At 42.7% G+C, this 144179-nt stretch overlaps 3 protein-coding genes and 1 long non-coding RNA gene across 10 annotated transcripts; 1 reads left to right on the top strand and 3 right to left on the bottom strand.

Annotated features, from left to right (window-relative positions):
* Positions 1 to 33953: 33953 nt before the first annotated feature.
* Positions 33954 to 59456, bottom strand: LRRC66 (leucine rich repeat containing 66). Of its 3 annotated transcripts, none has more exons than XM_015072293.3 (6): positions 57949 to 59456; positions 56220 to 56278; positions 55451 to 55951; positions 43531 to 43700; positions 37597 to 37789; positions 33954 to 36427 (listed from the first exon to the last, which is right to left on the bottom strand). In XM_015072293.3, the coding sequence occupies exons 3-6, from the start codon at positions 55944 to 55946 to the stop codon at positions 34191 to 34193; spliced, it is 3096 nt and encodes a 1031-aa protein (XP_014927779.3). In that variant the 5' UTR covers positions 55947 to 55951; positions 56220 to 56278; positions 57949 to 59456; the 3' UTR covers positions 33954 to 34190. The 3 variants fall into 3 exon arrangements, with proteins under 3 accessions (XP_014927779.3, XP_014927781.3, XP_014927780.3); XM_015072295.3 differs by having other exon boundaries at positions 37597 to 37786; XM_015072294.3 differs by lacking the exon at positions 56220 to 56278.
* A 790-nt stretch (positions 59457 to 60246) lies between these two features.
* Positions 60247 to 76017, bottom strand: SGCB (sarcoglycan beta). The gene is made up of 6 exons (XM_027056626.2): positions 75872 to 76017; positions 70191 to 70400; positions 66065 to 66250; positions 65224 to 65415; positions 64780 to 64911; positions 60247 to 61471 (listed from the first exon to the last, which is right to left on the bottom strand). The coding sequence occupies exons 1-6, from the start codon at positions 75905 to 75907 to the stop codon at positions 61268 to 61270; spliced, it is 960 nt and encodes a 319-aa protein (XP_026912427.1). The 5' UTR covers positions 75908 to 76017; the 3' UTR covers positions 60247 to 61267.
* A 7996-nt stretch (positions 76018 to 84013) lies between these two features.
* Positions 84014 to 87613, bottom strand: LOC113604126 (uncharacterized). The gene is made up of 2 exons (XR_003426051.2): positions 87182 to 87613; positions 84014 to 84131 (listed from the first exon to the last, which is right to left on the bottom strand). It is a non-coding gene; the product is annotated as an uncharacterized LOC113604126 (long non-coding RNA).
* Positions 87562 to 123332, top strand: SPATA18 (spermatogenesis associated 18). 5 transcript variants are annotated; one of them, XR_003419260.2, is made up of 13 exons: positions 87562 to 87917; positions 101957 to 102062; positions 102172 to 102287; positions 104159 to 104262; positions 106664 to 106759; positions 110068 to 110319; positions 112104 to 112374; positions 114066 to 114224; positions 115040 to 115215; positions 118394 to 118522; positions 120225 to 120308; positions 122812 to 122857; positions 123170 to 123332. XR_003419260.2 is itself a non-coding variant. In XM_015072292.3 (13 exons), exons 1-13 carry the CDS (start codon positions 87831 to 87833, stop codon positions 123175 to 123177), a joined length of 1629 nt encoding a protein of 542 aa, XP_014927778.2. In that variant the 5' UTR covers positions 87562 to 87830; the 3' UTR covers positions 123178 to 123332. The 5 variants fall into 5 exon arrangements, 3 of the variants coding, with proteins under 3 accessions (XP_014927778.2, XP_026912442.1, XP_026912451.1); XR_003419252.2 differs by having other exon boundaries at positions 118394 to 118567; XM_015072292.3 differs by having other exon boundaries at positions 118394 to 118517.
* The last annotated feature ends 20847 nt before the right edge of the window (positions 123333 to 144179 follow it).

Below are 144179 nucleotides of genomic sequence, written 5' to 3'. Positions count from 1 at the left end.
GAATGGGTGGGGTGGTGAAGTTCTAAGGTTCTGGCAGTGACTTGTCTTAGGATGATGATTATACAGGTTTCTACACCCTGTGATAACTTATGGAGCAGTACACTTAATATGTGTACCCTTTTTTGTATATGTATTCTACTTCAATAAAAGAACTTATATTAACATTATAACATAGGCAACCATCTATTTTGCTGAAGTTCTAAAATCTTCGAATTGACATACAAATAGCATCCTGGTTCTTGTTCTGAAAGACAACAATAATTTGTCCTATGAGTGCACAAACCCTAACGTAACCCAAGAATCGGGCCAGTGGGCCCAATATAAGCTATAGATATGATCTGTAAAGTATCCATATAAATTCCTCAGTTGGCATAATGGAACCACCAAGCTGCCAGTGACCTCAAGGACCAGAAGATGATTGAGGAAAATGCTTTATGGGGCAGGGCTTTAGGAGAAGGCTCAGTTAACAAATACCCAATGGGAATTCTCATGTTTCTCCTCCGCTGGCCGGTAGAGGATGCTTTGTGCATCGCAAGCAATTGAGACGTGAAAAGTTTGCCACCAAAGTAATCGTAGGTAACATCTGCTGAGTGCTTTCTGTGACCCAGGCTCTGTCCTAAGCCTTTTGTAGGCAATAACTCAGTCCTCACTACAGCCTTATTATTCTCATTACACAGATGAAAATATCAGAGGCACAGACAGGTGTAACAGTTTCTCCAAGGTCACAGAGAAGGGAAGAGACAAAACTTGAACCAAGCAATCTGGCCTCAGAGCCCATACTCTTCACTTCTAACCACACAGCTCCTCCAGGCTAATTAGCAGCTTCACGAACTGCTCTTGCATATATGCTCAGTAACGATACAGAAGGAATACAACTTTTTATTCACTGGAAGAATGTTCTTCCCACCCAAAGAAAATATATTTTTTTTCCTCCGCTGGCTGTGGTTAGAAACTCATCTGTGTGAAAAGCCCTTGCATTGGCAGCTTTGCAATAAAAAACCTCCTCCTTCTGCCTAGTAAAGTGGGAGGCTTGGAATTAGGGGAGGCTGCTGACCAACTAGAAGCTTCTGACCTCAGGAAAACTTGGCCGTGACTATGAGTAACACTATCCATTTTTGGAAGCAGTAGGAATCCTCTCTTTGCAAAGCTCTGTTCTGCTCAAGACCCTGTCTGTTTCAAACACCCTAATTCCCCAGGAAGAAGGGAGATTGTAGACTGCCTATCATTTGGTAACATCAGACTTTTCTCAGATTCCATTCAGTATATTTTTTGTTAGAGCTTCTTGGTTTTTATTTATCTGTCTATGTGAAGATACATGAGATTATAGGAATTTGTTTTTTTGTTTTTCTGAAGAGCAGCTGGGCCACTGTGGGAACCAGCAATCCAAATTTTGATGCCTTCCCCCTTCCTTTAAGCTGTTAAGATTGTTAACATTTCCAAAGTTTCAAAGGTCTGCTTGATCTGATTCATCTTATAGTAAGTGAAAGCTAGTTAACTTCTTCAAACTAAGTTCTAAGCAACCAGATGGAAAGTGTCCAAGGAATTCACTAACGGCTAAAATATTACATATCATATCATTATGACTCATGCCTTCCTGTAAACGTGTTTCTGGAAATGCTTGCCTAAAGAAAGTGATTTGAGACAAGTAGCACCCTAACACGGCTTGGATAGTTTAGGGGTGCCAGGCTGTCTGGGAACTCGGATTCCAACCCAGGTAACTGTCGGGTGTCAGCAGATGGCAAAGCGTTTCTTTGCTGGAATGAAACTTGAATGAAGCCAACGTGAACTGTTGTAACCACTGCAGTGTTTCTGCTTGTCCGGACAGTAATCCCAGCGTGTGAAGCCTGCAACTTAATTATATGAATACAAATTTTAAGGATACTCTTAGATGCTGACTTTGTGCCACTGAAACTCAATTTTTTTTTTTAATATGAGTCATTGAATAGGTAAAGAGGAGGCATAGATATGCCAAGTTTATGATGGCCAGCACTTCCTGGATTTCTAGTTTCTGTTTCTTGGAGAGAAGCTGGTTCAGATTCTCTCAGTGAGACAGATTTGGGTTCTGTTGTTCTGCTGTTATATTCCCACACTGAGGCACCCACCAACAACATACGACTGGAATGCTTTGCTTATTTTTCTGACTTTGTGATTAATAAGATTTTGTGTCCTTCCATAACTTTAAAACCCTTTTATCAGAGGAATATATGAACATGGGTGTGGATTGCATAATTCAGAAAGGATTCCAATGAAAACCAAGTCATCTGTACCACTCACTTTCAGCTCAGTTCACTCCTTGTTATGTTTTTGATACCCAGGCGACTTCTCTTCTTGCTCACTGGTTTGTTCTCTAATTTGTCTATTTACTGCTGAATCATTTCATTCAGTTGGTTTGTCATGATCTTTCTCTTCGGGGTTTTAGGCCTTAATCGATTCAGTGACGGTCTGCCAAAAAATCTGCAAATTCACAACTTTTCCTGAACCTGTCAGAGAGCTGAGGTTGTAGGTCAACCCACGAACTTGAAATCTAAGGGAAGACAGGCACCTCCAAGGAGAAATGGGCCATGAGCACCTGTTTGGCCAGAACAGATGCTGCTGGATGGGTCGAAGTTGGTAACAAGGATTTAACTAAGATTCTTAATGATTTGCTAAAGGCTGAATGTGACTAATGTAAGAATATAGAGCCCTTTGGAGCAAACAATTTTTGTTCCCATTTGCATGTTCTTCACTGGACTCCCATGTGCTCGCGAGAAAGGCTGGGGACACGGTGGTGAGGCTGGTGTGTGCCATAACCAAGGAACACTGAGTTTAGGGAAGCACTTTTTACAGAGCAAGCCCGCTCTTTGGGGGAAGAGGCTACCTCATCCCTCGCGCTGCTCCCTACACACTCAACCCTGAGAAGTGGCCAGGAGGAGGCGTGAGAGCCTCGCTCACATTCTTGGCACACCCAGTAGGAACTTGCAGGCACCCACATGGAGGATCGCCTCTCCCAACAAGGTCGAGAGCCAGTCTCAGAGGACCCGGCCCGGGGAGTTCTTCCACTGAATGGGGAAGATCCTTCTTCTGCCCATTACGCCTTGGCCATGGGCTTGCCATTTGGTACGGGAGGGTATGACATAGTGGAAGTGAAACCTGGGAACCTGCCTCTTCTGTTCTGAGGGACCAGAGGAGGCGATGAGAGAGGAGTAGGAGGGCAGAAGGGAGACGTGCCACCTCCATATGGGGGGTGTCGAGACCAGGGTCCCTTGGGACGGGTGAGAGGAGACCAGGGAAATGCTGAGGGCATCAGTCAGGACTCTGGGCGGGGGTCACGTCAGACACCACCGCTTCCCCCACAGACCTGGGGCCACCACGGCCAAGAAGCAGACTCAGCCAGGCAGCACGGTCAGGAGATGGGGGGCTGGACGGTAGCTTTCCAGAGCTGCTCTTTGTACCATTGTGGTGTGGCTCAGACCCAGACAGTCGCGCAGGGACCCAGAAGGGGGTGTGCTGGACCTAACTTGTGTGCCTTCCCAGACTCCTCTGGCCACGTGCTCCTGGGCCCAGTCATGTGGACCCTTCCCATCCTCTGCCACCAGCACATCACTGCCTGTAAACCTTACTTTCTTCATCCACATAATAGGGATGAGAACGGCACCTACCCCATTATATAACCACTTTGTGCCTCTGCACAAATGAAAATAATGCGTCTGCAAAATGAAAATAATAATATTACCCATTTTCCCCCATCCCAGGTTTATAGTTATAACTGATACACAGACTGTTTAAGGTATACAGCATAATGGCTTGATATACATATAGCGAAATGATTGTCACAGTAACTTTGGTTAACATCTATCATCTCATATAATATCACCTATTCCAAATGATTGCTGTAAGGATTAAATGATTTAACATGAATAAAGCACTTAAAACAATGCCTGGTGCAAATAGGTACCATATAAGTGTTTACGTTGTTGTTACTGTGTTTTTGAGTTAGATTTGCTTCATCAGAGTTCCTTTGTGAAGCATAGGACTTAGCAAATGAATATATTTAAGTGTCACGGTATTGTAGGCTTTTAGAGCTGAAATGGATTTTAAAAAAAAATTAATCTAGTCCAAACCTTTTGTGTTGTAAGTGGCAAAAACAGGCTCTGGGGGGCATACCCAAGATCGTCCAGGCCATAATGGCAGGACTGGGACTAGAATCCAGTCCAGAGCTCTTTCCACTTTCCCACACTGTACTCCATACTTATCGAATACAGCACCAATGTGCCATTGGCCCTGATTAAGCCATGGTCTTTACCACAACAGTCAAGCTTGGGTCCAGAAGGCGACACAGAAGCTTACAGGCAGAATTTGGAAATTACCCCCAACACCACCACCCTCTTTCTTTGGCTTTGGAATACCTATTGAAAGCTGGTTCTTTAATGTCATAAGATGACATCAAGAGATGTTATGGAGCTCCCCCTCTGTGCTGCACCCCTCGGCCAGAATTGGAGGGATTGTATAGGAAAGTTCCTTTAATTCTTCCCAAATGAACTCTCTCTGTACCGCCTCTTAATTCTCCCTAAGAAGTCTCTTGTCCAGGGAGAGTTTACGTAATTTTCTGCTAAGGTCAAAGCACAGTTCTCTTTTGGCACCTGATATTGGGCATCGATCTTTGAACTCTGCTTTTTCAGACTACTGGGCTAAAACAGTGAAAAATGTTGGTCTTTTAGAGCGCTTTTTGCAAAACATTTCTTCCATTCTTTCCTCTCTTTTGCCGCTGTCACCTCCCCAATGCAGACCCTTTTCACAACCTGGTGATTGAGGAGGGGTGCTATAGCGCGTTGGTTAGAAGGGTGGTCTAGAGCGAGACCAGGGTTTGAGCCCTGACTCTGCCACTGATGTGCAGGGAAGCACTTCTAGGGAAGTTGCTTAACCCCTAAGCAGACCCATGCCAGAGCTGGCCCAAGGTGGCACAGGGGAACAGAGTTTGTGCATCTTTTCCCAAGTCTATGTCCAGTGACTTCCTGTTGGCAGGTTGAAATTCGCCTTGGGGATGTTTTACGCCGTGAATGCTGGCAAATGCTACAAATTAGCATCCTCCTCCCTCCAGCATTTGCCTGCACACCTGTGCCTCTAAGCCTTGGTTTCTTCATCCATGTAGTGGGGGTGACAATAGTATTTACCCTGAAAGAGCTGCTGTGAGAGTTAAATGAGAGAACGTATAGGCGAACCTCAGAGACCTTGAAGGTATGGTTCCAGATTGCCGCAATAGAGCAAATATCACAATAAAGCAAGTCAAATGAACTTACTGGTTTTCCAGTGCCCACAACAGTTGTGTTTACACTATACTGTAGTCTACTAAGTGTGCAATAGCATTACGTCTAAAATCAACGTACATACCTGAATTTAAAAATCTTGCTAGAAAATGCTAGCCCTATCTTAGCTTTCAGCAAATCATAATCTTTTCACTGATCTCGGGGTCTTGCCTAGATGTTGAAGGCTGCTGCCTGATCAGGGTGGTGGTGGCTGAAGATTGTGGCGGCTGTGGCAATTTCTTTGAATAAGACATTTCTTTGAATGACGTTTGCTGCATCGATTGACTCTTCCTTTCACTAACGGTTTCTCTGTAGCTCGTGATGCTGTTGGATGGCATTCTACCCACAGCAGAACTTCTCTCAACATTGGAGTCAATCCTCTCAAACCCTGCTGCTGCTTTAGCAGCTAAGTTTATGTCATACTCTATATTCTAACTCCTTTGCTGTCATTTCCACAATCTTCACAGCGTCTTCCCCAGGAGTAGACTCCATCTCAGGAAACCACTTCCTTTGCTTGTCCATGAGAAGCAGCCCCTCATCTGTTCATGTTTTGCCCTGAGATTGTAGAAATTCTGTCACATCGTCAGGCCCCACTTGTCGTTCTAGTTCTCTTGTTATTTCCACCACGTCTGCAGTGACTTCCTCCACTGAAGTCCTGAACCCCTCCCAGTCATCCACGAGGCTCGGAATCAACTTCTTCCAAACTCTTGTTCCTGCCAATATTTGGATCTCTTCCCGTGAATCATGAATGTTTCTAATGGCATCTAGAACGGTGGATCCTTTCCAAAAGGTTTTCAATTTGCTCAAATCTATCAGAAAAATCATTGTTTATGTCGGCTCTAGCCTTATAAAGTTTCTTAAATATTTCTTAATAAGATTTGAAAGTCAAAATTACTCCTTAATCCATGAGCTAAAGAACTGATGTGTTAGCAAGCATGAAAACACATTAACCTCACTATACATCTCCTTCAGAGCTCTTGAGGGACCAGGTGCATTGTTGACGGGCAGTAATATTTTGAAAAGAATCTTTTTTCTGAGCAGCAGATCTCAACAGTGGGCTTAAAATATTCAGTAAACCATGTTGTCAACAGATGTGCTGTCACCCAGGCCTTGTTGTTTCATTTATAGAGCACAAGCAGAGTAGATGCAGCATAATTTTCTCTTTCTTTAAAGTTTATGTATTCTGAGAGAGAGAGAGAGCGCGAGAGAGAATGGGGGAGGGGCAGAGAGAATCCTGAACAGGCTCTGCATGGCCAGCGCAGAACCGGATGCAGGGCTTGAACTCACAAACCGTGAGATTGTGACCTGAGCTGAAACCAAGAGTCAGACCCTTAACTGACTGAGCCACCCAGGTGCTCCAACTCAGCATAGTTCTTAAGGGCCCTAGGAGCTTTGAAATGGTAAATGAGCACTGACTTCAACCTAAAGTCCCCAGCTGCATTGGCCCCAAAAAGTCAGCCTGTCTTTGAAGCTTTGAAGCCAGGCCCTGACTTCTCCTAACTATTGAAAGTCCTAAATGCAGGGTTATCACAAGCCTTTCATTTGTAAAACAAAAAACAAAAAACAAAAACAAAAAACAACCCCCCCCCCAAAAAAACAATATCTGCAAAGCACAATAAAACAAAGCACAGTAAATTGAGATATGGCTATATGGAAAATACCCAGGAAGTGCTCAGTGTGGTTGCTGTTATTGTCCACCTCCTAACTAGTCTAGTACCTCCTAGCTCTTTCCGTTCTAGCCACTCATTCACTCAACAAACATTATATTCAGCAATTCCACACGCCATTCTCCCTCCATCAGTTTTCTCCTGTTTCCTACTGCCTGAGATCATTTTTCCCAAACTCAACCATACTGCAGATGTATTCTGAATTATAGATTCTGTGAATGCGGAGTGAGGAGGACAGAAGATAGAAGTGAACAGGAGGGAAATCTAGAGTAAATGTAGCTGTAAAAACCTGCTTCACTGTGTCAGAGATTAGTCTTTATTCCCGGTTCTTCCGCTAATTCTTTGCTGTTCTGGAACTGTGACATTGTCTACATCTCTCTGTTTAGGCATCAACAAAACATGAGCAGCCGCACCTGTGTGTGTGCTTGAACAGAGGTGCACACATATGCGTGCGTGCGTGCGCGCGCACACACACACACACACACACACGCACCGCCACCCAGCGTGGGGAGGATTCTCAAGTTTAAACCTGATGGTGGTCAAAGCTGCTCCAATGGGAGGTGCTGCCTGCCATTTAATTCTTCTGGGATGTTCTCCAGGCCCTTTGCTGTCTATTCTATTTCCTGTTTGGCTTCCAGCTTTCTTGTCTGTCAATGTCATCACCTCCCGGTGAAAGAAGGGAAAGGAGGTTATACTGAGACTGTGCCCACAAGATGCCAAAACACCATGGAGCCCGAATGTGTACAAAAACTCACTTTTTCCTGAACCGGTTCTTTATTTGGTTTGCTGGCTTTAGAACATCTGCGTTGTGATTTGCTGCAAGCTCCACAAGAGTGGAGGCAGGAAGCTGAAACTATTAACTGTCTTTACTTTTAAGGTTTACAAGGTTAATTATTTATGCCAGGGCTCCCCACACATCCTTGCAAAGAGGGAAGGGAGAGGTGTTTTTCCATGCACTCTCTCCAACTTCTTTTTACCCACACCCTTACCACAGCTTACCTGGCTCTTCCCTGATTTTCCAGGGGGCCAGCTGCTGACTCCCTCCTCCTGACTCCCCCCTACACCCATAAACCTGATCGAGATCACTTGGTTTTTCCTAACCAACTTGCTCCAGATACAGACAAATCTCCTCCCTCCTCAGAGTTTGGACGATTTCAGAAAGAGCTTCATTAGGAACTTAAAGGGCAAGCCAGTATTGAGTTGGTGTTCACCAGTATGATTCTACTTGTCATGAAGATATTAAAATACTGTGCATGACATCATCTTATATAGAGAAAAATTCTAAAGATCCCCCCCAAACCTGTTAGATGTATTAAAACTCAGTAAAGTTGCAAATTATAAAACCAACATGCAAAAACCAGTAGCATTTCTATACAGTAATATCAAAATATCCAAAAAATAAATTAAGAAAACAACCCTATTTATAATAGCAAAGATATAAAATATTTAGGAATAAATTTCAGGAAGGAGATTAAATATCTGTACACTGAGAACTATAAAACATCATGAAAGAAATGAAAGAAGACACAAAACAATAGAAAGGTATCTATCCTGTGTTCATGGACTGGAAGTTAATATTATTAAACTGTCCTACTCAAAGTGATCTTTGAGTTTGGTGAAATTCCTTCCAAAATTCCAATGGAAGTTTTGCTAGAAATAGAAACAAACAATTCTAAAATTCAGTAGAACTTCAAAAGACCGCAAATAGCCAAGTCAATCTTGTACAAAAAAGAACAAAGCTGGAGGCATCACACTTCCTGATATCAAAATTTACTACAAAGCTATAGTAATCCAAACAGTATGATGTTAGCATCAAAACAGACATATGGATCAGAATAGAGCCTGGAAATAAATCCATGTATTTACAGTCAGTTGATCTTTGACAAAGGTGCCAAGAATACACAGTGGAGAAAGGAGAGTCTCTTCAATAAATGTGTTGGAAAACTGGACACCCATGTGCAAAAGAATGAAGCCATACCCCTATCTCACACCATATACAAAAACGAACTCAAAATGGAGTAAAGACTCAAACATAATACCTGAAACATAATACCTGAAAACTACTTGAAGAAAACATAGGAGAAAAGCTTCTTGACATTGGTCTGAGCAATGATTTTTTTGGGTATGACCCCAAAAGCACAGGCAACAAAAGCAGAAAGAGACAAATGGGACTGCATCAAACCAAAAAGCTTCTGCACAGTAAACAGTCAATAGAATAAAGCAACAATCCATAGAGCAGGAGAATATATTTGCAAACTATATATCTGATAAGGAGTTAATATTCAAGATATATAAGGATCTCAAAGAATGCTACAGCAAGAAAATAGGTAACTCTATTAAAAAATAGTCAATGTACCTAAATAGACATTTCTCAAAAGAAGGCATTAAAAAAATACATTTGTCTTCTTTGGAAGATAAATTTTAAAATGCTCAACATTGGGGTGCCTGGGTGGCTCAGCTGGTTAAGCATACAGCTCTTTAAAAAATTTTTTTTTCATGTTTATTTATTATTGAAAAAGCCAGAGACAGAGCATGAGCAGGGGAGGGGCGGAGGGAGAGGGAGACACAGAATGCGAAGCAGGATCCAGGCTCTGAGCTGTCAGCACAGAGCCCGATGTGGGTCTCAAACTCACAAACCGCGAGATCATGACTTGAGCCAAAGACTGACGCTTAACCCACTGAGCCACCCAGGCACCCCAGGCGTCTAGCTCTTGACTTCAGCTCGGGTCATGATCTCACGGTTCGTGGGTTCAAGTCCTGCATTGGGCTCTGCCCTGACAGTGAGGAGCATGCTTGGGATTCTCTTTCTCCCTCTGTCCCTTTCCTTCCCCCACTTGTGCTCTCTTTGTCTGTCAAAATAAATAAAGAAATAAATAAACTTAAATAAATAAATAAATAAATAAATAAATAAAATGCTCAATATTACTAGTCATCAAGAGAATACAAAACAAAAGCACAATAAGATATTACCTCACACCTGTTAGAATGACTATTATCTTTGCTGATCCACCCCAGCTAATACGCCAGATCCCCAGCACCACAAGCCTGGCAGTGTGCAAGTAGCCCAGACGGGCCATGCCACCCCACAGTGAATCCCGCCCCTAGGAGAGGGGAAGAGAAGGCACACACCAGTCTGACTGTGGCCCCAGCGGTGGGCTGGGGGCAGACATCAGGTCTGACTGCGGCCCCGCCCAGCAACGCAAGTTATTCAAGACAGCACAGGGGAAGTGCCCCGAAGTCCCACACCACTCCAGGGACGATCCAAAGTGAAGAAACGGAAGAATTCCCCTCAGAAAAACGTCCAGGAAATAACAACAGCTAACGAACTGATCAAAAATGATTTAAACAATATAACAGAAAGTGAATTTAGAATAATAGTCATAAAATTAATCGCTGGGCTTGAAAACAGTATAAAGGACAGCAGAAAATCTCTTGCTACAGAGATCAAGGGACTAAGGAACAGCCAGGAGGAGCTAAAACATGCTATCAACGAGTTGCAAAATAAAATGGAGACAACCACGGCTCGGATTGAAGAGGCAGAGGAGAGAATAGGTGAACTAGAAGATAAAATTATGGAAAAAGAAGAAGCTGAGAAAAAGAGAGAGAAAAAAATCCAGGAGTATGAGGGGGAAATGAGAGAACTCAGTGATGCACTAAAGAGAAATAATCTACACATAATTGGCATTCCAGAGGAGGAAGAGAGAGGGAAAGATGCTGAAGGTGTACTTGAAGAAATAATAGCTGAGAACTTCCCGGATCTGGGGAAGGAAAAAGGCATTGAAATCCAAGAGGCACAGAGAACTCCCTTCAGACATAACTTGAATCGATCTGCATGACATATCATAGTGAAACTGGCAAAATACAAGGATAAAGAGAAAATTCGGAAAGCCACTAGAGATAAACGTGCTCTAACATATAAAGGGAGACCTATAAGACTCGTGACCGATCTCTTTACTGAAACTTGGCAGGCCAGAAAGGAATGGCAGGAAATCTTCAATGTGATGAACAGAAAAAATATGCGGCCGAGAATCCTTTATCCAGCAAGTCTGTCATTTAGAATAGGAGAGATAAATGTCTTCCCAAACAAATAAAAACTGAAGGAATTTGTCACCACTAAACCAGCCCTACAAGAGATCCTAAGGGGGATCCTGTGAGACAAAGTACCAGAGACATCGCTACAAGCATGAAACTTACGGACATCACAATGACTCTAAACCCATATCTTTCTATAATAACACTGAATGTAAATGGACTAAATGCGCCAACCAAAAGACATAGGGTATCAGAATGGATAAAAAAACAAGACCCATCTATTTGCTGTCTACAAAAGACTCATTTTAGACCTGAGGACAACTTCAGATTGAGAGTGAGGGGATAGAGAACTATTTATCATGCCACTGGAAGTCAAAAGAAAGCTGGAGTAGCCATACTTATATCAGACAAACTAGACTTTAAATTAAAGGCTGTAACAAGAGATGAAGAAGGGCATTATATAATAATCACAGGGTCTATCCATCAGGAAGAGCTAACAATTATAAATGTCTATGCACCAAATACAGAAGCCCCAAATATATAAAACAATTACTCACATACATAAGCAAACTTATTGATAAGAATGTGGTAATTGCAGGGGACTTTAACACTCCACTTACAGAAATGGATAGATCATCTAGACACATGGTCAATAAAGAAACAAGGGCCCTGAATGAGACATTGGATCAGATGGACTTGACAGATATATTTAGAACTCTGCATCCCAAAGCAACAGAATATACTTTCTTCTCAAGTGCACATTGAACATTCTCCAAGATAGATCGTATACTGGGTCACAAAACAGCCCTTCATAAGTATACAAGAATTGAAATCATACCATGCATAGTTTCAGACCACAATACTATGAAGCTTGCAATCAACCACAGGAAAAAGTCTGGAAAACCTCCAAAAGCATGGAGGTTAAAGAACACCCTACTAAAGAATGAATGGGTCAACCAGGCAATTAGAGAAGAAATAAAAAAATATATGGAAACAAATGAAAATGAAAATACAACAATCCAAATGCTTTGGGATGCAGCGAAGGCAGTCCTGAGAGGAAAATACATTGCAATCCAGGCCTATCTCAAGAAACAAGAAAAATCCCAAATACAAAATCTAACAGCACACCTAAAGGAAATAGAAGCAGAACAGCAAAGACAGCCTAAATCCAGCAGAAGAAGAGAAATAATAAAGACCAGAGCAGAAATAAACAATATAGAATCTTAAAAAACGGTAGAGCAGATCAACAAAACCAAGAGTTGGTGTTTTGAAAAAATAAACAAAATTGATAAACCTCTAGCCAGGCTTCTCAAAAAGAAAAGGGGGATGACCCGAATAGATAAAATCATGAATGAAAATGGAATTGTTACAACCAATCCCTCAGAGATACAAGCAATTATCAGGGAATACTATGAAAAATTATATGCCAACAAACTGGACAACCTGGAAGAAATGGACAAATTCCTAAACACCCACACGCTTCCAAAACTCAATCAGGAGGAAATAGAAAGCTTGAACAGACCCATAACCAGTGAAGAAATTGAATCAGTTATCAAAAATCTCCCAACAAATAAGAGTCCAGGACCAGATGGCTTCCCAGGGGAGTTCTACCAGACGTTCAAAGTAGAGATAATACCTATCCTTCTCAAGCTATTCCAAAAAATAGAAAGGGAAGGAAAACTTCCAGACTCATTTTATGAAGCCAGTATTACTTTGATTCCTAAGCCAGACAGAGACCCAGTAAAAAAAGAGAACTACAGGCCAATATCCCTGATGAATATAGATGCAAAAATTCTCAATAAGATACTAGCAAATCGAATTCAACAGCATATAAAAAGAATTATTCACCATGATCAAGTGGGATTCATTCTTGGGATGCAGGGCTGGTTCAACATTTGCAAATCAATCAACGTGATACATCACATTAATAAAAGAAAAGATAAGAACCATATGATCCTGTCAATCGATGCAGAAAAGGCCTTTGACAAAATTCAGCATCCTTTCTTAATAAACACCCTCGAGAAAGTCGGGATAGAAGGAACATACTTAAAGATCATAAAAGCCATTTATAAAAAGCCCACAGCTAACATCATCCTCAATGGGGAAAAACTGAGAGCTTTTTCCCTGAGATCAGGAACACGACAGGGATGTCCACTCTCACTGCTGTTGTTTAACATAGTGTTGGAAGTTCTAGCATCAGCAATCAGACAACAAAAGGAAATCAAAGGCATCAAAATTGGCAAAGATGAAGTCAAGCTTTCACTTTTTGCAGATGTCATGATATTATACATGGAAAATCCGATAGACTCTACCAGAAGTCTGCTAGAACTGATACATGAATTTAGCAAAGTTGCAGGATACAAAATCAATGTACAGAAATCAGTTGCATTCTTATACACTAATAATGAAGCAACAGAAAGACAAATAAAGAAACTGATCCCATTCACAATTGCACCAAGAACCATAAAATACCTAGGAATAAATCTAACCAAAGATGTAAAAGATCTGTATGCTGAAAACTATAGAAAGCTTATGAAGGAAATTGAAGAAGACATAAAGAAATGGAAAAACATTCCATGCTCATGGATTGGAAGAATAAATATTGTCAAAATGTCAATACTACCCAAAGCTATCTACACATTCAATGCAATCCCAATCAAAATTGCACCAGCATTCTTCTCAAAACTAGAACAAGCAATCCTAAAATTCATATGGAACCACAAAAGGCCCTGAATAGCCAAAGTAATTTTGAAGAAGAAGACCAAAGCAGGAGGCATCACAATCCCAGACTTTAGCCTCTACTACAAAGCTGTAATCATCAAGACAGCATGGTATTGGCACAAAAACAGACACATAGAGCAATGGAATAGAATAGAAACCCCAGAACTAGACCCACAAACGTATGACCAACTAATCTTTGACAAAGCAGGAAAGAATATCCAATGGAAAAAAGACAGTCTCTTTAACAAATGGTGCTGGGAGAATTGGACAGCAACATGCAGAAGATTGAAACTAGACCACTTTCTCACACCATTCACAAAAATAAACTCAAAATGGATAAAGGACCTGAATGTGAGACAGGAAACCATCAAAACCCTAGAGGAGAAAGCAGGAAAAGACCTCTCTGACCTCAGCTATAGCAATTTTTTACTTGACACATCCCCAAAGGCAAGGGAATTAAAAGCAAAAATGAACTACTGGGACCTTATGAAGATAAAAAGCTTCTGCACAGCAAAGGAAACAACCAACAAAACTAAAAGGCAACCAACGGAATGGGAAAAGATATTTGCAAATGACATGTTGGACAAAGGGCTAGTACCAAAATCTATAAAGAGCTCACGAAACTCCACACCCAAAAAACAACCCAGTGAAGAAATGGGCAGAAAACATGAATAGACACTTCTGTAAAGAAGACATCCGGATGGCCAACAAGCACATGAAAAGATGCTCAATGTCGCTCCTCATCAGGGAAATACAAATCAAAACCACACTTAGATATCACCTCACGCCAGTCAGAGTGGCCAAAATGAACAAATCAGGAGACTATAGATGCTGGAGAGGATGTGGAGAAACGGGAACCCTCTTGCACTGTTGGTGGGAATGCAAATTGGTGCAGCCACTCTGGAAAACAGTGTGGAGGTTCCTCAAAAAATTAAAAATAGACCTACCCTATGACCCAGCAATAGCACTGCTAGGAATTTACCCAAGGGATACAGGAGTACTGATGCATAGGGGCATTTGTACCCAAATGTTTATAGCAACACTCTTAACAATAGCCAAATTATGGAAAGAGCCTTAATGTCCATCAACTGATGAATGGATAAAGAAATTTGGTTTATATACACAATGGAGTACTACGTGGCAATGATAAAGAATGAAATATGGCCCTTTGTAGCAACATGGATGGAATTGGGGAGTGTGATGCTAAGTGAAATAAGCCATACAGAGAAAGACAGATACCATATGGTTTCACTCTTATGTGGATCCTGAGAAACTTAACAGAAGCCCATGGGGGAGGGGAAGGGAAAAAAAAAAGAGGTTAGAGTGGGAGAGAGCCAAAGCACAAGAGACTGTTAAAAACAGAACAAACTGAGGGTTGATGGGGGGTGGGAGGGAGGGGAGGGTGGGTGATGGGTATTGAGGAGGGCACCTTTTGGGATGAGCACTGGGTGTTGTATGGAAACCAATTTGACAATAAACTTCATATATTGAAAAAAAAAAAAAGAATGGCTATTATCAAAAGGACAACCGACGAGGGCTAAGATGTGCAGAAAGGGGAACCTTTGTATGCTGTTGGTGGGAACATAAATTCGTACCTCCATTATGGAAAACAGTATGGAGGTTCCTCAAAAATTAAAAACAGAACCATATATTACGATCTTTCAATCCTCCTCCTGGGTATATACCCAAAGGAAAGGAAATCAGGATCTCAAAGACATATCTGCCCTCCCATGTTCACTGCAGCATTATTCACAATAGCTAAGATATGGAATCAACTTAAATGTCTACCAACAGATGAACGAATAAAGAAAATGTGGTACACACACACACACGAATATTATTCAACCTTGGAAAATTAGGAAACCCTATTATTTGAGACAATATCGATAAACTTGAAGGACATTATGCTGAGCGAAATAAAACCAAATACTGCATGATCTCACTTATATGTGGAATCTAAAACAGTCAAACAGAAATAAAGAGTCGAATGGTGGTTGCCAGGGGATGAGGGGGCAGGAGGAGGTGACGTTGGGCAAAGGGCCCAAAGTTGCAGTTATGCGGAATGAATACATTCTGGAGATCTGATACACAGCATGGCGACTATAGGTAACGATGCTGTTTGGTACACTTGGACATTTGCTTAGAGAATTAAGTCTTAAATGTTCTCTGCACACACATACAGACACACACACGCACGCACAAGTTAATTGTGTGACATGATGAACATGTTAACTAAGTTGATGATGGTCATTTTGCCACATGTACATATATCGAAACATCACATTGTATGCTGTAAATACATTTAATTTCCATTTGTCAGTTGTGCCTCAATAAAGGTGGGGAGGGGAGAGACGGGAACACTTGTGTGCCGTCTGGTATTCAGGAACCCCCCCCAAGTGCCATGGAAGCCCCCCAGCAAAGGCAGAACAAGTAGTGAAGCAGGAAGAGAGCTCCAGATCCCTGCCCCACTCTCAGCAAGCATCCATTTGACTGATTAGTTCTTATCTTTAAAATAGTTGAATATTACCCCGCGCTGAGGGGAATAAATAAGATTACATGTTCCAGAGCTCAGATTCCTCCTCTGAAGTCAAGAGTGGCCAGAGACTGGCAGGCTTCCATGGGCTGGCGGACACATCTGCGTTCTGCCCGCCCCCCCCCTCCGCCCCCCCCAGGAGCTGCCCTGTCCTGAGTAAACTCCCTTGGGTGCTGAGGCCAGAGCCACTCCACTTCTCCTTTTCCGTCTCTCGCTTAGAACCTGGGCCCCCTCCTAGAAGCATGAGATTCCTGGCCCAGTGGTTCCCAAACAGCCCTGTGGATCGGGGCCCATCCGTAAAGAGGGTCTTTCGAGCCTGCTGAGATGCGACACATGCAAGAGATATGCTCGTGTGGAGTGGCTTGTATTGTGTTGTGTTGTGTTTTATAGAGGAGAATGGTGGCTTCCTTTACTGTTTTATTTTTTATTGTGGCGAAATACACATAACACCATTTTCCATCTTAACCATTTTTTCAGTGTATAGGTCAATAGTGTTACGTAGGCTCGCATTGCTTTGCAACCTATCTCCGGAACTTTTTTGGTCATGCAAAACTGGAACTCTGTGTCCATTAAACAACTCCCATTCTCCCCTTCCCTTAGCCTTTGGCAACCACTATTGTGCTTTCGGTGTCTGTGAGTCTGACTACTCTAGGGACCGTTTATCTGTCAGTGGACATTTAGATTCCTTCCACCTTTTAGCTACTGTGAATGATGCCGCTATGGACATGAGTGTACAAATGCCTGTTTAAGACCTCGCTTTCACTTCTTTGGGGTATATACCCGGAAATAGAGTAGCTGGATCAGATAGTAATCTTATCTTTAATTGTTTCATTGTAGACCATTCAAGTTTCTGTCCCTTGTTCATAATTTGTGGCACTGGGGCATGGAGGGAATGATTGATTTCACGAGGCAGAATTTACAAGAGATAATATCGCAGCATCACTCGCAAAATCCAGCCTAGGGTAACATAAAGGAGATGAAGCCGTATATCAGTGGCTGGTTTTGGAACCAATAAGAACGTGAGGAGATGAATTGGTGTGTCCTTTCAAATGTTGTTATCCTGAAGGCTGTAAACCTATTTTAATGATTTTGGGAACACATTCTTGCGAACAATTCCCTGGGCAGTCAGTCGCCATGCATTCAGAATGGATGTGATTTCTGGAAATAGCTGAAAGTGATTCAGAGCCACATCTGGTGAAGATGATTGGAACCACGCAGGGAAATGCTAGTTTCATCAAAAAAGAAGCTATGGCTACAAAATAAGATAGCTGACTTGTAAACCTTTCTGAAGGCAATTCCAAGAGAGGAATTCAGAAATATGTTGAGCAATGGAAGCATTACTGCTACAAGCGGGTAGGTGCACAACTTGACTACGCTGAAGGAAAAGCTATAAGTTTTCACTCTGCTGTGAATATATGGTGGTGGGGGGGAAGCAAAAAGAAAAACACAGCTTTCCAAGGATACCCCATAGCTTACTCTCTTGGGACACCAAACACAAGCTGGCAACTCACAAGCCCTATCTTGGCCCACACTCTGATTTTCTTTGGCTTGCAGAGTATTTTTTTTTTAAACACTTGAGTATTTAAATTGGGAGATTAATATTTTTTGGTCTTAATTTCCGACTAATGAAAAAGTCAGCAGAATTATGCCATATTAGCAGGCATGTTCTGCAGCCAGACTGCCTGCGTCTGAATCCCAGCTCTGCCCCTTTTGACTCGTTTGACCTTGGAGTTACTTAACCTCCCTGTGCCTCAGGACTCTAACTCAGTAAGGAGTTGTGTTTTTTTTTTTTCCCCTCATCTGAAAAATAGGGATAATAATAGTGCCTCCTCATTGGGTTATTGCAGGCTTAAAATGAGGCTATCTTTCTGCCTCGGTAATGAAAACTACTATCTGGGAGCACTGCACTGTCTTTTCCGTAGGGGGCGACAGTGACTGGGCTGTGGCTTACAGGGCTGTGTCCCCTGGACGCAGTTCTCAGACAGTCCACTTGGCCCATTTCCATTACCCGTCTGGCTCCTGTGGGCCTGTGCGGTCTGTAGCCGTGCCTTGGGATTACGGAGCCAGCGGAACAGCCACATTTCAAGGTAAGGAAAGACTTAATCTCCCCTTCACAAGGTCCATTGAGGGTGGATTCCAGTGCTCCCGGATCTGTAATCCTGGCCCACCGAAAAGGCTCTCACCAGTGCTCCGGCAAATTCTAGCAGGGCCACAAAACAGCTCACAAGCACGCAGACTTGCAGAGCAAGAAGAATTTCTTTCACCTTTTACGGATATTCTTTCTGGGATAGCAGGGACCACTTAGACTTAGCGATGAAAAATATTTCTATTTCTTACGATCTCAATTGTCTTCTCTTTGTTGAAAATTTGAATCTGTCGAAAAGCAATGGAACTCTCCATCAGGAATGGTTGAAGCAGTCTTCTGGGGTGACTTCTCTCTGTTCATTGCTTCCAGTTGGTATCTGGGTATATGAGGGCCGTCCTTGATTTCTGAGGCTTTGGGGAAAAAGGATTCTCAAATTAGGCTTTGCAGGAGGTGGTCCTGGACCGCCCAGTGGCTGCCTATCTTGTTGTCATTCCCTGTCACTTGACTGGGCCCAGGAGCACGTGGCCAGAGGAGTCTGGGGAGGCACACAAGTTAGGTCCAGCACACCCCCTTCTGGGTCCCTGCGCGACTGTCTGGGTCTGAGCCACACCACAATGGTACAAAGAGCAGCTCTGGAAAGCTACCGTCCAGCCCCCCATCTCCTGACCGTGCTGCCTGGCTGAGTCTGCTTCTTGGCTGTGGTGGCCCCAGGTCTGTGGGGGAAGGGGTGGTGTCTGAGGTGACCCCCGCTCAGAGTCCTGACTGATGCCCTCAGCATTTCCCTGGTCTCCTCTCACCCGTCCCGAGGGACTCTGGTCTCGACACCCCCCACATGGAGGTGGCACGTCTCCCTTCTGCCCTCCTACTCCTCTCTCATCGCCTCCTCTGGTCCCTCAGAACAGAAGAGGCAGGTTCCCAGGTTTCACTTCCACTATGTCATACCCTCCCGTCCCAAACAGCAAACCCATGGCTGAGGCATAATGGGCAGAAGAAGGATCTTCCCCATTCAGTGGAAGAACTCCCCGGGCCGGGTCCTCTGAGACTGGCTCTCGACCTTGTTGGGAGAGGCGATCCTCCATGTGGGTGCCTGCAAGTTCCTACTGGGTGTGCCAAGAATGCGAGCGAGGCTCTCACGCCTCCTCCTGGCCACTTCTCAGGGTTGAGTGTGTAGGGAGCAGCGCGAGGGATGAGGTAACCTCTTCCCCCAAAGAGTGGGCTTGCTCTGCAAGAGGTGCTTCCCTAAACTCAGTGTTCCTTGGTTATGGCACACACCAGCCTCACCACCGTGTCCCCAGTCTGTCTTGTAAGCACCAAGCAAGTCCCGGTGAAGAATTTGGAGGTGGGAAGGGGTGGCTTTTTGTAGCGTTTTCCTCTTTTCTTATTGTAGGCAGCTTGAATCCATGGCTGCTGTGGAGCCTGAACATGGACAAAGCCAGGTGGCTGTTTCCAGAAACAAGCAGCTGCCTATTGCCTTTCTGGCTCCAGATAATCTAATTTCTGATTTGATATGAGCTTCAACAGAGCAGCGGGAGGAACGCGAAACTATTAGCTGTCCTTAGTTTTAAAGTTTTCAAGATTATTCATGTATGCCAGTGTTGTGTGCAAAGTCTGTAAAAGATTTTTTATCGTAACAAGAGAAAGAACGGAAATCACCTAATTAGATGCAGGGAGGCCCTCCGTGCGCTGACTATACTCACCCTCCCTGTCCTGTAGACTGAGGTTGTACTGAGAGAATTCTATAAACCTGGTCCTCGCCCTTGAAGAGTGTTAAATCTCAAGATACACTTACTGATGAGAACACCAAGGATTATGATAAAAGACTTCCATTGGTGACTGTCACTTAGGCATGTGGGACATACGGAAATCAAGGTGGTGTCCAAGCATGGGTGGGAAGCCAGGCCCAGTACAGGACTTTGGCTAACGTGCTGAAAGAGGCCGAGGAAGACGTCAAACTCAAGAGACCAAAGACTAGTATAGATACCACCACGGACCTAGATGCCATAGGAATCCTTGCCTAGTGCCTTTAAAGATACACTTAGAAGTGGGTTTCCTTTCTCCAAAGCCTATAAAGGTGGGGTAAAAGCAACCATCTTTCAATGATGAAAATTGTCAGAGAGGCAGGGGTTTGGTAGGCCTCGCTATTGAAATTAAAAAGAAAATTTTTATAATGTTTGTTTTTGAGAGAGAGAGAGACAGAGTGTGAGTGGGGGAGGGGCAGAGAGAGAGAGGGAGACACAGAATCCGAAGCAGGCTCCAGGCTCCGAGCTGTCAGCATGATACGGGGCCCGATGCGGGGCTTGAACTCATGAACCATGAGATCATGACCTGAGCCAAAGTCGGACGTTTAACCGATGGAGCCACCCAGGTGCCCCTCACTATTGAAATTTTATGAAAATGTCTTAATTTTTTTTATTAAAAAAATTGCTTTTAGTTTATTTTTTGAGAGAGAGAGAAGCAGGGGAGGGGCAGAGAGAGAGGAAGAGAGAGAGAATCCCAAGCAGGCTCCGCGCTGTCAGCACAGAGCCTGGTGTGGGGCTCAAAGTCACGAACCATGAGATCATGACCTGAGATAAATTAAGAGTTGGACGCTTAACAGACTGAGCCACCCAGGTGCCCCCAAAATGTTTTAAGTGAAGAAAAAGACTGAAAGTCAGGAAGAGTAAACATTCTTCCTTTAATTTTAAAATTTTCTAGAGCACAAGAATTCTTCCCAATAAATCATACACGGTTGTTATTAGCGGAAATTGGATGCATTTTCCTTTGGGCATTTCTGAAAGTGAAAAGTCTGGGGCCTGGTTCCCATTGTGAATATGTGTGTCCTTTCTAACGTAAGCGCAACTCTCGGGAGTTGGAATTTATTTGTTCAATCGACAAATGTTTGTCGAACACCTATTTTGTGCCAAGTACTGTCCTTGGCCCAAGGGATGCTATCGTGACCAAGACAAGATATTTGCCCTTATTGGAAGACAGACACTGAAATGATAATTTGGCAGATAATTCTAGGAAGTATGAAGACGATGGTAAAATGTGATAAAGAATGCTTTGTATGGGGTATGCTACCTGAGACAGGATGAGATGGGAAAGCCCAGCTGCGAGGGTGAGCTATGAGCTGAGACCTTTATTACAATGAGCAACCATGGCAAGAACCACAGACAGAACACTCCGTGCCCAAGAAACGGCAAACAGGAAGGCCTTGCAATGGGGCCACCCTGGGCGTGTTCTGGGATCGGAGAGAAAAGCCAGTGTAGCTGAAGAGGTGAAATGAGAGTGGCAGGTAGTCGGCTTGCGGGGGAGGCAGGCAGGGAAGGTGGCTCGGGGGTGCTGTGGGCCAAGGTGGGGGCTGAGCTGGAAGGTTTTACAGGACAGTGATACCGCCTGGTGGCTGCATGGAAACTATCCCTGTATTTTCGTTGGAAAATAACAAGACGGCAGTTTGTACATTCACTTCTGGGTCGGGATTCAGATGTCTGAAAAGAAATATTTCATGTTTTGCTTAGTAGCAATCTTCTTCGTAGGCAAAGAGGTGTACTTTAGCATTTCCTCCAGTGTTTTGAGTTGTGCTCACACAGTTCATGACATTATGTACTCAAAGACAAAATTTCCGCATGCTTCCGTCTTTAGATTTAGACCATCCTAAATGGCCGGGCCTTCGTAACTGAAATGTAAATCGAATCAATTTATACATTGAGTTTTCCTCTACTGACAGAAGTAAGGCTGTAGCCCATTACATTTTTGTACTTTTGAATTCAGTTTAACATTATTTATTTGGATATGTGCTTTAAAATGTTTATTTATTTTTGAGAGAGAGAGAGAGAGAGGCACAAGCAGGGGAGGCTCAGAGAGAGGGGAAAACACAGAATCCAAAGCAGGCTCCAAGCTCTGAGCTGTCAGCACAGAGCCCAGTGTGGGGCTTGAACCCACGAACTGCAAGATCATGACCGGAGCCAAAGTCGGATGCTTAACTGATCCAGCCACCCAGGCGCCCCGCACATGTGCTTTAGACAATGCATTGAGATTCTTCCTGCATGCATGCATACATCACTTTATAAAATGGACAAGAGTCCAGCATGCATGTTTCCTACCTCCCTGGCTTCGCATTCCTACCCCCTTGTCTTCACCTCTTCCTTCCCAAATGTGGAACTGATTTTTCTGGACAGCACATGTTTGTACTTCTGGTGCAGGAAGCATGTCTTTGGGAATCTTTCACTCTGGATTCTGAGCTCTCTGAGGACAGGACTGTGTCGGTCCTGTCCCACCCCGTTCTCTGTCACACCCCACATCCCATCCTCCCTCACACCCCACATCCCGTCCTCCCTCACACCCCACATCCCATCCTCCCTCACTGGCTTGCACAGTATTTTGCACATCAGAGGCCTTCCGTTGAATTGTAGGATAAATACAAGACTGTTTCTGCGCATGAGTCAAAGTAGTCCTTACGGCATTTTAAGCGAGCCGCAAAGTTGACTGGAAGCAATTCGTTCCAGACTGCTGAGTCAGCCAAAGTCAAAGCTGATGCATTTTGAAGCCGGGAGGTGGGGGAGTAGGTGGAGAATGTGTGTGTGTGTGTGTGGGTGTGTGTGTGTGACCACAAGCCGCAGCACCTCCAACACGGAAGGATCCCAGGAAGGCTCTCCATTTGGAGATGGCAAGCTGTTACATAATCCACTCTCCCTGTTATCAGCGCTCTGCTTCTGTGCAAGGAAACACTTTTGCAATGATTCGGTTTTGTCACAGTTTGTTTCTCTTTTTCCTTGGTAACTGCAGGCAGGACTTGATGTTCCCCGCCCTCCCCCCCCTCCCCCCCGGCTGGATTTGGGGGTGAGTGAATTTCCATTTTTACTGCTTTGTAAATCATTGCCCAGGCTTTGAAGGAGGCACTTTGGTAGGCACGGGTGGCATGTGCTTAATGCCTAATGCAGAACATACCAGACGTCTAATCACCTCTTTGCTGAGGCAAATGCATCGCAGCCGTACTTGCTTTCCTCCACCCTGGCTGCAACTGCAGACCCTGTGTTGCACGGGAAAATTTTCAGTTCATTTTGGTGGAATGTTAAAATGGGGTTGCCAGGTAAACTGCAGGTCACCCCGGTGAATCTGAATTTCAGCCACAGAATAATATTTTAGTATAAGTAGGCCCCCAGTACTGCATGGGACATAGTTGAATAGTAAAAAAAAGAAAAAAAAGTATTTGTTTACCTGAAAGGCAAACGCAACCGGGCGTCCTGTATTTGTATTTCCTAAATCCGGCCGCCCTGATGAAAATCAAGGTGGCTTGCCGGCCGGCAGATAGTCGCCCTCGGTAAACAGGGATGGAGCATTTCTTGTCGGTTCAAGGTCTTCTGCTGTGCTCGGTCTTTCCACGGGAGGGGAGCGAGGCCCTCAGTGTCCAGCCGCGTGTGGTGCTGGAAGGAGGCAGGGAGGCCGGTCTCGGAGCAGATGGGCCTCTGCCAGCTGGGTCAGGGCTGCTGTGGCAGGAACAGCTCCAGCGTTACTTAAATTAAAAAAAAAAACAAACAAAACAAAACAAAACAACAACAACAACAACAAAAGGGGGGATGGGGATCAACGCAGGCAGTTTTAGCAGTTAGCATTCTATGGCTATAGCGTCCCTGCTGCCCGGCCCACGGAGGGAAAAGGCATTGTGGGCATAGGGAGGATGGGGAGAGGAGAAATGCAGCGCCACCGCCCCCCATGCGGGGTGATGGTGAGTCTGAACGTGGAAGGGCCCTGGAAGATGGTGCGTGGAGCCCAGATGGCAAGAAGAAGTTTAGGCGGGAAGGGTGGAAAGCACAGGGCTACACCCACCTGTGGGGGAGCACCCCTGTCCCAGGGAGTGTAGCCCTGAGGACACAGGCAGGCAGTTGCTGCAGCAGGCGGACGGTTTTCTGGGGCGGGGGTGTCTGGAGATGCTGTGCCATCCTGGGAAGAATGTTCTAAATCTCCTGGGGAGCAGGGCTTCCATACCCAGCAGGAACGGCAGACCGAAGGTGAGGACTGTCCGCATGGATGCGGGATGTCCGAAGTGAGTTCCGGTTGGAAACGCGAACTAGCTAAGTGACCTTGGGCACATAAATTTACTTACCTGCTCTTCAGTTTCCTCGACAGAATCAGGCTGGAGAACCTGGTGGGCTCTTACAGCTCTGATCTCATTATTCACCCGGAAACTGCTTGAAACTGCTCCGAATTGGAACAATGCTTCCCCAGAGGCAGTTCAGTTACCTATGTCATCTGTAAGAAAGAATAGAATGACAAATTTGGGGGAAGGGGGAATGGAGGGGAAGTGACTTGTTTCCTGCATAATTATCAACATTATTTCTCACCAGCCACCTGAATCAACAGTCCCTCCTCCTTGCTGAAGGGTGTGAGATATCATTCAAGGAATGTGATCAGCATAAATAAACTGTAGCTAAGGCAAAACAGAAGTGTACCTATAGTAATTTTGGTATTTGCAGAGTCCAGAGAGTCTGGAAACAGATAGTACCATTTTCCTTTTTTTCAGATTGAAGATATTTGTAACAACAGGGCCCTTCTGGGTAGAGCATTAAGTATATTCACTATGTTTCTGGAATACACACACACACACACACACACACACACACACACACCCCTATACATATATATGTATATTGCATATACATTCGAGACAGAGAAAGCAAATATTGCTTAGTGAATCTAAAAATAGTCAATGAAGGTGTATGTAACTCTAGATTTCACAGCTGTATTCAGGTAGCTGCTCTTTAAACAAAGCATTGCACTTGAGTGGAAAATGAGCTTTCAAATCAATGAGATATAAGAAATGACTGCAATAGTTGCACTAGTTATTAAAGGCATTAACTACAGAGAAAGACTTAACTTTATATGCGTGCAAAGAATTGATAGGCAATATCTAGTATTAATAAAACATTCTCTCTTCCAAAAACAGATAGCGAGGGGTGATTTTTCATTTTTGTTCCTTTTGGAACTTTACATTTGATTTGAAAAGCATTTCTGATTTCTGCACCAGATCCCGGGTAAGAATTACCAGAACCCGTGGGCTCATGCTTTCCAGCACAACTGGTTAAAGCTGTGCTAATTCTCCTTTTTTTATTAGCTACACCTAACCACTTTTCATTAAAACTGGACAGTCAGCTCTATGTTCATTTATTTTTATGAAATAATTCACCAAATAATTATTTGAAATCTGACTTTACCTTTAAAGTTCCATTCAATATTTGATCCTGGAATGTTGGGGGTGGGAGTTATGTATCAAACAGGATACTTCCTCAATGAGCAGATGGTCCAGATGCTACAGGGCACAGGTTGCTTCAGGACTGACATTCTGGTTCTGGGCCTGGAATCGGAGGCGGGTTCTTTTTTCTCTAAAGGAGTGGATCTTTATGCAGCCCCTCGAGGTATGAGTAGAACCCCAGTGAGCTTCATTGCCGTCTCCAGCCCTTCTGGGCAGAGCACAGAGCATTGTCAGAGACGGGAAGGAAGAAGGAGTTGCTCTGATAGTTCAGAGTCTCCAAGCTGTACCCCGTGCACCTCCCAGTGAACATCCTGTTGCCTTTGACGACCTGCAGAAAAAGTCAGAGGGCCCTCTCTTTTTATGTGGTCAGTCGTGTTGTTCTGACCCATATCAAGGCAGGCCAGCTTTAAGGGCCTGGACTGTGCAGGTACAATAGCCTACGAATCCCATAAAAATAGATGGCAAAAAGTGAGACCTTCATTTTAAGCACAATATTGGGGCCTGAATTTAAGCTGCTATTTCGCAATCAAGCTTCCTCAACCGGCTTTTGTCTTAATAGTTGGGAGGACAGTCCGATGACTCAAGAAAGCATGGTGTTTTAAGGAAGGGATAAGCTCCCAAAGGAGACTATCCAGGGGCTTCTTCCTAGACACAACTCTGTCAGAAAAACAATGTGGTTCAAAGCAGAATGAGATATGGCGCTCGGGTGGCTCAGTCGGTTAAGCTCCGACTCTTGAGTGCTGCTCAGGTCATGATCTCACGGTGGTGGCGTGGAGCCCTGAGTTAGTTCAGGGCTGAGCATGGAATCTGCTTGGGATGCCCTCTGCCCCTCCCCCACTGAGGAATGTGCTGTCTCTCAAACTCCAATTCAAGGGGATACGTGTATCTTGATGTTTACAGCAGCATTAGCTACAATAGCCAAATTCTGGAGGCAGCCCAAGTGTCCCTGACTGTTGAATGGATAAACAAGTTGTGTCGTATATTATTTGATTTTGAGTTATAAATAATTCTGTGGCGGGGCAAATTTACGAAAGAAAATCAAAGTGTGGAATTTCAGTAGGTATGTCATAGAGAAAATCTAAAAGAAAGCCAGAGAATTAATGTGAACTCTTGTACACAAAGGAGATCACTTCTAGCTCTGCCCCTAAATAGCCCGCCTGGAGTTACCCCAAAGCTATGCTTGTTACCCTCTTGGGCCTTGGACTCACTAAACAACAGAAATTTAGAGGCCAAATGGGAGTTCCTGGTAAGGCTTTTCACAGGGGGTTATGCTCCAGCACAAGGGAGCCGGTACAGAAAGCTAAGGGTCCTTCGGGCTAACTCCCCATACAAAAGGGGGAAAAGCTTTTAAAGGGGCAGAGGCGGGGAAAGGAGTGACTGCTAAGACCTTCGGGGCAGGGAGAGATACAGGAAGTTGGTGAGCAGGCGCAGTGCCCAGAACATGCACGCGTGTTGTGACATGTGAAATCTCCACCTCTGGGCATCATTTCTCGTATCATTATGAGGGAGAAAGTCAGTGAAAGGTCAGCGCTGGGGTCCATCTTGGCGCAGACAGGTTTGGCCAGGTCTTCAGTCTTGTAGTTGAGTCCCTCCTTGGGGCAAGCACCCTGCTTCCGCATTTCTGCAAGAAATGCTACTCATGGGGCGTAGGGTTTCAGCTCTCCAGGAATGCTAGATTTTGTGGTTCAGGTTGAGGGGACCGACACCAGTTCCTGCCTCACACTCCATAGAAATAATCTAGTCTGCATTCCCATGCCTAATTTTTACACGCCAGTACAATGTATTCCTCTATGTTCAGATAACAGCGTGCAAACAAACCACTCAAAGACGTAGTGGCATAAAACAGCATTTTACTATCATCTCTCTCAGTTCTGGAGGGTGGTGAGTTCAGCTGAGTTGTCAGTGCTGTGGATCTTATAGGTTTGCAATCAGGTCGTGGCTGTTGCTGAAGTCACTGGCTTTATTCATAATGTCTGGCATCCAGGCTAGGAGGTCTGGAACATTTGGGAACTGGTTGGGCATCTGTCTCTCCACGTGGCTTCTCCACATGGCTAGCTTGGGCTTTCTTAGGCTACAGTGGTCTTAAGGTGATTGGACTTCCTCTGAGGGAGCTGGCTTCATCCAGAGCAAGCTTCCCAAACACCGGCGGCGGAAACTGTAAAACTCCTTATGACAGTCTCCGAAGTCCTTCAGTGCACTTACACTGTCTCCATTGGTTAAAGCAGTCACAAATCAGCTCTGATTCAAGGAGGGGGAAGGACAGCCCCCACCCCGCGATGTGCCCTGCATGTGCACCGAGGGAAGAGTCGATGGCTTCATGAAGCAGGTTTCTACCATGTGAATTAGTTCACGTGCGATTAAAAATGATGTCCGTCTAACCTAGAACTCAAGTTCGATCGCACCAGATTTTTTTTCTGTGCAAGGGGAGCTGGCAGAGCAAGAGTAGAATTAGAACCTTGAGCAGGAAAGAAAAAAAAAATCCCACAAACTAAGCAAAGCAGGATTTCTTTAGTTGTGTTTTATGAAAATTAAAAATGAGTACGTGCACCAGGCTCCCCGGGGATGCCCAGATTGGTGCATCCCGGTCTTGAGTCACTTTTGGCTGCTCTGCCTAGGAAGCCCCTGGCTCAGATTTCGTTCAGCTGGCATTGTCCCAGCACCCCCCAGCTCTAACTAAACTGTGGCCAGCATTTCCATTCAAGAGACCATGTGAATTTTTCACAACCACCATTGTTAGCCTCTAGCTGTGCCTCCCTGCCTGCCTGGGACATCCAAGGTGACTGTCAGGTACCAATGACTGTTTTCCTTAGCACTCTGGTTACAAGGTTGCCTGACTTTTGAGTGGTCTCCCCAGTTTGATGTCTCAAAGTCCCATGGTTTTTAATGTGACTCTACAGAATGTGAGGTTTTTCAGATACACAAATTTCATATCATAGCAGAAAAACCTGAACTATTTATCCTCTGCTGAGAGAAAGCAGGAATCTTTGGAGAGAAGCTGATTCCATTCTTGGGGTAACATTCTAGCCTGGTGTGGAACATTTATTGCCAGAAAGCAATGATGCTTTAGAAATTCTGGAGAAAACACAGAAACCAGGTTAAGGGTAGAGCCATTGGCCAGGTTACCACAAATTGAGTATCAAAACAAAAACAAAAAATTATGGTTGATTAAATATGTTGAGTCATGGGGCATCTGGGTGGCTTAGTCGGTTAAGTGTCTGACTCTTTTTTTTTTTTTTATTTAATTATTCCGAGAGAAAGAGAGAGAGAGAGGGAAAACAGAGGGTGGGTAGAGAGGGAGGGGGAGAGAGAATTGCAGGCAGGTTCCGTGCTGTCAGTGGAGAGCCTGATGTGGGGCTTGAACCCATGAACTGCAAGATTGTGACCTGAGCTGAAACTAAGAGTCAGATGCTTAACCGACTGAGCCCTCTGGGTGCCCCCAACTCTCGATTTAAGCTCGGTTCATCATCTCACAGTTCGTGAGATTGAGCCCCAAGCCTGCACATCAGTGTGGAGCCTGCTTGGGGTGCTCTCCCTCTCCCTCTGCCTCTCCCCTGCTCATTCTCTCCTTCCCTCCTTCTTTCCCTCTCTCTCTCAAGAATAAATAAATTTTCTTTAAAAAAGCAATTCACTTATGGCACTGGTTGCTCTTCAAGAAGAATAAGATATTTCCCCCCAATTTTATTGGGATTTAATTGATGTATAGCACTGTGTAAGTTTAAGGTCTGTAGCATAGTGATTTAAGAAGACTAAGATTTTAATGTTTCATGTTTTGGGTTTACAGTCACTGGTCCAAAATTATGTAATAGGTTTAGAAGCATGTAAAGGTAAATTATACAAGAGATTTTTCAAATGTTTCTTAGATGAAAACTTGCTATTATGGAATTGTTAGGCTGATAAAAATTTGAGCTACTCTGCTAGAAAAATGCAAAAACGTTTATGTTAATGAAAAGTAAGACAAGTTTTAAAGACCATTTATGTAATCATAGAACTGGAGACTCATAAAAATAAATGAAACTAAAACAGAAGGAAAATGGAGGTAAGAGGACCTATGGGGGGGTGCCTGGCTGGCTCATTTGTTGGAGCATGTGACTCTTGATCTCAGGCTTGTGAGTTCAAGGTGTAGAGATTGCTTACAAAATCAAATCTTAAAAAAAAAAAAGATCTATGGAACTTAGGTGGTTTCAAGTTTGAGGCAGTTTGTGGGCAGAGCCCAAAGGTGAGCCATTTTGGAAATCTGGAATTCACAGGCCTCAGATCTCACTCACATCAAGTAATGTTAACCACGCTTACAGCAGGCACGTTGAGAGGGGTTTTAAAAATTTGTTTTTATAAGCACTTGCTGAGAAACAGAGCTACTTACATAGAATGCCTGTGATGTTTATGCCACATTACCAGAAGCCTTTTCTTTTTTTTTTTTGGAAGCATGAAGAAAAACAAACAAAAAGAGTCAAAACCGTGTCTACCTTTGCTCTATGCTGCTGGAATACAAAGTAATTTTTCACTTCATAAAAGAACTGTCCACCCTGAGATGATTTGCAGCTTCATAGACTTGAGTCAGAACTGAATGTCACCTAACAACTGGAAGTTGGCCCACAGATGTCTAGAAGAACTCAATCACACCATGTGAAGCTTTGTTTCTTCCACAATACACAGCCGTGCCGTGGGGGCCCCAGGGAAGAAGGCAGTGGTCCTCTCTACTTGGGTGGAATTGGGTGAGAAAGACTTATGGAGGAGGTGATCCTTAAACTGTATCATGAAAGAAGGATAGATGTTTGCCAGGCAGATGAGGCTGAGTTTAGTGGAAAGCTCATAGGTGAAGCCTGGAAAGGGGGAACAGTGTGGACTAAGGTGTGGTGGGGCGATATAGCCCAGTGTGTTTGTAACTTTGAGGTCAGGAATGAGGTAGGGCACAATGAAATAAATACTGGATGGAAAACTGCCTGGAAAGCAGGGCCAGATCACGGACATCCCTGTACATTGTACTAAAGGGTTTGTTTTCACTCATTTATTTAATACATTGTTGTATGGAAAACCTAAATGACAGACCTGGGGAGGCAAGACACATTTTGTTATTGTTGTTCTCCTGGAGGTTATAATATACAAGGGGCAGACAGACGTTAAATCAATAATCACAAATATACCTATTTAATTTTACTTGGGATAAGCTCTTGTCTGTGAAGGACGATGCTTATGTAATGAGAGTTTGTAATGGAAAAATCTAACTTGCTCAGGGGGTCCAAGAAACCTTCCCTGAGGAAGTGAACATGAACGTGAGAACAGAGTAGGGGTTACTGAGCCAGAGGAGGGCTTGTTTGGGTGCGGTCGTTGGGTGGGGTTGGGAAGTACATTGAGGACAGTTGTGACAGGGGCAAAGACCTGGGGACAGGGAGTTATCTGGGGCTGAAGTGAAGCAGAAAAGCCTATCGATGGACTCCAATCAGGGGAGCCTCATGATCATATTTGCATTTTAGGGACTGCCCCCTGGCTGTACTGTGGGAAATAATAACAGCATATAGGACTGGAGGTAAAGAAACCTGTTGGTGTGCTATTATCTTAGATCCGGTGGGAAGGTCAAGGTGAGAGCAAAAGCTGGCAGTGTGGACAGAGAGGAGGGGCTACATTTGGTAGATGTTTAGGGGCTAGACTTGGCTGTTCCTGCTGACTAATGAATTAGATGTGGGAAGTGAGGAGGAGGAAGTCAAAAGAATGACTCCTGGGTTTCTGGATGGAACAACCGAGTAGATGGCGAAAAAGGGCACAGAGGATCAGATATGGTGGGTGGAGAGGATTAGGCGGAGCTAATGAGCTTCCTTTTGGACACACTTGGTTGGAGGTGCCTATGGAAATATCCAAATGGCAGCTGGATGCGAGTGTGAAGTTCCAGGAAGATTTCAGAGCTGGAGTTACAGAAACAAAAAACATCAGCAGTTAAGGTGGTGGTGGAATTGACAGTTCACACAGGGAAAGTGGATTGAGTGAGAAGACAGAAGACAGGTCCTGGAAAGGACCACACCCTAGGAAACATAGGTATTTAACAGGTGAGCGTAGAAAGAAGAAGTAGAAAGGAGCCCGAGGAAGAATGACCAGAGAGGTAGAAGAATCAGAGGTAAGGGCATGCTGGATATTCTCCATTTGCCCCTCCAGATCTACTTTCTTCCCTTCTTTATCCTGCTTTGTGGCCTGGAAGGCTGACCTCTGTGGACTGCAACTACCAGCTCTCTTGCTCTCTGGCTTCCAGAGGTCAGCTGCTGGGAGGCACTGACAGGAGGAGGGAAGGCCAGAAGAGAGGGAAGCTGGGTGATCTTTCCTGCCACATTGTGGATTGTCAACAGGTGTCCACACTCAAAGTCCACACTCCCGTTGTGCACACCAAAGTCCACACTCCCGTTGTGCACATACAGCTATAGTTCTTTCGCCTCTGCAGGCCTTGGGGTGGGAAAGGCGCCCTCTGTTGCTTGTCTGTAGGTCCCTCACCTTCCTTTGCTAGTCGCTCTTAATCCCGTCTAGATCTTTTCAAGTGGTTCCTTCATTGGACTGTCTCCAGTCTCCCTGTTTCTTGCCATCTGTGTCTTGCTGGGATCCTTGCCCTTGAAGAGAGCTAGCACAGACCACAGGATGAGTTTCAAGGTGGGGGTGGTCTACAGTGTCCAATGCTGCAGAGACCTTGTTTGAGGAAGACTGAGGAGTCCCTGGTATGTAGCAGCTGGAGGTTGTCGTGACCTTTACTGGCACAGGTCAAGGGCATGGTGAGCTGAAGCCTGATGGCAGTGCACTGAGGAGTCAATGGAGAGCCACTGAAAACTCCTCTGAGGAATCTAGCTATGGAAAGGGAAGAAGGTGGTATTTTGAGGGAGCCGTAGGGTAGGGTTTTGTTTTGTTTTGTTTTTTTACTTTTACTTTTACTTTACTTGGGCATGCTTTAGCCAATGGGAAGAAGCCATTAGATAAGGAAAGCTTGGAAGTGAAAGAATGGGAAGTATGAATGAATCCATGCCCAGGACTGTAGCAAGAGCTAAACCTTGACCACAGAATGCTCACTTCTTCGACGGGCCAAGGAGTGTGAATGTGGATAGTAAATGTGTACTGCTATGGGGTAAGGAATGAGGAACTTTCTTCCTGACAGCCTAAATTTTCTCAGTGAAAGTTCAAGGACAGGGAAATTTCAAAATAGCAATTGTGAACAACAGGGGAAAAATTGATCCAGGACCAATGAAGACCTCAAAAGTTTGCTAAGATAAATGAGTAAATGATTGGTCTAAATGATGTAAACCTGAATGCAGGATGAAGTTATAATGTCGTCAGATAAAGTTGGAAAGTTAGGAGGTATCTATGGAATTTGGTGTTTATATAGGCAGAAGGGAGCATGGGAAGTTCTTTGTTTTGTTTTAGTAATCTCTATACCTAACGTGGGGCTTGAACTCACAGCTCTGAGATCAAGAGTCTCATGCTGTACTCACTGAGCCAGCTAGGTGCCTTCATCAAAGATTTTTGAGTAATGGAGAGATGAAGAGAACATAAGACTTTTGGGGTAGTAAGTGGGGACATGGAGAAGTACCAATGGTCACAAAAAGGCCTTAAAATAATCTAGGTGATAGATAGGGATGTGCCTTATTTTGAGAGTAGAGATTACAAACTTAAGAGTCACTGAGGAGCTAGATCCTATAAGACTAGTGGTGATGCCAACAGGTGAATTAAGGGATGGTTAGTTCCTTTCCCCAAACTCACCTCCGATCCTAATCACCCTAAATGAACACTCTAAGTTAAAACAGGGTGCTTTCTATGCAAATACTGGTTTGACATAAACTGCCTCGCCCTATCCAGACTTAAAACGCCACACTTAAACGTCTCCTTGTATAGACATACGCTGCATACACTCCCACTGCATAGAGCTTAGAGGCTACTCAGATCTAGGAAATAAAAGACAGAGAGTCTGAGATAAGTCAGAAATTTTAACTGGCTTTACTGGGTGAATGTCGTGATGCTATTGACCAAGAAAGAGAATGTGGGAGACCATGTTTGTGAAGGAAAATGATGAATTTTAGGTCCCAGGATGATCTATGTGGATTTGGGCCATTGGGGTTGAGAATGTGAGTCTGAAGCTTGGGGCTGGGCCTCATCGTACAGATGCAGGTGCCATCTGTATGGATCTGTTGTGAAACAGCGGGGTCCCAGGAGAGTGGTGTGTAAGAAAAACTGGGAAGAGATCCTTGAGGAATGCTCTTTGAGAGGGCAAGCAGAGGTGGGGAAGGAGTGTCAGAAAGGAAAAGGAGAAAATGCCAGAGAAGTGGAGAATGAACAGAAGACCACAGCTCCTGACAGCCCAGATTGGACAGTCACACTAAGGAAGAGATAGTTGAAGACAATGGCAGAGGATCTTTTCCTTGTACAAAACATATCACCTCTCTTCTTGAAGACTGATTTTTAATTTACTGTTTGGTCTACAAAATGGTCCCTCTTTTAACATAACTTATGGAAAAAAAACCAATTTAGAGTTACTCTGAATCCCCCCCAACTTTGTAGTTTCATGATCGACCTCTCAAAAGCTGTGATGTCCTTTGTGCAGAATTTGTTAAAATGGGTTCAGCCGTTCTGTCTGGTGCTTCAGTCTATACTAAAAGGTTATTTGAGTTCCGTTTGACTTTCAAATGTCCTGGTCTCTGTCGTAGTAGAGCTGGTCCTCACACAGAGAGCCAACTCCCAACAGGTTGTTCTGGGTCTGCATTTGAGTAGAGACGTTACAGTGCTCCTTTTCTGACTGCGACACGTTCTCCTGTGAATATGTACCCCAGTCTCTATCACCAAAGGGCTCCTGTGCTCCTACTGAACTGGTTTCATTTGGAGGCTCTTGTAACAGTGGCCCCTGGCTCCTGGAACTGTTTTCAGTATAATCCCTCTCTTCTCTTTCACACTGAAGAGCTGGCTCGTCACCACAGGACTGTAACAATCGAGTTTGGCTTATAACCTTCCTGGAATCATAGTCCTCAAGAGGCCATGTCAACTCCTCATTTGCATCAGTGTCTATCGGGTGGGAATTCATGTTGACCCCTTCAGGATTTTGTGGTGAGGGTCTTAAGTTTTCACCTGTAGTGACCTTGAGAGGAGTATCATTTTGAGCTGTGTTTCTCCCCTGAATGCAAGGTTCGTATTTGTAAATATCTGAGTCTCTTTCATGACAGTCACTCTTATCAGAATCTGAGGGAGCTTCAGGAGAACATGATGGTCTTTGTGGTAAGACATCTACACTGAAAAATTCTAAGTCTCTAAGTGAGCACTGCCACTCTACTGCCTCAGATTGGAGAGCTGTGGCATAATCATAAGTGACCTTGCCTGCGATCTCATCCCTGAGGGGACTATTGCCCGGTGATCCAGGCAAGGTCAATGCATCCTCAACTGTATGAGGGTTAGAGGCACTTTCCAGATGAGTCTCGTATAAACCAGAGTCTGGACCAAAAATGAGAGGTTTTTCAAAACGATCCTCCTGATTCTCACATTTCCCCAGAATCTTCTGGAAAGTGCTGTAGGCCTCAGGATCCTCTAATGATGTAACATTGTCCTTCCTCACCCTTGAGTCCTTGTCCTCTGGGGGCCCGCTGGCCCTGTGGCTCTCCTCGCCATGTGCCTCTTCTTCTGTCACATTTCTTTCATCATCTGAACTTGAACTGAGGGTAAATAAAGACCCTTCATCAGAATCGTAGTTGCTGTCCAGCTCGCACTGAGGGTCACAAGGAGCATGTTTCTGCTCTGGTTCCGTGTTAGCAGGCGTGACACGCAGGTCATGGCCCCATCCTGGAGGAAGGACTGGTGGGGATGGGTTCATCTCTCCTGGGTCACCGAGTGTGACCTCACTGGAGCAGGCGGGAAGCCCCTCCTCAGCACTGGCCCTCGTGAGCCTCTGCTGCTGTGTGTCCAGCAGATTCGTGTAAATGCTCACTTGCGTTTCCTCTGAAAACTCCGAAGGTAACCATTCGGTGTCCCCTCTTTTCTCGTTCTCTGCAGTCCTCTGTGCTTTCGTACATGTTTGCATTTTAGAGAGAGAAGCTGTCATTCCTTGTGAGAGTGGTGCGTTGAATTCATCCGAATCACTATGAATTGATCCAGAGACAGTTAGCAATCTGCCAGCTGCCGCAGGGACGTCCACTGAGTGCTCACTGAGAGAATCTTCCTGGGCCACCGTCGCATAATTTATTTCTCCAAAAACATCTTTCTGGTAGATGTGATCCTGTCCTGCAGGAGTTGGTTCCTTATGATGGGCGTTTGTCTGTCCTCGGAGAGTGGAGCGGGCCTCGCTGTCACTCAGAAGTACGTCATCCTTTCCACTCCCAGGGCCACTGTGGTCCCCGCACAGTCCCCTCCTCTGCCGGCTGCCGGAAAGAATTCCGTCAGGGAGGGCAGCAGCATCAGGGCCTGCAGGGGCCTGCTTCTCACGGAGGGGCAGGTCTGTCCTCAGGCCCTGGGTGTTGGCTGCAGCTTCGATGTCGATACAGAAGCCCTCGTTGGAGTACGCGTTATCCGAACTGGGCCTTTTGTGTCCGCACCTTTGTTGCCACAGTCTGTCCAGGAAAGGCCTGGCAAAAGCCCCCAGGCAGAAAGCCACGAAGAATGTGATGAACACCGCCAGGCACACTGCCAGGGTGAGGTCCTGGGAAGCATCCTCCTTTACGGGGCTCCTGACCCATCTCCGCAGCCGGCTCCGCTTCTCACTGGGGTGGGTGCCGGCAGGGTCCTTGCTCCCCAGGGTGGAAAAGTGCTCGGATGGTCCCTCCTGGGGCCGCTCGGCTCTGCCTGCTATGAGGCTTTTCATATGATTCATAGTAACGAGAGGAAGGCGGGTCTCCCTGGAAATTCTTTGGGGAGTCCACCGGTAGGCCTCCTCGTTCCCTGAAAGTGGGGTGGGGGAAACGCATAGTGAGTGGACACTGAAGGAGGGCTCTGGTGGCTTCAGAAGCTTCCATGAGTCCCCCTCAGTGCCCTATCTAACTACATCTGAAGCGTATAAGCAGCCTTACTGATGGATCGGGCGATTGTCTAATGCCAATAGGATGTCTGCGGCTCCCTGCGCTTGTGCACGTGGCTGTCTGGCTTAGGTCTGCTACTCGTAGGCCCAGGAGGCTGGGTGTTTCTTAGGCTTCTTGCCTGACGGCCGCCCAGGGAGGAAAGAAGCCAGACTGGAGGGGACAGCTGCGTTGCTCCTCCTTCCTCCGCATCCTCCCCTGCCGCACATTTCCGAGAACGTTCCATCAGGGCCCTGCAAGGCCCGCCCTGGCTCTGCCCACGTGCACCATTATCTTTCCCACGGCTAACGTTAAGACTTCCTTGTGGTCTTCGTGGATTTCTTCTAAACCTGGTAAGCATGGCCTTGCTTGTCCTTTAGTGCAGCCGTGAACAGAACAGAGCCCAGGGCTCACTGAAAAACACTTCCCACCCCACAACCAGGAGGGATTTGGGATTTTTAGCCAAGATAGTTAATGGCAAAAAAAGGTTTTCAGAATGCTCAACTCTAGTAATGTGGTCTAGCATTTGGGGAAAGTGTCAGGGAACAAATCAAAGAAAAGTATACTTTTGAAATATGTATGTTTTGTTTATCTATAGGAATATCTTTTCAGAGTGTTAGGAAGTATTTTATTTTATTTTAATTCCGGTATAGTTAACATACAGTGTTATTTTCAGGGGCAAGCACTTTAAATAATCATGTTTCACATTTTAAAAGTTCGTTCTTTGATCAAATATTTGTTAAGAATTGGGATAAAAATGCAACATTTTGGGGCTTTCTCTTCTGGTGAAATTTCTGTTTTTGACCAAATCTAATTGTTTCTGAGCTATTTAAACTAGGTTTCTTTGACCCTGTGAAGAAAATTATTCATGAAGTGAGAGAAATAGGTAGCAGTGATGATTCTGTGACACAGTGTGTGGCTGACTTAATGCCATAATCAACATTTTTGCTTTAGGGAGACTGTCACCGTTTCAAATGAGACTAAATTTTTCATGGACTTTTTTTTTTTTTCAGTTCGGCTGGAACATTTCAGGAAAAAGAGGCACCACTGACTTACCTACAGACTGGCTGCAAATTATATTCCATGTTTTCCTCCAGGATTCAGAAATGAAATTTTGGAAGGCTGCCACACTATGGTCACACTGCCATCGATTATCAGCCAAGTCCACCTCCAGATGGGGAAATTCTAGGGCAATGAGCATCATTGGCAGGATGGTGGTGAGAACATTGTTGCTGAGGTCTACAACCTGCTTGAGAAGGAACAAATTTAGGACAGTCTGTGAATAAAGGACATTTGGAGACAAAATAAACAATACAGATATTGCTTACATTGGTATGGAGGCAATATGAATTTTGCACTGATGTGAGAGTTAGAGAATACTGGGTTTAAATTTCTGTTCTGCCCCTAGCAACTCTATCAGCCTCAGCAAACTGTTCACTTTTTAGGAACCTACCCCCTAGCGTTGTTGTAAGGATTAAATGAATGTGAAAGCTTTAAGTATTGTGCTTACCTGTATTAGATGCCTAATCATTTTGCTTTTCTTCTCTCCTATGATTTGAACTGTTAGATAAAACTTAGACTTCTTGTTGTTATCAAGGTCTAGAATTAGATACCAGGTCTATGATTTCTAGAAGCACTGTGATCTTGACAGTGACAGAAGATGCTGGATGATGAGTGCATAGAACACAGAACTGTGGTTGACCAGAAGTAGCAGAGAGATCTTTTGCATCAACTATTATCTCAAGGGTAGTAGTACATTTCCCTGCATCCATGGATACCTAGTATACACAAGATGACTAATTTTTCTAGTTTGATCAGAAATGAAGGGGAGAGACACTGGGGTGGCTCAGTCAGTTAAGCGTCTGACTCTTGATTTTGGCTCAGGCCGTGATGTCACAGTTTGTGAGATGGAGCCCCAAGTCGGGCTCTACGCTGTGAGCACAGAGCCTGCTTGGGATCCTCTCTCCCAATCTCTCTGCCCCTCCCCTGCTCCCACGTGTTCTCTCTCAAAATAAATAAACATTAAAAAAAAAAAGAAACGAAATGAAGGGGAACCTGGAAAACAAAAAGGATTCGGTGGCTCTAGAAACACAGAGCCAGATCTGCTGAAGTTGGATATGGCCATGACAGGATACAGCAGGAAGAGCAGTTGGGTGTAGCTCCAGCTACTATTGACCGAGTGCTGCTGTGTACCACGCCTTCCATCAGGCGCTTCACATGCATTATCTCCAATCCTTCCCAAAGCTTCCTCAGAGGAGGAAACTGGGCTAGGTCACACAGTATTTACCACCTAGCCCCTGCTACTAGGGCCTGGTACATGGCAGGTGCTCAGTAAATAATGGAGAAAGGAATGAATGAATGAAATGGCAGAGTTGAGAGCTGATCTAGCCCCACAGCCGTGCGCCTTCCACTCTGGAACACGCTCTCTCAGAGCCTGATCTCCCACTGCACTGGAGTGCAGGGCTGGGTGGGTGGGGGGAGGCAGCGGGAGGCAGAGGTGGGGCTTGAGGAGGGGCAGGTGGTCATTAGAAGAACAGAAAATCATAAAAGAGAAAATGCAAACCTTGCTGGAAGGAAAAAAAAAAAAAAAGGAAAGTGGGCCACGGATGAAAGCCAGAGAGACTGAATGTTATCCAGGTCAATTGTTTTCTAAACATCAGGGGAAAAAACAGCACTGATATCTTGGGCTATATAAATTCCTAAGACCACTACAGGTAGAATCGGAATTCTCCCTGAACTTAGGTAGTGAGGGCAACCTTTCCAGTGTTGAGTAACCAAGCAGTCTTGACTCCCAAGGGAGGGTTGCCAAAAATAGGAAGTAGGAGACCAGGAGGGGGATAGGGAGAAAATTAAACCACTTTGCTTGGCCCGGGCCTGGCCTGGGACCAATAGCTTTCTTCTGTACCCCTCCTCAGCAACAGAGTGAAATCCTCTGATGGTTTTCAGCTGGTCACTTTCTTTTTAGTGCATTGTCTACAGTTGTGTCACCCTAGCATCTTATTATATTACAAATCATGGGACTGAAAACAAAACTGAAGCAAGGACAGAAAACAAATCAAATGATTCAGGAGGAGTAATTTCTGAGAAAAGATGAAAGCAGAACAGTCCAATTTGGCTAAAGAAAGAAGCCATCCACCAACATCTGAAAGGGGTGTACGTTACAGAAAGATTGGGAGGCACCTAATATAGCTCCACAAATCACTGCATCTAGGAAGAACGGGAAAGATACAGAATGCTAATCTGAAATGTCAGTTTACATAGATCTCATTCTATCTAAACACGATGATGACTGTATGCTTTGAAAAATCTATCTGGCTTCTGGAAAGATGCCCTCACGGGAAAACACATAGCATAGTGCAAGTATTAAATACATCTCCTGAAAAAGAAGAAAACATCTATTTTTATATTCAGCTTTCTGGTACCAAATATATCCATCGAGTTCCAAAACCAGTTTTTAGAGTTCTTGCCAAACACGGAGAAGGGATAATGGAGAAGGAGAAATTGTATGATTCTGGGCAGGTCAGGTGAAGCAAGAATTACAGAGGATTGAAAATATTCCTGGGGCTGGTTTTTAGTTGGCCTGTAGCATCTGTTGCATGCGAGTTACGGAACACTAATGAAGCACAGCAAAAATGCACAGGAGATAAAAACAGACATAGGGCAATTACATACACAAATACACTTATAATCAGTATCCAGTGTGTTAAATGAGGTTCCCAGGCAATCTGGCAACATATTTGTGGTGAATTGGGGAGCACTTTCTCATCTGCTCTGATCAATACTGTGGCAAAGATGGTCCCCAGCGATCCTGCCTCCTGGTATTCACACCCTTGAGTGGTCTCCTCCCCTAGAGCATGGGCAGGGCCTGTAACTTGGTTCTAAGCCACAGAATATGGCAAAAGCAATGTGATGTCACTCCCATAATCACATTATATTAGATTGTAATGTTTTTCTTGCTGGCAGGCTCTGTCCTTCAGGCTCTAAAGCAAGTTGCCATGCTGTGAACTGCTCTATGGAGAGGCCCCCATGGCATGGAACTGAGGGGAGGCTTCGGCTGACAGCCGGTAAGGAATTGTTCAACAGCTCACAGGAACTGAGTCTTGTCAACAACCACATGAGCTTGGAAGTGAATTCATCTCCAGCTGGACCTTCAGGTGAGCTTCCAACCCTGGCCAACACCTTGACTGCAGCCTCTTGAAGTAGCCTTAGCAAAGGACGAGGGACCCTGCCTGGCTTCCTGACCCCGCAAGTTATGAGATAATGTGGGGGTCTGGACTGCTAAATTGGTAGTAATTGTTACACAGCAATAGGTAACTAATACACCTGTTCATGGTGATCTACTTATTCATTCCTTTGCTCGACAAGTGTTTTAAAATATGTGTTATGAATTAGACATATGCAAAGCACTAGAAAACAAAATAGATTATGGCGTATGTCCTCAAGGGGCGTAAGGATTATGGGGATGTAGGCATTAACAACTAACCATCCCTAAAACTAAATGATGATTTCTGTTGTGATGAATGCAATAAGGAAAAAGCATAGCATATTATAAGTGTATGTAAACGGGCAACTAATTCAATCTGGAGGCCCCGGGAAGGCTTCCTAGGAAGTGACATTGGAGGGATTCATAAGAGTTAGCTCTTCCAAAGGATCAGCAAGTGGGGAGGCCTTAGTGTGAAGATAGAAGGAGTGCAGTGAGCAAGGGGAGAGTGGTTTGCAATGAGGCTGGAGAGGCAGGCGGGGGCCAAGCTCTTGTTGCGAAAGCTTAGGAGGGGTTCTAACAAGAAGTGGCACAAGCAGATTTGTATGTTAAACTAGTGGGATACCGTGGCCACTTTAGAATTTCTATATGTAGTCTACGTTTATAAAGAGCTTGGGGCGCCTGGATGGCTCAGTCGGCCAAGCATCTGACTCTTGATTTCGGCTCAGGTCGCTATCTCGTGGTTCATGAGATCAAGCCCCGCGTCAGGCTCTGCACTGTCAGTGCAGAGCCTGCTTGGGGTTCTCCCTCTCTTTCTCTCAAAATAAATAAATAAACATTAAAAAAAAGAGCTTGCTATATTCCAAATACTGTTCAAAGCACTTTATGTGCATTCAAACATTTAATTCTCACAACATTCTATGAGGAAGGAATGAAGTCATCTCTGTTTTTTCAAATGAGAAAACTGAGGCACAGAGACATTGGGTCACTTGCCCAAGATTGTGGGGCTGCAAAGTGGCAGAGCTTCGGTTTCAACTCAGGCAGCTGACCCCAGGGTCCACTCACCTCACCACCGCTTTACTGGTCTCCCTTCAATAGCGGAGGGACTTGGGGGACCTTGGTTGAAAGGGGGCAGTTGGAAATTTGTCTTGCAGCAATACTTGAATAACACTTCTCATAAAATTGGGAAAAATCAGCTATGGTGCTGCTAATCTGATGGCCACTAACCACCCATGTGGCTTTAGAGCACTGACCTGTGATTAGTTAAATTGGGATATGGGTGTGAATAATATACACCAGGGTTTAACAATGTGAAATAGCTCATTAATAATTTTTATATTGATTACATAACTTTATATTTGTAAAAAATAATATTTGGGTATACCGGGTTAAAAAATATTTTACCAGGGGCACCGGGGTGGCTTAGTCGGTTGAGCGTCCAGCTTCGGCTCAGGTCATGATCTCGCGGTTCGTGGGTTCGAGCCCCGCGTCGGGTGCTGTGCTGACAGCTCAGAGCCTGGAGCCTGTTTTGGATTTTGTGTCTCCCTCTCTCTGCCCCTCCCCCACTCACGCTCTGTCTCTCTCTCTCAAAAATAAGCATTAAAAAAATTTTTTTAAATAAAAATATGTATTACTAAACGAAATTCACCTACTTATTTTTACTTTCTGAATCTAGTGACTAGAGCCTCTAAAACTGCATACCTGGCTCACAATGGTTTCTCTCGAACGATGCTGGCCTACGTGAAGAGTGAGGGTGTGTGACAGAGGATACGGGGCACTAAGTCTCTTCCTGAGACATCGCTAGATGTCACACTGGAGGCCCCTCGGCCTCTCTAAAGGAGTACTGTGGGAGGATTTTACAATATCCCCCAGAGAAGAGGGAGGTGGAGGACACTGCTTGGGGAAGGGACGGAAGCTGCCGGGCCCAGAGCAGGGCTTTGGGATGCTTCCCCCTCCCAGCTGTCAGTTCTTCAGTGAGATTCATTGAAAAGTGCCTGAGAGACAGGTGTCCTGGCTCCAAAATGTGACGTAGAGACCCCAGGATGGATGGGTCTGACGTTCAGAACAGTATGTGGCATGTGGTAAGTAATGTACAAGCATGAGCTGTTGTTACTATCATTTTTATATTTAGTGCCCAGTTTGGGTTTGGAAGCAACAGTGTCACAGGCCTTCAGGGCCCCATGTCATCCTGGGTTGCTGACATCTCAGCATTGACCAGCGTGGCTCAGGGGAACCTCCCCAAGTGCTCCAGATTGCACAAGACCCCAGTGACCTTTGACCCACCTTGCAGCTCATGGAGGGGGCCTCGATTATAACTCCAATTTAATTTCTTGCCAGCTGGTAAGTGGTAAGTTGGAGCTGGGTTTAGTTTGATTTAGAAAAATAATGTGCCAAATATTGGTGCTGGGTAATATGTTTGAATAACACTCATGTCCATGACTGAGGCATTTGATTTTTTAAAAAAAAATTTTTAAATTATTTTTTTAATCTTTATTTATTTTTGAGAGAGAGAGAGACAGAGTGAGAGCAGAAGAGGAACAGAGAGAGGGAGATGCAGAATCCGAAACGGGCTCCAGGCTCCGAGCGGTCAGCTCAGAGCCCAACGTGGGGCTCGAACCTACAAACTGTGAGATCATGATCTGAGCCGAAGTCAGATGCTTAAATAGACTTATCCTTTTTGACTAACAGCCAGTACTCCTGGGCATGGGGAATATTTCAATAGAAATATTCTTCTAATGTAATTGCCCATATGGCTACATATTGGAATACTCTAAAAGTCATTTTATAACCTGTAACTTCTTGAGGTCCTTGAAGGCTCCTGGATGAATTCTGAATATTTTGTTGCTCTTTAAGTTGAGGTTCTCCAGCCGTAGGCAGTTACGAAAGTCAGACAAACCTATCTGTGATATCCCATTGAACGACAGGTCCAAACTCTGTAATGACTTTAGTTTCCACAGTCCTGTTAAAAATAAAAAGCAAATTAAAATATAAGTGGGTGATATTTACTGTCGTATTGTTTATCATGGTGAAAAAGTGGAGTCACCCTATGTGGTTCTCAGTGGAGAGGTGGCTGGACAAAGCACGGTACAGCTATACCCCAACATACTGTTCCGTCTGAAAGAGAAGGGGGGACCGAGGGAGCGGGAAGGGAAAGGTCAAGTTGCAGAACAGCAGAGAGTAGGATTCCAACCTTCTTGGGGAAGAAGCCACATGCAAACCAGATACATATGTTCTGAGCAAGCAGAGAAAAAGCCCGGGAAGGAGATGAACCAAACGATCAGTACTAGGAACACTCCAGAGGTATTGTCAATACTATGAACATTACTAGGCATTCATGTATGTTTCATAGGTAGTAAGTTGTAGCTAGATTTTGTTTTCTGACAAAATAATCTAACTGGGTTTTGTTCTCTGTCTTTGTATTTCACTTGACTCCAGAGAGTAACCAGGAGGCCCATTTGGCCCAGAAAATAAAGGCAGAGAAGGAGGTGCCTGTCCTCGCAGACTTCCAAATTTGATTACTCGTCTGAGTCTCATAAGGCAGCCCTGCATTTTTACGTTTCCTTCCACTCTGTTCTCACATGTACTTTGAGTCTTTAACCAACTACTACCTAATAGAGCAGGCTGGTTCGATTCCAGAAGGGTTTGTTCCTCTGTACTGTCTGCAAGGACCTCGTAATCAGACTGACCATGCAGAGAGAGGATGACCTACTTCAAATAGCTGCCCATCCATGTCATCGTATGTTCACATCAGCCGTACAGGTGAAATAAGAGAACAGGAGGACAGCTCAATCAAAACATTAAGAGCAAGGCACATAGTGCTGAGGACAAATAGAGCATAGAGCCCTTGTGTCTGACTGAGTGATAAGACATACAAGAAAAAGTTACCAGTTATACAGGCAGCTACATCCTCACCATCCTACTATAAAACTGTTATTTGTCTGTCAGCCTCTCCATTAGGTGACCAGTCCCTTCAGGGCAGAATTCACATCTTTGTGAACTCCTGCCATGCCTGGAATATAATATGTATTCAATAAGCCAGAGGTTACGGTGTTTGACCTTCTCAGAGATTTAAAAATTATTGAACTAACAATAAAGATGCAATACAAAAATTTGCATTTCTACTTCCCTTGAAAAAGCTGAAGTTCCATCCGGCACAAGACAGTGTTTGGTGAGAGCCAAATGAGGGCTGCCTGCTTTAGATGGGGCAGACACTTATAGAAGATGATTTCTTTGTACTCACGCCTCTATTAAAACCGGGAAAACAAAGGATAGGCCAAGAAGCTGCCTGTTTAAAAAAAAAAAAAACAAATGGGAGAGAACCAAGGCTGATATTCAGCTGGCAGATGCTAGTAAGAAGTGCTTCCATATTGGTTTGTAAATAATGATTGCGGAGCTCTCCTTTGATGCCACATGACCCTAGGCACCTCAGTGAGTCCCCTCCCCCGCAATGTCCACCCCCCACCAAAGCAGGACTCTGCTCCATCACGATGGCCAGGAGGCATGCAACTGGAAAGCCCAGGCTACAGTCCAGTTGTTAAGTATTTTGAATATAACCCCTGGAAAAAAATATGTTTCTTCGTGGAGTGAAGAATATTCCTACACATTTTCATTTACAAACATATGGGTCTGCGAGAAAAAAAAAATGCAGCATAAGACACCAATATGAAAGCAACTATAGTTTCCTTAACATTGTCATGACACCTACCTGGCCTATATATGGATGCGAGCCCATAGTTCCCTATAGTAACTCACTGCTTAACTGAATTGAACGTGTACCCTAGGAGTTCAGTGGAGGGAAGACATCATTGTAAAACTCCTATGTAATTGTACACTCTCTTTATGCCCTAAGCATGTCACAAACATGTCCTTTTGAGCCTCATAAAGCCCTGGGAGCTGTTACCGTCTTGTAAATGACAAAACCTAGGCGCAGTGAAGTTAGGAACTTGCCCAATGTCATAGTAGGTGGAGCTGTGGAGCTCGGATTGAAACTCAAATCTCGTAACCATTACTGTTTAACCATGGACACTTCATAAGAAAAAAAAAAAAAGACACGGGCAGGCCCATGTTTAAAGAATAAATAGTATAACATATGTAGTGGCAAAATGAATGGCAATACTAACACAAAGACCAGGGGAAATTAAATGGAAGAATACTGTTGTAAGTTTCTTGTGTTATAGGCAAGTGGTATAATACCACATAAAAACAGACTGTGATATTAGGATGTATATCAAAAACCCCAAAGCAACTCCTAAAACAGCACAGCAACGGCAAAGAATTATGGCTAGAAAGGAGATAAAGAGGATTAATTTCAAAAATACACCATTAATGCAAAATAGGCAAAGGGAAAAGGGGGAACTAAGAATAGAAGGAACAAATGGAAAAAAAATATCAATATGAGAGATATAAATAATAGTCTAAAAACACCAATTAAAAGGTGGAGATACTCCATTTGGATAAAAATTCAAGGGTCAACTGTATAATTCCTACAAGAAACCCACTTTAACTATGAAAACATGAATAGGATACATGTTAAAGGATGGAAAAAATAGTCTTTCCTGCAAATGGCACTGGAATAATTGCATATCTTTAAAACTTCTATATGCTATTCATACTATGTACAAAAATTAACCCAGACTATTTTAAAACTATCATAAACCTAGCTGTGAAACCTATATTTAAACCTACATGTAAATAGATCATAAACTTAAAATGTAAAAAAGTAAAGTTATAAAACTTCTAGAAGAAAATATAGGGGAAATATCTTTGTGACTTTGGATTAGGCAAAGATATCTTAGATATGACACCAAAACACAATTTATATGCTAACAGATGAACTGTACTTCCCCCAAATTAAAAATTCTGCTCTTTGAAAGACATTGTTAAAATAATAAATACTCAAGCCACAGACTGGGAGAAGATATTTGCAAATCACGTATCTGTGAAAAGTCTTATATCCAGTATATATAAAGAACACTAAAAGCTTAATAGTTATAAAAAATTTAGATATTGGCCAAAGATTTCTAGACATCATCAAAGATCTACAGATGACAAGCGTACAGAAGGATATCTAATGCCATTGGTCATTAGGGAAATCCAAATTAAAACCACAATGATACACCACTATACATCAATTAGTATGGCTGAAATTAAAAAGATTGACCATACTTGGTGTGGGTAAGGATGTAGGACAACTGAAATTCTTACATAATGCTAGTGGGAATTTAAAATGACACTGTGACTTCACACAACACTGGCAATTTCTTCAAAAGTTAAACATCTACTTAACATCCAACTCAGCCATTCTATGCCTAGGTTATTTTCCCAAGAGAAATGAAAGCATATATTGGCCACAAAGACTTTGTTTCATTATTCTTTTAACGTCAATAGAAACAGTAGGGATGATCCCTCTTTTATCTCTGAGACTGGCCATTTGTGTCTTATTTTTTTTCTTGGTTAGCTTGGCTAGAGGATTATCAATTTTATTTATCTTTTCAAAGAAACACATTTTGGTTTTGTGGATTTTAACTGTTTTAAATTTCATTGATTTCTGCTGCAATTTCTATTATTTCTTTTCTTCTGCTTGCTTTAGGTTTACATTGATCTCATTTCTTTAATTTCCCTAGGTGGAAAGTTACATTATTGATTTTAGACTTTTCTTCCAATGGGTGGTTTTAATGCTATAAATTTCCCTCTAGCCACTGCTTTTGCCACATCCCACATATTTTGATAAGTGCATTTTCATTTCACTTAGCTTAAAATATTTTCAAATCCTTCTTGAGACTTCTGTGATACATGTCTTATCTAGAAATGTGTTGTTTAGTTTCCAGAGATTTGAGGGTTTTGCAGCTTTCTGTTACTGATTTCTAGTTTAATTCCATTGTAATCTGAGAGTATACTTTGCAAAGTATACACATACACAAACACACTCTATATAGAGTAACACTATACACACACACACACACACACACACACACACTGGACTGTTATTCAGACATCAAAAAGAATGAAATCTTGCCATTTTCAATGACATGGATGGAACTAGAGTGTATTATGCTAAGCAAAATAAGTCAGAGAAAGACAAATACCATATGATTTCACTTATATGTGGAGTTTAGGAAGCATGATTTCTGTTTATTCAAGTTTGTTACGATGGGTTTTATGGACCAGAATATGGTCTGTCTTGGTAAGTGTTTTGCAGAAGCTTGAAAAAAATGTGTATTCTACTGTTGTTGGAGGGAGTATTGTATACATGTCAATTAGATCAAGTTGATTGGTGGTGATATTCAAGTCAACTGCATCCTTATTGATTACTTGCCTGCCTAATCTATCAATTGACAGGCGAGTGTTGGAAGTCTCCAGCTACAGCAGATTTGTCTATTTTTCTTTTCAGTTGTCAGTTTTTTCCTCACATATTTGATTCTCTGTTAGGTGCATTCATGTTTAAAGTTATTATGTCTTCTTCAAGAATTGGCCCCTTTATCCCCTTTATGTAGTGCTTGATCCCTGATAATTTTCCTTATGCTCAAGTCTCCTTTGTCTAAAATTAATGTACCTCCTCTACTTTTCTTTTGACTAGTGTTTATCTAATGCTTTATCTTTCTTCAACTCTTTAGCTAGCATCTTTATTTATAATAGCTAACAAAGATAGCCTAAGTGTCCACTGACCGGTAAACGCATATCCACACAATGGAATTCTGTCACTGAAAAGGAATGAACTTTTAATACATACAACACCATGGATGAGTCTCAAAATAATTATGCTGAATGCAAGAAGCTATACCCAAAATAAAAGTACATGTCATAGGATTGCATTAATATAAAATTCTAGAAAATGTAAACAAATCTATAGTGTGAGAAAGGGGATCAGCGGCTACTTGGGCAGAGGAGAGAGGATGGGTAGGAAAGATAGATTACGAAGAGACACGAGGAAACTTTTGGGTGTGATGGATAATTCCTTATCTTGATAGTGGTGATGGTCCTGCAGATCAGGGTGGTTCAGAAAGTCAGAGGACGGATCAAAAGAGTGCTCAGAACATGGAGAAGCAGGAGGCTCCAACAATGTCTAGACTTACAGAAGCCTGAGCAGTGGGGACAAGATTGTTGATGAGTGCTCTGAACTTCATATAAACTCTGAACTTTTGCAGAAAGAGAAGGGAAATCACCTTCAGTTACCCATTGTGCCTCAAATCACAGAAGTGACCATCATAGCAAAGACTGGGATGGGAAACAGAATTAGAGCCTCAAGGTGATCAAAAGGCACTAGAGGGGTACTGCCATTTTTGAGCACCTATTGTGTCCCAGGGACTGAGAAATGTTTTACATACGCCATCACTCTGTGTGTTCAAGTATTTACAAACACCATCTCTAACCCTCGCATCCTCCCTGTATATGCCATTATCTTCAGTTAAAAATAAGAACCGGGCAGTTTTTCATAGCTTAAGTGACTTGTTTAAGGTCCATTAAAAGAAGTCTAATACTTATGTTAATTAATACAAGAAGTATAGAAGCATAGAAGAGTATAAGAGTAAATAAGAAGGGTGGGACCAGAACATCCTAAGCATAAGTGGGGGGGGTGGGGATTTTGAAGGCAGAGAGTTACGAGGATACCCCCTTATTTGATTCCCTTCATAATATCAAGCTAAGATCCCCAAGAGGAAGGAGAACTTCTGTAGATGGGAATTAAGACTGCTGAGTTCAGTTATGCCTCCTATGTGAAGAATTTCCACCTACTTCCAATTTTAGAGAATTAAGGTTTACTTTTATGGAAAGAACTAGTGTGGGTCCTATAAATGACTTTGTTTGTTTAGGGTCTCCCAAGACAGAGTTGGGAAATTTGAGTAAACTCCAAGATACTTGGCTGTGAAATTATGGAAAGAGCCTAAAGTGTCCATCAACTGATGAATGGATAAAGGTGTGGCTTATATATACAATGGAATACTACTTGGCAATGAGAAGCAATGAAATTATGCCATTTGCAGCAACATGGATGGAACTGGAGGGTATTATGCTGAGTGAAATAAGTCAGTCAGCGAAAGATAGATATCATATGTTTTCACTCATATGTGGATTTTGAGAAACTTGACAAAAGACCATGGGGGAAGGGAAGGGGGAAAATAGTTACAAACAGAGAGGGAGGCAAACCATAAGAGACCCTTAAATACAGAGAGCAAACTGAGGGTTGATGGGGGGTGGGGAAGAGGGGAAAGTAGGTGATGGGCATTGAGGAGGGCATTTGTTGGGATGAGCACTAGGTGTTGTATGTAAGCCAATTTGACAATAAATTATATTAAAAAAACAAGATACTTGTCTGTGTTTCTCGATGGGGGAAAATACGTTCTTTTAAAAATTTAGCATGTGAGTCAATGTTGAGGGGATGCTCAGGTGAATGAAAGAGACTGAGAAGTATATTCATGGCTGGGGCTTGGACATCAGAGGGTAGATTCCATGTTTCAGGAGGCTAGAGTCAAACACTGGGAAGAAAATATGGAGGCACTTTTGTGGGGATGGAATTATTTGTTGAACTGCTTTCTGATGATCACGTAAGCCATGGGAGCCAGGAATCTGATTAGCCTTTGCATTTAAGAAGCCAGAGGTGTTTTATTATTTCCAAGAAATTATTTCAGTGTCTATTAGAAGCAAGACCACAGAAGGTATGCCCAGACATTAAATTGCCTTAGAAACATTCCTTTGGACTATCAACTTCTTAAATGCTCTCCTAAGAGTGATAACCTGATAATGTAAAACAATGATATTCAGGGGTTATTGCTTTGAGTTCAAAGAGTATTAAGAATTGGAAGAGTCTGGAATAGTCCTAGACAGGTATTGATTTATAAGGTCAGCCCTCAATGTGGTCTATTTTATATACATGAGCCAAAGACCTTGCCCTCTTAGCTTAATGAGATACATTTCATTTTGTTATTTTAGAACCCGACTTGGTTTTGAGAATACAGCTTGTTGGTATTTCCATAATCCAATAACAATCAGCAGGCAATATTCAATTCCCTAAAAATTAAAAGAGTACTAGGGTTGCTTGGGTGGCTCAGTAGGTTAAGCATCTGACTTCAGCTCAGGTTACGATCTCATGATTCATGAGTTCGAGCCCCTTGTCAGGATCTGTGCTGACAGCTCAGAGTCTGGAGCCTGCTTCGGATTCTGTGTCTTCCTCTCTCTCTGCCCTTCTCCCAGTCAGGCTCTCTCTGTCTCTCAAAACTAAACAAACATTTAAAAAAATTTAAAAGAATACAACATACTTTTGTTTTTACCAAACACATTTTTAGTGTGTTAATGTCAGGCTGTCAAATCTGGTCTGTCAACCTAATTGGAATCCCAGTAAGATGTTGGCCCTTAGACATTTCCAGGCACTCCAGTCACGTGATGAAGGTGGGATAGTATAACTGGAGATTGATTCCACTGTTGTAAATGTTTTAAAACTGATTTTTCTGTCATTAATGCTGTATTCCAAAAATATAGGAGGAAGGTGGCATCATTAGTAAGGTTAAAGTCACGGCTAGCTACTGTTTTGTAAATTGCATCGGCTGGCACCTCCTCTGGGTGTTTTTCCCAACATGAAGCTTGTGGGTGACGTCACATGTGATTCTGAAGATAGGCGATCAGTTGACACTGGGTTAGTCAGTGTCCAAAGGTGGGCTTTCCTGAAAGCAACTTTTCATTGGTTCTATAAACTGTCACCATTTTAAGTCGTGAGGCATGATTTATAAAAGTACGCATGTGTTACAGGCCAGTTGCTTGATTGCTACTTTCTGAGAACCTCTAATTTATTATTATTTTAGATGAGTGCAAGCACTTATATAAATAGTTAAACACAAATGATTCTCTGCTTGTGAATTATAGTGGGCTAGGGGTTCCATCTACTACAATAGTTATTTAACATTTCAAAAGATAGCTTGAGATTTAGACAAAACGGAATTTATAATTACAATTTGTTTCTAAATAGACTGCTATTCTCAACTTGTGCCAAGAGAGTAAAAATAACTAATATTTTCAAAGCACTTTACAAGTATACAAAGTACTTTCACACACTTTAATAGCTACCATTTATTATGCCAAATACCATGTTAAGTTAGGTTCTGGAAATACATGTTTTCCTTTAATAATCCTCACAACAATTCTATGAGTAAATTACATTATCCAGATGTTACCTTTAAAAAAAGTTTGTTTTTTTTTTTAACGTAGGGCTCAAACTTACAACCCCAGGATCAAGAGCAGCATGCTCTACTGAGTCAGCCAGGCACCCCCAAATGTTACCTTTAAACAGGGTTAAACAAAGGAATAAAAAAAAAAGGGGAGGTCAGAAATCGAATGGTACTCTAGGAAGCACCTCTCATTTACCAGCTTTTTCTCCCCAAGATAGGATTTCAAAATCAGAGTCAGTAAACCACAGTTACAGAATCCCAGAACAGCAAAAGGATGTTACAGGGGACTCAACTGAAATGTATGATGATTATGGGAAAATAATTCAAATCACACAATGCTATGGATAAAAGAACTCTGAATTATATCCAATTAGATTCAGGGCTTACATTGGTCTTCCATCATCTATTGGTTTCATTAATCTCTCTATGGTTGCATTTGCTAGACTTCTAATAGAAACTCAGATACAGGATTTGCTCATTTCACATTTTTCCCTCCTTTGCAAGTTTAATATTTTTCCTGATATTTTGGGAGGCAGAAATTGAACTTGGAAAACGAAGATGGGGCTGTATGTGCATCTTACAGGGGTGTTAGGTCCTAAATGGAATTGTATTCCCTCCAACCTCTAATTAGCTCTGGGGAATTTGTCCGCCTTAAGGAGATATGTTCAGTGGTGGGGTAATATTTTGAGATATTAATCTTTCATCTCTATTTCTCTCTTTCCATTTCTCCTCATTCAAGCAGAAGGTAGGTTCTGACCCCAAGGAGTCACAGTGGGGGGCAGAAAGCAGAGGAGTCTACAAGTCTTTCTGGTTTTTGTTTTCTAAAGGCCTAAACCTTTAGAGGAAAAGAATTTCTAGATCTAGATAGAGGTTGTTGAGTGTGTGTGTTTTTTTAAGTCTATTTATTTATTTATTTTGAGAGAGAGTGAGAGTGGGGGAGGGGCAGAGAGAGGGACAGAGAATCCCAAGCAGGCTCCATGCTGTCAGTGCAGAGCCTGATGCAGGGCTTGAACTCACAAACTGTGAGGTCATGACCTGAACTGAAATCAAGAATTGGACGTTCAACCGACTGAGCCACCCAGGTGCCCCTAGACAGAGGGTTTAAAAAAAATAAAAAGTAGGAAGAATCTTCTCCAAACTGAAAAATTTTAAAGTAATGTTCTCTGCCTGACAGGAGTAAGGGATACACACAAACACACACACACATACACATTCATGTACACACACACACATATGCACAAACACACACACAGATACTTTGATGCCTTGTCTGAGTAGAAGATTCTAGATAGAGCTGTGGTACAAATTTGGAGAAAGGCAGAGGAAAGCCCATGAAAGACTGATGTCAAGTGCAAGTATCTCTATATCCCACCCTCAACTGAATGGGGGCTCAGAATCAGAAATTATGTTGACTTATAGACAATAGAAAGTTAGTACAATTGAATTTGTGGGGTTGAAATTCACATATACCATACTAGTTAAAAAATATGCTATATCATATGGATATGTGTAGCTATAATGATGATCATCAAAGGGTTATAGCAAGCAAAATGGAAATAGTCTAAATATTGTTTGATCAATCCAATTATAACATATTTACATATAAAAGCTATTCAGTTATTTAAAATATTATTTTTGAGATTCCTTAATTATATAAAGATGTTCAAAATATACTGTGATATGAAAATATGAATTATTAAATATTATGCAAAGTATGATCCAACTTTGAAAGCAAAATATCTACATACACATAAAGAAAAACCTTAATATATACAGTTGGCCCTTGAACTATACAGGATTTAGGGGTGTTGACCCCCAGCACAGTAAAAAGTTTATATATAACTTTGACTCCCCCCAAACTACTAAAAGCCTGTCATTGACTGGAAGCCTTACCCATAAAAGAAAGTCAAATAGGGGTGCCTGGGTGGCTTGTCAGTTAAGCATCAGACTTCAGCTCAGGTCATGATCTCACAGTTCATGGGTTCAAGCCCCGTGTCGGGCTCTGTGCTGACAGCTCAGAGCCTGGAGCCTGCTTCAGATTCTGTGTCTCCCTCTCTCTCTGCCCCTTCCCACTCACACTCTGTCTCTCTCTCGGTCTCAAAAATAAATAAAACATTAAAAAAATTTTTTTTTCAAAGTCAAATAATATTTAAAGTCAAATAATTTAAAGTCAAATAATATTAAATAAAGTCAAAATACAAATATTATATGTATTATATACTATATTCTTACAATAAAGTAATATAGAAAAAAGAAAACGTTAAGAAAGCCATAAAGAAGAAAAGATATACAGTACTCTACTGTATTTATATATTTAAAAAAATCCATGTATAGGTGGGCCTGCATACTTCAAACTGCATTGTTCAAGGATCAACTGTGTTACACGAGGGTCTTCAGTTTAAAAAATTTTTAATTCCTAATGCTCCACAAATAATAGGTTTTTTAAAAATAATAATACAAAAAAATTATAAAATAAGGTGCAATTAGTTTATACTTTACACTGAAAATCCTGCAAATTGCTTTTATGGAAAAGCTTAGGGAAAGGAGACTCCTCCCCCTTCTTACACAATTCTGTTGATATGGTGCCTGGGATAATCATTCCTTCACTTGCCAGGCTATTATTGTCAAAATGATGCTTAAAACAGATCAGAAGCTGTTTTAAGAAGAGCAAATCAATGAAAATATGAAAGAACTGAAAATAAGAAAAATTAAATATGCATAATTTGGGATGGAGGAAAAAAATGACAATATCCTTACACTTTCTTTTTTAGTATAGTGTCTCATATAAGGTAAGTACTTAGCAAACAGTGACCAAGCCTAAAAACAAACAAGGAAAGGAAATTGTTTTAGCACTCTTGAATATAAAAAATGGCAAAGGAAGCTAGGGATTATGAATCTGACACATTTTCTTATTAAAACATTGGTGATTCCTTAAAGAGCTCCAACGTGTAGACTACTGAATGTCAAAGTGGATGAAAATTTATTATAACAGCAGGATATGTGGAGTATCCTGTTAGAAACCAGGATGAAGACTTCTGATTTTGATCTGAATCAGAAAGTTTCCATATTGATTATATAACATCAGCATATTTCTAGTCTACATTTGGAGGGCAACTAGACAAGCAGAAAATGTATTCTAAGAAAAGAAAAATTATAAATATGGCAACATACTTAATTTGAATTGTGCTAAATATTGAAAGTATATGAACTAGTTATTCCTTAGTGCTTTTCTATATTAAGTAACATGTATATGATAAAGTAATTTAAAAACCTGATTATTTAGCACTTAAATAGTTCCTAGTATCTCTCCACAAATCTACATCACATTACTGTAAGTTATAATAATGGGAGATTAAATTGCATTGACTATGAATTCCACATATTATAACTTGAAATTCCACTAAGGAACTCATTTATTTGTTCTGATAAAATTGGTTTACTTTCAGCTATTTCCTCAAATCTGAAAACCACCATGGAATTCCAATGGGCATAAAACATGAACTCTCCACATACTCATTGTTTCTTGGGCTAGTCCATCTTTTAAAATTGTACTTACCCTTGGGAATGTCACGGAGTTTGTTTCTTTGAAGAATTAACAGCTGTAGAAATGCAAGCCCACGTCTCAAGCTGCGTCTGCGGCGTTTCTGCCGTGGTGACTTAGGACTGGGTAGATCCAACCAGACGGAGCAGAGGGAACTGTTGCTGAGGTTTAGTATTTCCAAAGCATGGAAGTGTGCAAGGGGGCTTAAGGTTATTTTTGAAAAGAGATTGTTACTGAGGTCCAGATGTTTTATATTGCAGTCTCCTTTTTTCATGGGGGACTGTAAGAGAGCCCTAAAGAAATGGGCACTTGTATCCCCTGTGGCTGCTGTCTGTGGTCTGTCCACAGGTGTATCATGCACTCCAGTAAAAGAACAATTTGTCAGAATATATCCCTTCCGTTGGCACTCAGAATTGAATGAAATACTGCTTTTCCTTGATGGGTTTGTCATTGTTCCAGTAAAATAAAGACCTATTAGCATTGTTATGGCTCTGAAATGCAGGTTTTTCATAATGCCTAGAGAAAGGAAAATGAATTGACTTATTCAAATTAACGTATGTAAAAATTAACAGTGAATAAACAGAAAATTCAATTTTCAATTTAAGATTTAGGAAAATTATCTTGCCTTGATTGCCAATTTAAGTGAAGGATTTCTTAGAAATTGGGGCATTAAAAAGACAGCTAAAAACATGTTATAGTTATAGTCTACAATTACATTTATGTGACATTTTAAAGTAAGAACTCCCCTGATTTTTCAGAAAATACATATTCACTTGGGCCTCACCTCTGTGTCTGCTTTTCCAGGAACATTCACCCTGTGGTTTTCTTCGGAGTGAGGGAAACCTACCAAGATTAAAGACTTCTGTTTTCTTGCTGGTCATTAGTACTGAGCAAAGTCTATTATGCTTATCTACAACCTGTAATCAGCTATGTGGTTTATTATGTGAGTAACAAGCCATCCGGTTACACTAAACTGTGAACTGTATGGATGGAAAGTTCAACTCACAAAGGAGACTCTTGATTTTTTATTTTTTTGATATGAAATTTATTGTCAAGCTGGTTTCCATACAACACCCAGTGTTCATCCCAACAGGTGCCTTCCTCAATACCCATCACCCACTTTCCCCTCCCTCCCACCTATCAACCCTCAGTTTATTCTCAGTTTTTAAGAGTCTCTTATGGTTTGCCTCCCTCCCTCTCTTTTTCCCCCCTTCCCCTCCCCATGGTCTTCTGTTAAGTTTCTCAGGATCCACATAGACTCTTGATTTTTTAGCATTAAATTTTTTATAACTTTTCAAATTCTTTTGAAATTATTTAGATGCAACATAAACAAAATGGGTTATAAAAAGGATGTTCTGCATCAGAACCGCGAAGATGTAATAAGATATAGAAACATTAGTATCTTTTTCACCAAAGATTGAGAAGAAACTAAAAATTTCAAAATAAGCCTCTACAAATTACAATGGCCAAATGTATGCACAAAAATATTTTAAAGAAAATGGGATAGTAAACTCCTCAAGAGGCTGTATGCTCCCAGAAGGGCCATGTTTCTTTCTCTCTCTCTCCCTCTCTCAATTCACAAAAGAAACTCTTGCTTGATTTTTTTTAAGGACTAGAAGAACTACATATATAAATCTCTCCCCGTTGTCCCCCAAGTTTTATATTTTCAATAGTCTGTCATCTGCCACTATGTTGTTTGGATGAGTAAGTGCATGGAGTGAAATTTAACATGTAACTTTTAAACTTTAGTTTTATACAAGGTCAATTCTCCTACTTTTGAAGGGCACCTATATCTAGGTACACATGGCCACGAAGCGTAAAGGTGCCCTACAGCATGGAGGAGTGATTTATTTTTATAACGTGCCTCTCAGACAATACCAGAATCTGAACAGCCAGAAAGATATTTGTTTCTGTATTCAAAGCTGCAGTCATTGTAAGTACAATTGTATACCAAGTTAATGTAACAATATGAACAATCAAAAAATTTAGTCATTATTCACAGGCACATTACTTGAGAAACATGTGATTGAAAAATACTTATGGGGGCGTAAGTTAGATTTTCATTGACCTGGTTCTTTCAAAGTTGAAGAGATTTATATACTAATAGATTTGAATTCAAAAAAGGCTAGATAAGGATAATTTTAGGTCTTAAAGTGAAAGATGCTAATTTGTAAAGAAAAATTATATATACTACATACAAACTTCTATGTATTAGGTAAGGAACCACAGTGAACTCCAGAAAAACTTTCTGACGAAACTGAACACAATTAGGTAAAATGTCAGTCTTTAAATGGACACATTCAAGGCTAAGCATGAGGAAGCAGTTAGAGATACTGGGTGTGTGTGTCAGAGGGTGAGAGGGAGAAGACAGTAGAAGAAACAAAGTACAACAGAAACCAAAGAGGCAATTCTTAAAGAAAGTAGTAAAAACGATTAGAAGACAAAAGCAGAAGGTAGCTGTAGAAGGAAGGTGTAGGAGGAAGGCAACACAGGTAACAGTTTCTAAGGCATACCTTGTGGTTCTTAGGTAGTGTGCCAACAGTCTTCTATCTGGATCTAGCCAGGTGGGGATTTAGACCTGAGCCTTTGAGGCTCCACCCATCTGCCTTTGGAGCCTGTCTGCCCACCCTGTGGCAAACCTTCGCCCTTTCATCCTTCAGGCTCTGGCCTCTTGCCACAGTGACAGGACACATATTCCCCTGGAACACTGAGGGAGGAGCCACTAGAGAGACATTCTGCAATGCACAGAGGCTAGGACTGTCCAGACAGGAACTGGACAGCTTCGAACTGTAAGCTCCGGGATTCCAGAGAGATTATACAAATACCAGTGTATTTAAGTATTATCAAGCTATAATTAAATCCATCATGTTTGAACGATTAAGTAGGAACCTTAATTTAAACCATTAAAAAAATCAACAGCAAACAATTTAGAGTCTTTATTGTAAACAGAGATCATTAATAGTTATTACAAACTGAATTAACTGAAACTCAGGTTAGCAATCCAAAACAGAGTTACAGGGTTATCTTTGTATGGCATAATTTGTAGTCTTTGCCCCCTCAACACTTCTTAAAAGACTACTAAAATTATCAGCATTTCAATGGTTTCTTTTCTGTCAAGTTTAGCACTGTAACATTCTCATCCTTTAAAAAAAAAATGCACTCAAAACTAGGCAGAACTTCCACCTTTCATCAAAACTATCGCACAAAATTTGTTTTTTCATAATGCAAAAACAATACAAATATTTTTAAATCTTGCAGCCCATAAATAGGCAGTCCCTCCTTGTGTTGTTTTACATTTTCCTAACTGCCCTTTGGACGGTTTCTGAAGTACTCTGCTTTCGTTTCATCTGTCCCTGTTGTCACTGTAACCTACCTCCGGTTAGGTTAAACAAGCATGTATCCACGCCCCTTCTCCTGGGGTCCTGTCTCGGTCTACCTTGCCGGAGTCTGCTGCTTGTCATGTCCGTGCTCAATGCAGGGGAGGTACAACCAGCAGAAACAGGCAAAGCTAACGTTTCAGTTTATAGGAAAATACCATCTGGTGGTGAGAATGCGTAGCTAAAGCTTTGCCATTGTGCAAAACAGATCACAGGTAAAATGGACGGTTTGTTCTTAATCTCCTTTCCGGTGAATTTTCCAGGACTACATCTCAAGGAAAAGGCAAGGGTTACCTGCAAAATGTCCTAAAAATATGTTACCTGTTACCTTAACAATCACTTCTATAAAAACATCAAAATATCCTCTCATTAAGAGCACTTAATGGAGATGTATCAAAAACACAAGTATTTCTCAAAGAGGAATAGATTGTTTCATGAATTATATTCAATAAATAATACTCTGTAACATAGTGTTTTGTAGTTTTTGTAAAAATATTTAAAGAAACCTTCAAAACCTAAATAAAACAGACAAATAAAGAATGTAAAATTAAAAATATACTGAGCATCTGAATGAAAATTCCAATGGATTTTTCTGAGTATCACTCAAATATTAAATGACACTGAATATATTCAAATAGGATTTGAAGTTCAATTTTTTCCTCTTCCTTTAAAAACTGCACTCAGTATTACATAGTAAGTCAATCTATTTTAAATACTTTAATGACTGTTCATAATCTCTAAGGCATTTGGTTGTCCTATCAGAGAGAACTGTGATTGTAGTGAATGCAAATTGCTTTTTGTATTGATTTTCTTATCTACATAGTTCAAAGACCATGACAGAATACTGTTGTACTTGAATGCAGAGTGGGGCTTACCATTCATCTCTACTTCTTATTTTACAGCAAACTGTTTTTGAAAACTCCATCCCTGGTGTTGTGTGTCTGATGAATACCAGAGGGTCCCTTTTAAGTCAAATATAAAATACCTTAAAAGTCAACTGGCTTGAGGGTTGATCATTATGATGGGATTGTAATATGAGGAGCAGAGATCAAATCTCATACTTACTCAAAAATTACTTAAAAATTATTTCCTGTATCAACACCCTTAACTCCAGCTCTTCCCAACTTTGTTCAAGGCATGGCGCACACTGCAAAGGGGACTATTTGTAGGGCACGTGGCTGTGGTAACCTTCCCAGCCATCCCCAGCCACCAGGACTTGCCTGGGGCCACGTCCTGTCCTCTCCCTTCTCACTGCGCTCCCCTGAGGGCTGAGGGTATAAGTTAGCAATCCTTTTACCCAATTCAGGTTCTCCAAAGTGCCAAGGCCCATCAGTTAGGAAAGTGGGGTAACCCACCCCTACACTAATTTGACTTCTCTAAATTATAATTTTGGAATTGGCTTAAGCTAGTTTAAAACCTGATAGCTGTTGGCCATTTTATTTATTTTTAAACCTGAGTAAGCATAACTGTTTTGTTAGATTCTTATCTACTTAGGTAAGTTTGAGTTACTCTTCATTCATTTTTCTGGAGTTTTAAATAATTAAGACTTCAGTGCAGATAGTGAACAGAACATGGGAGTTGGAAGCAGGTACATTTTCATTGGAATCCCATGTGAATTCCAATCTCAACCCTGCTCTTTTCCATGTGACATCAGGCAAGCTTCTTAACTGTTCTGATCCTCAGTTTCCTAATGGGTAAAACTGGAATAGTAACACCTACATGCAGAGCCGTGGTGAGAATTAGAGATTGCACACACAAGATGCCTGGGACAGTGCCTCGGGTGTGTAAGATGCACAGCAGATGACCGCTATCATCGTTTGCTAGTTAAAGCTGAGACGGTGCTTCAATTTCTACCACACTGTGAACACGACTTATCAGTATTTAACAAGTAAACATTCTATTACAGAGTATTTTCATCCTGGTGCAAAACTAAGGAACCATAGTTTCATGCCAGCTCACATATGTGAAATTCTTTAATGACTTCACTTGCATTGAGAATATAGCTGAAAATTAATGCATCAAAAATCTGTCTTTTCTCTTGGAAGCCAAAAGACAGAGCATGTGACATTTATTAATGGTGGCCCTTTCAACCATCTTAAGTGGATGTATCCCCGTTAGTTACCAAAAGCTTTCTTATAGTGAGTGGCCTAAAGAGTTATTCTTTAGACCAGGAAGAGTGGAGTTTTAAAAACACTTCTTTACAGATTAATTTTGCTTCTATTCACTTCTGGTAATTATTTTAGAGAATTGCCATCTGAAGATCAGTGCAACTTAATGAAATGTGCTAAAATTTAGGCTCTCTGAGAATCTTTTCAATATGGAGGTCATATAATAGACACAATAGTGCTGTGCGGATAAAGTAAGAGTTATCGCAAACTCTCTAAAAACATGATTTGCATGCACACTCTTAAAAAAAGGTCAAGATATGAACATATTGGTGGCCTCGCGGGTTCTTCTAATGAGTGTTTCCACAGGGATTGTCTGAGATCTGGCAGCCCATGTTCTGGCCTGTTACTTGTACTTTGAAGAGAGTTCCATCTGCACACATACAGAGCTTGTAGCGTACCCAGTCACCGGTACCAAACTGGTCCCCACTGGAGGAACTAGGTAGGCGAGTTGTGCTAACCATCACGGTTCCATTTAGGATGATGCTGTTCTCCTAGGAGAAGAATAGTAATACAATTTGTTTACCTCCACAAGTGGTGACAGAACAAAGTTAATAAACAAAACTTAGAATATTAACAAGAAAAATATGTAGTAAGAAACAGTAAAGTCATGACCAAATCAACAACAAAGAAAACAAAACCAATGTCAAGATTCAACTAGTGACCTCTTAGTAATAGTTCACAATGTACATCAATACGGTTATAACACTCTTATAATTACATCAAAATTCCTAAGTATATGGGACTGATACTGATAAAGTCTCAGATCATTTTCATTTGTTACTTCCTGAGAGTTTTTACAAAGTTACTAATGATTGGTAAGTTTCTGATGAGAAGAAAAAGGCTTGTTTTTCTCTTACAGAAAATTAATTTTGATTTCTAATGTTTACGCAATGCCACAAATGAAGTTTCAAACCAAATAATTCTGAAGACCAGGCATTCAAAGAAAACTGCCTGGAGGTTCTCCAGGCTGTTTCAGGAACATTTAGGTCTTTTCTTTTTGGGAACTCTTAAGCCTCTCCCTCCTTTCTTTCCTTTTCTTCTTTTCATTCATCCAGCACATAATTATTAAATGTCTACCATGTGTTTGACACCATTCTAGGTGCTGTATACAGCAGTCAAGAGACAGGTGAGCCCAAGTTCTCACACAGTTGACATTTTAATGGGGGAGGGGCAGACAAATACATGAACAGGTAAAACAAATAAAACATCAGTGGAGAAAAGTAACTCAAGGTAAGCAGAGAGAGAGTGACCAGTCAGGAGCTGTGTTTACACAGGATGGTCAGGAAAGTCCTCTCTGATAAGGTCACAGTGCAGTGCAAACTGGGTGATATGAAGGAGAAAGCCATGTGGGAAACTGGGGAAGGGCACTGCAGGCAGAGGAAACAATCCATGCAAAGGCCCCGGTGTGAAGATGTGCTTGGTGTTCTAGACCAGGTGGAAGCCAGTGGGGCTAAAGCAGAGAGCAGGCGGGAGTCGACTGGTAGGAGATGAGTCAAAGAAATAACTAGGGGCCAGACATGTTAGGAAAGGGAATGGACTTTTGGGTTTTATCCTGAATTCTATGGGAAGCTGTTTGGAGGGATCTGAATACAGAAGTGACGTGATCTCTGAGAAAGGGTCATTCTGGCTGCCATACAGGGAACGGACTACAGGGGCGAAAGTGGAAGCAGCCAACAGTGCAGCAGGAAGCGGTGGGTTTATACCATGAGGGGTGTTGTTGCTGGTGGTGGTGGAGGCAGTGAGAAGCGGCCAGACTCTATCTTTCGAAGGCAGAGCCAGGAGGCTTTGCTGATGGGTGCCATTTCACAAGAGGGGGACACTGAAAAAAGAAAGGCATGTTTGGGGAAGGAGGGAGGATACGAAGATTTTAGACTTGTTGAATCTGAGATGTGTATTATGTCCTGGAGTGGAGAGGTAAGAAGGCAGCTGGTGGGTGTGCGAGTCTTAGTTCAGAGGAGAGATTAGAGCAGGAGTTCCAAATGTGAGAGTTATCAGGTTACAGAAGGTATTTAAAGCAATAAGACAAAGTTGGTTATGAAGTCACGGAAGCGGCTATGGACTAGTGATAGTTATGCACAGGATATAAATACAATCTGTATGTGATGAATTTTGAAATTTTGTTCCAATGTTGCCATCTTGTGGTCATTTAATTTTCCTTTCTTCTAACTGCTAAAGCAGTTACTTCTTTAAAAGCAGTTTGATAATATTTTTTTTTTGATAAATTTTTTTCTTTTTTATAATTAGCCATACACTTAAAAACTAACCACTGATGTTAACTGAATTTTAAAGCTAATTATCTTTTCAATACTGGATTTTTTTTTCTAACTGTGGAGAAACTGGTATGTGTTTATGTGCATTTCAAAGTATTTTAATATTTCTCATACTAACAACAGTTAGAATTTTCAGATAGGAAACAAGGAGTTAGGTAGCTTGCTAATGGTTATATACATATCTCTCACACTTCTTGCTTCTTTGAGTTTCATAGCCCCCGTGACCATTCTTCACCATTACTCTCTTAGAGGAATAGCTTCTTACTACAATATGTGCAAAAAATACTCAGTATCAGTATTGCTATTGAGTTTCTAGCAAGAAACACATTTTATGTTCTTCTTTTGTTTTTTGTTTTTTGTTTTTTTTTTAGAAATTGGAATATGTGCTTTAAGGGAGAAAAGCTATTTATGAAAATGGAAGAACTTAATTTTTCAAAGCTTATTTTTTCTAGAACTATGAAATTAAACTTAAATAAAAGGAAAGAATTATTTTATAAGTCCTGGGGTTCAAGCTCACTTTTGCCATATTTTATGCTTGGTAAAATAAATTTAATTAGTTTCAGTTAAGTTGCATATAGCAGGTGGCCAAAGACATTTTGAAGAAATATGCTTTGATCAGAACTATAAGCAGGTAAGCCATTTTTTTTTTAACGTTTATTTATTTTTGAGACAGAGAGAGACAGAGCATGAATGGGGGAGGGTCAGAGAGAGGGAGACACAGAATCCGAAACAGGATCCAGGCTCTGAGCTGTCAGCACAAAGCCCGACGTGGGGCTCGAACTCACAGACTGCGAGATCACGACCTGAGCCGAAGTCGGCCGCTTAACCGATCGAGCCACCCAGGCGCCCCAGCAGGTAAGCCATTTTTGGACTTCTGGCTCCCTTATATGAGATATGTTACTTACTGAAGTTCAGATATAATCTGTGAAGTACAAAATTTCACTTTTCAACAGCTATAATAAAGGCAAAATCTTTTTCCTTTCTAGTTAATAGATGGGTGAATGAAATACATTTTGTACACTTGCTAATTGATTTTCACATCACTAGATATAAAACTCATGAAAGGATATGAACAACCTTTAACTAAAAAGTAAAACCCCAACAACTTCAGAGAATGGATACTTCGAGAATTCCCACTTGGAGAATTCTTTCAGAATTTTAAAAGATTACTTTTGCCTTTTAAAATAATAGAGGAATCATTATGTAAAAAAATTTTTTTTTTAGAAAGCAGCAGGCAGGCAGAAAGACAAATAAAATTAAAATTAGCTGTTAGCCTGCTACCCATAGCCAGCCACTGTTGACATTCTGGCATAGTTTTCCAGGTTTTTATAAACGTATATATGTTTTGCAAAATAAAAATGAGATATTTCACAAATTGTAACTTTCTTTCACTTCAAAGTCCATTTTGAACATCTTTCCATATCAAAAAATATACAACTACATTACTGTTTTTAATAATGGTATACTGTTCCACATATGGATTTATGTACCCAAGAATCTAATAATTCTCTAAAACTCTTAATACTCACTGCCTTTAACTCCATATTACCACCCATGTGAAATTCAATGGTTTTGCCCATAATGAATACACCTTCATTTCCACGCACAATAGCACGCCCGTCAACTTTTATGTTTAAATCACTAGTAGCATTGCTGGTAATCTGAAAATTAAAAAAAGAAAGCAATAAAAAGTGTTTCTAAATTAAAGTGAGAATTATTATCAGAGACAGAGGAACAGGAGTTTCAACCATGGAATATGAAAGGCAAGTATTTTTGGTCACGTTTTATAGGTGTTGAGATAGAGAGACGTGACTTGATAATGATCAGGTGACAAATCTAGAACAAATCAACCCTTCCCATTGTTCCAGAATTTATCCTTTCACATCACTATAAAACAGCAAAACTCCCCTCCCGCTTTGTAAATTCAGACAGTAATTCTCTTCCAATAAGAAAGCAAACAAAATAAATCATACCCTTTCAGTAGATGCTTTTTGAACATTCAAACTTTTCACTCCACTTGGCAAATGAAACTCATGAGTTTCATAGTCTGTGCTGAATAAGATATTCTGAGTCCTCGGGTCAAAAAACTGCATACCAATGTCACTTGTAATAGAAGTTTTGTTCTTTTCTACACTGAGCTTTGTTGTCCCTTGCTGAAAAACAATCTTCAGAAAAACACTTTATCATAAATATGTTTTCAAAGGAGACTGCATCCAAAACTCATCAAGAACATTACCAAAAACACTTTATAATAACAGCCTAACTTCAAGTAATTTTAACTGCATCTGTCTGTCCCCTCTCTATCCACTTGGGAAAAGAGGTCTTTAGAATGAGGGTTTATGTGCTTGTTTGCTTACGCTGCTCTGCACAAATCCATGGGTCACAGGGCATACAGACCTAGGCCTAAGATGGGCGGGGGGTCGTAAGAATACCTCCTTGAGGTTCTATTCCATCAAAAACCTATGTTATAGCAGCCACTTGGCATGGGCTGCCACAGACTAGACTGGCATATTCTCTTCCAGCCTCCAGAAAGTAGAGGGTATTCCAACCTGGGAAGGTGCTTCGTGTGCTGGTTACCTCATGTGGAGGAGAGAGAGTACATTCTGTATTCTCATAGTAATTAATCTACCACAAAAAAGGATACCACATTCAGATATTAAGAAAGCATGTTACATTAATAGATTATAAGACCAACAATATTATTAAATATGCTTATGGACAGTCTCTCAAGGAAAATATCCATTTCCAAAAATCAACACTGGGTTTTTACTAAGAATTTTTCTCTAATGTCCCTCAACCGATGTGGTAACTTACAGGCTGGTTGTTGCCCGTGATGACCAAGTTTTCATTCCGCCTTCCTCCTACTGTGCTCTTATAAAGAGGATGTATGACTCCCATGTCAGATACTTGCTTAAACCGAAGCAGGCCACTTTCGTGGAACTCCATGCTGTCACAGCCATTTGGTCCGATGCGGATCACAGCCCAGATAACAAGTGTTATCTAAAAAAGGAAACAAACCCCCTGTTGATAGGTCACGTACATTTAACATAACTGGAAAAAAAACAGAAAAGATCATTGCCAAAATGTCTCATCAGTGATGAACACATCAATTGGTTTTCCACGTATCAATGAAACCAACTTCATTTTTATCAAGGCAAATAGCCAAGAGTCAAAAAAACATATGCTAAAAGAACAGTTTCTTATTTCTTCTGCTCCCTCCACATCTCGTCCAGGGACAACCACTTTCAGCAATTTTAGGTATTTCATCTAGAATTTATTCCGTATTTTTAAGTAATATGAGTATATTATTTCTTCACTCATCATTTTTAGGTTTTATCTATTCATTTCCTACTTTACCAGATGAGAATTTATCTCATTTCTTCTCCCCCAATCTCAAGTCTTGGCTAGATCCATGTTCAGAATTTTCAGTATTACAAACATGTAAGTATTTTTCAATCTCAAACCAAATACTGTAACTAAGAGAGCAGTTCGTTTCTTATACTGTGTCTCCTGGAGTTTCATATTTCCCTTTCTTTAGCATCAGACCAAGGTTGGTGAGTTTCTTTGGAAGCCTGACTGAATCTTTTCAAAACCTCTGATGTTTCTGTAAAATGTCACTCAGTAAAATGTTCTGAAAGCCCAAACCTTTCAGATAGCTTATTCTACTGGCTCTAGTTTTCTGTCTCAGGAAATCTTGCCGTAACTCTTATATTCTTGGTCCAGTCTATTAGCCCTGGGTCTGTTACACAACTGTAACCATGAATTTTTTCCTTCATTTTCATGCTGGAACTTCCTTGTCTTTCTCCAGTGCTAGATACCCAGTTTGCTGTGTCCTTTTCTTCAGCTTTCTGGGAGTTAATGACTTCTTTTGGTGAGCACCTCCTCCAGTAGCCTCCTTAGAAAGAATCTATGTGAAGTAAATTTTCAGAGTGTGCATGGTTAAAAAATGTCTCTGTAAGCCCTCACATTTGGTGGCTAGTCTAGCTTGATATATACATTCCTAGGTTTGGTGTTATTTTCTCTCTAAATTTTGAAGGCCCCTGCTTTCTGGTTTCCAGGGCTGCATTTGAGGGGTCCGATGCCTGTGATTTTGTATTCTTCATGCATAACCTGTTTTTATTTTTCCTGTGGAATATTTTAGGATCTTCTCTTTATCCCTGTTTTCTTAAATTTTACAGTAATGGCCTTGGTGTGCGTCTTTTTTATGCATGACACTGGACCCAGAATGGTAGTTTTCGATCTGTTCTAGGAAATTTTCTTGACTTGTTTGGTAACTTTCTCCCCAGTGTTCTTTCTTCTCTCTTTCTGAAACTCCTATTAACAGAATGCTACACTTCCTCGATTGATTCTTTAATTTTGTTGAATTTTCTGGAAGGGTTCCTTTTATCTTCCAATCTCTTTCTCTCTCCATCCACCCACCCATCCATCCATCCCTGTGTATTTCTACAAGTTCTTCCTTATTCTTTAATCACTCCTTTTTAATGGCATGCTATTCTTGTTCCATGGATGTAATATACTCTTATTTCTCTGAAGATACTGATTTTAATTTTTTGTTTTCTGCCATTCATCACATTTTCTCTCCCTGAATTCTATTTCCCTACGGCTTGGGTGTTTTTGGTCTCCATCATTTTCTCAGTTCTGGGAGCTTTCCAAAAAATCTATTGATCCCTGGTGGCTCAGTGTTCATATTTAACACTGAGGCTTAAAAAAGCGCATAGAAAGTTCTCTGTGTGGGGTGGGCTTGTGGTAGACAGGCTTCAGAATACGAGATTAGGTGGCTTTTTCACTGCGACCTGCCAAGCGTCAGTATCTACAGGTCTTTCCTCCACAGAAGGCTATTTCATGTTTTGCCTGGGGTACATGTGCCTGGTGCTGGGGAGCTGGAGACAGAGGACAGAGACAGGAGATGGATGGAGCTGGAAAGAGTCTCAGTGCTTCCAGGATTCACACTTCCCTGCTTCCGGAATGGAAAATCATCCCTACCCTCTTCTGCACAACAGTATCCTAAGGCAGGAAGAATCCCCTCCCTTCTGTAACACACTGTGGGGGTTAGGAGGCATAGTGGCCTCACTGCTGGCTGGGAGGGTGAGGAAGGCTAGGGATCTCATGGCTCCTCCTATAGGTTTTTCAAACAAGCTGTTTTCAGTTCCTGCCTCACTCCTGCTTTTCAAAATACTTGTATTTCCAGTTCCTGAGGCAATCCCGATGATTCTGCAAGGCACTTTCATGAACACACCCTGCAGCCCCCTCTTCAACACACACAAGCAGTTTCTCTTCTCTGATAAGTTATTTGCCATTTCTCATCCTGCTTTTTGGTCTTCATATATTATGGTTTAGGATTTCAGTTACCTCTCGCTCTCTTTCCAGATATTTCTGTTTGTTGACATTGTCATCTTAGGATGAGCTTTTTAAACGGGATGGGAATAAAAAAAAGTCTTCATTCTGCCATCTTAACCAGGAGTTTCCAATAAAATAAATTTCTAAAATAAGATAATTTCAGAATATGTGCTCCCAGTATTTATAATACCAGCTCTTTTCAATGTAAGGGAAGAATTCGACACAAATGTTTTGGATGTACGTAAAATATAACGGGCTGGCTTGAAAGTACTGGAAGTCAAAAATAAAGTAAATGGAGTGACTTTAGAACTGCTGCAGCCCATGCTCACGACCAGTCTTAGTTATACCAAAAACTACCCTCTGAAAATGTCATCTACACACATGCCAGAGGGTTTCAAGTTTAACCCTCAGAGGGTTACAACCTTGGATTAAGTCTTCTTTAAAAAAGCAAGTATCTTAGGAAAAGGCAACATAGTAGGTCCTCAGCACCTTCGTTTAAACTGGCCTGCCACATCCTTTCATTCTTTGACAACAGAGACTTAAGACTATAAAATATAACCCTTTGCTGTCAAACAAGGGTTTACAATTTTAAAACCTAGTTGAGGAGGTAATACTTCATGTAGGAAAAGCTGAATGAAAACAGAAAGGATTATTATTTTTTAGGACAGACGAAGGCAGTAAAGTCACGGTGCAAAGGTCTCTTCTGCTGAGTTGACTTTACCCTTGCAAAATTTAAGCCATTTAAAATACTCCATGAACATTTTCTTCTACATAAAATTAATACATGGCAATATGAGCATACTAGGTAACATTTACGACAACTCAATAAGAGGTGCAAACTTACAGTTATAAAATAAGTCACAGAGATGAAAAGTACAGCACAAGGAATACAGTCGATAACACTGTAATAATGTTGTAATGTGACAGATGGTGACCACACTTACGGTGAGCACTGAGTGCTATACAGAACTGTCGACTCCCCATGTTGTACATCTGATACTAATAAAATACTGTATGTTAACTACACTTCGATAATAAATAAAAAAAGAAAAGGCTAGTGGGTCTTTCCTAAAAGTATTTAAAAGATGGAATCTCCTGTTGTCTTTCAAAGTATATATCAGAAGAAGGAACATCTGATAAAACGCACTCTTGGTTGTGAAATTAGGAAGACAGGATTCTGTCATATAATATTTTGGAGAGTAAGCAAATCAGGGGCTCTTTGTACAAACTGTAAAGGGTACTGTGCATCTAAAAAAAAACCTTAAGAGATAAAACACGTATAGAAAAGCAGAAAGAGGGCTTCAACAAGAAATTATACAAAGTCCATGATTTCACTGAAAAATTCCCCATGGTAATTAAAACAAGAAAATTCTGGGGCGCCTGGGTGGCTCAGTCAGTTAAGCGTCTGACCTCAGTTCAAGTCATGATCGCACGGTCAGTGAGTTCGAGCCCCGCATTGGGCTCTGTGCTGACAGCTCAGAGCCTGTCTCCCTCTCTCTCTCTGCCCCTCCCCTGCTCATGCTCTGTCTCTGTCTCTCAAAAATGAATAAACATTAAAAAAAATTAAAAAAAAAAACAAGAAAATTCTGTGGCAGATACTTACGATTAAATTGATGACAGCCAGGATAAACAAGAGGATAATCACACAGATGGCTAAATTGCCCTTTCTCCCTCTCAACCCCGTTTTATGGAGGCGATCTTCATCAATTGGAATATATCCGGCTTTAAAATTACTATTGTGCTCCTTATTGACATTCCTCCTCTCGACAGCCTTCTCACGCATGGACTTCTTTACGGGACCATTGGAACTTTGCTGAAAACAAAATACAGCACAATGGAACAGCCATACCCACTCCTTTCGACGCATTTATTTATGAAGTGCAAATTCCTACCTAAAGAAAGCTGAACTGGTTAGTGATATATTTGCCATAAATAAACTTTTAGGTGTTGAGTTGCAAGCTCCAACGCAAGACATTATTTTGCTTGGAGGGATAATAGAGAAGAACCGTTAGTGAGACTATTTGATAACACATCTCCACTCTCTGCTCTGAATAGTCCCATTGTCACTAAAGTGCACAGCTAGCTCATTTGGGGGAAGAGTTGACACAGACATTCCACAGTCGGTAATCTTTCTTTTTTTTTTTTTTAAGTTAATGACTTACAATGGTTTCATTATATACATTTTTTTCATTTATAGGAAAAGAATTTGGAAAGTCTGACACACTTTGCTGTTTATGACCCCAATTGGCTAAAGATAATATTATCTTAGATTGGTAGTTTTCAAAGTATGGGCAGGCGGGCCCCGGAGGAGCCCTTTGAACTCTTTCAGGAGACTGGAGGGTAAAAACTATCTTCAAAACAACACTAAGATGTTATTTACCTTTTTTACTCTCCTTCTTTCGTGAATGTTCAGTGATTTCCAGAGGCTAAATATGTAATGACATCACTGCTCTACCAGCTAACGGAATGTGTGCTTGTGTATTCCTGTGTTTCAAATTTTCACAGGTTTAATTTCTAATATAATAGATATCAATGGATATAACCCACATAAACAAAAGTTCTTTGGGATCCTCAGTAACTTTTAAGGGCATAAAAGTAACCTGAGACCAGAAAGTTGGAGAGCCTCTAACTTAGACTATGGTTGAATGACATTTTTGGTAATACATCAGAAACACAAAATGGGTAGAAATGGATACTGCCCAACTTACATATATTTTAGAGCTCTGAGACAATTTATTTTTTTGAATAGGCATTTATTAAACATTTCATGCCTGAACACTAGTAGGAATACAAAAATAATATAGGACAGGATCCTTATCCTCTAGATGTTACACATGTTATTAAAACAGTTAGCGATGCAATAGATTATTCTGTGTGTTCAGGTGCCAAAATCAATAGTCTGGGCAACACATGCTGTGGAGTCCAATGAGAGGAGAAACAGGATGGCTTGGAGTATTTTTTCAAGGAAACAGGAAGTAGGTGGTCAGAGCCGGCAATGTAGGGAGAAGACAGGTGCAAAGTAGGGCTGGTTGGGAAAATTCCTGGCCTGCTGGGTACAAATTCCAGTCTTCCTCTCTGTTTAACTGGGAGTCACTGGAGGTTTATGAACATAAATGACATATATTTCAGGATCCTAAACATGCGGGTGTTTGTAGGAGAGATCGGAACAGGAATACCAGTTAAGTAGGTTGTTGGGCGACGTTGTCATAACGGAGGTTGGAGGTAATGAGGTAATGAGGGCCTGAACTAAGGTGGGATGGAAAAAGACAGGTTGAAAAGATACAAAAAAATAAAAATAAAATAAAAAATAAAAACATACTTCAAGAGAAGAGTTAACTGAATCTGCAGCCAGCTTCAAAAAATCCCGTGTTTACTGAATGGTGACTAGTGAAGTATGGAGAATGAAGGAGGGAGAAGATTCTACATACGCTGCACTTAAACTGAATGAGAAATAACCTCGTGACTCAAAGGCAAGGGAAAGGCAGGGATGGGGTATTAGGTCAGTCAGGGCTAGAGACGGAGATTTGAGATCCTTAGCCTTGAGGTAAATTAAATCTACGAGTGCATCTTCTTACTGTGCAAAACAGTATAAAGGAAAGAGAACAAAGAGCCAAGGACATGGTCTGGGGAAAATTTAAATGTGCAGCTATAGTGGGAAATGAAGACTACAATGAATGGTAAGAGAACCAAGCGTGTGCACTGCTGCTGAACTTGCTTTGTTAAGAAGTGCTTCTGTGATTTTCAAAGATGAACTCTAAGTAGCAAATGGGTAAGCAGGAACAGCCTGAAAAGATGCCACATGTGAGTATCTATTTTTGAGTCCAGAAAGAGAAATGAGGAAAGAGAGGACTGTAGCTAGAGAATTACGTACACTCAGAAGAAAACTGTGTTTTCAGTTTTGCTGTGTCTTCCTCTCCTCTCCGTGCAATTTGGGGGAAGACTCGTCTATTTGACCGCAGAGGGAAAGATGCCAAGCGGGGCAAAGGCCAAAGGTCTCAGAGTGGGGCAGGATAATGGAGGAAATGAGATCCTTCAGGAGGCAGGAAAGAAGCTGACACAGAGTACATGAGAAAAGATAATCTTTAAGGATAGGCTTCGCCGAAACAGTTCACACCCAGAAGAGAAAACATCTTCTTCTGGGATGGAAAAGGCAAGGTCATCTGCCAAGGAAGAGTGGAGACGGCTACTGGAATCTTATCACGGCGGCCGAGGCAGCAGGCTGCTTAAGGGCTTGTGGAAAATGGAAAAGGACAGGAATAATCATTGTGAGTAATGCGGCAGGTAAAAATTTTTTTTAATTCCACAAAGCGGTAAGGAAGGCTATATAGAAGACGCCTCAATATACTACCAGATTTTTTTTCACAAGACAGGTTGCTGAGTATCGTGTAAGTTGTGTGTCTGCATGAGGTGCAACATCTAGGAGGGTACACTGACATTGCAGACCTCTTAGAGCTGAATGTTCATTTTGAAAGTATTTGGGCTGAAGGTATAGAACACCTTAAGGAAGGTGTGCTTTCTTCTAATTTTCACAGACACAGTAGGGGCAACTTAAAAGTCAGGGCTTGAATACAGGTCTACATAGGAGAAGGGGCAAAACTGATCCCTCCTGGGAGGCATTCTTTACTCTTCTCTGCCAATTCATGTACATCATTATATTCAATTTGATGCATTTATAATTCACTGAAGAGTTACTATATGCCTGAGGCTCCAGATCACCAAGACAAGCAAGCCATAGCACTGCCCTCAGTGAACTTCCTCACAGGCCAGGACAGTAGACAGACAGGTCACTAACAGTGCCAGCTCAACATGGCAAGTGCAGGAGTAGCAAATACACTACTGACACGGTACAAAAGAGGAACGTAACTCTACTTAGCAAGCAGGGGCATCAGGTGAAGGTTAAGAAAGGCTGAGATCTCACTTGAATTTTGGGAGGATAAATGGGAGTTAGCCAGGCAAAAGTGCAGGGAAAGGTATTCCAGGCAAAGGGAACAGCATCAAAACTGTGACTACAAGTCACATCAGTATGAACCGATTTTGGTAGTTTCTGTGGACCGTGAAAAGGAGGAGTGCAGAAATGGGGCAAAGAATAAGGTGCGAGATGTGGGTAGGTGCCAGTAAATGAATGGACGTAAGTTACCATGTCAAGAACAACAGACTTTATCCTGAAGGTTATGGGGAACCACTGAAGATTTAAAATAGGTTAGTGATACAATCAGAACTGCATCACAGCAAAATCAAATTCATGTGCCAAAAAGAGATCAAAGGCAACAGAAGAGTTCAGAGATGAAGATATCAACAGCAGGTTTATCTAACAGTGCAAAGGAGAGCTTGACTGAGCTTTAGATGAAGAGATGACGGGGAGAGGCATTAAGAGGAAGATTCTCTCTCTCTCTCTCTCTCTCTGCCCTTCCCCACTCATGATCTTCGTCTGTCAAAATAAACAAGAAACATTAAAAAAAGACGACGAACTACAGAACTTGGTGATTGATTGGCTGTATGTGACACAGAAGGTTCTAAGGTGACTCCCAGGTAGGACCTGCTACATAATGTGTGGAATCCAGGGACAGCAGAGCATTAAACCAAGTGTGGGTCCTTTCTGAGCTCCCTTAAACTGGCCCTGCTCTCAAGTTTCTAGCTCGGTTAACCAAGTGAATGGATGGTTGTAGCCCTTTTTTAAAATTATTTACTTTTTTTTGAGAGAGACAGCATGAGCAGGGAAGGGACAGAGACGAAGCAGAAAATCCCAAGCAGGCTCTACACTGTCAGCACAGAGCCCGATGCAGGGGCTCAAACTCATCAACCGTGAGATCATGACCTGAGCTGAAACCAAGAGTTGGACGCTTAACCAACTGAGCCACCCAGGCGCCCCTGGAGCCCTTTTAATGGTAAATATGATGAGATCCAATTTTGTACATTTTTCAGTTTGGGGTGCCTGTGGAAAATTCAGTTCACGGTGGAGACATAAATGCTTTACTCTGAAGTGAAACTAAGGAATGGGCCACTCTGCCCAGTTTCTGTGTAAAGCAAGAATAGAACCTTGGTGGAAACTCCAGAGCATTCATAAGTGATGTGGATGAAAAAAAAGAACAGGCTGAAACAAGAGCTGATAAACCAGGAGGGAAATGTGGAAAGCCAAGGAACAATTTTAGTCTCAACAACTCCCAGAAGCTGTATCTCTGTTCACTTTCACTCATTCCTTTAGGTTTTATACTGTTAGATCTGTAGCTTGCCCCTGTGGCTGATTTTTCTGCACTTAATCTGACTTGAAGCTCCTTGAAGGCAGATTTCATGTCTTCTGCTTTCTATGCCCCTTGGAATGACTGTTCCGGTTATGTATCTCTATTAGGTCCCTAAAAGCAGTCAATTAGTTAAGAAGGTCTTTTCTGGGAACAGAATGCTGGCAACTTGACTCCAATTTATTCTTCCAACGATGCTGAAGAATGAGACTTTTTCAAAGGAAACTACCATATCATAGTTTTGTAAAGGGAATAACAGTTAAGGAGAAAGTGACTATGAAAACTATTTTTATTTTAACAAAGACCCTAGCAACGACAGGTATGTATATGTAACAGATGCATGCATATATGCGTATACATACGTAGAGCTCGCTTTGGGGAGGAATAACAGCCTTTTAAACTACTCTAAGTTACAAGTTTACCATGCAGATCAGGAAATACTTGATAAAGCATTAGCAAATAATTTTAAACCAACTGGACAGGAGGCAGTTTTAAACTGGTGACTAAATCTCTAAAACCAAACCGGGAGGAGAAACCTGATGTCTGCATATCGGGGATGGCAGACACAAGAAGTGGCCGCAAGCTGGCACCCAGGCAACAGCTGACTGTTTCTTGGCGGGTGTCAGGAAAGCCTCCCCGCTCGCAGGCTGAGGCTATTTTTACCCGCATCTTCGCTGGCCACCGGGCCGGGCACGTCTCCGGCACGTCCTGGCGCAGGCTCGCGCCTGCCACGGCCGCCTCCCCGCCCCTCAGGCGGCGACCCCTCCTCAGCCCGGCCGGGGGGCAGCGGGCCTGGCCGAGGGCCGCGGCTTGCTTCCCCTCCTCGGCCCGGAGCCCCTGCCCGCGGTCCCAGGCGGCCCTCGCCAGCATCCCGGGCTGCGGACAGCTCCTCCCGCCCGCTCCGCCCCCCTGGAGCCCGGCCCCCGGCCCCGGCGCGCCCTCGCGTCCCGGCTGCCTCCCCCGGCAGCCAGCCCCGCGGAGGGCCCCACCGGCAGGACCCGGGCCTCCCCTGTCTCTCCTGCCCCCGGCCGCGGCGGGGCTCCCAGACCTGCTCGGCCGCCGCCGCCGCTGCCGCTGCCGCCATCTTCCCGCGCCTGGCGCCGCCGCTCTCAGCGCCGCGGCCGCACCCCGCGCGCCTGCGCCTGCGCCTTGGCGTGGCGTGGGGGTTGGGGGGAGCGCCGCTCGCCGGCTTCGAGCCCCGCCCCTCGGAGGGAGGTTTGGAGTCCCGGGGCTGCGGGCGGGGTCCGCCGCCCCTGCATCCAGGGCTGTGGCTTCGGGGCGCGTCTTCCGCGGCACCGGTGTTCACGCCACCTCGGGCCGCTTCTGGGTTCTACCCGAGGGGCGCTTCAAAAGAGGAGGGCCCCGCTCCCTTCCCCCTACGTTGCCGTCACGGAGAGCTGGTGCAGTCCTCTTGGTTGATGGGCCGGGGTCTCCCTGGCCAGGGTGGGAAGGGGCGTCTTGGAGAGGACCCGGGGACGGGCGGTACTGACAATATACACGGACGTTGACAAGTTGCCAATTAGCCAGCTAAAATCTTGGAAACTGAGCGTCTTCAAGGAGGACAGAAAATCGCTTTAGGGATGCCTCTTAACTTCAGAGGGCCTATGAAGTCTGGCGCTTTCTTCTGTGGTACTGGGGGTGGATTTTCCATGTAGTAATGGAGACAGTGTTGTTCGGGGCGGTAAATCTGGGGAACCTAATTTAACAGATATTCTCTGCACACCCGGAACGTGCCATCCAAAATGCACAAGACTTTGAGTATACATTCCTTGTTCCTTGTCTGTATAATCCAACACTCCTCTTAATTTGCTGTTACTTGTTTTTTTGTTTGGTTGCCTTTTTAAAATGCAGTGAGGGCAGTAGCAACCAAGGTTGCTGTTCCTCAGGTAGCTGAAACAGACTTCTAGAAAGCATCTTTGGGCCCCAGGGCTGCCTAAGTCAGCAGGAAACACAAAGAGACCAGCTGGCAAAAGCTTTCTTTCTCTAGGAACTAGGTCAGTTTTGCTTTTTGATGACTTGGAGCTGTTATTTCGCTGCTCTGCTTGCTATACATCAGAAATTGTTGTGAAGTTTAAATTAGGTAATCTGTCGCATAATAAATCCCTCACAAACTTTTCCCGTCTCTCCTGATTTTGGCTGATGCCAGTAGCACACTGGTCATCAATCTCTGTGTATCTTCTTTCCTGAATGCTAGAACCACTGACTCACATCTCTCTACTCAGTCCTGCTGGGATCTCTAGGATAAACCTGCATCTTAACCAGGACGACTGTAAATTACAGCCCAAAGCTCTTGGAGTCAGCAATAAGTCTTCAACACTCTGGCTCTGGTCCCAGAGCTGAGTTATCAACTCAGATAACTGGGCTTTTGACTGATCCTTAGCTCCTGTCTCCAGCTCTGGTACCACAGTCCTTACATCCTATATGTTTTGCCTCTTTTTCCTCTGCTTGGAGAGAGCTTCTCTTTCTCTCTCTGGCAAGCGCACTCTTATTCATCCTCCAAGAATCCATTCAAATGTCACATTCCCTCTAAAGCCTCCCCAGGCTTCCACAGGCAGTTTTTAGCTGGTCCATCCCCTAATTAACTGCGCTGTCTTTTGTAGCACTTTATGTGGCATTGTATTTTATCTTGTTTACCTGTCTGATGTCACCTGAGATGGGGAGCTCTATCTGGAAGGTTCATGTCTTACATATCCTTTTACTTGCAATGCCCAGCATAGCGAAGAAACTTCGTAAATGTTTTAGAAATCTGCCTGACACCCCAGTTTCTAAGACCAGAAGCCCTGCCTTTATTTTGCCGACTTCTCTTCCACTTAGGTGGTGAAATACCTGACAACTAAATTTCCTGATGCCAAATGCCCCCTGACTCTCTGAAAAATCACCTTTTCTTGGAGTCCTTATTGCTGATCCCCAGCTGACAGGACACTTCACAATTCTTCTTGATGTCAATTGCTATAGTCTTTAAAGAGATCCAGTATACTCACATGACCCCATTGTTAATGTGGGTCATTCCCAAATGTGTTATCTTCAAGCTTTTTTTGGTCTTGTTTTGTAAATAACATGTAGAGTCTACACATACCTGGGAATGTCTCTCTAATTACCCTGACAATCTCACGTTTAGGTCCTATTATTCCCATTTTACAAATGAAGAAATCAAGACTCCTAGAGGTTAAAAGCCTACCAAGTTTTCAACTGATACAGAGCCTGGATTGAATTTAGGTCTATCTGACCTACAGTCTTTGCTCTTTCTGCCACATAACACAGTCTTTAATTCTACATTTCCTTTTGCCTGTGGGCGTGCAAACCGAGGCTAGAGTTCTGGTCAGATTATGAAGACAGTTATCCCTGCATTCACTTTATAATGCGTTGAATAGTGTCCCCCTATGAAGATATCCAAGTCTTAATCCCCAGTACCTGCAATTGTGATGTTATTTGGAAATAGGATCTTTACAGATATAATTAATTTAAGGATCACCCTGGATTTAGGTTGGGTTTTAAGTCTCATGACTGGTGTCCTTAAAAGAAGAGAGGACAAAGACACAGAGGAGAAGATGATGTGAAGACAGAGGCAGAAATTGGAGGGGTAATGTTTCTACAAGGCAGGTCATGCCAAGACTTGTCACCAGAAGCTAGGAGAGAGGCCATGGAACAGATTCGTTCAGAAGGAACCAACCCTGCTGATTTTCTGAATTCTAGCCTTCAGAACGGTGAGGAGATAAAGTTCTATTGTTTGAAGCCATCAAATTTGTGGTAATTTGTTACAGTAGCCCTTCAACACATCCAAAAACTGAACTGAAAATCTTTCCCCTCGATCTGCTCTTTGCGTATTCCTTAGTGAATGGCACTGGCATCTGGTCAGAAACCTTCAAAGTCATTCTACACTATTTGTAGTGTGATCTTCCTTCCTTCCTTCCTTCCTTCCTTCCTTCCTTCCTTCCTTCCTTCCTTCCTCCATTCCTTTCCTTTCCCATTCCTTCCTTCCCTCCTTCCTTTTTCCTTCCTTCCTTCCTTTTCCCTCCCTCCCTCCTTCCTTCCTTTCCCCTTCCTTCTTCCTTCTTTCCTTCCTTCCCTCCTTCCTTCCTTTTCATTCCTCCTTTCCTTTCTTCTTTCTTTCTTTCTTTCTTTCTTTCTTTCTTTCTTTCTTTCTTTCTTTCTCTTTCTAGAGCGTGCAAGTTGGGAAGAGGGGCAGGAGAGAGAGAGAGAGAGAGAGAGAGAATTTTAGGCAAGCTCATGCTCAGTGTGGAGCCAATGTGTGGCTTGATCCCATGGCCCTGGGATCATGACCTGAGCCAAAATCAAGAGTAGGACACTGAACCGATTGAGCCACCAAGGTGCCCCTGATCTTTCTAAAATCATGACACTCTTCATCCCACACTTTAAAATCCTCCAATAACTTTCACAATGAAAATTAAATTCCTTTTATTAGCACATAAGGTCTCGTACTTCCTGGTCCCCATCTACCTTTTTTTAGCCTCATTTCCCGCCTCTTCCACAAACTCATCCTCACTCCAGCCTTGTGTGGTATTTGCAGTTCCCATCTATTTGCCTGAATGCACCAAGTTCTTAATATCTCTATGCTTTTGCATATGTGGATATTTCCCTATTTTATCTAGCTATTCTCCTACTTGTCCACCAAAACTCAGCTTAAGGGATACCTCTTCTGGGAAGCCCTTCTTAATCTTCCTCCTCATCACAAAACTGATTTTTGTGGCCCTCTGTGTGATCCTCAGCAGGCCTCTGTGATCACATTTATCCCTGTACAAGGGAATTTCTTTAGTTGCCCATCTGTCTTATTTATGAATGCATACCTTCCTAAATTCTAACCCTCTTTAAAAGACCAGCCTCAGTCCCACTTCCTCCTGAAAATTACAGCTAATCATTATTGCTTCCTCTTTGTAATTGTTATGGCACCGATTTGCTATGATGCCCCCTTGATACTTAATAATACACTGTTTTGTGTTATTTTACTTTTCATGCATGTATGGTTCACTCCCAAGTAGATTATAAATTCATTACAAAGCAGGGGCAATGGGTTACCACTTTTGTGCTCCAAATCTTGAACACACTGGGAACCAAGTATGCGATATGTACTTAAGAACTCTGATGAGTGAATATGAGATTAATTTGTCCTACTGGGTAAAAAATATTACTAGCATCTAAGTATCTTTGACGTATGTTCATGCTGATGCTCACTATGCATTACTCCAGAGAAAAATGTCATTAACCCTCAAATCTGTGTCTCCAAAGCATTTTTCTGGGTCCAGCACGGCCCCAAACTTCACTTCTAGGAGCTCCAACATGATATAAAAAAGAGACTCAAACATATCATTTTTCTGTTTACAGCTGTTTGCTGCTTCCCCATTGCCTACAAAATAATGATCAATTTCTTTAGCCGCATATACAGGACTTACCACAGCTGAATCCAGGACTGTCTTTCCAGTCTTGTCTCTGATTCCCTGAATACCCTACAGTCACGCTGGACGAGCATTCATCATTCCCTGCCTCTCCAGGCAATTTCATGCCTCTTTGCTACTGTCCATTCTGTTCCATCTTCTCTTCTCGGTGAACTTCTCTCCGTCCTTCCAGAGCGCCTCTAAATGTCACTCTCTTCCATAACTTCCTCTGAGCCTTTCTTTAGGGTCTGGAGGAGGAAGTAAGGGAAGAGTCAGTATTTCCACAGAGTATTTTATATATTATTGTAACGTGTCACATTGACCTATGGTTGCGTATCTGTCTTCTGAAAAGATTGTGAGATGCTCAGGAGCAGGAACCGAGTCTAATCCTACCTTATGATTAAGGCAGATGTTTGGTTGCACGAGAAATTCAGTAAATTCTGATCAAATGTGATGAAAACAACCTATTTCCACATTCTTCATTTTAGGGACTGCCTTCGTGCTGTCCCAGATCCTCTCTTGTGATGCTTAAGGACATCTTGCAGTGTAGACCATACCCATAATGCACATTTGCAACAGCTTAACATATCCTAAGTACACCCCTTCAATGGCCATTTTCACAGAGCCAAGTATTTGCCATGGCATTTAGCTGGCAGAGCTGAAAAGGTTGAAAGCAAGGATGCCTCAATATTCCATTATAATAATGGAAACCTGGGTTAGATATGAGGGGTATATTGTGGCTCTCGAAAATCACACCAAATCAGCTTTCCCTCCCTTCTTTTTTTTTTTTTTAATTTTTAATGTTTATTTATTTTTGAGAGAGAGTATGTGTGCGGGATGGGCAGAGATGGAGACAGAGGATCCTAAGCGGGCTCTGCGCTAACAGCAGAGAGCTCGATGCGGGGCGTGAGCCCATGAACCCGTGAGGTCATGACCTGAGCCAAAATCAAGAGTCAGATGCTGAACCAAGGGAGCCACCCAGGTGCCCCTTTCCCCCGCTCCTAATCTGTATTTGCTACAAATGCTCTGAGTTATTTAGGTGCTAAGGTGATACAGTTGTGATATATTAAAATTCTCCTCTTGTTTTTCTGATTTAACCAATAATGGACATGGAATAATTTTACGGAAAATTCCCGAACTGTGGCTGTGAGCAGGGAATGCTTACTGGTACGACACAAGAAATATCCCTGCGTCTGTCCAGTGGTGGAAGCTGCCCTCAATTCGGATCCCAACCAATTAGTTCTTTCTCCAATGGGTGGTGGGTTTTCTTCTCCTTTTTAAATCCTTTTCCTTTTTTTTTTTTAAGTTTATTTACTTATTTAGAGAGAGCACATATGCATGCATGTGAGCGGGGGAGGGGGCAGAGAGAAGGAGAGAGAGAATCCCAATATCCCAACGTCTGTGCTGACAGGGCAGAACCCAATGGTGGGCTCGATCCCATGAACCTCAAGATCATGACCTGAGCTGAAATAAAGAGTCGGACACTCAACAGATGGGGCCACCCAGGCACCCCTGAATCTTTTTTCTTTTTAAATCTTTCCTGCTACGTCTCAGAGAGCAAAAAGGATCAAGTGAAGCTGATAAAATGAGTATGGGGAGCGCTCAGATTAGAGAGCAATGAGTAAACTGGCAAATGAGTGTGTTGCTACCTGTGAGTAGAGACAGTGCTTCAGCAATGCCACCAGTAAAAAAAACTGCAGTTAAAGGAAATTTCTTGCAAGTGGGTGAGAAAAGTTTAAAAGACTCTCTTCAGGTGGTAATAGGTCCCAACCTAAAGAAGCGAGGTCCTTGGGGCGCCCAGGTGGCTCAACTGGTTAAGAGTCCAACTTCGGTTCAGGTCGTGACCTCACGGTTCGCGGGTTCCAGTCCCGCATTGGGCTCTGTGCTGACAGCTCAGAGCCTGGAGCCTGCTTCAGATTCTGTGTGTCCCTGGCTCTCTGCCCCTCCCCCACTCGTGCTCTGTCCCTTTCTCTCTCTCTCTCTCTCAAAAATAATAATAAACATTTAAAAAAAAAAAAAAAGAGAAGCGAGGTCCTAATACAGACAGCTGTAGGGCAAGAAGAGCACAGAGCACAGAAGGGGAGCAGGGGCACCTGTGAAAGCAACCAGGCCAGAGCAGAAAAGAGTATTCTTTTAGGCACACTAAGGGTGCACAACTGTCCTCAGTGAGGAAGAACTGGAAATTATGATGAGGATCCCACTGTATATCCTTGTAGTTTATTGCGTATATTTATATTTAGTGTAGCATGGAACTACATATACGCCCCTCACTACACTGAATGGCTCAGTTAATCTTGTTGGTTTCTTAAAATCCCAAATGTAAAATCTGCTCAGCTGATCGATGCAGGTAAAATTCAGAGTGGACAAAATGAAGGACTTTCAGAAAGCCTGTTCCATCCAGACATTTGTTACTTGACACTTCTCTAGAACCAATGGCTCCTGGCTGGGTGGTAGAATTATGATGCCATAAAAACAACCAACTGGCATTAAATTTGCTTTCTTTTGTCTCAACAGGATTATGATGTCAGGTAAAAAGCAGCCAATCATCTCCTCCCTCCCTCTCTTTCTTTCTCTCTGTTTTTTTTCCTCTCTCCCTTTCTTTCTCCCTCTCTTTCTTTTTCCTCTTTTCTTTTCTTTCTTTTTCTTTCTTTCACTTTTTATTAACAAGTCAGCTCAGCAGACTTTTACAGAGGGCCTAGAATGTGTCTGTTAATGTGCTGAGGAAAAGCTAAACAAGCCTCTGTCCCATTTCTTCAAGAAGCTCACAAACTTAATGGTTGAACATCCGACTTCGGCTCAGGTCATGATCTCGCGGCCCATGGGTTTGAGCCCCGCATCTGGCTCTGTGCATCAGCCAGCTCAGAGCCTGGAGTCTGCTTCAGATTCTGTGTCTCTCTCTCTCTCTGCTCCTGCCCCACTCATGCTCTCTCTCTCTCTCTGTCTCTCAAAAAAAAAAAAAAAAAAAAAAAAGGAAGAAAAGAAAAGCTCACAAGCTTATCCAGGAGGCAGACAAGCAAGTTTAGAACAGTGTGATAATTGCAACAATATTAACATGTCCACAAGTAAAAGAAAGAAAGCATGAAGAAGAGCTGGGTGAGCTCTGAGAGACTGGGGGTGGTGGGGGGGAGTTTGGAAGAATTTGTCAGTTTCAATTGGGTTTAAATTTGTTAAAAGTGCAACTATAGAGAACCCCCTTGTCTATTTCCTGGAGGTTAGGTATATTAGTTATTCCAGCAAGCCTGCAGAATAAACTGTACTCAAGAAAAATGCTCCACTTTTGGTGACTGACTAAATGCTCTCTGAATCAAGGCCTGACCCAAACTGAACTTGTGAACCAAAAATTGGAATAAAGGGTGATATTTGCTCAGTCTGAACCTAACCAGTATGTTAAAAGAAACAAACAGAACAACCAGCGCTAAAGGATGTCAGAACTGCAACAGATCTTAAAGCTGATCTAGTCCACGTTTTTCAGTATGTAGATGGGGAAAAAATGGGGCTCAGAGTGATTAAAGACTTATATAAAGTCAATGGGGTGCCTGGGTGGCTTAGTCGGTTAAGCGTCTGACTTCGGCTCAGGTCATGACCTTGCAGTTGGTGGGTTCGAGTCCTGTGTCGGGCTCTGTGCTGACAGCTCGGAGCCTGGAGCCTGCTTCGGATTCTGTGTCTCTGTCTGTGCCCCTCCCCTTGTCATGCTCTGTCTCTCTCTGTCTCAAAAATAAATAAAAACATTAAAAAAAAAAAGACATGTAAAGTCACAAGAAACCTGACCACTTGGCAGAGGGTGACATAAAGCAAGAATGTCCATTATGATCCAAGTTTATTGTTCTTTCAACTTCTTCAAAGTACCGGATAGTGTACGACAAAAGAAAAACTTGAGTTTCCTTTTTCTTTCCAAATAATCGCCTAGTTGATAATATCCTAAAATAATCAAATTGAGACACAATTAAAGCATCAAAGTATCGTCTAAATAGAGCTTTGACTAATCTGATAGTTCTTCCATATGTATAAAAAAGTAGATTTTAAAAATAGAATTTCAACCTAATTGTCTGCATAGTTGTAATCTGAAGCATATGGAGTCTTCTTTCATTAGCAACACAGACTGTTTGCACTCCAGGCTCTAGTTCTTAGATTGCTAGCCAGCACCCATCAAAAGCTCTCTGGAGGGGATCATTATTAAGGGCAATTATGAGGATGTCCACTTGTTCTTATTCTGGTATGGAAGTTCCAAGTTTGTATCAAGTAACATCACCGGAGAGCTAAGAAATGGGATGTCAATTCCTTGGCCCTCTCTTTGATGACAGGTGTTCTAGCATTACCCCCTTGGCATTGATCAAAGAAAGGTGACTGCAAGAAACAATCATATCAAGACTGCTTCTGTATTTTCTAGAAAAAGTGGGGGAGGTATCAGAGACACCATCATCTGTATTGCTCTAGGCTCTTTGGAAAAGGATAAGCATTATTGTGGAATCGGTACCAGGCACAGGTGTTTCCATTCAAAGAAGTGGTATGTGTGTGTACTTTTAAACTCAAATAATAATAATCATAAAAGTCATTTTCCTTTCCGTGTTGGCTTCCACGAGGTACAGATTAAATGTTAAATGAAGCTCGATCTTAGTACACAGGTTTACATTGGGGGCATGTTTGCTTTTTCCACTAAAAAAATATTTCTATAAGTCTTTTACTGTAAGTTATCTCAGGTCCTCTTTTAGATGTAGTGGGGAGTAAATAATGTATAAATACATAACACATTTCCTCTGTTTTGGGTCATTGATGACTATGCAGCTTTGTTATCGATAAACATGAAGTTCCTACTACACATAAGCACATGCTCCAGAGTTCTGGGGAAACCAAGAGGTACACGAAATGACTGCAGGCCTTAAGGGTCTTGAATCAACCTGTAGGGCTAGAGCATATGGAGAGATAAATAATATCAGGTAGCAAATTCTAAACAGATTTCAAAGATCCATTCTATCTGAACACCCTATAAGTACTAAATTAGTCATTTGGATATTTGGTCAAAAAGCATTCTGTTTCGAATCAGCTTAAATATTGATATTTTGGCTAACGTTTTTCTGAAGGTGGCAAAATTCTCGGGTAACTTTGCTTCTGAATGAGTTTTCACAGAAGTAATTAGTGTTAATGGTATAAGTTCAGAAAACCAGAAAAGTACAAAGGAGCAAATTAAAATAATCTACAATAATGCTTTGGGTGCTTATTGTATAATATAACACATATATAATATATATAATTCCGTGTCCTGCTTTTTTCACTTTATATAGTGAGAATTCCCGGGTACTAGATGTTCTTCATTAACAAGATTTCTTTTTCTTTTTAATGTTTATTTTGAGAGACAGAGAGCACAAGCAGGTGAGGGGCAGAGAGAGAATCCCAAATAGGCTTCATGCTGTCAGTGCAGAGCCCAATGCAGGGTTTGAACTCATGAAACATGAGGTCACGGCTTGAGCTGAAACCAAAAGTCCCAGGCCTAACTGTTGGAGCCCCCAGGCACCCCTCTTCAGTAATAAGATTTCTATTGTGCAACGTTTCATTGAAGGATTTGCCCAACAATTACCCTATTGTTTCCAACCTAGTTTTCTTTATTAAATATAATACTGTGATCTACATTGTAGTAATAATGATCATGCTTTTATGAAGCACTTACTATTGTATATGCCAAACACTATTAAACACTTCATACAAATCATTTTGGTCTCTTAATAATCCTGTGGATTAAGAACTATTATCCCTTGTTTGTAGATAATGTAACCAAGGAGTAGCAGTTAAAGAGCCCACAGCAAGGAAGAGAATTTAACCCCTAATCTGACATAAGTAAATATTCCAAATTGTTTTTTATGAATAAGTAAATAGGACTGTTCAAAGATTCCCACTGCCTACTGCAACATGCAGTTATTGGCTCCAAATTAAGAAATTTGTGGGATTTTTCTCCATTCTCTTCCTCCTTCCTTTTATTTTTTTAAAGGAAGAAAGTTTCTAATGAATATTTAGTGGGTTTGTTTTTCTTGTACTTTAGTAATTAATAATCTACTATGATAAAGTATGTTACGTACCCTTAGAGCCCTTATTTTTTCTTTTGTTTTTACTGAGAAATAAAGGACATATAACATTCTACTAGTTTCGGGGGTACAACATAATGATTCAATATTTGCATATATTGTGAAATGACCCACACAATAAATCTAGTTAAAATCCATCGTTATGCATAGTCACAATTTTTTCCTTGTGATGAGAACTTTTATAGTTCTGATTTTGTTGGCTACAGAAAATAGTAGGAACACAGGCTCCGGAAACGAGCCTCTCAATTTTATTTGTTTGTTTGTTTGTTTGTTTATTTATTTTACGAGCCTTTCATTTTTATTGGAGGACAGTAAAACTACTGTAACTAAGAGACATAAGAAAAAAAAGAGGTGGTAAAATTCTGAGTATTACTGTCCTGGGACATGAGCAATGTTCATGTATTTTCAAGTACCTACAGGAAGAGAACTGAACCAAACTAGCTAGCTGAGGCCCGGCTCCACCCCTGCTGTTGTAATGACTAGAAAAGGATGGTTTACACTCAGCTCATCATTTGATGCACATAAAAGAAGGGTTTCTAAAGTGCTTTAAGGATGGTTGAAATGGTTTCATTTCTGAAGTAGTTGAAACTATCCTTGTGGCCAACGCACCCTTTTGACCTAGTGCCAAATTGGTCTGATTTTTCACAAAGTTTCAGTTAGAGAAGGAGAATTAAATGAAACTTTGGAGTGCTCGACGATTCTAAAAATATTACCAAATCTTTCCTAAACTCGAGGGATGAACTTTAGTTGGTGAACATCTTGGAGCTTGAGATCTGCCAACTTGACCCACCGAATCCTAAGTGTTACAAAGGAACCACTGAAGGTCTGAGAAGTTAAATAAAGGAAGGGGTGAAACGGGTGCTTGCCTAACCACAATGTCAATGGACAAACAACCTTTGCCTTCCTAAGTAAGAGGCCTCCGGTTACCTCCAGCCCACCCTGCGGGTGCGTCTTAGTCCATCGAGGGACGGAGGACGCGGCCTCTGTAGTCTTAGCCTCTCCAGCCCCAGAGCCCACCCAGAGTCTCAGGGGCCTCGCGTGGCCTCGCCCTCGGCTAGCAGTAGTAGCAGCAGCAGCAGCAGCAGGAGCAGGAGCTGCGCCAGGGCGGGTGCCAGGACCCAGGAGCTGCCGGGAGGGCGGCTGGGTGGGCCCTGGGTGGGAGCTGTTGTCCCTGCAGCTCGCAGAGGCTGGCGTTGCCAAGGCGCTCGGGGCGCGCGTCCCTAGCAGCCGCCCGCCCACGTCAAAGTTTGTTTAATAATCGCCCAGGTATTTATGCCTGCGGCTCCGGGCAGCCGCCCGGGAACCAGGACACCGCAGGGCAGCGGATAAGGCGCGGCGGCTGTGGCCTAGGGCACCTCCCCCCCGGCTTCCCGAACCCAGCCCGGTCCGACCCGAGGGGGAGGATGGAAGAACCAGCCGCGCTCTGAGCCCCTCAGGAAAATAACACCCTTCCGGCCACATCACCCCCGGTCGTGCGGAGGCCACCGCCTCGTCTCCTCCACGTCTCCATCTCCCAAAACAGGGCCGAGTGAAAAAGGGAGCGATGGCAGAAAATCTGAGAAAACTGGTCTCGAGCGAAACTTTACAATCGATGCACGACAAGCTAGAGTCCTGGCTGAGGGACTACAACGTGAGTCGGGGTGGGAGAGCCCCGGGAGGCTTTGATTCCTTTGCAGAACCTTCGGCCCGGGTTTCTTAGGGCTGGCTGGGGGAGGCCACTTAGCAATGGCCAGGAGGTTGTGATTCCTAACCATGACCCAGTCTCGGACCCGGATCGCGGGAAGGAAGGAAGGGCACCGGTTTGCTGGTGTCCTTTTCTCCCGGCGGCTCCAGGCGGCGCAGGGCTGGCATGGCCTGCGGAGCGCACTCTGGAGTCCCCTGCCGGAGCGCTCATTCAGCCCAGCGGTAACCAAGGACGCTGTCGGCCCTAGCGACGAGAAAGATCCGCGGTCCGCCAGAGATCTGCCCCAGCCTACCACTCACTTTCCTTTCCATCCCCTCCGCCAGCAATTCACCTCCCTACCCCCAACTCAAATTAGTTTTTTACTACACCCCTTGTCCTGCCTTTCTGCAAGTCCCAGAGGATACTCAGGGGTTGTATCACAATGTATTTTTTTATAAAAATACTCCCAGGAGTTGTTAGCCAGAAGTCAGTGAAATGGACACTTGTCAACGTTGCTGGTTTCGTTTGTGTACTGATCTGCATGGCAGGTAGGGCACAGTTTCCACACCAAGGCAGACGTCCGGAGGCCTGTTGCCAAGGCATTTGTAGGAAGCAAATATTCTGTCGTCGAACCCATAAGCGCTCTTCAAGTCTCATTAAGCCTTACCCCCAACTGTGGTTCGCGTTAATCGTCCCCGCACATTAAGTACAACTCAGCGTTGCACTTGGTGGATTTGATCCGTCCGTCTTAAATAGGACAGTCCCACTCGTGTGGCGAGTGCAGCGCTGAGGCAGACAGAGCTGGGCACTGGTGGACCCGGAATCAGCCCCCACCCCCATCCCACACGAGTTCTAGGTCTGGCTCTAGAAAGAACTAGCTGAACGACCTGGGGTAATTTATTTCACCTCTCTGGGTCTCAGTATCTTATCTGTTACATAGAAGAGACTCAACCAGATGATATGTAGAATTCTTTTTCAGATCTCAATTTTTAAATTTATTTTTATTAAAAAATTTTTTAATGTTTATTCATTTTTGAGACAGAGGGACAAAGCATGAGCAAGGGAGGGGGAGAGAGAGAGGGAAACACAGAATCCGAAGCAGTTCCAGGCTCTGAGCTGTCAACACAGAGCCGGACGTGGGCCCGAACCCACGAATCTGGAAATCATGACCACAGATGAGGAAGGCCGCTCAACTGACTGAGCCACCCAGACGTCCCAATCTCAATTTTTAAACAATTTAAATTGGTTTGTTTCTGAAGTCCCACCAGGAAATTCAGCTAGATGCTGTGTGAGTCTCTGGGCTATCCCATTCACCCTTTGACCAGGGCTCCTATGGTGGACGGGAGCTCAAAGAACAGCAACAACTTCCCCCTTGCCCCCTTACTAGGGTTCAGTGTTTACCACCTTTACCCACTTCTAAAGAACGAGCTCTGTGACTATTTTCTCCCCATCAAGATTGCAGGAAAATTAAAATTTACTCTTATTACATCTTACAGCATCTTCTTTTCTTTTTTTCTTTTTCTTTTTCTCTTGTTATTACCCTGTGGCTTAAATAAATGTTTATGTTTAACATTAAATAAATGTTAAGTGTTTAACAAAGGTAACACTAGCGTTTGTCTGCGTCAAATTAAGTGATTGTTTTAGAAACTGCTCAGAAGTACTGAGAAATGCCAACGTTTATCACACTTAACTTTCTCAGTAACAGTGGTCCATCCCACTTGTCTGTTGTCACCGAAAGCATTTCAGTTAGAAACTCTCCCCTGTGCCAAGTCCCTCCCTCCACCTTTATAAAGACTGCACTCTTCGAGACCAATGCCTTTCCAAAAAATCTGCGGCCATTTCCCCAGGCGATCATTTCTCTCTGGCTCTCTAGTGTCTCTCTTGCATTTGACTGAGGACACCGCCATTCTTCTAAGGCTCTAATAATTTCTCTCCTTGCCTTACCCACTTCCCTCCTCTGGCAGTTCATCAAGACTTTAGGAATCTTCTCTGGGGCCTCCATTATTGTTTCTCTCTTACACATATGGCCATGAACCTCATGTCTGTGTTTTCAGTTGTGCTATTGTCATCTCAGAATCAAATCAATCTAAAACCGACCTTAGTCTTGCCCATGGCCTGAACAGCGGCCTCTTTCCTGACTTCACGGTCTTCATCATGTCATACCCCACAAACTTTTCACCAGCTTAATTGGTTGGCATCTACTTTGAAATTCTCACAGAACCCTTTTACCCCCTCTGCTGGAACCACCCTTGTCTACCTTCCATCATCGTTCATCTAGATTATTACAAAACTATCTCAAGGTGATTCTTCTAAATGTCAAGTCAGATCAAGTTACTTCTCTGATAAAACCCCCAGACTTTCTGGCCTGCTCAGAATAAGACCCAAAATTCCTGCAATGGCCATCGAAATCCTACACGACTGTGCTCCTTTAGACTCTGACCTCATCTGTTGCTCCCTTAATCTACTCCAACAATCCTGATCTTGTTGCTCTAGAGTAAAGCTGTCCAATAGAACTTTCTACTATGGACACGTTCTATACAGGCACTGTCCAATATGGTGGCCTATTTTCGTACTTGAATTGTGGCAAGTAGAAACCGAGGAACTGAATTTTAAATTTCATTTAAGTTTAGTTTAGTTCCAAATAGTCACATATGGCTAGTGGCTACCTGATTGGACAGAAAAGTCTAGAGCCTGCCAGCCAGGCTCCTGCTTCAGGGCGTTTTGTACTCACTGTTCCCTTCTGCCTGGAAAGCTTTCACCTGTGCATATTTCAGTACGAGAATAATGTCTTCACCTTATCTCCCCCTTCAAGTCTTTGCTTAAATGTCACCTTCTCAGAAGAGACCACCCTCTTTACAATTGCAGTCTCCTAGCCCCGTCCCTGGCACTCGCCGTGTGCCTTCTCTGCTTTATTTCTTCTGTAATAGCTACCTCTAATTTTTACTTGTTCTTTTATGTTGTTGTCAATCTTTTCTCCCCCCTCTTCCCACTAAAATGTAAGCTCCAGAGGGCAGAGATTTCTCCCTTTTCTGCTCATCACTGTATTCTCAGCACTTAGAATAATGCTTGGCTCCCAGCAGTTGCTTCATAAATAATGACTGACTGAATGCCACCACCATTCTCCCAGACACCTGGGTTCTTGGACTCATTTCTCTTCTTGAAACCTCGTATCCAGTGTAGAGTTGAAAGTGATCCCCAGATATCTTTAATTCAGCCTTTATTAAAAGTGAGTTGAGGGCAGAAGACATGATTTCCAATTAGGGGCATAATTCAGAGGGTGCAAGCGTTTTTTAACAGTTTTTCCTTGCTTGTGTATCACTAAAGAGAGAGGATAAGAAAATGTCTATATACTACTTTACTAAAATTTAGGTTACATCTAGATTTATTCGGTGTCTTGTCACCTGCAGCGTGGGTTTGGGTCAACTGCTAAGAGCTTTCCTGTAAGGCTGCAAGTTTGTTTTACTAGTTCCAAGGACTTTTGCCTTGAAACCTTAAGGTGAAGAGTATTCATTGTAGCAAAGCTATATTTGTTAAAATGTTGGTGGTAGAGGTTTGTTAGCTAAAAGTTTTAAATTATGTTTGCTGTGGAAAGTTGATTTTGCTGACTGTGACCACCTTGATTTAGTTCTAATTAACTCAAGCAAAATAAAAGGCCATAAATACTAGTCAAGAATTAGGGATGTGATCCAAGTTACCCCTTGGGAAACTGTTATTATTCAGTGAACAAGATGAATGATTTGAGCAGATGAGTTCTACAACACAATGCAGATCGTTTTATTTTTCTTCAAACTAGCTAGTGTTTGGATTAACAGTTGGATCCTGGCTAGGTTTTCTTCTAACTTTCCCTCATCTAATTTCCTTCATATGGATTCCTATCCCTTCTCCCTTAATCTGTCCATCACTGCTATCTTCTCACTCTGTCCTAAGTATATTGCCAGACACAGTAAATTCTTTAAAAATGTAATTTTCTGCCCCAAAGCCTTTGGTTTTTATTTGTTGGCTGTTTTTTTGTAATTGTTTTAATGTTTATGTATTTTTGAGAGAGAGAGCACAAGTGGGTCAAGGGCAGAGAGAGAGGGAGACACAGAACGTCGGCTTGAACTCATGAACCCTGATATCATGATCTGAGCCTAAGTCGGCAGCTTAACCTACTGAGCTACCCAGGCGCCCCTGTTGACTGGTTTTTAATCTTACAACATCCAGCAATCTTCTGGGGCCTTGGCAAAACCACTGTTTGCTTGATTTTTTTAAAAACTTTATTTATTTACAATTTATTTATTGAAAAAAAATTTCAAGAAGGAATAGTTTTCAAAACCCCACTAGAGAAACATAATAAAAACAACAGCAAACATTGCCAATTCACTTTATTTCAGTTATCAAAGAGAAGCTGATTATTGTATTGCTTGGTCTTTAAAACTTGGGTTCCATCGGCCGTTCAAGGACAGCTTGGTGCAAACATGTAACTCTCAGGATTGTTTTTTCCTCCTTTGTGGCTATTGAGAATGTTGGTGAGAGCCATCGATAATCCCTTCTTGTTGAACCAAGACCTGAGCTAGTTATTAAGAGCTTAAGAATTTGGGGCACCTGGGTGGCTCAGTCGGTTAAGCGGCTGACTTCGGCTCAGGTCATGATCTCACGGTCCGTGAGTTTGAGCCCCGTGTCGGGCTCTGTGCTGACAGCTCAGAGCCTGGAGCCTGTTTCAGATTCTGTGTCTCCCTCTCTCTCTGCCCCTCCCCTGTTCATGCTCTGTCTCTCTCTGTCTCAAAAATAAATAAATGTTAAAAAAAAAAAAAAGAGCTTAAGAATTCACTCAACAAATGGTTATTTAGTTTCTGCTACCTGTGAACGTTTGGCCTAGACACTCTGTATTTACAGCTTTGGCGGTGTACTTTTATTGATTAGTTTATTCAACAAAATATTTTTTCAAAGTTTATGATATGTCTATCTGTGCTGGATGCTAGGAATAGAAATGTCAGTTGCATCTTAATGATGAGGTTCCAGTTGGAGCGGAGGATGAGGGGTAGAGGACGCAGCTTGTGCAAAAAGCAGGGAGGCATGAAGAAGCTGGCCTATGTAGGGGGCCTGTGAATAGTTCACGGCAAGGAATGGAAGTGAGATGAGGCTGGGGACGTGGGGTGGTTGCGGCCAGAGGGTAGAGGCCTTGGACGGTGTGTTAAGGAGTTTGGACTTTACCCTGGGGGCAATGGAGGGAAACTAAAAGCACCATGCGGTGAAGACACATGTTTGGATTGTTTGGCAAGGTTGCTCTAGCTGCAGCATGCTGGGGAAATTGGAAATTCTAGGGAGGACGGACAGAGCTGGGCAATATTTTAGGCAAGAATCAGCCCCTTGTAAACTATGCTGGCACATTCAGTAAACAAGGTCCGACTCTGAGAATGGTTCTGCAGATTCAAGTAAGAGTATGTGGCCCCAAATGCCCACAATTGATCATGCAACATCTGCATGGTCTTCTTGGTCAACTTTGTGAAAGGGTCAAACACCCACCGATGCAGAACTGGGTTCTGATTATTAATGACTCTATAGAGATATTAAGATGAGAAATTAACCTCTGTCCAATGTCAGCAGTACCTGGAGAAGGTCAGCTCTGGGCTCTGGGCTGAAACTCTCCTCCTCCTTAGGTGCTTTTCTTTCCACGCAGAGTCTTGTGAACTAGGGAGTTACCTTTGGTCAGATGCTCCGAGATTTATTACTTTTTAAAATGTACTGTATGTAATTATAGGGGGCAAACGGTAAGTTCTTACTACACCCTTGATAACCCCATCCCTATGATAGGACAAGATTCCATTTCTTGAAGTAAATTAATAGACACCAAGACATTACATTCTGGGAACTTTTGATTATTTGATATGTGAATGGGGATAATAGGGAGAGCTGATAATGCTCCCTCTTGCATTAGTTTCTTGTGTTATAGAAATCTGCCGTCTTAAGCAACAACAGCATATCAACCACCAGTACATAAAAAGGAGATTGCAGGGGCGCCTGGGTGGCTCAGTCAGTTGAGTGTCCAACTCTTGATTTCTGGCTCAGGTCATGATCCCAGGGTCGTGGGATTGAGCCCTGTGTCAAGCACCGTTGGGCTCTGTGCTGAGCGTGGAGCCTGCTTAAGATCCTCTCTCTCTCCCTCTGCCCCTCTCCACAGTGCTCTCTCTCTCTCTCTCTCTCTCTCTCTCTCTCAAATAAAAAACAAAAACAAAAAGGAGATCTCAAAGAGGCATCTCCTCGGTTTTCAGATAATCTTTGTGGTTGAAATAGATGTTGTCTCCATGCCAAAATATCCCTGATTCTCAGTACAAAATGTTGTGGTTACTATGGTGTCACCAAACAGACTCCCTGGCTGCCTTTGCCCTTCCCTGTAGTGAACATACTTCTACATTCTTGGGGATTCTATCTAATTAGTAAATTTATAGAAAACATTTCTTTCCCTTTATCTCTTCCCTCCTATGCTGCAGTGATGAATAAAACCCCAAATCTTAGTGTCTGAACTTCGGTAAAATAAGTTTTCTGCATCATATGATGGCAACCCTTTTCCACCATTGGCTCCGTGTCAGGTGCCCTCCATCTGGCGGAGCAGCCATCACATCGAGGGACCTCAAAGATCTGTAGGGAGAAAGAGAGAGAGCACTTAAATTATACACACCTCTTTCACTCATCTTCCCTTGACCAGAAGAATTGTTATGTGGCTCCAACCTCATTGTAAAGGAGCCTGACAAATGGAGAGCAGGTGGAATATTTATTTGGGGCCACGGTTTCTGCCACAGCAACTCATGATGAATCCGTGGTTGTGAAAGAACTTGACAAGTGATTGAGGCAGATTATTTCAACAGAGGGCCAGATTATTTTATTTTTAACAGGGGGCTGTTGACAGTCCTTTCTTATTTTCATCTTGGACAAACTTATTAATGGCAACATCATCACTGTTTAACATTTAAGGATAATAATGAAAGAAATCCAATAGACATATTAACCGCAAGTCAAGACATTAAAATCCCAGTGGTGAGGTCTAAATAGAAGCTTTTGCTAAATTGTTGGGGTATAAATAAGCCTACTCCTCTTATACCCGAAATTCAGTATTCTGGTTTTAAAACATTGTTGTGCAGCTGGTGCATTGTGGCAAAGTCAGCCATGCTGTTAACATTGAAGGTTGATTTTGGAAACAGAGCTATTTGAAAGCCTGCCCACGTACGGGACAGCCACTTCCCTGGAGGACTAGTTGTAGCCTGTTATAACCCGCATCATCAAGGCTTTCAAAGACTTGAAAGCTTTCAAAGCACTCTTCATGCGTTATTGCCTTTAAACTTCATAAGAACTTATGAAATAGCAGGTTTTATTTTCTACATTTTACAGATGAGGAAACCAAACCTCAGGAGGGCAGCTAACCTGCTTGAGGTCACTGCAGTAGAAAGGGTTGAACTTGGATTTGAAACTAGGTCTTTTGCTTGCCAAGTTCATTCTCTTATCTCCTCCAGGGGGAGGGAAGGTGTAATAAGGAAATTTCACTCACTTGCAGTGCCCATTTCCTGCCATCCTTCTGTGCCCCTCCCCTCTCATACACATGTGCTGGACAGAAGGAAAAAAGGAGGTAGAAATTAAGGCTTTTGTTTCCCATGTGTGAATTTCCATGACTGGCTGCAAGCAGCTACATAATGCTATCCCTCAGGCTAGTCTCTACACGCTTACTGTCATCGTTCCTTTTCCTTGCTCATCTACTAATTCTCTAACTGGCAGGTTTGGAATGGCATTCTTGTATGTAAAATTAGTTTTCTTAATGTTTATTTATTTTTGAGAGAGAGAGAGAGAGAGAGAGAGAGAGAGAGAGAGGGCAAGTGGGGGAGGAGCAGAGAGAGAGGGAGACACAGAATCTGAAGCAGGCTCCAGGCTCTGAGCTGTCAGCACAGAGCCTGATGTGGGGCTCGAACTCATGAAGGGTGAGATCATGACCTGAGCCGACACTTAACCAACTGAGCCAGCCAGGCTCCCCTTAAAATTCTTTTTTTTTTTTTAAATAAAAGTTTAAAAAATAAAGTCAGGTAAATAATGTAATGTTGCAATAGGATTCATGTTTTTTTTTTAATATGAAATTTATTGTCATATTGGTTTCCATACAACACCTGGTGCTCATCCCAACAGATGCCCTCCTCAAAGCCCATCACCCATTTTCCCCTCCCTGCCACCCCCCATCAACCCTCAGTTTGTTCTCAGTTTTTAAGAGTCTCTTATGTTTTGGCTCCCCCTCCACCAGCCTTTTTTTTTTTTTTTCCTTCCCCTCCCCCACGGTCTTCTGTTAAGTTTCTCAGGATCCACATAAGAGTGAAAACATATGGTATCTGTCTTTCTCTGTATGGCTTATTTCACTTAGCATAACACTCTCCAATTCCAACCACGTTGCTACAAAAGGCCACATGTCATTCTTTCTCATTGCCACGTAGTATTCCATTGTATATATAAACCACAACTTCTTTATCCATTCATCAGTTGATGGACATTTAGGCTCTTTCCATAATTTGGCTACTGTTGAAAGTGCTGCTATAAGCATTGGGGTACAAGTGCCCCTATTTATGTTTTAAAGGAATGTTGCGATGAATCCTTTGTACTGTTAATTCTTACCTAGTATATATGAAGTGTATTTTGTGTGTGTGAGACTGAGGTTTATTTTTTCTTTTTAAAGTTTATTTTGAGAGAGAGAGAAAGTGAGCGCGATTAGGGGAGGGGCAGAGGAAGAGGAAGACAGAATCCCAAGCAGGCCCTGCACTGTCAGTACAGACCCCGATGTGGGGTTTGAATTCATGAACCACGCGATCATGACCTGAGCCGAAGTTGGATGCTTAACCAACTGACCTGCGCAGGCGCCCTGAGACTGAGGTTTCTTAGAATGGAAATCAGTATATTTTGTGCTCTTCGAACTTCAGTTTGAAAGTTGATTAAAGATATGCAGCGATATATTTTATTAACACAGTGATGGAAAGCTTTTTCTTTTTCATGTTGTGGAGGTGCTTCAAGCTCAGGAGTAGAACCAAAGGCGGGAGAGAACCACTGGTAAAGGCGTGGGTGATCAGGCTGTTACAAGGAGAAATGTTAACAAGTCAAGGCTGCTCGGTAAAAGGCGTGTAAGGATGGGAAAGGGTGGGTGGTGGTTCTCGCACATGCGTCATGTGTGCAAAGGCAAGGCTGGGGTGGAGAGAGTTGCTGGAGGGAAGCACAGGGGAGTAAGGCCCAACAAGTCACGCGGAGGCATGTTATGAAGGATTGGGGAAATCAGGCAACATTTAGGCTTGATATTATCAGGAGCTTTTGTTTGGGCAAGAGAGCAAGGACCTTGAAGGGATCGGAGCAAAGCCACTGTCCTGCTGCTCTCCTTCTGCACCTGGGAACTTCTTAAAAGAGTCACGTGTCCTCATTGTCTTTGCTTCTTCTCTGTTCCCATTTGTCACTCAACCCCGTGCAATCTGGAAATGCAGCAAATATCCCCACGCCATTCTGCTGTCACTGCTCTCATCATGGTCACCAGAGGCCCCTGGATGGCCGAGTCCTACTTCTTTTTCCCCGTCCTTATCTCCTTGATTTCTCTGCAGCAATTGATGCACCGAGTTCTATGGCTTTAGCTACTTCCCAGATGCCAGTGACCCCCAAATCTATCTCTAGCTTGCGGCTTTCTTCGGAGCTCCCGACCTGAGTAACCACCAGCTTTGCAACCAGGACCCTGTGGACACTCTACATCCTCCAACCCGACACGAACCCAGCAGGACTAGTTTTCCCCTCTCCAGCCTTGCTGCCTCTCCCACTTGGGTCCTCTGGTTGGGCAATGGCACCGCATTCTCCGCTGTGGTCCAAGTCAGAAACTTGGGGCCCCTTTCTCCGTCATGCCTCCCAAATGGGTTCATCACACTCCCAGGATTCTACCTTTAAATATCCACCGAATATGTCCCATATTTTCCCCTCTTGCTACCACTGCCCTTATTCAAGTTCCCATCATTTCTTACATGGGTGGGAAAATCTAGGGTAAGTTAGGGCACGCCTCAAGCAAACTTTGTTGTGGAAATATCTGTGCCTGCAGGGAGTAGACTCACAGACCCAGGAGATGCATGCTGTCCAGAGAACTCTGCCCTTGACCGAACTCACGGTATGTGAGTTCCACTCTCACATACCTTCTCCTTCCACTCTCTCCGTCTGTTGAAGGCTTCCAGAGACGCACCTCCGACCCCCACCGCTCGGCTGAGATCCAGATGCCTTTCCTGCTGCTCTTGATACAGTGCCATGGATGCGAGCTTGGCTCTGTGTCAAAGGCTGCAGGAACGGGCTTAATTTCCAGCTCAACCACCTTTTCTCCAAATTACTTAAGATCTCGTTTTGTTTTTTTTTTTTTTTTCTCCTTGGTGGATTTGGGATCACAGATGGTATCCATTTTGTAAGGTTGCTTTGAGGATTAAATGAAACTGTATTTAGAGAACTTTGCACAGGGCTTGGCTGGCACAAAGTAAGCGCTCAATAATTGTTGGGTACTATTACTAGACAGCTCTCTCTGAAGGTCCTGCGGGTCCCCTATACTGTCTGAAAATCCCTCTGACACCTGTTTCCCACCCTTCTGTTCCCACCTATCTGTTTCCCATCAGAGCTGTCTGCTTCTGCCAGAGTGATTTTCGTAAAATGCAGAATAAATGGGACCATGTCACCACCCTCCTCTACCCACCCCTTCAATCTTTCAGTGATGGGCTAGAGCCCACAGCCCTTCGTGGGGCGTATAAAGTTTATCATTATCTGGTCTCTGGACCCTGTACTCCACTTTGCTACCTTGCTGCTCCTTGTCTTGGTACCTGCTGTTCCTCCTTTTGAAATATCTTGATTTCTTACCCCTCACTGCTCACTAGGGTACGCTTCGCTCCTTCTACAGCTCACCATCCCCCTAGAGCACTTGGCACACTCTAAGGTGACCATTAGTCCTCTCTGGGCGTCTCCTATTTTCCATCTCGTGTCCCCAGCTGGTGCTGTCATTGACAGCAGGCAACTTTTAATTTTTTCAAGGTAGCTTTGTTTCCTGAGCTAGCAGCCCAACGCCTTATGAATGATAGGAACTCAATGCTTTATGAAGGGATGAGCTTTGGAATTAGGAGACAGCACAATTAGTTCATATCTTTGCTCTATTCATTTTGCGGGAGTGATTGTTAGAATAACGTGACTCTATTGTGTCTGGCGTGGTGCTTTGTGTTAGAAGCTGCGGCACGTTGTGAGAGGTCTTGGGATCGGAAGCTGTCTCCCACCGTGTATTCTCTTCTGTTATTTAAGCTGTGTGAACAAACCCCCTTAAGAAACATTCCTCTGGGCACCTCCTTTGTACCGGGCACTGGGCAAGGCATAGGAGCATATGGTAATAATACTACAACAATACTTTGAATTATTATGCACCTAAGTTAGCTCGGGAGATCGGCCACCTCCTCAGTATGAGTAAACAGGGGTTCCTATTTAAAATATCTCTTCTAAGAGAATATAGTGAATAAGTGTAAAACTATATTTGAATCGAGGCTTACCTTATCCTCTACCATTGCCCCCTTCAGTACCACACTCTACCTCATCGGTACAGATTGTTGAGTGCCTTCTGTCTCTGAGACGCTAGAGAGGCATTATTGGGATTTAATTCTCCTAACACACTCTGCAAGGTGTCATCCCCATTTTCCTGGAGAGGAAACGGACTCAGACAGATTAACTAACCTGTGCAGGATCGCACAGCACGGTGGCAGGTGACAGAGCAGAGAAAATCGCTCAGGTCTGCTGGACCCCCGGGCCCCATTCTCTGTCCACTTAGCAAATGGCATGACCCAGCCAGAGGGCGAAAAGCTGCTCGCAAGCAACAGGTTCACTGTGATGAGTGCAGGAATGAAACAGCAAGGTCAAGGAGCGGCTGGTTCAACAAGGGAGGGACGGACACAGCTGTTCAGCTGTAGGTTCCAAGTGTTCTGATTATATCAATATTTACGCCGTTAAGTTATTCATTCCTTCATTCATTCATTTGTCAAATATTTTGGGGCCCTTCCATTTGTTATGCATGCTAGCGGCAACTGATACAAACAGGCAAAAGACCAAGTAATTTTTTAAAAGAGCTCCTAGTCTCTTTAGGAGAAGGGGATAGAAGGATGAGACAGAAACAAATGGCTGCGTCTGAAATAGGCGCCACAATAGAGCTTGTCCCCAGGTGCTATCCACCGGGCATGGACGTAACCCAGAGGCGGCACCCAGGTTGCTGTGAGTCCATGTCATCCAAACTCCTCCCTGGCCCTCTAGGGTCTGTCCTGCCAACCCCTCTCACCTTCGGTGTTTCTGCCACACGCGCTTACTTTTGGTTCCCAAGGTGGCTTAAGTTGTTCCTGCCTCTGCCACGGGGCCTTTGCCCCTGCCGTTTCCACAGCGTGGCACAGCCTTCCTTCAGGAATCCGCGGCCAGACTTGGCTCTGTGTCTCCCCCTCAGGGAGGCCTTTCCTGCTGGCCCTCCCCATTCACTCGTGTCACATCAGCCTGTCCTCCCTCTGCTCCCGGCACTTCTCATGATCTTAAGAGCATGGGCTCTGCAACAGGCTGCCTGGGCTCCAGTCTCAGGTCTGCCATTTTCCTGGCTAGGTAACCTCGGACAAGTTATTTAGCCCCTCTGCACGTCAGTTTTCTCATCTGAAAATGGGGATGCTAACAGTGGTACTCCTACCTCACAGTGTAGTGTTGAGGGGGTTAACCGAGCTTATGTATGCAAAGCATTGACCCTGCCCGGTGTGTGGGAGGTATGCAACAAACACAGAGGGCGTGAGTCTTCTTGTCATTTTTCCGTCCAGTACTTACTGGGTTTGACCATAGAGACCATAGAATGCAGGGCTGGGAGTGCCATAAGCGACCAGGCCAGCACAGTGTCTGTCCACAAGGAGCTTACCGCCCATCTGAACCACTTCTGTTGTTGACACACATATGCATTTGACCTGTAGCCTTTTGCCTGCAGGTTATCTAAACTTTTCCTCTTTGTTCTAGTTTTTTTTTTTTTTAATATGTATTCATTTTTAGAGAGAGAGAGAGAGAGAGCACGCATGAGCAGGGGAGGGGCAGAGAGGGAGGGAGACACAGAATCCAAAGCAGGCTCCAGGTTCCGAGCTGTCAGCACAGAGCCCGACGCGGGGCTCGAAACCCACAAACTGTGAGGTCATGACCCAGGCGCCCCTTTGTTCTGGTTTCTAATCGTCTTCAGACCCTGCTTCCCGTCTTGGGATTTGTGGCGCCCAGGAGGGACCCACTGCTCGTGCCTTACCGTGGCTGGAGATAACACATAAATCTATGCCTCTTTACCCACGTGATTTGTTTGTTGCTTGTAGCTGTGTTCCTTCCTTTAGTGTTAGAATCAATGAGAGGTTTGTCTCGTGAGGAAATGGTAAAAACCCACCAAGGAGATGAAAACAGCAGAATAATAGTTAAAGGCCCACCTCTTGGCTTCTTCATGTTCTGTTGTTTCACAACCACTGGAACTGCCCTTTTCTCCAAGTCTGCCCAACGTCTCCTGTCCTAGATTTCACTTCCTCTCAGAAGTCTTCCCTGATTTTCCAAGACCATGGGCTCTGGAGTAGACCTGGGGTTCACCGGTCTGGTGAGACTTACTATTCCACTGTGTGTAACTGTCTACACTCTTCCCTCCCCTACTAGTCTGCATGTGCCATATGGCCTGGGCCATCTCTTTCGCCATCTCTTCTGGGTCACACCTCGAAGTGGCACAAATCACTTCCTGTCCCCTTGACTGGAACTCAGTTACGCGGCTGTACAGACTGCTAGGGAAGCTGGGGAAAGCCATCTAGCTGTACGCCCAGGAGGAAAGGGAAACAGGTTTTGGTCAACACATGGCGGTCTCTGTACGTGGGAGCCCACCAGAGCGAGGCAGCCCCTGCATAAAGTCAGGGTAGCCCCTGTCTACCTGCGGTGGGTCCCGGAAGGGGAAGGAATTGCACTGATCTTCTGTTTTGGCTTTGTAGACAAACACATGTGATCAAAATCTCAATCGTTGCCTTGAGTTCATTGAACAAATTTCCAAAGTGCAAGGACAACTCTTCAGGATCCTCACCACGGCTGCCCAAGAAGGTGAGAATGGCCTGTGCTTCCCCGTCTCCCTTCTTTTGTTTCTCTTCTCTGTACTCTCTCCCTGTGTGGCTAAACTTCTCTCGCTGACCTGATTTGTGCACTCTTTTAGGAGGACACAATGATGGTGTGGAAATAATCAAATCACGCCTTTTGCCTTGGCTGGAGGCCTCCTTTACTGCTGCTTCCCTGGGAAACACTGTTGACAGCAAGGTCCCCTCTCTACAGGTAGGCACGCTAAAGGATCACCCTTGACTTTCAGCACCCAGATCAGGCTCTGGGAACTCAGACATGTAGAAGATACAGCTTTTACCCAGTGGGGGACTCAGCTCTAGTTAGGGGATTAGGACACAGGTACCAAAGGTGAGCTTCTGTTTATAGTCTTGTGCGGCGTAACGGGTTGAGGTGTCTCTTCAAACAGACCTGCATTCATATCTCAGCGTTGCCTACTTACCAGTGGGGTGACCGCAGACAAATGAATGAGCCTCTGCTTCCTCAGCTGTAAAAAGGGACTGGTGATGTCCTACATGTAGGACATTGCCTACACTAGGCATTAAATAGGAACTTTTGGATGACAAAGTAGTCACACCGACAGTTGGGGTACCATGGGGCCTCAGAAGAGAAAGAGACCACCAGATGGGGAAAGCTCCCCGTTCTGAAAGAGTGAAATAACACTGATGGAAAACTTCCAACATGAAAAGAAAACTTAGTTCTCAGAGGCTGACAAAGGGCATCATAATTGGCGATTGATGCTGGTGATTTCTGTGGGAAAAGTGTCAGCTTTGGAACCGTTGAAGCCCCACCCTGGAAAGAGAATACATAACTCGTTTAAGGCATTGGCATCATTAAATATTAGTCAACTTGATTTTATTTATTTTTTTATTTTTATTTTTTTTTAATTTTTTTAATGTTTATTTATTTTTGAGACAGAGAGAGACAGAGCATGAACGGGGGAGGATCACAGAGAGGGAGACACAGAATCTGAAACAAGCTCCAGGCTCTGAGCTGTCGACACAGAGCCCAACGCGGGGCTCGAACTCACAGACTGTGAGATCATGACCTGAGCCGAAGTCGGCCGCTTAACCGACTGAGCCACCCAGGCGCCCCGTGATTTTAAATATTTATATGCATTTACATAAGTTCTTTTCTAAAATGAAAGCATTTAGAGCAGGCCTTTCTTGGCAGCCTTAAGAGGCCGTGGTGGAAAGTTTCCTGCCTGGAGGTCACCGGGTAGAATTCTGGTTGCTCTTCTATGGTCGTGGGTGGGTTATCTAACCTTCCATGTCTTAGTTTCCTCATTTGCTGAATGGGGACAATGCTTTTGCTGACCCGCTAGGGCCATTTTGAAAATTCCATGTGATAAACATGCAGCAACCACTGACATAGGGTAAGTACTCCATAGACGTCAGTTGTTATTAAGCAAATTTTTCACCCCTGAGGATTTTCGTGTGCCGCTTAGATTTTTACCCCATGGGTGTTATTCTGAGTATAAAGACACGGGATGATATTTCAATGTCTTTTTAAAAAATTGAAGTGTAATAAAAAATGGTGGTATAGTTTACCTGCAATGAAATCCATAGCTTGCTAAGTGCATATATCCATGTAACCCACACCCTATTAATTTATAAAACATTTCCATCTCTCCGGAGCATTCCCTGTGTCACTTCCCAGTCATCTCCCTCCTCCCCCACGGCAACCACTCTTCTGATTTTTATCATTCTAAAATTTTTTTTTAACATTTATTTATTTTTGAGAGACAGAGCACAAGCAGGGGAGGGGCAGAGAGAGAGAGGGAGACACAGAATCCAAAGCAGGCTCCAGACTCTGAGCTGTCAGCACAGAGCCCGACGTGGGGCTCGGACCCACGAACTGTGAGATCATGACCTGAGCTGAAGCCGGACACCCAACCGACTGAGCCACCCAGGCGCCCCATGATTTTCATCATTCTAAATTAATTTTGCCTGCAGTAGAACTGCATATAAATGGACCTATCCACCTGTGTTCTTTGCTGCTTGATTTCTTTGGCTCAGCATAATGTGTTGCAACCCATCATGCTGTTTCCTGTATTCAAGCCTATTTTGATTTGTGTATCATTCCAGGACACGTTTGATAAGGAGAGACATAAAGATCGAGATCGGGACATGCAGCAATTAGACTCTGAGTTGAATTCAACTCGTAATCAACTCAACCAGGTTCAAGACGAGTAAGAGGAATGCAAGTTATCTTTTTTCCAAGAAGAATTGTTCTTAATTTTTAAGTTTAAAGGGAAAATAATGGCTCTTGTAAAATGTAGACATGTGCAAATAACTAGTGTGTGTGTGTGTGTGTGTGTGTGTGTGAGAGAGAGAGAGAGAGAGAGAGAGAGAGAGAGAGAGAGAAAGAGAGAGAGAGAAGGAGAAAGAGAGAGAGAGAGGAGGGGGCCCTACCTCTCTCTCCACCCTCATCTCCTGCCAAGGCCTCCTCCGCTAGTCTGTTGTCTACTCCTCACCCTGAAGCCTTTGCCTGTGCTCCTTCATAAACATGGAAGCCTTCCTTTGGTTCTTTGCATAGCTCGTTCTTTATCTTTCAGGTGTCAGCTGAAAGGAGATTTTTCTCAGAGTCTGTCTGTGACCATGTATATCGAAAGGTCTTCGTTTCCCCCTCTGTAGTTCTCTTTCACAATGATCTGAGACTAGCACTTACCACCATTTGGAACGTTAAAACATTTCTTTGCACGTTTATGATCCACTTGGCTGGAAGGTCCAAAGGGGTGCTGTCTTGTATTTGCTCTTCTGATATTTGCTATCTGCTATTCTTGCTGTATCTCCATCACCCAACATCATGCCTGCCACGTGGTACGTTCTCAATGAATGAATAAATCCCTCATTAAAAAAAAATATGTTAACTTGCTTAAAGTAATGCTTGGCTCATGAATGTATCTCCCTTTCTTCTCTCTGTATATCATTCAAGCTGCCAAATTACCATGTATACTTGCTTGTATGTACACGTACAGGTGTTCACACCTGTGTGCCGTGTCTTAAGAGAAAAAAAAATCACTACTTTATTCCTTTTTCATATTCTCCTTCCTTTCTTGGTATTTTTGCTTCTTTTAATTTTCTGCCATCTTCTTTGGACAAAAATGTTCACTTTTTTCTCCACGTATACTTTTAAAAAACCTGTAACATATTCACCTGTGAATGAAATCACAGCAATTTCCTTTCAATCTCCAGTAGCCTTATTGTGAAGTTATTGCTACTTTGGCTTTTTTTTTTTTTTAAAGATTTTAGACATTTTGCTCATTCATTCATTTTTCATCTTGAAAAATATCTACTCTGTTACAGGCATTGTTTTAGGTGCTGGGGATAAAAAGGTGAATAAAAAAAGTTCTTGCCCTTACGTGGTTCATGGTATGTTTGTAATGAGACTGTGTGAACCAAGTGTTAGAGGTCTCAGGAGAAAAGGAGACACACTGCTCGAGAGAGTCAAGGGTGGCATTTGCATGGGCATTCATAGGATGAGTGGGTTCTTGTTAGGAGAGGAGTAGGAGGAGGAGACCCAAAGGAATGTTGGGTAATCACACTACCTCCTGTTATTGCCTGATTGGCTGGGATCTGTGGGGACTTGGTAGCAATCCCACTAGCTCATTATTTCTCAATCTGCTTCACTGTCTAGGGGAGAATCCCAGTGTTGGACCCTCCCTTCTTTCATCTAAAGGGAAGGAAGAAGACAGGTGTGAGTGTAGATAGCAATTGCACTCTCTTAGCCCCGGGACAACTATGAAGAAAGAGCCTGGATATTACAGGGAAGTAGGGTCAGAGAAGTCAAGAGACCTTTGCCAACCTATGATCTCTCGCTGGACTAGGGCAACTTAATTGAGAACCACTGGTCTCCATCCAATGTCATCCGCACACTCCCATTTCTTTTTTAATTTTAGATAGACCTAAAGACGTAATATGATTTATTATGATTTGCCTACAATGGAGAGAGTCCTTGAAACTAACAGTGACCTAGCTATGTTGAAAATTCAGGAAACTCGTGCTCAGTATGTGGCGCGAGTCAGAGGCAGGATGACATGGAATGCTCGGTAGTTAAGTGTGATTGTGGAAGACTTTCTTTGTAGGTGGGCAAATAACGTTTCCTTCATATTTAGGAAGTCAGGGACAATTAAGTCAAACGCAACTCTACGGTGCAAAGTAATGAGCACACTGCAGAAAATGGTATTCGTATATTGCAAATTAGCATGAGTCTATTGCAGGAAATGGAGACCTTATGGGGAGACACAGCCTGAGGATTTGGTGTAATTAGAGCAGATGAATCAGGAGGGTGAGAAGAGGAGGTGAACAACTTTCTTTGTCCTTTACAGTCTAACGTTAATAATTATTACCTAGTCTTTTAGTGGTAGTAGCTCTGTAATGTCTTTGTGTCTGACATTCAAAAGAATACTAGCATGTTTGTGCATAATATTTGCAATAGCATCTGATTGAATGCAGATGTCTCACAATTTGATCTTGTTTATGTTCAATTTATATCATATGCCAAAAGTTCCCAGGAGAACCTATATCTTGATTCAGAAAGTCTGCCGATTTTGGAAAATCTGTCTTTAGTTATACTGATTTCTCTTACAGTCTGGCTGAAACTGAAAAGACTCTTGAAGAAACCAAGAACAGATCGGCCATATCCCTTCTGGCTGCAGAGGAAGAAATAAATCAGCTAAGAAAGCAGTAAGGGGGAAAAAAAAAGACAGGATTACGGCAGCCTCTGATTGATCATTGAATTTAGCTTTTCGGTGCTTCGTTACAATATGAAAGAAGCTATTCACAAAGAAAAGGCAGCAATATTTTTATTAATGTTTTATATACTTTCGCTTACCACAAAAACATTACCTATCTACTATAGAACATTTTCTTTCTTTTTTAAATTTAGTTTTTCAAATTTACATCCCAGTTAATTAGCACATAGTGCAATAATGATTTCAGGAGTCGAACCCAGTGATTCATCCCCTACGTATAATACCCAGTGCTCATCCCAACAAGTGTCTTCCTTAAAGCCCCTTGCCCATTTAGCCCATGTCCCCCACCCTCAACTCCTCCAGCAACCCTCAATTTGTTCTCTGTATTTAAGAGTTTCTTCTGTTTTGTCCCCCTCCCTGTTTTTATATTATTTTTGCTTCCCTTCCCTTATGTTCATCTGTTTCGTCTCTTAAATTCCACATGAGTGAAGTCATATGATACTTGTCTTTCTCTGACTGATTTTACTTAGCATAATATACTCTAGTTCCATCCACGTAGCTGCAAATGGCAAGATTTCATTCTTTTTGATTGCTGAGTAATACTCCATTGTGTGTGTATATATATATATATATATATATATATATATATACACCATATCTTCTTTATCCATTCATCCATCGATGGACATTTGGGCTCTTTCCATACTTTGGCTATTGTTGATAGTGCTGCTATAAACATGGGGGTGCATGTGCCCCTCCCAAACAGCACACTTTTATCCCTTGGATAAATACCTAGTAGTGCAAGTGCTGGGTCGTAGGGTCGTTCTATTTTGCCCTTTGCTCATTGCCCCACCCTTCTCCCCTTTGACAACCACCAGTGTGTTCTCTGTATTTATGGTCTGTTACTGTTTTTTGTTTGTTACTCATTTGTTTTCAAATTCCACATATAAGTTAAATCTTCTGGTATTTGTCTTTCTGTCTTATTTCACTTAGAATGATACTCTCTAGGCCCATCAATGTTGTCACAAACGGCAAGATCTAGGGGCGCCTGGGTGGCACAGTCGGTTAAGCGTCCGACTTCAGCCAGGTCACGATCTCGCGGTCCATGTGTTCGAGCCCCGCGTTGGGCTCTGGGCTGATGGCTCAGAGCCTGGAGCCTGTTTCCGATTCTGTGTCTCCCTCTCTCTCTGCCCCTCCCCCGTTCATGCTCTGTCTCTCTCTGTCCCAAAAATAAATAAACGTTGAAAAAAAAATTTAAAAATCAAACGGCAAGATCTAGTTCTTTTTTTGTGGCTGAGTAGTAATATTCCATTATATATATGTGTGTGTGTGTATATATATATATATACACACATATATATGTATATATATATACACATATATATATATGTGTGTACATATATATACATATATATACATATATGTGTGTATATATACACATATATATACATATATATATGTGTGTATATATATATGCCACATCTTTATCCATTCATCTATCAGTGGACACTTTGGTTGTTTCCATTTCTTGGCTATTGTACATAATGCTGCAATAAACATAGGGTTACATGTATCTTTTCAAATTAATGTTTAGTTTTCTTTGGGCAAATACCCCGTAGTGTAATTTTCTAGATCATAAGGTATTTCAAGTTTTAATTTTTTGAGGAATCTTCATATTGTTTTCCACACTGGCTGCACCAGTTTACATTCTCACCAATAATGCACAAGGCTTCCTTTTTCCACACATCCTTGTCAACACTTGTTCTGTCTTGTCTTTTTGATTCTAGCCATTCTGACAGGTGTAAGGTGATATAGCTTCCTTGATATTATTTTTGATTTTTCCCCCGCAGAAAGGAAGTGGGAGTTGTATTAAAACACACACACACACACACACACACACACACACACACACACACGCACAAATACCTTTCTGTTGCCTTCAAACATGTTCCATTGTTCTGATTTCTTCAGGAACACCTCCACACTATAGCTGGGAGTAGTGGTCAATTTTCCACTTCTATCTCCCCTCTTGCCTTGGTTTTCATCTCTTATTTCCTATTTGAAAGACCTTCTCAAATTCTGTGATCATATAACTCAGTGCTTTCCAGTAGCAGCGATTCTGTTCTTTACTGTTGCCAGCGCAGCTTTTAATTCTGCTATTACATTTCTAGCTTCTCTGTGTACTTCTCTCGTTTTTCTGGCATTATTTTTTATTTTTTCAATTATTTGTTTACAGTGTAGTCTTGGCTTCAGGAGTAGAACCCAGTGATTGATCTCTTATATGTGACGCCCAGTGCTCTTCCTGAAAAGTTCCCTCTTTAATGCCCATCACGCATTTAGCCCATCCCCCTACTCCCCTGCCCTCCAGTAACCCTCAGCTTTTTCTCTGTATTTAAGAGTCTCTTACGGTTTGCCTCCCTCTTAATCTTAGCCCTTGTCTTTTCACCTTCTATCACTGTCCTTTTCATCACAGCACATACTCTTTGTGTGGCTTTGCTACTGTTTTAGTCACACCTGTTTTTATCTTTATAAGAATGCCAATTGTATTTCTGAAGCTTTGTCTCTAGAATACATTATTTTTACAAGTTCACTGTTCCACCTAGTATTGTGGGTCTTGTTCAATCTCTATTGTTATCCCCCCCCCCCCCCCAGCCATATCCATCTGTTCAGAGAGTCAAAGAGCTAATGAAGATAAGACCAGCTTCTGGCCCTAGGTTTGGGAGGTCAAGTGCTTCCAGAGTTCTGTGTGGGACCAGCCAAATGTAGAACAGGAGGACTATAGGTGCACTCTGCTTTTGTTGGAGGATCTGTGTGCATATTCTATTTTCAGCAATCTCTTTTCATGCAAGTGGAGGGGGGGGGGCGGGTAGCATTCTGACCCTGGCAATTCTGCTCTTTTCTGATTTGTGTTTGTGCCTGTGTATTTCCATCGGAGTTGTCCAATGCGGTAACGGGCATACTAAGCAGAGCAGCCTCGGTCATTAGGTATGCCAGTTGTTATTACCTTTCCTCATCGCTGCTTCCCTCTCTTTTCTTTCTTCCTTTATTTTTTTTATTTAAAAAATTTTTTTTAACATTTATTTATTTTTGAGAGACACAGTGCGAGCAGGGAAGCGGTAGAGAGGGAGAGAGACACAGAATCTGAAGCAGGTTCCAGGCTCTGAGCTGTCAGCACAGAGCCTATTGTGGGGGCTCGAACCTGCGAACTGTGAGAATTGTGAGATCATGACCTGAGCTGAAGTTGGACGCTTAACCGACTGAGCCACCCACATGCGCTTCCACCTTGATTTTTGTTTGCAGGCTTAAATCTCTTCAGGCCCAGGAGGAAAGCCGCCACAAAAACTTAGAACACAGAAGCCCAGAGCACTGGAGTGTGGACTCCAGAAGCTCGGAGCCCAGGACCTCAGAGCAGAGGAAGTTGGAGCAGCGGGTCCTGGACAAGAGGAGCACAGAACACCGGACCGAAGTGATATCCGATTATGAGAAACAGCTTCAGACGCTGAAGGACGAGATAGCGGTTTTGTCCGCTGAAAAATCTGTACTCCAAGGAAGGTCGGACAAATTCTTATAGATCTTTTCATTTAAGCTCCTTTTGGTAGCGGTCCAAGGGTGGCTGGGAAAAAACGTGGAATGACAGCCTGAACCCAAACCCCTCCAATCCGGGAAACTTTGAATTGTGAAGGGATTGTGTGCTCGAACTGCGCCCTTCCAGAGAGAGGAAATGCCTCCTGGATTGCCAGAGCTCGAGCACCAGTTAATTTGGGGCTGACATTGAAGCCCAAGGAACGAAACTGAGAGATGTGAGGGGAAAGTTCTTTGGCTTGAAAGCCGATTTGGGTGGGCCTTTAATGTATGGGTGGTGCCCTGGCTGAAAGAATGTTCCCTGATATGAGGGTCCTGTTCTCTGAGGCCTGGGAGTCCTCTCTCTGGGATGATGACCTGTCACTTTACTTGCTGTATCTCACTCGGTTTCATGGAGCGTGTAGGTAAGTGTTCTTGTGACATCCGTTTCTACTGACGGACAGAATGCTAAGACCCGTCATTCAGAGTTAACTGAGGACAAAGCAGGATGTTTGTCTTGGAGCATTTTTCCTTGTTCTTTTTTTTTTTTTTTAAAGTTTATTAATTTATTTTGAGGGAGAGGGGAGAGAGAGAGAGAGAAAGAGAGAGAGAGAATCCCAAGCAGTCTCTGCACTGACAGCAGAAAGTCCAATGTAGGTCTCGAACTCATACACCATGCGATTATGACCTGAACCGAAGTCAGATGCTTGACCCACTGAGCCACCCAGGTGCCCCTGGTTGTTCTTTTTAACACCTGTGACCTCCCTCAGCCCCACGGAGTGGCCTGACTCAGGCTAGCAAAGCCACTCCCACACCTGGTCCCCATTCCCCTAAATGCCACCTTAGTTTTCCAGTTTTGAGAGCCACTCTGTTATGTTGTGGTGGCACCAGCTTGTACGGGCCCCCAGGAACTGATTCTGTGCATTTCTGCCTAATAACTCCCAGTTCGGGGTGATGTCACATTAACAGCTTGAAACTGGCCACCATGGGAATATTTCTTGCACCATGGAAATCGTCAGACAGACTGCCATTGACAGAAGGAAGCAACAGCTTCCTTCTCCACCTTCAGAGAGGGATTTGTATTACCATTTGCTTCACAGTTTCTTCTGTAACACTTCCCTCTCTGGGGGCCCCTTTCCTTTGACAATTTATACTTGATAGCAATACGTTTCACTGCTAACAGGGCTCTACCATTCACCAAGTACGTCCCCCTGTTTTAGCTCACCGCCTCTTTCAGCCCCCCACTCCCGCCCAGAAATAGGGCGAACATGTTGTAGGTGAAAACTTTAGGCTTTGGAGAGACGAGATGAGTGCAAACGGTCCCACTGCTATCGAGAGAGAATTCAGATCTTTCTCTCTGTTCAGTGTTCATCCCGTTTTATACCATAAGGCCTCTGCGGATATGCTAGTGCCCCAAGGTTGGGGTAAGAAACACTGACAAGCCGATCTCTTTAACTCCGGCTCTCGCTAGCGGTGTTACTTTACTTTGGGACCCTATTAACTTTTCGGAGCCTCGAGTTCCTCAGCTGCAAAATGGCCCACAATCGATGTTGACCTCCCGGGGCTGCTTAAAGGATAACATGAGGTGCGAGCTCACCACGCAGATACAGAGTGTCTGAGCGCGTATTTGACGCCTTGCGGAGAGGTCGCCGAGACAGCGGCTCTCCTGGGCCCGCAGCGGGGCGCGGGCCTCCCGGTATCTTGCAGCACCTGCGGCAGGACCGAGGGAGGCGTGCATCAGACTGCTTCTCTGGCTGCTTCTTGCTTGTGCACAGGTCGGTCCGGAGCCGCACTCCCAGCCCTGCCCCGCGCAGCCGCAGCCGCAGCCGCAGCCGCAGCCGCCCCGCCAGCCCCTCCACCGCAGTGGCCAAGGTCAGGAGCCCGTCGCCGAACCGCGCCAAAGCGTCCAGCGTGGCGCGCAAGGCTGCCCTCCTGTCCCGGTTCAGCGACGCCTATTCCCAGGCCCGCCTGGATGCACAGTGCTTGCTTCGACGCTGCATCGACAAAGCTGAGACGGTGCAGCGGATCATCTACGTCGCCACCGTGGTAGGTGACGCTGCGGCGGCTGCGCGCAGAGGCCCTGGGGCGCAGCGGGGAGACAGCTGTGAACAGGACGGCTTAGGAGGGCTGGTTGATCCTGGGGTCGCGGGAGGAGGGCGGCATGTCCATTTGCTGGCAGGCTGGCTTCCTGCCTTCCTTTCTTCCTTGGCAGATATTGGGGATGCATAGTTTTTCACAATCACGAACTATTCAGATATACTGATATTTCTATCGACCAGATATTTGTTGAAGAAATATCCGTAAGTACAGGATTATCTCAAATGAGTATATGCTGTGCTGATTTGCACTGAAATTTCCAATGTGTGCCTAGGTGCACCAGTGGGGAGATGTTACTGCTGATGGCTATCACGTGGTTGATCTTTTGTTCTCAGAAAAATCAGAAGACTGTGCTTGTGCTAACTCTTCTGTTTACTTAACTGAGAGTAGTTACTGAACCTGCTGGAGTATCAGCTACTTGAGTACGGCGGATTAAGAGTGCTCGTATATAATCCTTAATTCCCAAAGCAAATGTATTCGTTCTAAGAGTCCGTTAGGAGAAATGAGTCCAGTAGGAGTCCATTCTGACAAATGAGAACAGTCAATATTTATTTATTTTTTAATTTTTTTTCAACGTTTTATTTATTTTTGGGACAGAGAGAGACAGAGCATGAACGGGGGAGGGGCAGAGAGAGAGGGAGACACAGAATCGGAAACAGGCTCCAGGCTCTGAGCCATCAGCCCAGAGCCTGACGCGGGGCTCGAACTCACGGACCGCGAGATCGTGACCTGGCTGAAGTCGGACGCTTAACCGACTGCGCCACCCAGGAGCCCCGAGAACAGTCAATATTTAAAAACAAAACAACACGCTGGTGGGACAGCAGCATTATCAGGGTCCACTGAACTTTATTCTGCATTAATTTATTTCAGAGGTCAGCAAACTATGACCTGTGGCCCAGATCTTGTCCAGGCCCGTATTTCTAAGAAAAATCCCACTAGACAGCTAAGAATACAAGAATGGTTTTACATTTTTTAACAGTTGCCAAAAAAAAAAAAAAAAAAAAAAATTGACAAGACATTGTATGTAGTTTAGGGAGAGTCTGGAATATTTACTCTCTGGCTCTTTACAGAAAAACGTTTGCCAGCCCTGGCTTATTTCATTAAGAAGTTAGGGTTCTAGGGTGTTTCACGAATAACTGAATTTTCCCAGTGCCTACTACATGACATGCATTTAATAAATATTTGTTGAATTAACGTATGCCAGGAAACATGCCACAGACACTTGATATGTGTCTGTGTATAACGTAAACACTAGATTGGTAATTTCATTTCTTGACCAGTAATATGATATTGCTGTGGGATCATAGACTCCATCGGCACTTTTTAAGTGTTTATGCAACCGCAGGCCATCTCTTTCCTTAAACCTCTGCACTGTCCTGCCTCCTGCACTCGGGATTCCCGGAACAGTGATCACCTGTCTGGGAATTAGTGAAGGTGCATAGTCATATATGTATTTGTGTACTTTTCAAAACTGAGGTCTGTGTTTTCTCCCAGATTAAAATCAGTTTTGATCAACTGTGTTTAGTTATCGGAGGACCCATTTGCTGTTGAATCTTTGGTGGGTATTCTTTCTTCCTTACCTTGGGCCTCCGTACTTCCCTTCTTCTATCTAATAAATCTGCTGCATTTTTTACGTGCAGGAGGCGTTCCACGTCGCTAAAATGGCATTCAGACACTTCAAGATCCGTGTGAGGAAATCGCTGACACCATCTTACGCAGGGTGCAGTAACTTTGAGGATGCCGTCTCGGATTATATCATTTGTCATCTGGATCTCTATGATTCCCAAAGCAGTGTTAACGTAAGTGGTGGGTCTCTTAGTGGGACTGGTTTTCTGTTGCTGCTCTTTACATGGAATACTAATAACTCAGCAATCCATCCAGTGCTTAGTACTGCTTTTATGTAACAGAATAGCGTCCGATTTACTTTGTAGAACCCGGCGTGCTTGGCGGTTTCTTAGACATTTTGCGGGGGAAAAATAGTCCGACCTTTATAGTTCTCTTCTTTAGACGAGCCCTTAAGATTAGGGATAGAATGCCATGGTGCTTAAGAGCCATGGCCTTGGGGAAGGCAGGTGTAGATTTGCACTCCTAGTTCTGCCACTTGCTGGCTGTGTGACCTTGCACGTTTACTTAAAAACCTCTTTGTGCTTCAGTTTTCCAGTCTCTATAGCAACAATGGTCATCACCCTCACAGAGTTCTTGAGAGGATTAAATGAAAAAAAGCAAGTAATTTGCTTAGCACAAGACCTGACACATGGTAAACGCTCAATAAGGGCAAGCTTATTGTTATTGCTGTTATTATAGATTATGAGCACGTTGGCACATCTTCTACCTACCCAGAATAGAAACATAAGGAAATAATAAATAAAAGCCTCAAAGGGTGTTTTCTTTTTTCTTTTTTTTTTGGGGGGGGCCAAATTCTCTTGGCCCTTTTGTAGGTCCTCTGCATCATCTTTCCTCCGTCTCTAGCAGTGAGCCTTTCTCCTTTAACACATGTACAGCTTTTGTAGTTTACGAGCTCTTTCCCACCCCCCACCAGTCATAACCTCTTTCGGGTGATGGAGCTTCTTGTCACAGGTTGGTAACAAGCCAATGCCATCTCTTTGTTTTTCAGGACGTGATCCGAGCCATGAATGTCAATCCCAAGATTTCATTTCCTCCTGAAGTTGACTTTTGCCTCCTCAGTGACTTCATCCAGGAGATATGTTGCATTGCTTTTGCAATGCAGACTTTAGACCCACCCCTAGACATTGCATTTGGGGCTGATGGAGAAATTTTTAATGATTGCAAGTAAGAGACATAAGAAACAGAAGCTAAGGGATTTAAAAAAAAAAAATCAATCTGTATTTCCTGGAAACAATTTAGGGCAAAGAACTCTGGGTGGGGAACTCAACAGATGTGACCTGACTTCCAGGTCCTGCCGTATACTTCTCCGTACTACAGGGCAGAGCCTTCTCCTGGGGTTTATTTTCTTTCTCAGTCAAACATGATTCAGAGGGGATATTATGATTTCCATTGAAGGTATTGGTCTTGGGCAGAACTAATGAGTACCCGAAGCCTGTCTGGAACACTTTTAAAAAGGGTGCTATATAAATACAAGTGTGTGTTACTTTTTATTTGTTTCTACTGAATTATTTAGGCCACGTTTCTCAAAGTATGGCCTATGGGTCACTCGTGTCAGAATTACTCAGATCTTGTTAAAAAGGCAGATTCCTGGATTATACTTCATGGTATTTTATGCAGTACGTCTGGGATGGGGCTCAGAAATCTGACATTTAACAAACACCTATATGTGTTCCTTATGCATGCTAGCATTTGAGAATGACTACTGTAGACTTTCTGGGACCATTAGATTCCTTTTTTTTTTTTTAATGTTCATTTATTTTTGAGAGAGAGACAAAGTGTGAGTAGGGGAGAAGCAGAGAGACAGGAAGACACAGAATCCAAAGCAGGCTCTGGGCTCTGAGCTGTCAGCAGAGAGCCTGACGTGGGGCTTGAACTCATGAACTGTGAGATCATGACCTGAGCCGAAGTCGGATGCTTAACCGACAGAGCCACCCAGGTGCCCCGGGACCATTAGATTTCTATCAGCTTCCACATGATAAGTATTTTTATAAACCAGAAGAAATTAAATGAACTTAAAACATTTTACTGAAATTTTATGGGATCCAGTGATATGGCTGGGGACTATTGGGAGGGGGCCAAGCTTGTGGTTAAGAACACTCTGAGGCTTGAAGTCTGAGGCTCTGACATCAAGCTGCCTGGGTTCAAATCCCAGTTCTACCACCAATTAGCTATATAATCCGGGGCATGGTACTTAATTTTTCTGTTCCTTAGTGCCCTCTCTGTCAAATGGGAGAAGTAATAATACCTGTTTCCTAGGGCTGGAGAAGGTTGGTTGAGCTCATTCAGATAAAGTACTTAGGACACTGCTTCGTCTGTAGTCAGCACACAGGAAATGTTAGCTCTTGGGTCTTTGTTCAGCCCGTAGAGTCATAGGGTGGTGGTGGCCCAATATCCCTACAAGCTTGTTAACGACAGAGACTGCATACCTTTCCTTTGCCTCTCCAAATCACAGTGATGGCGTTTCCAATCACCTTCTCGCTTGCCATATTTTCCTGCCATCGTCCTGTTTCTAGTTTCTTTCAGATCATTGCTCCCAACTCGTGTCCACTCTTGGAAGAGCTGGAATTAGGACGTCACACTGTAGTTGACCTTTTTGATTTCCTTACGGAACATATTATCGTCATCCCTCTTTCTTTCTTCTTTTCTCCTTTGGAGAATGTGTTGAACCACGCAGAAATATTCATCCACTTTACTTTGTGCAATCTGCACACTTCACAGACCTTGGGGGCCTCCGGCTTCTATGCTTTTCATCAGAGGGAACATGTTGCCCCTTGGGGCACTCTGTAGCTGATACCTCTGGAAAGCTCTAAAGCTAGAACTGGAGTTCCTAACAATGCCTGAGGATTTGGTTCTACTTCACGTACTTCAGAGAACAAGTGTAATCTTTTTTTTTTTTTTTTAAACCCTGGCAGCCTTTCACATATTCGAAAGCAATTGCTCAAGTCTTCCTTCTTCTGGTCTCATGGCTTTGGGCTTTTCCATATAAAGGGGGTCTGAGACTTCTTGAGAAATAGATGGGTGTCTTTGGCCTATGCTCCATGCTCTTCTGAATATTCCTTGTCACGTGTCCACACTGAAAGTAGTCCCCTGTTTTGAGCTGAGCAGCCTGGAGGGACCAGTACCCTTATTCTCTATTAATTCCGCTAATCTGTACTCATTTTTTTCTTTTCTGGTTTTTTTTTAAGTTTATTTATTTTGAGAGAGACAGAGACAGTACGAGTGGGGGAAGGGCAGAGAGAGGGAGAGAGAGAAATCCCAAGAGACTTCGTGCTGCCAGCGCAGAACATTGGTGTAAAATTTTATTTTTTATTACGCTTAGTCGAGGTAAATATGGATACCGATTCTGTTATTGAAGACATGGTTGCGGGCTTTCAGAATAGGAACCGGTGATAACAAGCACCCGACATGGACTCACATAGAACAAGTCATGTCAGACTGAACTTATTCCTTCCCTTCTCAGGATTGTAAGAGTTACAGTACAGGACAATTCTAGAGATGGAGATCCTACAACATTGAGCTGAGCAGAGGTGGGGCTCGAACTCATGAAACTGCGAGATCGTGAGCTGAGCTGAAACCAAGAGCCAGACGTTTAACTGACTGAGCCACCCAGGCGCCCCCCCAGAAACATGTTATTTTTACTTGTACTGTGGTTAAGTCTTTCGTTTCTCCTATCTGTGCAATGATACACTTCTTAGACTCAATTCAGGACCTCATACGTATCCACATTACATGGTATCTTACTGGATTCAGCTTATTGTTCCTGCCTGTTGAGCTAATTTTTTATACCGTCATTTGTTTCTTCTTTCCTACCCATCCTTAACCTTTGAGTGATTTTTCTATACTTCGTGCAATCATTGATAGAACATGTTATTTATCAAGGGATTGAGAGAGAGCACCTTCATTCAAGTTCTCATTGACTCATTAATTATCTTACTTTGGATATGGACCACTTTGTAATTCACCTCCTTAAGTCAATCATCCACCTATATTTCTCTTATTTTGCCCACGAAGACACCATGAGAATTGTTGTAGGATGCCTACCGGATTTCAGATGGTCTCCATCTCTAGCGTTTTCCTGTACTGTAACTCTTACAATCCTGAGAAGGGAAGGAATAAGTTCAGTCTGACATGACTTGTTCTATGTGAGTCCATGTCGGGTGCTTGTTATCACCGGTTCCTATTCTGAAAGCCCGCAACCATGTCTTCAATAACAGAATCGGTATCCATATTTACCTCGACTAAGCGTGATAACAAATAAAAATTTACACCAATGTTCATTTCTCCAGTGATGCTACATCATTGCTTAACTTCTCTTTCTTGTTCTTTTGTGTGTTTAAAACAGGTACCGTCGCAGCTATGACTCCGATTTCACTGCTCCCTTGGTCTTCTATCACGTGTGGCCTGCTCTCATGGAGAATGACTGTGTCATTATGAAGGGAGAAGCTGTCACCAAGAGAGGGGCCTTTGTACGGTGGCCTTGCATAGTGACAATTCATCCCAAGTGTTTGATTCACAAGTTCGAGAACATTTATAAACCCAGAGATTCTATAGAAGAAGTTCATAAAGAGTTGCTTGATAAGGTTTCATACAAAGGAGAGGAAAGGGACTGGCTAGGAAAGAAGAGATACTTTTCTTTGTTGCTTCCGTGATTCCTCATAATTTTCTGGCAGCAATTTCTTTGTTGCTTTCTTTATAAGATGGAACTCATCATATTTGCCTCCTCCTTAGAAATATGCTGTTATAAGGGCAAAGCTCTTTGAGCTCATCTTATTGGAGGCCCTCTCTCATTCTAAGCATTTGGAAGTGATCAATGAACTTTCAGGAAACAGTTGGCCAAAGTTTCACTGACAGAGATCCATTTTGGGAAATGACGAATGTACTCTGTTTTCTCTCCTTGGTATGATGTGTAGGGAAGGGGGAGGGATGGAAAAAAGACGGCAGAGGAGATGGGGAGAGAGCAGGCAATCAGTTTTGGAGGGTTGCTTCCTATATACATTGGTTGTAAAATGTTTTTAACATGGTAAATAATTGGGCAGCCTTCAAAATGGAGTAGTAGGTGTGCAAGTGTGTGAGTGTGTGTTGTGGTGAGTGTTGGGTGGCCACAGGGGCTTGGGTATTCTGTATAGTTCCCATGTGGAGTTTTAACCCTGCCCTTCCTAGAGAGAGTTAAGTGGATTGTGAAGAGAAGCTCCTCAGTCCAGTGCAAAGCCACCATCTGGGTGGTCTCAGTTCCTGTTCTCTTTGAACAAGAGAATAGGGAAGGGCTTCATAGCAGCTTTTCACACATACATTGGTGAACAAGAGTGGAGTATTTTAAGAGAACTTAAGGGTGTTTGCAGCTTAAACATTCTACTATAGTGAATGGTATCTCAACAAAATATTTTGTGCTATGAAATGGGGGGGTGTTGATCTGACAACAACCACACGGGGTCTGTGACGAACAACCTCACAGAACGTGCTCCTTGCTCCTACAACAATCACCGTTTGTTAATAAATTCCAACTGGAGATTCTCTCCAGTGATTCCAACTGGAGATTCCTCCTTAGAAAAGGAGGGAGAGGAAATAGCCGCTATTCATGTATTCTACATCGAACAGGCATTTCAACTTCCTTCCTTTCCCAGCTTAAACTCCTAAAACAAAATATGAAGATCCTAAAAGGAAGGATTTGGAATAAAGGAAAAAGATTTAGTTAATAGATGGGCAGCAGTGGTGGTTCATTCCTTCCATACCTTCCTCCCTCATTCATGAATTCATCTCATTCAACAATATTTATTTTTTCAATAGTTATTTATGACCCAAGCACGGTGTTCAGGTGCTGGGGATTCAGCAGTGAACAAAAGAGGCCCAAATCCTTGCCCACGTGGGGTTTACATTCTCCCAACACTTACAAGTTTGAATGTAGGTCTAACAATTTACTCATCAAAACAAAGTTCTAGCACCAAGAATTTGAATATTGCAAAGTTCATTGTAATGGAATTTATCTGAGAAATACTCTCAAGTTATTGTCAAATATTGGGTAGCTGTAAGAAATGAAGAGTGTATCCCATGCTGATTGCTGCCCAGTAATGGGCAAGTGTAATCATAACAGCAGAACCTCTCATTCTGTGGGGTAGACATTCGTTTTAGGCCATGTAAGTTTTCACAAACTATTGACTATTTCTCTCTTTTTTTAGTGGAATTCAGTGCGACCTGTAAGTCGATGTCGAAGCAGGAGTTTAAGTCCCATCTGCCCCCGTAGCCATATTGGTTTAAGCACGGTGCGTATCTAACCATTTTTACACAAAGCATCTTAATGGTTGACACTTTTTTTTCCTCAAAAGTCACCAATGCCAGAGGTGATTGTATGTCTATAGGTAGAAAGAGAACTCGTTGCGATAATCCCAAACTAATTTTTATGCTATCTTGGGCTAAGGCGTTTATCGTTCTAGAAAGAAGGAAGTAGAGGCAGTTTTTTTCTTAATTACTTCAAAGAATAATAGTCTTCACTTATTTCATAGTTTTATTTTTGCTTTGGAATGAAAGTGAGCTAATAGATAAAGTCTTCTGAACAGAAGATGGGAGTGATCTGGGCACAGGTCCTTGATTTCTCTTAAACAGATTGCATGAGTTTGGAGAAATTGCTCAAATGGTCTAGATTTCAAAACTGTATGAAGGGCACTGCAGGTATTAATTTTCCACCAAACTTCAAAGTAGGAAGAATAACATTAGTCTCCTTGAGTATTAGTTCTTGGGGGGGATTACTAGTACCTCTTTTTAAGAAAAAGAACAGCAGGGGTGCCTGGGTGGCTCAGTCGGTTGAGTGTCTGACTTCGGCTCAGGTCTGATCTCACTGTGAGTTCAAGCCCCGCATCGAGCTCTGTCCTGATAGCTTAGAGCCTGGAGCCCACTACAGATTCTGTGTCTCCCTCTCTCTCTGACCCTCTCCTGCTCACACTTTGTGTCTCTCTCTCTCTTAAAAATAAATAAACATTAAAAATTTTTAAAAAATAACAGCAAAAACATTTCTGAAAACCAAAAACATTGTTGTGATGTATCACTGTTAATTTATTCAACAAATAATATTTAGTCAATGCCTTTTGAATATAGGGCTGGACCACGTCATGTGAACACCAGATAGGCTAACAATTTGCTGTTTCTTCAAATAGAAATTCTTTAAGTATTTGTTCAGTCTTGTTTTAGGGAGAGTGGTGGAGAAGGAGAACCAGATCTGGCAGGACTCCACTTCTCTGAAATCTCTAGCAATGCATCTCTAGCTATAAACTTCCACAACTGCCTCCATAAAACAAAACCCAAAATAACTGCCATCCCACTCCATTAATAAGATCTACTTTTCTGAGTTTAGTGAGCATCTGTTACTTCAGCATGCTCTTTATCAAATACTCCTCTATTTCTGATGGATGCTAGATTTGGAGGGGGACACAAAAATGATGAAAACATGGTCTCTTCCCTGAATGGGTTTCAATATAGGAAGATCGATATGATTTGAACAGAGTGACTGAGTGTGGTTTGTGCCACAGGCCATGCAAGAGGCACGAAGGACTAGAGCAATGAGAGAAGGTAGGAAGTTTTTCTGTCCTTGATAGTGAGGAAGGGGATCATGGGGATCTGACTGGTTAAAATGGTTGGAATTTTAATGCGCTGGGACATTGAGGAGAGATATCCAGAAAAGGGAAATGGCCTGAGAATGGAAAAGGCATGTATCTGATACAGATCTTCTGCTTTTGGAGATTTTGATATCACTTACTTATCCATATTCATGAATAAGTATAGTAGGTAAAAGCAAAAGGATAGTGCATTTAGTGGACTGATAAATGAAAAGGAAATCTTGAGAGTTTTATCCTGGAAGAAATCACAATCCCCTTATTCTAAGAGGGCAAGGCTTATCCAAAAAAGCAATATTAGACACCTATAGTGCTTATAGCCACGGCAGATTTTTCCTCTGGATTCTCACTAGAAGACTTATTGGTGGGCAATGTCCCTCTAATAAAGCCCTTTTACATGTTTCACACACCTTCTTTCTCTTTCCTGCTTTGTGCCCAAGGAGAACCAAGTAATTTAAACTTTAGATGAGAATAAAAAATATAATACAAATGTTTAGAGTGGTCTAGTTTTTGGTTTATTCGAGGTCTTGATGCATCCAGAACAGCTGTCATCTTTGTTAGTGTTTATTTATCTAAAGTTTGTGGAAGTTCAGAGCAAGAACATTGCTTGTAGTCTGTTATCTCTGAGCCATAACAGGTTTGTAGGTAGAGGTGTTGGCTTTTGCTTAGTGAAAGCAAAGGTGAGTTTTGGAAAAATGATTCTTTTCTGGCTCCCCAGGGACCTTCCTTAATGGGGCAGGGTTTTGGACACATGACACAGTTCATATAAAGGTCTGTCAGAGAGTATTCTGTCATTTTAATTTTAATTAATTATAATGCCATTAATTATTATTTTCTGGAAAGCACTGAATTCAGCATGGCCATTCAATGGCCACTGAGCATCCAATCTCCCAGTCTTCCACAGCCATTAAAACAACAAACAAACAGACTAGGCAACTGAGCCCAGATTTCAATCAGTGACACAGTTTAAGCCAAATCGAGCGCCCGTTACTTCAGGAAATATAAGAGGAATCGCATTGCTCAACCTTAGGGGTGACATCATCGTTCTAAAGTACCTCAGAACAACTACCTAGCTGGTTTTAGGAAGAAAATGTGAAAAAGATTCATTCTTTGAGCTCTGTCTACCGTGTAATTAACATTACTCTTTTGTATTTTCCAGGTATCTCGAAGCCGGAGTCCTTCTCCAATAAGATGTGGATTGCCGAGTAAGTGGGATGGTTTAGACGGCACAAGTTTTGTGCTTTTCAGTGCTCTTTTTGGTACTCAGCGTTGTGCTGCAAAATGAATGTTTTGCCTCCTAGGGAACATCTTTGAACCCCCCCACTTCGTCCTTTTCATTTCTGGGCCCTCTCGTTGATGGTGCCCGAGCAGGTCCCATGGGTGACACAGAAGGAACTCCCAGTCGAGAGGTTTTATTGATGTAACCCCAGATTGATCACCCCAGTTTCATTTAGATCCTTCCAAGAGATATTCTGAGAAAGTGTCCATAATCACGAACTGTTTGTTTTTCTCCCTAGGGTTTTAAAACCACCAGACATGTTACCTTGCCACAGGACGTCTGCAACAGCCAACTTCCCCCGTGCCTCTGTCTCCTGTGTCTGCCTCAGAACTCACTTAAGATAATGTGAAAAGGCAATTCTGTGTATCACTCCACACAGAGAGTTAAATGTTTCGGCTTAGCGTGTTTGTAACTTTCCGATATATTGCATAATTATTTTATAGACACAAATTCCATTAATTTGATAAAAACCATTGCATAGGTGTTTAGGATCATATTCATTTGAAGCAAAGGCCATCGCAGAGGTTTAGGGATTGCCTCCTGAAATGCTAGGCTCTTTTGCAGCAACTATACAAACACTGAGCCTGACCTGAGCTGACAGAGTCAGTTTAGCTTATAAACAGATCGTAAATATTATAGTGGCTGGTATAGCTTTGAATCGAAAACACTACTGGGTGTTCTAATGACCTTTTGTTTGGAAGATAGCCCTCATCTAGGCTGGGGAACTTGGAGTAGGTAGCAGGGGCTCCAGGCTACATGTAGATGGTGATGATTTCAGAGAATAGAGTTCCCCGGCTTGCTTGTCTATGCTATCCGGCTTTCTGCTATTCTTGCTTCCTGCTATGAGGATGCCCGGTTTGGGTTAGCTGGGTGCCAGCATCAAAGCTACTTACCTGAGAGAATGTTCTTGCTTCATAAATGTGGAGCAATGATTGGGCCAGAAGCCAGTTTTGAGATAAGTGGCAATGACCTCATGTTTATCTCGCGGGAATGCTTTATACAGTTTAATGTACATGTTCAGTACAGAAGCTCGCTGGGACGTGTGTTCTACCTACTCCACCTGGTTGGTTGCAAATTCAGACCCCCTAGGAACTGCAGCTGACTAAACATACCTACACTCAAGGCTTAAAACCAGGGGTACCATTTATTGACTTTGAATGGAGCGAACATACCTCGCTTTCCTCCCTGTGAAGGACTGTTGAAAAATTCGAGTTCAATGTACTACTGGAATGTAGCTTTCCCAAGATAAGTGATGTTCTTTCTGCTTCTCCCTGCTGCCCCACTTGCCTGTGGCCTTAAACACGGGCTTCACAAATGACTGCTTTTACTGTGTGCCTTTTAGAGAGAAACTCTGAATTGGCCACAGCTCAGTCTCTGCATAAACCCAGTGCCTAAACCGGCACCTAATGCTTTTTAGGTGAAAAAACCTAAAACAAAACAAAACAAAACAAAAACCAAAAACCAAAACCAACAAAAACAAAGCAAAAAAACCTTCTCTGAAGCATCTTGTCCCTTTTGCTGGTAGCTAGAGATGATGGGAGAGACCTTCTCTGTCTCTTGGGTCCAAAGATCACCCACTCATTCAGAACTGTGAGGTTAATTTTTCTCCGTGTATTTTTTTTTTAATTTTTTTTCAACGTTTTTTATTTATTTTTGGGACAGAGAGAGACAGAGCATGAACGGGGGAGGGGCAGAGAGAGAGGGAGACACAGAATCGGAAACAGGCTCCAGGCTCTGAGCCATCAGCCCAGAGCCCGACACGGGGCTCGAACTCACGGACCGCGAGATCGTGACCTGGCTGAAGTCGGACGCTTAACCGACTGCACCACCCAGGCGCCCCTCCCTCTGTGTATTTTTATGTAGTCATCACGTTGAGGCAAGGCAGCATGCTGCAAGGAGAAGTTGGTATCCAGGTAGCTCCAGTTCTGACTTGGTTATTAGTTTGCCTTTGTGACCTTGAGCAAGTTACTTCACCTCTCTGAGCCTCAGTTTGATTGTAGAGTGAGGAGGTTGAACGAGATCAATGGTTCTCAACCCTCCTAGATTCAGTGCCCCTTTATGACAAATATTCTGATCATTCTGAGATAAAATTCAAAGTTGTTATGATCCAAATGCATACAGACTTTTAAACAATGAGTATAGTGTCCTAACTAATACAAAGCAGAACAAAGGGAAAGCAGTTTTTAATGATAAGTATTTCAGTAAACAGGCATTGGCATTGCCATTCTAGAAGATAAGTCATCAGATGCCTATACCTGTGTAGAGTCATGAGCTACAAATTCTAGGTCAGTGTGTGCTCACACCACAGCAGTGTTGGATATGATATTCTAAAATGGTGGACAACTCTTGGTAAAGTTTTAGACGAGAAACTTAGTTATACCTTGATCTACATAGTAAGTGCATTCCTGGAAAAGTTGATTACATTGAAACCATGCCACTATTACTTTGTGTTGTATGTTAAAGATCATTTCTAAAATCTCACTAAGTAATGAGAATGCATTTTTAGGTGTTGAATGGGGGAACGCATACGCTGATTTGCAAAATGTTCACATGTAGCTTAGTTGATTTGCTCTGTACCCTGTCTGGCCACTTGTCATCTCTCAAGTCTCTGATGTGAACTGTAACCACACAGGGAGTAGTGAAGAGTCAGGAATAACTTTTGGGAAGGATCTACAAAGCCAGAGGAGGCCGACCTATACTCATCTCATCTGGGCATTCACCTTAACCTTAGTAACTTTGAAATGTGAAAAGCTCTTACTTTGTAACTGGTAAATGTCCATGTCTGTACTATTGGTTTAGCATCTAAATAATAAAATCAAGAAAAAGAGTGCTTCTGTATCTGTAAATGCTTTCTTTCCAGATCCCCACGTTCAGCCATATCCTTTGCCCATCTTCATTCTGTAAGGTCGGAACCAGGGTCACAGATTCATTTAGTAGATAATGGACTCCGCTCCTGCTCTGGGGTTGACCCTGTGAAAGCTGCAATTTTACGTTGTAGCTTAATTGCCAGTTTTAGTTAATACGATTCACAATCCCGTGTCATCATAGTCAAGATTCTGTCTCTGAGGAGTGCTTGGCCATTTTAATGGAGCTTGCACTTACTTGATTTGCCCCTGCAGCAAATTCAGTCATGTGTTCAACTTACAGGTAAGGAAGCTGTGCCCTGATACGCCATACTGCCTTCTTCCAATGCCTTTTCTTTCGGAATACCATTCTATCCTGTCTTGTTTTGTTCTGCCATGGCTATTACATCAGTTCTTTCGTTTATTGGTTCGTTCACTCACACACTCATGAATATTCAGTACCTATTACTAGGGACATAGTGGTGGACAGGGTTCTGGCCCTTGTGGAGCTCAATGTCGTGTGCAGTTGCACTCTTTGGTGATTTTCTTGTCACAGAGAGCAGATACTGATGGAAGACAGAGAAGAAAATGGGATCAGTGCAGCGTATCCATTGAAGAATTCAAATACGTTAATTGGGAGGGCAAATGCCCATATATAAGAAAGTTATGCAAGGAAGTAGGAGAAAAGTGGTGAACTGCATAAGAGGATATAACTTGGTGTAACTCAGTTATGTCATTCACAGGTAAAGTACTCAATCTTTCAACAAATACCTACTAAGCCTATGATCCCCAGGATCATTAATAATAAAATGAGTATGGGGAGGGGGAATAACTCAAACTCATCTTATGAGTTACTCTAACACTTATGAGTTAATTCTAACACTTCCCATGACCACAGCCGTGTGTTCCACCTGCTATATTCCTAAGCAACAGGGCAATTTGCAGACCATTCTAATTCATTTCTAGGCACCCCACATCCTTCATGAGCTAGATTGCGGCCAACAGTGTTCTATAAAGTTTGAGTTGAGTAAGAGATTTCTTAGCGGTATGACTTTGGATAATATCACACCTATAATTAAGGACAAAACATTATGGAGCTTTTAAGAAAACTAGTATTACAAACTGCATTAGGTCATTGAAATGTGAGCCCAGGAACCACATGGGTAAGTGACATTCGGGGTTTGCCATCGAAATACCAAAGCAGTGAAGTGTGTTGGTTTTAATACAGTGAGTGAACAGGGGCCTTGAAAATAAAGCAGGAACTAATTTTCTTACTTCAAAATGAAACGTAACAGGACATTTTATGCTTGAAACGCTGCCCACTGGGTGCCAGCATGAATATTATACTTTCCATAGTATCACTGGCAATTAGTATATCAAAATTGGGCAGCTGACTTAATTTTCTATTGGGTGGGAAACAAAAGAATATGACACATAGGTGTGTTATAGCTTTATTTCAGTAGAGTTTAAGCCAAACTTGTAGTGACGCAAACAAAATAATGTATTGAAATGTGATGTGAAATATATTTTAGAAGAGATCTTTAGTAATTGGACAGTTATCAGAAGATCTTGAGTGTCATTTGATGAATCAGAACCTTTAGCAATTGATATCTGCCCTTGGAATACTGGGGCTGGAGCATTACATTTCCCTTCTACTGAGTTCCATCTTCTTAGACAAGGGAACAAGTTTCGGAGCTATGTCCTCAGAATAACACAGTTTAGGATTGGCTCAGCTGGGTGAGTCACAAGTTGAAGCAAGAATGGAAACATCATTCATTTAAGAAGACTTTGCTGATGTTGGTTAAATGATGTTCCAGGCACTGTGTTAGGCCCTGAGAATACAATGGTGAACAAGACGTTTGGTTGTGAAGAGAATGTGCTCAGCCCTCGTTGGCAGCATGTACCTATGGGATGGGTCTGTGGTCCCTTTCAAAGATGGGCAGTGACTGGTAATGATCTTTTGCTTGGGAGATAATCTTAAGTCCATGATGGTGATGGTGGGTTGCATCAGTTTTCTTTGGGAAATAATCTTAAGTCCATTGTGATGATAGTGGGTTGCATCAGTCTTCTTTGGGAGGTCATCTTGAGTCCACTGTGGTGATGGTGGGTTGCATCAGTCTTCTTTGGGAGGTCATCTTGAGTCCACTGTGGTGATGGTGGGTGGCATCAGTCTTTTTGGGAGGTCATCTTGAGTCCATTGTGGTGATGGTGGGTTGCATCAGTCTTCCATGGCACTGTCACCTAGAAGCCTAGACTTGGTACCCACTGATAGTTCATTAAGGGAGGTTTCCCCAGCATAATGTAACATATGAGGAGAATGCTCTGAGAAAATACATGTGCAGCTTACATCATGTGGCAAGTAGGGCATAAAGGACTTTGTACTCATGCTTAGAAAGGAAGCATGAATGAGAACCAGACAAGATACATTGTCAAGATTGAAGAATCTATTTTCCACAGAAGTCATTTCCAGAACCCTCTCAGGAAGGCCTCCCTACTCACTTGCACTTTCTTGGCACATTCTTGACATTTACATTTTAGAGCTTTCCTCAGACTTAGGTCCTTGAAGGAGGCTAGAATGCCAATGACTGGGAGCAGTAACCCAAGAGCACAAATGAGGTGTTTGATTCTTTCTTGACAGTCATGTGGATAGAGGGAGAGACAAGGGATGACAAGGGCACTGAGTCTGTGACTGGTATTGGCAGGTTATGGAATGAGAGGGGTTTTCCCTTTGTATGGGGTGGTCGAAGGCATGGAAACCAGGTTTCACCTACTCTACTGCTGTATTTGGTGTGAGTCTTACTGGCCAGTGAGGGTTCTGTCTTTCCAAAGGCAGCTTCATCTTAGAAATGGTTGCTACAGACTGGATATTTGTATCCACCCCCAAGTTCATATGTTGAAACCTAATCCCCAAAATGATGATATTTGGAGGTGGGGCCTTTGGGAGGTGATAGGTCATTTGGGTGAAGCCCTCATGAATAGGATTGGTGCCCTTATAAAAGAGATCCCAGAGAGTTCCCTCACCCCTTCTGCCATGTAAAGACAGCAAGAAGATGGCTATCGATGAAGGATGAAGTGGGTCCTCACCAGGGACCAAATCTGCTGGCACGTTAGTCATGGACTTGCCAGCCTCCAGAATAGCAAGAAATACGTGTTTGTTGTCTAAGGTACCCACCGTGTGGTATTTTTGTTATTGCATCGTAAACGGACTAAGACAATGGTTACCTTTGATCTGAGACCCATTTGCATCCATACTATAGCCTTTTGCTGCAAATCACTTGCCTTGATGTGATATCACTGACCTCTGACTTTTCTTGGTTTGATTTGAAACCGCCTGACTGAAAATAAAAAGAGGGGAGGGGAGGAAAAATTAAAAAAAAAAAACTTTCTGGTTTTCTTTGATTGGAAAAATAAATTTCTTCCGGATGTTTTAAGAGTGATGGCGTAAGTTAATATTTATACTTTATATCAATAATTCGACAGAGAGCTAAAGGAGGCCTTTGTTTTCCCAGAAAATCCTCTGGAATACTAATAACAATACTTCATCTGACATTTACTATTAGCCAGACGTTGTGCTAAGCACTTGGTGTTATTAAGCCTATTTTACAGATGGAGAAGCTAAGGCCCTAGGTCATTAAGTAACCTAATCCCAGTAAATGTTGGAGAAGAGTTCAAACCCAGGTTTTGTCAAGTGGAACCCACCCTCTTTGCACTGAGTCTGTGGGATACTAATAAGATGTGGGGTGAAAAAAAATATCCTGTGGCCCTATCAGTTTGGAAAAATGAGTTAAAAGTGAGTTGAACGAATCTTTTCTGCCAGACCCTGAAGAGCCCTTCGTTCTCTGCTGCTTGTGGGACACTTCAGGGAGAATGTCACGTGCAGCACCCTCCACATTTATTTCACCATGGGACCTTTCTTTCATGGAGCTCTTATAATTTTTTCTTTTTAGTGTTTATTTATTATTGACAGAGAGAGACAGAGCATGAGTGGGGGAGGGTCAGAGAGAGGGAGACACAGAATCCGAAACTGGCTCCAGGCTCTGAGTTGTCAGCACAGAGCCCAACGTGGGGCTCGAACTCACGGACCGCCAGATCATGACCTTAGCCGAAGTCAGATGCTCAAGTGACTGAGCCACCCAGGCGCCCCTCATGGAGCTCTTATAAAGGTATTGTTCTACAAGACCCATTTCAGGGAATGCCTCCCTAGGACCTATTTATTCTTTTTGAATTACAGATGAATTGGGGGTTAGGCTTTATCAACTTTTACAGTAAGAGGAAGAATCTTGGTTTTATCACCTGTTATGACTTTCCCCCCAATAAATTAGTTCCCAAATAAGAGGCCTGAAATGAAAATCTCTGTCCATTATACTTCTGTTTATCCTTTCCCTTAGTCTTATTTTCTTCACCCTTCTATGAATTGCATCCTAAAATAGAATTCCCTTGAACCCAACATCTATATCAGGGTGGTTTTTCTAGCATTTGTGGTTTTCCTTAAACCCTGACCACATTAGACCTTTGCTTCTTCATTTGTGTTTTGTCTCTTATTCTCTCCTACTTTCACTCTTTTTCAGGGTTTCAGTTTTCCTAGCTAACATCCCTAATGCACATTCATTTACGCTTCTGAAAAACAGGCAGTTAAACTTTAATGCAATTATGAATCAGTGAAAGAGACAAATGAATATTCTTCAAAATTAAAACACTGAACAGCATTCCAAATAAAGATGCATATAATGCATTCATATAATTAATTCTATGAAAATGTCAAGTAATTATTTTCTAAAATTTTGAATATTTGGGATGACAGTTCTTAAAATTATACTTAAACATTCCAAATAAAGATGCATATAATGCATTCATATAATGCATTAATTCTATGAAAATGTCAAGTAATTATTTTCTAAAATTTTGAATATTTGGGATGACAGTTCTTAAAATTATACTTAAACATTCCAAATAAAGATGCATATAATGCATTCATATAATGCATTAATTCTATGAAAATGTCAAGTAATTATTTTCTAAAATTTTGAATATTTGGGATAACAGTTCTTAAAATTATACTTAAACTTCCCACAAGCCTGAGCTGTGGACATACTTGTGTCTTAGGTCACTTCAATAAAAATGTTGACTAGTATTTACCAAATTTGTCCGATGAAGAAAACCACTGGGCATGTTCATCAGGAGACAGATTATTGGGCTCCACTCCAATCGTACTGAATCAGAATATCAGGGGCATCTGTATTTCTAATATCAGCAGACAAGTAGTCTATATCTGGCTTTAATGATCCATAAGCAAAATAGTGCAGAAATAACTTATTGCATATATTATGCTGCCCTTAACTTTTTAAATGGAAAATAATGTATTAATTTAAAAGCCTCTGAGAATTTTAAGTTATTCGTTATATTTTAGTAATAGGTAATTATGGAAATTTAGCATAGTCATTCTTTAAACAAATTTTTTTAATGTTTATCTTTAAGACACAGAGAGAGAGAGACAGAGTGGGAGCAGGGGAGGAGCAAGGGGTGGGGGGACACAAAATCTGAAGCAGGCTCCAGGCTCTGAGCTGTCAGCACAGAGCCCTGATGCAGGGCTTGAACCCACGAACTGTGAGATCATGACCTGAGCTGAAGTAGGACACTTAAATGACTGAGCAAACCAGTCGCCCCTAGCACATTCATTCTTTATCTGCATATATACATATAAAATATGGTCAATTGTGGGCTATACAATTAGATTTTCAATAAAAGAAAAGGATGCAAAACAATAGCAATTTTATTTTTCTTCCCTACAGGTTAAATCGTCCTCCCTTATGTTTCCTGTTTGGATAGCTTCTTTGTTGACCTGTCAGAATATGTATTTCTTCCTAAACTCATAAGTTACTCCCTTCAACCCCGTAGATCCATGTTCTCTGTGTTTAACTGAGAGAGTCATGGTGAGAATAATGAGTCCCCATCGGCCATAGTTTGCCTAGTCATGGTTGTCTGCCAAATGGAGCTAGTCACCTGGATGATTCAGACTTAGGAACATCTTTATGATTGTTCATATGAGTCTCTAGTGAAAAATCTAAAACGGAGTGAAACTGACATCCAAGTGTTAGACCTCACAGGTGGCCTACCTCCTCTGGGATTTTCCCAAACATTGACTAGAGGAGAGAAATTTGGCTCTTTCTGTTTACTTTGCAAGGTACCAAATGACCCCAAAAGAAGATTGGGAGTAAACCTGTTTCAGCTTCCATTCATGAAAACTGAAGCATGTTTTCTTCTTTTCTTTTTAGAGCCCGATGGAATCTCTCATCGAGGCAGGGTCTGAGTTGAAAAGCAAGTTCTAAATTAGCTCCAGAAAAGATATATGGATACAGAAGGGCCAAATGTAACCCCAGGTTGAATGTGCCAGGATTTGAAACGCGTGGGCTAATAGTTCTAATAGAGATGCTTTGGTGGAAATGATAGATTGTTTTCTTAATGTTTTTATTGTCTGATTTCAGCTTTTCTTCATTGAGTAGCCAAAGGTGGTAATGTAAGACAAAACAACATTGATTATTGGACACTAAAGTTGTAGAATTTCTTGAGATGATTTCTCCCTTCCTAACCAAGTTGATCCACTGTTGGAGGAAATTCTGGGGACATAAATCAATTCTAGGCTTTGGTGCTTTCTGGGTCTCTTTGGTTTATTTAGGCTTGGTGTTTTTCCCTGGGAAATGTTATGGATTTAGCCACGAGATGGCAATGTTGCTTAAGAAGTGAGATGAGACCTGACCTGGCAAATTCCTTAGATAAAATATATAACTTAATTACTAGTTTTACTGCTCTCCACAAATTTGGAGAATAACTTAAATTAATGGAGGATGGCCAGGCATTAAATACAGGGTGTGATAGAAAATGTGAGTGTTAAATAACTATATCATTATACCTAATAAAGGATTTTGCATTTAATACCCTAGTCTCGGGAAGGAATTCCTCTGACAGAACAAAATTTTTTTGTGTGTTAATTTAAAAATCCTCTTATGCAATCTAACACCATCATCTTGTCAACTTAGAGTTCTTACTGAGACATAATTCAGTTTGTTAATAAATGTTTCGAACAAAGGTCTTTGCCCTTAAACTGGGAAGAGGAGAACTTGATGGCTTTTTTAATGATCTTCTAAGATTTCCAAGATTTTTCAAATTATTAGCATTTCCCATGGTTCCAAATCCCCAGGTCTTGGGTATGGAGCTCAGTTTCAGAAACCCTTAGGGTTATTCCAAGAAAATATTTTAGTTTTCACCTGGAAGATGGAATAATATGGCTAAGAAATCCTCTTAAGAAATTGCAGGGACTCACTAGAATAATATTGCCAGGATGTTTGAAAAAGCCACAATTCTGTACGAAAGCAAGAAAAATTTATAACATTAATAACTATTTTCTTTTCTTTAAAATCACCTCTCAGAAGCAGAAATGTTTCCTGTCAAAAATGAAGATTTCCAGGCACCAGGGTGGCTCAGTTGGTTAAGTGTCCCAACTGCGGCTCAGGTCGTGATCTCACGGTTCGTGGGTTTGAGCCCCACATTGGGCTCTGTGCTGACAGCTCAAAGCCTGGAGCCTGCTTCCATTCTGTGCTTCCCTCTCTCGCTGCACCTCCCCTGCTCATGCTCTGTCTCCCTGTCTCTCAAAAATAAATAAACATTAAAATAAAAAATTTAAAAAAAATGAAGATTTCCATTTTGGCTCCTCTAAGCCTGATTGAACTATATTTTTTCTATGTTACTTTTTAACAAGATAATTTTTTAGAAATATTGATCTTTAAATTTATGTCTTTACAGTCAGTGAATTGATAGTTAAATGTCCCTCCTGCCAACAACCACACACCTAAGTTTAAGTTAAAATATTAGTCTCCAAGCAAAAATTTACAAAACACTTCCTACTGCCCCCTTCGCACTGAGGCTTTAACCCACCTCTTAAGGGGATTGAGACTTTTGGGAAAGGGCCTCAGTCCCCAGTTTTCCTGGCATCCTCAGAGGTACAACAGTCATAAGGTAGTGTCACTGGGTGACTAAGGGAGAAAGGAAACTCTTCCTGGGTGTGGTAGAGCATCCACGTTATTTGTATTTAATTTTAACAAATAGATATTGTGTGGGACTATCAGGATTGCAGAAGTCCTCCTGGGGAAGGTACCTTTCTCTTAAAAAAAAATTTTTTTTTAAATGTTTTTATTTATTTTTGAGACAGAGACAGAGCATGAGCAGAGAAGGGGCAGAGAGAGTGCAGGAGACACAGAATCTGAAGCAGGCTCCAGGCTCTGAGCGGTCAGCCCGACGCGGGGCTCGAACTCACACACTAGGAGAACATGATCTGAGCCGAAGTCGGACGCTCAACCGACTGAGCCACCCAGGCGCCCCAACCTTTCTCTCTTAACACGAACAGTGTCATAGAGCCTTTATCTCATGGCCAATCCAGAAAAGGGAAAGGAAATCTTTCAGGTGTTGAAGATGTAAGGAAAAGGGGGTGAGGATCAAAGGGGAGGTTGAAGAGATCTTTCTGCTAGTTTTGCTGGTGGAGACGCGTCTCTCAGGAAGGCAGGAGAGGTGAAGACAGACGGTCCATATTCGGTGCTACAGATTTTGCTTCTCACAATCCGAAGGAGCCCCTCATTAAGATCGCTGCTACTTCAAGTGTCCCTCTTCAAAGAACTTGGGCCAGAATGTAAATCAACGCGCTGATTCCTTCATTGACAAAGTCTTGCGATTAAAAAAAAAAAAATTGCCTTAACTAGTGTGCTTAGGGACACAGTTGATTAAATTCTGATGCAAGCTCTTTATTTCACGGTGGACCTACGATCAACAGCTTATGGACTGGCAGTCGCACTGAGGGGCCCTGATTAGACTACAGTGAGAACAGCGTTCCCTGGAATTGTGCATTAAACGAAAAAGATCATTTCTTTTGAGAGGGACAGAGCATGTGCGTGCACGGGAGGAGGGGCAGAGAGAGAAGATGAGAGAGAGAATCCCAAGCAGGCTCCTCACTGTCGGCGCAGAGCCCGAGACGGGGCTCCAACTCCCAAACCGTAAGGTCATGACCTGAGCCCAAATCAAGAGCTGGATGCTTAACCCACTGAGCTACAGGCACCCCGAGACTCTTCTTTGATGGATAAAATGGGATGCTTATATGAGAACTAAATTTGAAGCAATGTAGAGCAGGTGCTAAGTAAGTGTGTGGAGAACCCAAATTTCCATAGAACATCAGACGTGCAGCTGTAAAAGTTAAGCTTTCTCTTGCTGAAGATGCTGGGCATCTCACCTCTCTGCATATCTCCCTCCAGCCCTATTCCTTCCTCCCAGAGAGATGGGGCTCCTTTCCCTGGTTCCCAGGCTTTCAGTTTTCTGGCCTTCGGTCCCCAGGCATGTGTCATTGTGGACCCTTCTAGGAATCCTGGGATTTTACTTGTGAAAAGCCGCCAGTGAGGGTAGGACACTGTTAGCCAAGGAAAACCCGCTGTAGAGCATATGGGTTACCAGGTCAAACCTGGTTCTCCTCTGGGTTGTGGTGAAAACACATCACTGCTGTGTCTTTAGAAAGAATTAACATTTTTGAAAAGTAGTGGTTATAAATTATGCATAGGAAAAAGGACTGAATAGCACGTTGTTTTAACAGGAAAGGAAGCAGACATCTTAAAAACAGGAGTTCCCTGCTGCAATACTATCCTTCTAGTTTGAAATATTCTACGCTATTATAATAAAAAAGCGAAACATTTATGATGCAGAGGAACTTTACCTGGAAATCTTTTCCCCTACTGCCTAAAGAGCTCCTCAGCATTAAGGACAAAACCCATGTACCTATTCCTTCTGTAATGAGATCTCTCTGCAAAAATTCACCCCATGCTATGTCTATAGAAGTGACCAGTGTGTGGGGCGCCTGGCTGGCTCAGTCGGTTAAGCATCCCACTTTGGCTCAGGTCATGATCTCGCGGTTTGTGGATTCAAGTCCCGCGTCGGGCTCTGTGCTGACTGCTCAGACCCTGGAGCCTGCTTCGGATTCTGTGTCTCCCTCACTCTCTGCCCCTCTCCTGCTCATGCTCTCTCTCTCTCTCTCTCTCAAAAATAAACATTAAAAATATAAATAAATAAATTAAAAAAAGAAGTGACCAGTGTAATTTCTGGTCTGGTCTGATCTGGCCTGGAGCTTTGATGATGGGAAGAGAAACTCCATTTTCCTCTTTGTATAGCCAGTTCTTGCAGCAAATGGAAGTGTTTGCGAGAAGTGTTTTGTCTGGTCCTAACAGAATTCAAAAGCTAAAGGCATTATCCCTTCCACTCTGCAGATGCAAAAGCTTAGTGAAATTCGAAAGGTCTCAGCTCCACCCCTCCTTTCCTGTTAAAATATATGACAGCAAAGAGTCTCCAAACTTACTGTGTTAGGGGAACCTTGGAGAACATTTGCCTCAATGATGTGTTATTTTAATACCTGGTTCACAAAATCCCTTGCCTGGCTGGAATCACTTTTAATAATTAAGAACTCAATTAACTCAAATATATAAACACAGGGAATGTGCAAGCTCGTGTTTCATTGGAAACCCAACCTCAGTGCACGGCGGACGGTTTATGGGCTCTTACCTTCTCCAGCATGAACCTGCAGGGGCTTATTACGCAGCCTCTGCATGTCTGACGGCCATATGCTTTCCTCGCTGCAACTTTAATCAAGACCAGACTTAGCTTGATGTGAAATAAGATCCGAAGGCCCTGAGAAGTCATCCTCATGAAACTTGAGCAGCTGGAACCCACAGAGTGAGAGAATGTGATTTAGAAACATCATTTCAATGCTAGATTTCCAGTGCCTCTTAAAGGAAACACAGCTCAAATCTTTGGGCCCTGGAAAAGTTGCATGGATCTTGGAGCTTCCTGTGAACCTGAACCTGACTATATAACTAGTGTAGGAAGTGAGAGATGGATTTTTGGATGATCCTATGGTTGAGTCTTCAATCAGTGGGTTCAATGGGGCTTATGGATGGTTTTCCAGTAAATTAGCATGAACGTTATTATAAGTCAAGCCCGTTATAGAACAATGAACGTTATTATAAGTCAAGCCCTGTGTGTGAGCTTTTTCAAGATTTGATTTTAATTAGATCAGATCAACAGAGGTACAGTGAGGTCTCACGAGAGCTGGGGAAGCTGCAAATAAATTGTTCTTGGCACAACATGAAGTGAGGAACAGGGTCTGGAGCTTTAACAGAGTTTGTGGATGCCTGGGGAGAATAGAACACTGAGACAGAGGGCAGCTGGTTGTTTCTCCCAGGCCTTGGTGTGTGCGACCTTCTCTGTCCAAATTCGTACTCCTCATCTGGAGTGAGGAACTTCAGTATATCTAGAGAGCAGTGCCCATGATTTGTCCATTGTCCCTGAAAAAATGTTGTTTTTTTCCCTTTCTGTCTTTGGTGGCAAAGCTGGAGCCTCACATTCATTTGCCCAGTGGAAAGAGAAGCAGCTGGAGACATTGGGTCCTTTCCTCCAGTCCTGCTACTTCCTATTTGATGACCCATATCCTTTGTCTTTCATTATTTGTCAATGGAGGTAACAATGTCTCCAGACCTACCTCAAGTGAGACTCACACGAGCCAACAGTTATGGAAGGAAGCAGAGCATGTTGACCCTCAGATTATGAAAGAATTTTAAAGTTATGGTGAAGTCATCCATGGCCTCTCCTTAATCTGACATGCAGAGAAAGTTTATGTAGTTGAATATAACTGGTAAGTTCTGCCTCAGGAACTCCTCTTATCTCTAATTCCTTTGGGGAATGGGAGTTGATCTGGCCCAATCCAATTTAAAACTTGGTCTGATTCCACGATTTAAAGTGATTCATGTTCAATCCGGTGTCTCAGGGAATAGCCTCCTGGTATTTCAGATCTTTCCCTTCTTTCCTCTACTGTTCTCCAAGATGGCACCCAAGTGTATGGAAGATAAGCTTCCACAAACATATGGTCTTGTAGGAAAGGAATCTTGTGATCTTGTGCTAGACTTTTGGCATGTGTGGCTTATGTCCCCTGAGGTATGGCCTAGCCCTGTCCTTTAATGTTCTGCTGGCATCTCTGCTGATGTTTGTGGGTTCTACATATGTAGCCTAGTCTTTCTCAGATAGGTCAGGGTCTAGAGGATCTTCCCTGTCTTCCCTCATCCCTATCATCTTTTGGGGAGTCCTTCCCATGGGTCCATCTCGTTCTTGGCCCAGGTTGTCTAGCCTGTAGTAGGGGCAGTGGGTGTATCTGTTTCCCCCAAGAAGGTGGGCATGATGGCAGACCAGCTGGTCAACCTAGCATTCATGAAACACAGAAAACAAGGGTAGCTCAGAATGGCAAAGCAAATCCCCCCTCTGCCTGAGCATTCTACATGTTGTCTCTGGGGCCATCAGAGGTGTAGGGTTGCCTTACAGAGCAGTCTCTAGTTAGGTCTAAATGGCCTGCAAAATAAGAGGTCCTCCTGACTTACCTACTATGCCTTCTCTCCCATTGGAAGGAGGGGGATGGGCACATTTCTGACCTTCTGTCTCCCCAACCACTGTCTCACCTGCCTCACCTTGTAATCCTTCTGGGCTGACGGAGCACACTTTTCTTTTACTCACTCTTCCTGTCTGCTTGGGCTTCCTTGTGTCAAACTCCTTCTGCGGGTCTCTCCTGCCGTCTTCTCTTCACTTTGCTCATGTTCTCTTTTACCAACTTAGTCTCTATTTTCTCCCAGATTAGCTAAGAAATAAATATCATATCCATTTAGCTTTTTGTGGAAGGATGCACAAGAAATGTTTAATTGTGGTTACCTTTGAGGAAAATGATAGGGGTGAAAATTAAATAAAATTAAATAATTTTAGTAAAATGAAAAGTGGAAAAAAAATAGAAGTTTTGAATTGCGCAGAATAGAAAGTTAATCAAAAAATTAAACTGCTGTGGTTATATTAAATGTGGCCTTCCATACCCATTTTCCCCACTTTCTCAGGGGAAGTCTGAGTGAGGTACTCTGCTGAAAAACTACATTTCCCAGTTTTCCTTGCTGCTAGTGTAGCCCTGTGTCTGTGATCTGCCCAATGATGTGTAAGCAGAGCTTACAGAAGACTCATTAAGAGGAGGTAACTAGACCTTCCTCTTCCTTTTTTCTTCCTGTCACTGTAGGATTTCCAGCAGCCTTCTCTGGAATGGGTCCTTAAAGATGGAAGTCACAGGCTGAGGACAGGGGAGTAGGACAGTGGGAGAGGCAGGGATCTTGATGACTTCATGGAGTCACAATATTGTGCTGGAGAACCTATCTCCAGACTTCTTTTACATGGGAGAATAAAGTCTCATGTGATCAATATACTTTTTTTTTTTTTTTCAGGTCTCAGTTTACTCACAACTGAATATAATTCCTAACTAATATGGTGGCTTAATTGTATTTGCTCTGAAAAATGATTTATGAAAATTCATCGATATTGCCATCATTCTAATTAAAATGTTTCTTGACATGGTGTCAAGAGTTTGAGATAAAAATTTCCACCAGGTCAGGGGTGCTTGGGTGGCTCAGTCACTTAAGCATCTGAATTCGGCTCAGGTTATGATCTCACAGTTTGTGGGTTCGAACCCCACGTTGGGCTCTGTGCTAACAGCCCAGAGCTTGGAGTCTGTTCTGAATTCTGTGTCTCCCTCTCACTCTGCCCCTCCCCTGCTCACTGCCACACACACTCTCTCTCTCTCTCAAAAATAAATAAACATTAAAAATAAAAACAACTAAAAAAATTTCCACCAGGTCAAGATGACACAATGTCTTGTACTCCAAAGATATAATTTTAAAAGTAAAGCTCAGTAAAAGTTCAATGCAAGTTAAAGATTGTTGTTATTTCTACCTCATTGGGAAACCTCAGACAGATTCCTTTTTCTGTCATAAAACTACTTATGCAAATCTTGAATCATGAAGTTCTCTAATTGCAGAGACTGCTGGGAAAATACACACACCATGGCTTACACATTCATGCTGTCGGGACACCCTGTCCCTCATTTAAGGTCAAATACCTGTGGTTTGCATTTGCCTGGGGCAGGCAAATGGAACCAGATGGGAGATTTCAGTGGGAAATTCTTGATTAAACACAAAGGTTTGGATATCATCTGGGGTCTCCTGGACCCTTATGATCTTGGTGACACTGGCCTAGGCCTCCAAAGAAAGACCTCAAATAAAGTTCAATATCTACCCAAGATTCTGCAATTCACTGTCATCTCTGGCTCTGATTTCCTGTATCTTCCCCATTATCAACATCATTCACCAGAATGGTGTATATATATATATATATATATATATATATATACACACACCAAGGATGAAGCTATAATGAAACACCACAATCACCTGAAGTCCATACTTTTCCTTAGGGTTCATGCTTGGTGTTGTACATTCTGTAGGTTTGGACAAATGTGTAATGACCTATATCCATCATTATAATGTCATACATCGTATTTTCATTGCCCTAAAACTCTTCTGTGCTCTGCCCATTCATCTCTCCATCCCCTACCCTTGGCCAATATTGGTCTTTTTATTGTCTCCACTGTGTTGTCTTTTTCAGAATGTCATATGGTTGGAATCATACGGCAGGTGAAGCCTTTTCATATTGGCTTCTTTCACTTAGTAATATGCATTTATTTTAAAAGTAAAGCTCAGTAAAAGTTCTATGGCTTCCAAAAGGCCAATGGCTTCCATGGCTTTTCATGGCTTGATGGCTCATTTCTTTTTAGCACTGAATAATATTCCATGCCTGTATGTACTATAGTTTATCCATTCACCTTGAGGACTGGACTTTGGCTGATAGGTGGTATCCCATTGTTGTTTTAATTTGCGTTTTCTCTGATGATGTGATGAGGAACATCTTTTTGTGTGCTTATTTGCCACCTATATGTTTTCTTTGGTGAGGTGTCTGTTAAGACCTTTGCCCCATTTTAAAAATCAGGTGGCTTGTTTTCTTCTTGTTGAGTGGTAAGAGGTTAGTTGTATATTTTGGATAGTAGTCCTTTATCAGATGTGTCTTTTGCAAATGTTTTCTCTTAGTCTGTGGCTGGCTTGTCTTCTCATTCTCTTGATGGGTCTTTTGCAGAGCAGAAGTTTTAAATGTTGTTTTTTATTTTTCTTAAGATTTTTTTTATTTTAAAGAGAGAGAGTGTGAGCAGGGGAGAGGGGCAGAGGGGGAGAGAGAGAGAGAGAGAGAGAGAGAGAGAGAATCTCAAGTGAACTTCATGCTCAGGGTGGAGCCTCATGTGGGGCTCAATCACACGACCCTGGAATCATGACCTGAGGTGAAATCAAGTCAGACGGATGCTCAACCAACGGAACCATTCAGGCGCCCCTAGTTTTTTATTTTAATGAAGTCCAACATATCTGCTTAAAATTTTTCATACTCTACCTCAGGACTTCCCAGGTGTTCAGCACTGTCCTGACACAGCAAGATATCTTACTTACCATTTTATTCCAAGGCCCAAGACCCTGCAAGATTCCCAGCCAGGGTCAATAGTATCTCTTGGGGAGAGTAGAGTGAAAACTTAAATAGTAGTGGGGTCTGACTGATAATGTAAATAAGCGAATACGACAAGGTCCAATACAATAGGGAGAGGTGAATACTCTAGAGAAGTACAATTTCATGCCCTAACGAGGCAGCTGCTATTTAGTTTTAGCCAATTATTGCTGTTATTGACTAACTGTGCCCCACCCCCCTCATTCATATGTTGAAGTTTTAACCTCCAATGTGACAATATTTGGAGTTGGGGCTTTTAGAAGGTGATGAAGATTAGGTAAGGACAGGACAGTGACGTCCCCACGGTGTGCTCGGTGGTGTCCTTATAAGAGGTGGAAGGAGATCAAAGTTCCCTTGTTCTCCCATGTGAGGACACTGGGAGAAGGTGGCTGCCATCTGCAAGCCGGGAAGAGAGTTCTCACTAAGAACTAAGCCCGCTGGCACCTTGATCTCAGACTTCCAGCCTTTAGAATGTGAGAAGTAGTCTGTTGTTTAAACCACCCAGTCGATGGTATATCATTACAGCAGCCCTGTTGCTCTGTGACTAACACAACTGTCTAACACACTTGCTGTGCGAGAAGGCAGGCCTACAATTGCCACACCCTACAATTTTTAAAAGAAAAGCTAAAATTTTCTGGTACCCCAGTGGCTCAGCTGGTTAAGTATCTGGCTCTTGATTTCCACCCAAGGCCACGATCTCATAGTTCGTGAGATGGAGACCTGAGTGGCGCTCAAGAACCCACTTGGGATTCTCTCTCCCTCTCTCTCTGCCTCTCCCCCTTGCTCTCTTTCCCTGTCTCAAAATAAATAAACATTAAAAAAAATAAGACAAAAATACAACAGTAGGTGAGCCCCAAATGAAGCAAAGCTGTAGACTGAATGCGTCCTCTGGGTCGCCACTTGCAACTTTTCCTGTGGTAGTTCAGCATTCTTACTCTTCACGCCTGAGTTTCTCAGACTCTAGCGCTTATTAGCTGTGTGTCCTTGGACCAATTAACTTAGTGTGTATGAGTGCGGTTCTTTCAGCTATACAATCAGCAAAAAAAAACAGCACCCTGCAGTGTTAAATGAGTTAATTTAGAAAAAGTAGCACGGTACGAGACACACAGAAAATGTTAAAATAAGCCAATTGGAAAAGGATGCATGCTTACGATTCCAACTACATGACATGCTGGAAAAGACAAAACTATGGAGATGGCAAAAAGGTGAGTGGTTTCCGGGGGTTCAGGAGGAGAGAAGGAGGGACAAATAGGTAGAGTCAAAGGGATTTTTAGGGCAGTGAAACCATTCAGTATGACACTGCGCTGGTAGATGCCTAACATCATACATTTGTCAAACAGGTAGAATGTGCACCACAGTGAACCGTCATGTGACAATGGACTTTAGTGGATGACAATCTACCTATATTAGCTCATTGACTGTAACAAGATAGCACACTAACGCAAAATGTTAATAATGGCAGAGACTGGGGGTAGGATGTCGATCATGTGGAAGAAAATGTTAAGATGGTTTATGATTTCTGACGATGAAGAGACTATGCTAATTACACTTGCACCAGTGAATTACTGCCACATACCAAGTCACTCCAAACCTTAGTGGTTGAAGTCCGTAACTAACTCGACTGCTCACAAGTTGATGGGGTAGCTGGGAGGTTCTGATGATTTGGGCCAGGGCTGGCTGATCTCAGTGGGGTTCGCTCATGCATGTACAGTCAGCCCCAGATGAATAAGCTCCTCTTGGCTAGACTTGGTCACAAGGGGCCCTTGAACCAAGTACCACAGGTACCAGCTGGGTCACAGCCGGTACAACTGGGCTGACTGACCACAGGCCATGTGTTTTCTCATCCTCCAGCAGGCCAACTCAGGCTTGTACACATGGTGAAGTCAGGGTCAAAGTGAAGGGAAGTATGCAAGGGCTTGCACACTGATGTTTCTTCTACGTGCTACTGGCCGGAGCAGGTTACAAGGCCAGCCCAGATCCAAGGCCTGGGGAAATGGACTGCACCCCTTGATGGCAGGTGCTGCAATATGGCAATGCAATCCCATCGCAAAGGGCATGGATACAGGGAGAAGAATAATTGGAACCATTTCCCAGCCCCCCCCCGCCCCCCCCACCGACAATCTATCAAACTCAAGATAATGGATGTTTTCTTCTTACCCACCCCTTTGTGGTCACTCCTCATCCATGCCCCTTAGGATCTTTTCCCAGATTTCATTTGACCATATCACTGGCACATTTTTTTTCGTTTCCTTGGAGGTTTGAATCGGAAAGTTAACTTGACCAGAGCCCATGCTTTTCATCCAGAGAGACCAAGGAATGCAAGAGGCACTCAGGTTGGCAACCAAATCTGCGCTGGAGAAACACGGACCTGAAAATATGGAAGATCTTGGGAAAGGGACCTATAAACCTGTCACATGCCCTGTGAACGTGTCAATAGGCTCTAATTTTTTGTTATCAGGAGCAGTGATTTTTGTTGCTCAATTACATCGGAAAAAGAAAATTTGACTCAATTTACCACAATTTACGAAGCCCCAAGACACCCACACATGACTCATAACCTTTGCAGGCGGAAATAAGAGTGGCGGCTGCCCTGGGAGTAAATACGGGACACACGGCGTGCTGCACTGGGCTGCAGACATGCAGGGACATTTGAGGAGAAATGTTCATACAAGTCATGCGCCGAGGGCTTCGGGCTGCTGTTTACTTCTGCGGATAAGCAGTGCATAATTTACCGGGAAAGCATTTTTAACAATCCCAAACACCCACATTGTGGAGAAATAGGTTTGAAGAGTTTCCAGTTTTGTAGCTGAATTTACAGTCTTAGCCCTACGAAAATATTTAGAATCCTCTTCATTGACTCAGTATTTCAAATATTCCAAGGGAAGAACCCCCAAACACCATTAGCTGTTGAAGGCAAGTATGGAG

Source organism: Acinonyx jubatus, chromosome B1 (assembly GCF_027475565.1).
Source record: "Acinonyx jubatus isolate Ajub_Pintada_27869175 chromosome B1, VMU_Ajub_asm_v1.0, whole genome shotgun sequence".
Taxonomy (NCBI): domain Eukaryota; kingdom Metazoa; phylum Chordata; class Mammalia; order Carnivora; family Felidae; genus Acinonyx; species Acinonyx jubatus.
This window is presented reverse-complemented; position numbering and strand designations above follow the sequence as displayed.

Excerpts from the sequence above, each read along its gene's own strand:
- LRRC66 (XM_015072293.3), bottom strand. The coding sequence starts at position 55,946 with ATGAAAAACCTGCATTTCAGAGCCATAACAATGCTAATAGGTCTTTAT. Across the intron at positions 43,701-55,450 it reads ACTCCGTGACATTCCCAAGG|GACTGTGGAAACTAAAGTCA; the intron begins GTAAGTACAATT and ends TATTTTTAACAG. Across the intron at positions 36,428-37,596 it reads AATTTGCAGCCAGTCTGTAG|GGAACGAGGAGGCCTACCGG; the intron begins GTAAGTCAGTGG and ends CCCCACTTTCAG.
- SGCB (XM_027056626.2), bottom strand. The coding sequence starts at position 75,907 with ATGGCGGCAGCGGCAGCGGCGGCGGCGGCCGAGCAG. Across the intron at positions 65,416-66,064 it reads TCACGGGCAACAACCAGCCT|ATTGTTTTTCAGCAAGGGAC; the intron begins GTAAGTTACCAC and ends GTTTTTCTGAAG. Across the intron at positions 64,912-65,223 it reads AAAAAGCATCTACTGAAAGG|ATTACCAGCAATGCTACTAG; the intron begins GTATGATTTATT and ends TTTAATTTTCAG.
- SPATA18 (XM_015072292.3), top strand. The coding sequence starts at position 87,831 with ATGGCAGAAAATCTGAGAAAACTGGTCTCGAGCGAAACTTTACAATCG. Across the intron at positions 102,063-102,171 it reads CACCACGGCTGCCCAAGAAG|GAGGACACAATGATGGTGTG; the intron begins GTGAGAATGGCC and ends GCACTCTTTTAG. Across the intron at positions 118,518-120,224 it reads TCACCAAGAGAGGGGCCTTT|TGGAATTCAGTGCGACCTGT; the intron begins GTACGGTGGCCT and ends CTCTTTTTTTAG.